The 144179-nt window shown below is 41.8% G+C and overlaps 1 protein-coding gene across 3 annotated transcripts; it reads left to right on the top strand.

Moving 5' to 3' along the window:
- The first annotated feature begins 16285 nt into the window (after nucleotides 1–16285).
- On the top strand, nucleotides 16286–98195 carry TLE1 (TLE family member 1, transcriptional corepressor). Of its 3 annotated transcripts, none has more exons than XM_024560030.3 (20): nucleotides 16286–16426; nucleotides 17181–17281; nucleotides 18734–18797; nucleotides 18889–18933; nucleotides 42538–42600; nucleotides 44140–44244; nucleotides 57165–57369; nucleotides 58101–58117; nucleotides 69923–70039; nucleotides 73069–73122; nucleotides 73622–73774; nucleotides 75176–75320; nucleotides 76296–76486; nucleotides 77988–78064; nucleotides 89740–89989; nucleotides 91699–91946; nucleotides 94822–94969; nucleotides 96360–96510; nucleotides 97388–97464; nucleotides 97606–98195. In XM_024560030.3, the coding sequence occupies exons 1-20, from the start codon at nucleotides 16403–16405 to the stop codon at nucleotides 97711–97713; spliced, it is 2343 nt and encodes a 780-aa protein (XP_024415798.1). In that variant the 5' UTR covers nucleotides 16286–16402; the 3' UTR covers nucleotides 97714–98195. The 3 variants fall into 3 exon arrangements, with proteins under 3 accessions (XP_024415798.1, XP_045051106.1, XP_024415799.1); XM_045195171.2 differs by having other exon boundaries at nucleotides 57168–57369; XM_024560031.3 differs by having other exon boundaries at nucleotides 44140–44214.
- Nucleotides 98196–144179: the final 45984 nt, after the last annotated feature.

Here is a 144179-nt window from a genome sequence, read left to right on the forward strand (position 1 = left end):
GCAAATTAGTGAGCTGAAGGATCAAACTAAGGAATTTCTTCCCAAACGAATTCCAAAACACAAAACACAAAAGGAGGGTAAGAGACATAGCAAGACCAGCCAGAGGTTCCAGAGGCAGTTGCAGAGGAAGACAGCACAGATAATAAATGGAGAGGATGGTATATCAAATAAATAAAAGAAAATAAAAGAGGAAAATACCCTAGAACTGAAAAAGCCTTGGTGTAAGATTGCAAGAGCCTGCTTAAGTGCTAAGCAGAGAAGATTAAAAGAAGTCACATACAAAGCTCCAACTTTAGTGCACGTAAAAGCAAAATATCAAAGCATCAATGAAATATTCTGAAATGTAGAAGAAAATAGAAAATATTACTTATAAAATAATAAGTATTATTTTTTTTCTGTATGTGCCAAGAGGATTGTAGCTAATAAGAGATTCTCCTTATTCTTTAAAGAAGTATGCTGAAATAGTAGGGGTGAAGAAAATAAAAAGAAGGCAGGTAGGGGCTACCCCATGCAAGATCATATGACTCTTGTTAGGGAATTACAGTATTTTAATGCAGTATAATGTATACAATGCACTTGCTGCCCAAATTTTTGAGGGAAAAATAAAGATGCATTTTATACGTGCGTAGTACCTGAAATAGCTTGTATCTGTTCTTGTGTTTTGTAATTATTTGTTACATAAAATTTCTTGTACCATAATATGTTAAAAAGTAAATACTAAAATTCCTTCATAATACAAAAAACAAGTACCTAAATAGAAATAAATAATTGATTAAATTTAAAAGTAAAACGAAAGATTTTATTCCTGAAAGTTCAGGCCCAAAACGTGGGCGAGCATTATATACAGCAAAATAGGGTAGGCGTCTATTTAAATATAGAAACTGTAGCACAAGTAAATAAGTAGCATGTTCAAGGCTGTATGGCTAGTAAAAGATGGAGCTAAAACCTAGCCTGTTTACTTCCAGATGCAACGTCTATATTCTTTGTTTACTTGGGTTTTATGTTTGCCTCGTGTCTTTATAAGTTTCCCTTTATGGAATTCCAAAATCTCTCAACTAAATTAAGAGGGAATTTTGTCTACGTCTAGGCCCTAAGGCTAGCAAGGCCCCGACATCAGCTGAAGACCAGAGTAAACCCATTAGAGGAGCTGTGGTTACTGAGAACAAAGGACAAGCAGAGCTGTACTCTATTCTCTTTTCATCTCCGATGTCCCCTTTTATGGGACCATATTAAATTGTTCTTTATATAATAGAAAAGCAGAGAAATAAATTGTCCTCCCCTTCAGATACAAAAAAAAAACATTGTTCTTTACACTCTGTCACCTACTAATCTTCAGATTATTGCCAAACTCCTTACACCCACTCTGACGTTCCCTGCAGATCTACCCCCTCCTTGGCGACGCCTCAGTGCTATTATCACCACTTCATTTGCCCGTCTTCCCTGTGGGAAAATTGGATGATTTTCTATTCCATGAAAACTCCACATCCCTTCTTTAATTCCAAACTGTTCCTGCTGCTGGAAGAGCCAATGCCTAACCCTGCCCCCTCGTCTGACTACCTTCCCTTCTTAAAGCAGCAACTCAGGAATCACTCCTCAGGCTTCCAGTTCTACAGGAAGCCTTCCAGGCCTCTTCTCTGCCTAGCCTGAACACTGCCTTCCTTGTGTGTACTCACACAGTACCCCAAACTACTGTTCACTCAGGTCAGCCTCCCTCACTGGTCTCGGGGACTGCTTAACTCCATTTTCCATGTAGAGGTTAACTTGTTTAACTTATTGTTAATCCTCTTGTTTCTGCCTCTTAATTATCCTCATATTTCTCTTTTAGAGTTCCTAGATTGGCAGTCCTCAAAGTGGGGTTCCTGGTTCAACAGCATCAGCATCATCTGGAAATTTGCTAGAAATGCAAATTCTCAAGCCTTCCTCCACCTCTGAAATCAGAAACCCTGGGCATTGGGGTCCAGCAAAGTGTTTTTAATAAGCCTGCAGGTGATTCTGATGTGTCCTGAAGTTGGAGGACCAAGGCCTTACAGGAGGTTCCCGCTCATAAAACTGGTGATTCCCCAAGGATGGTACTTGGTTACTTTCCATCTGGAGAAGAAAACGAGTAATTGAGGAAATAACAAAGATTTTATTAGGCCGAATCTTTAGAAAAGGAGTTTTCTGACATTACATTTCAAATACGTGACTCATTGGTTCTGAGAGCTTTGAAAACAAGCCTGATTTTCTTCTCTTTGGCTTGGGTGTGGTCTTGCCCAAGGGCAGAGATTTGGACAAGATAACCTCACCAGCGGACTTCCAGTGCTCAGGTCCCCCCCCCCCCCCCAGGATATTCTATACATTATGAAGATATACAAGTTAGGGAGTAGGCACTGTTGCTGGGGGACTTTGGGCTTTCAAACCCACAAGGAAGTATACATATGCTCCCCCCACCCCATAAAGTGAGTCTTTGCCAGACTACTCATAAAAGAAATGGCCAGGACCTTCTGAGAATGGTAATTGCGTGTGTTTTAGGTCATAAACATGAATCCTTGCTTTGTTTTCAAAGGAACACGTTCTTCATGCAATCTATACAAACTGAATGACAAGGAGGTGAGGTCCAAGATTGGAAAGATAAAAACTTCATTTGTTGATTCTTGGCCTAGAGATGAAACAATGGAACAAAGGAATGGCTTGTTGTTAGAAGCTCTATAAAACACAATAATATTAGTCATGTAAACAGAAGAAAATAGGAGAGGCTTAATGAGATAAATTACACCAAGTCACCACATTAAGGATTAAAATACTCTGATAAAGCAAACACTAAAAGGTCCAACAGAAAAGATAAGGGGAAGAATGATAACCTCAGATTTAGAAAACAATGGGTCCTTCTATCTAGAGTGCTGTCTGACAAGAAGAGCTTTCAGAGGCTGCCTAAACCCACTGTGAGCACCCATTAAAATCCCACTTTTCATCAAAAAAAAAAAAATCACCCTATACTCAAAGCATTATTCTTTTCGTGCCCTTTACATTTGCAAAGCAATTCACTTTGCAATATAAGTCTGGGGAAGGGAATAAAAGCTTTCACAGGTTTCTAACTCTATTTGCATTCTCTCTAGATTTGTTGGCCTGACTTCCAAAGTGGGAATCCTCAGCTGTTCCCAAGCTCAGGGGAAAACAAGCCAACTTACCATTGCTTAAGACTGCCCCCATACCTGTGAGAACAGCTACTTCTTCTACTTGCTGGTTCTAATGCAGGGGTGTCAAACTCCATTTTCACCGGGGGCCACATCAGCCCCACAGTTGCCTTCAAAGGAGCCGGTTGCCTCCGAATGTAATTTTAGGACTGTACAAACATAACTACTGCTTAACTAGGGGCAAGGAGCTCGGTGCTGCCACTGGGCAGAAACAGGCCGGATAAAACAAGGTAGAGGGCCAGATTCAGCCCGCAGGCCTTGGGTTTGCCAGCTGTGTGGTTTCTACTAATGTATTACTATGTGAACACGCTTACTGAAAAATGAGGTGTGTTTCTGAGGATTTGTTTGAAGACATTCCATAACAGCTGACAGACGGCAAATTCTAGAGATGCCTTCCCATTGGACATAGAAGGAATTCTCATTGAGTAAAATTTAAGAACAAGAAGTACTACGTTCCCTTATTCTCTCCTCCTCCATCCCTGGGAGCTCACTGTACTGTTCACAGCACAAACATAGGCTTTGTTCTAGCCTCCCAAACAGAACTTCTGCTTAAATGGTTGCAGTGGGGGAGGGAAGTGATCTTGATATAAAAGCTGGTAGAACTGGCCTACACATACAGAAGCTAAGCATACTATGCTTTATAATCATAAGGTTTTTTTTTAATCCTGATCTGAGTAGCCAAGACTGTTTACCTGATAGTCTTATTTTTCCTTACTAGAAAAAGCCAGATCTAGAAAGACAAATATCTTCTTTTTTTTCTCACTCCCACACAAAGATTTCAAATGAAGAAAGACATATGGAAGAGGTCCTAAAGAGTCTCTCAGTAGACAGAGAATTGTTGAATTTAAAGATAATTGAGTTTGACTTCTACCACATAATAGCAACCCACAGCCATTAGGATTCTTATTTAGCCAGGCCTCATCAATTCTCACTAAACCTTACTCACAGATTTGAGACCTTGACCATCGCTAATAAAATAGATGATGTGAAGGAAAAGTCTCTGAGAGGAAAGTGGAAGTTCCAGTTCAAAAATAATCTTAGGCCAGATCACATTCCTCAAGAGTTCGGTTAATATCTAATTGACTTCCTAATTTCTATATGTGTTTCTCAAGGTCTTTCCAATGCACAACTTCATACTGAATGGGTGAGATGGCATGACATTCAAGAAGAGCATATTTGAGACCTAATTCCATTAACCTTTTGCTGTTTAGCCACCCCTTTTTTTTTCCTTATTATATTATCTAAATAGGCAACTCAGGGCATTAGTCACCAAAAATAACTGATGTTGTTCATGATTTCTTTTCATAGCCTTCCCTCCCCAAATTGCATCTTTGCTTCCAAAGACATACGTGTACTCGTGTTTTTTCTTGAGTATCAAGCAGCCTATGAATGGGGATGGGGTGGTAGGGCATTTATTTATTCGAGGTCTCAAGGTCAGTGGCTTGGCCTTTCCCTGAGATCCATTTATCCTGCCACAGAGAAACACCATCGTGATGTAATTCCTGGGCCTGACTATTGGGCCATGACAGAACACACTTTTGGAATTCTGCTGTAGTCTAGTCTGACTTTCCAGGATGCACAGTAGCTGGGGTGGCACTTCCCCAGCTCCTGGTAACCTAAGGCAGGGCCTTCCTCAAGCCCCAAGCAAAACACAAAGAAAACAAGGCTGTAAGGGCCAACCCTTGTGTTAAATACTATACTATGTAATCTCAGCTAATCTCTTTCAGTTCAGGCAACCACCTTGAGAGGCTTGTACTATTACCAGGATTTTATAGGTGAGGAAACAGGCCCAGAGAGAAGTGATTTGCCCAAGGTAAAATAGTAAGACAGAAATTCCATTCCAGGAACCTTGAGTGGGCCCTGAAGAGAGATGAATGAGGGATGCCATGGGGTGTGGGGGATGGGACAGGGATGCTTGAGAGGGGGTGGGGGGAAAGGCAGAAAAGGGACCTCAGAGATAAAGTGACGAAACAATTATTCAGGAAATTCTCTGAAGAGCTCTGAATCCTACTGATCTGGAACTTAGACTGTAACTTTGTTTAAGGCAGGGGTTATGATTTATCATTGCAAAAATTAAATGTAAAGGAAAGAACAATTTATCCCTAACATTATTGAGTAGACTGGTGTTGCCATTTTTCATGAACGTAGTTTTGGGGTTAATGACTTAGCATGAGCTGGAGGTGTTAATACTCAAATTGAAAATCCCTATAGTTGTAATGGTTCATTTTATGTATCAACCTGACACGGCTAAGGGATGTCCAGAGAGCTGGTAAAACTTTTCTGGGTGGGTCTATGAGGGTGTTTCTGGAGATTAGCATTTGATTCAGTACGCTGAGGAAAATCACCCTCACCAGTGTGGGTGGGAGTCATCCAATCCATTAGGCGCACCCCTCAACAGAACAAAATAGGGGAGAAGGGTGAATTCCATTCAGGTGAACTCTCTTCTTTTCTTGAGCTGGGGCATCTAGCTCCTGATTTTCCTGACTTCACACCACTCTGGGGTTTATACAAGTGACCCCTTGGACCTGGACTTGGACTGAATTACACCACTGGCTTTCCTGGTTCTCTAGCTCGCAGATGGCAGATTGTGAGACTTCGTGGCCTCCATAACCACGTGAGCCAATTCTTGTAACAAATGATAATAAATCTCTCTCCCTATATTTTCTGTTCATTCTATTTCTCTGTAGAATCCTAACTAATACACCAACGTAATTTAAAGCAGTGCTTTTAAATTATGTATTGCAACCTGTGGGTGTGACCTGTGCATGTATATGTAAAAGAGGGCAAGAACTGGACTGAGATTTTAAAAATGTGTTTCTTAGTATGCTTCACAAAGATATTTGAAAGCCATTGATTCTCAGAGGGCTTTGGAGGCTAGAAACAAATCCATTTACATTCAACAACTTGAATGTTTCCAAACACATTATCAGGACCCAGAGTATATGTCTACTATTTGCAAGACATCCCAAACCATTATTAATCACAGAACTATATATGGTCCCCTGGTTTTTATTTTTATATTTTTAATGTTATCATTGGTGAACTGGTAAATAAGGACAGTTGCTTTGCTGTCCGAGACGAAACTAAGACTTGCAGTTAGTCTCCCTCAAGCTTCTGCTTTAGTGGGCTACTGGGCCTATCTTTTTTTTTTTTTTGGCTGCACTGCAATTGGGGTATGGATTGGGTACTGCCAGAAAGTATACAAGTGAAGGTGGTGACATTTCTCTGAGGGCAGACACAATTCTAGAGCCCTCAGAGAGTTGTTAGCTCTGTTTACAGGTATCGACCTCACCTCAAAAGTACCAAGAGAAATCCCACCAAGCTTGTGGGCAAAACACATATACGTGTTTTCCTATCAGAAGATCAGGGAGGGATGTGATCTAGTGAGAGCAGAGCGAGAAATGGCACTGTGAAGGGTAACTTCGTATTCGGCTCTGGATAGTGGCTTCTAGGAGGCTCTCTGGAGTGCCAGTGCATGTCACTCTGGGAAAGTACTAGGCCTCAGGTTTCTCGTTGGTAAAACAGGGATGATAATAGTGCTTGACTAATAGAAGTGATGTGAGGGTCAAATGAGGTAATACCAACAAGTAAAGCACCAAGAACCCTGTCTGACACAGTAAGTGCTCAATAAGCAAACAGGGGTATGCACAAATTCAGGAAATGAAAAGGATGAGAATCCTCAGTAAAACTGGTGCAAGACAGAAAAAATAAAAGACCCCTGTTGACTTAAAAAATTTGGTTAACCTATGCATAATATACAATTTATCATTTTAACCATTTTTAACTGTACAGTTCAGCGTCATTAAGCACATTAGCATTGTTGTGGTACCACCATCACTATCCATTCACAGGACTCTTTCCATCTTGCAAAACTGACACTTGGCACCTACTGAGCAATAATCACCATTCCTCCTTCTCCCCACCCCCTGGCAACCTGTATTCTTTCCCCTTCTATCTTTGAATTTGACTACTCTAGCTACCTCAATATAAACGGAATCACCACAATTTGCCCTTTTGTTTCTGGCTTATTTCACTTAGCATAATGTCCTCGAGGTTCGTCTATGTTTTAACAGGTCAGGATTTCCTTTCTTTTTAGGGCCTGTTGGCTTTTCAACCTATCAACTTTTTTTTTTTAATTTTCAGAAATTAAACATGCAGATATGATCACACACCCTCTCTCCGTCAAAGACAAATAACTTCTATGGATTTACCTGAAGATCCCTGTCTATAAAAATGTTAACTTGGCCCCGGCTGGTGTGGCACGGTGGACTGAGCACCAGCCTTCCAACTGATAGGTCACCAAAAGGTCACTGGTTTGATTCCGAGTCAGGGCACTCAGGGCACATGCCTGGGTTGCAGGCCAGGCCCCCAGTTGGGGGTGTGCAAGAGGTGACCTATCGATGTTTCTCTCCCTCCTTTTCTCCCTCCCTTCCCCTCTCTCTGAAAGTAAATAAGTAAAATCTTAAAAAAAAAAAAAAAAAAAAGAGATGTTAATTAGAAAACCGTTTTTTCTTAAGAAAGGTATTATTCCTTGAGGCGGCCTGTTTACATTAATCAACATTTCTCTAATACTTGTCATGTTTTGTGTAACACTTTTTCAAGTGTCAAATGTAGCTTGCCAGTTCTGCTGAAGTGTGGAGGCTGCCAATAGGAGAAACCAGAACGGTAACTGTCCCCATGGGGCTTTTTCTGTCATGGTGAAACAGTTATTTTTAACATTTTCATTTTATATAAGCATTGCTTATGTGCATGGTGGCTGCAAATATTGGACCCACTGATTAGTCACTGTTTGAAAAGTCCTGGTTTCCCTGTATTTTCATATTTGTCTCTTTAAGGCAGGTTTTTCATTGGAAGTTGTGGATTTAAGCTGTTCACATGCAAACTGGAACCTGTTTACCATTGATTGTCAGAGAAATTTTTCCTTTCAGTAAACATAATGGTGATAAGAAAAGCAAAAAAAAAAGCTAAATAGTTACCATTAAAGAAAAAAAAATCATGGATGCTACATTCCAACTGTAACCTCTCAGATTATGCCCTGTCACTTTTCAGGACTTTTCTAGAAAACTACTTATTAGCATATCATAAACGTGTGTCTCTGTGATTACAGGCGAGCATAACGTCATCATCCAAGATTCAGTGCTATTTTCATTTCTTTGTAAAATTAATATTTAAAGCTTAGTACATGGAAATAATGTATTTCAGCATTATATTTCAAAATATTAAGGAAATTTCCAAATTACATTTATAAATTTCACTCTAGGCTCAAGTGATGAAAAGGCCAGCAGAACAACTATTTATAATGAGAATTAAGAAATTAAAATAAAATTTATTTGCTATTACCTTATTCTTAACATATAAACAGTCTATTTTATAGAATTTCTGGTGATTCTGAGCTTGATGGCCCACAAAATGATGCATTAAAAGATTGCTAATGTAATGCCTAATTTGTTTAAAGATTTCCATTTTATATTAATTGATAATTAATGGATATTTGAAATTCCAGAAAAAAAAAGTAAAATAGTATAAATAATAATATAAAATAAAATAAAGATGCAGAGCAAAAACACTGGGTAATACTTTGGTTATTAACATGACAGCTTTTCCATGATAAAAAAAATAATAATAATAATGATCACCTTTTTTCGTATTTTTTAAAACTGGAAACATTGTAAATCAATCTTTTAACTCCAAAAGGAATTTCCATTTACTATATGAAGAAAAAGATGCAGAAAATGAAGCTGAATTTATTTTACCCAACTTGTTATCATGAAACAACTCACGTATACAGAAAAGTTAAAAGAATAGTAAAACGAGCAGCTGCGGACTTTATCCCTAAATTCTATAACTGTAGTATTTTTGCTAAACTTGCTTTCTTTTACTTTACACACACTTATTTGTAGTTGCTGGCATCATTTGAAGTTGTACCTCTCACCATGCATCTTCTCAGAATAACATCCTCCTACAGAACCACAATATTCTCATGTCGAAACATTAACAATAATTCCATATTACCTGAAATCCAGTCTACATTAAAATTGTCCAAGAACGTCTTTCATAATTGCTGGAGGGGGGTGGTTTGGACCAAGAGCCAATAAAAATTCACTTATTGCATTTTCATTATGTCTGTTTTTATGGAATTGTCCTTCCACTTTTTGCCCCCTCTCCTGACAGTGACGTTTTAAAGAGCCCAAGACAGTTGTCTTGTAGAATGTCCCAACATTCTGAATTTATGTCATTTGACTTGTTCTTTTAGGCCTCAACTTGCCATTCTAGAATCCATGGAGGTATCTGGAATATTCACTTGCCTTCTACCTCTAACATTCTGTATTTATGTCACTGGACTTGTTTGTCCAGGCCTAGACTTGCTGCCATTCTAGAATCCATGGTGGTATCTGGAATATTTCCTTGCCCTCTAGCTCCTTTTCCAACGCCAGAGCTCATCTGCCTTCAACCAAGAACACAAAGAGATCTGAGATTAGCTGAACTCAAACCTTAACCCTTCAAAGAAATTGCTGCTTCAGGAAGAAAGCTATTTAAATAGTACTGCCAAATCAAAAGTTTTTAACATAAAAGGAAAGGTGTCTCAGTTTAATGTTGATTTCCTAGCAAGCCCAGGGCCTGTTAACAGGTGGGTCAAGGCAAAGAGCAGTAAGGGGCTCTCGTCTGCTCTTGTTATGCAAATGTGTAGGAAGGGGCATCAAAGGTGCTTCCTTTAACCACTTTTGTCCTTTGTATACCCAATGCCTTTTAGCCTCTTCTGAGGTAAATGCTAAACTGAAAGAATAAAAAAGTATATTATCATAACTTTTATCAGTTTTAGAATGGGTAAGAGGGATGGGGTGGAGGCAGTGGATAGCTAAGTTCACTGAGACCCATTATTATGGCCTGAGCTCCAGGCAGTATCTGATTTTGCTCCCCAAATACTGTTCTTGCTTTTCAAGGACATCTCCCTAAGTGGACTTGGAAAACTCAGACAGAAAGGACCCCTGCTTGACATATTTCAAGAAAAATTAATGAATCTATTCTACCGGTGTGAAAATCCCAAATTAATTAATCTACATTTAACAACATAGGAGTGTGCCATACATGTGCACCAGCTGTAAACAGGCTTAGAAAGGGCATCTAAACGCAGAAGAACATGATACCATGGCATTTGTATCTGCACTTCTATGATAGCTTATAAACACTGGCTATTTTTTTGGCCTGATACCTCTCTAGAAATAAAGACTTAAATAAACAAAAGTTTGACCCCAGTAGAGGTGGTATTCTTCTGCAGGCCAAGTGTTTTTAAAAAACGTGATTGGCCAGCCAAGATGTTTATCTGACTGGTGCCTCAAATTCTCAAACAGTTTATTTGAATGCTGTGTGAATGGTTAATCTCCTACAAGTTTTGGGGCTTTAAAAGGTAAACAAATGGATGGGCTGTGAAAGTAAACACTGCATTTCCTCCCAGGCTCATCCTCCACTCCAAAATTCCGCACCCTCACTCCTTTCACTAGCCCCAGCCCTTCCCTTTTCAAGCTTAGTCTCTTGTACCCTGTTAAAGTACTGAAATTGCAAAGGAGACATTTTTAATTATAAGTACTACAGTAATGAATTCAAGTACACTCATTTATCATAAAGGGCTTTCCCATCTGTCTCTAAAGTATACTTAAAAAGGCTGTGTATTTGATAACATTAGCACCAAGCATCTTCCACATGTTAATGTTCAGCGTTTTAGATGTTCGCTCCCCCCATCCCCAAAGACAGCATGGTGGCTGTTCCAGAAAGAGCACATTTATCTGTATTTGGGAGTGCCTGTGTGGTCCCTTCCTAATTTATTTGCACTCCAATCCTCGTGGATAGCATCGCAATCCCCGTAGGCAAAGGGGAGATTAGGGAACAGGATCGTCTGCTTCTCCCCACCCTGACAGAAAAGGGAAAACAACTTCCCCGAGTCCCACAAGTTCTTCTGGCCACTGTACAAATTGTTCTTGAGCATGGAGGGTTTCCAAAAGCCCTAATTAGCAACTCACAGCAAACATTTCTTTGCATTAGCTAATGATCCGGCTATACTTGTAAGCAAACAGAACCAACATATCTAATCAATGCTGAAAAACCAACTGAATGCCTATTAAACATCTGGATGTAATTTTCTAGTTAGAACAAAATGAAAACATATGCAGGTTCCTTTGATCTGCGTCTTAACAAAAAAATTGTTGATAAAAAAGCATACTGGTCAGTCAACGTGTCATTTTCATAAAGTCTGCTCATTTCTCTTCAAATGTTCCCAGTTTAATTTAGTTGGTTTCCTGCAATCTCTAATTTTACCATATTGTGTGAAACCACAAGAGATTCTTTGGATGTGATTTTATTTGAGGTTTTACTGCTGCATGGATCTGCTACTGATTTTTTTCGTCTCTGCTTTCTCCCCTCCACCCCCCCTGCCCATCCTGCTCTTTTCTTTGGTAAAGGGATGGGAAGAAAGGTTATAAAGCAACTGTAGGAAAACTTTTTCTGTACACTACATTCTTAGGTTTAAGAAATTCCCAGTTAAAAAAAGAAGTCAAATAAAATGTATACATAATAACTCACAGTTAAAAGGAAGAATGATAAAACTGATGTTTTAAAAATTGACATAATTATTCTTTACTTCAAATTTTAAAAATAGATTTAAAGAAGATGCATCATTTCTATGACTAGTAGCCATAATTTTTCTTATTGCTACCATATATAGCACCTAGTTTTTGTAATTACTTATGCTGTTGGTGAGTTAACATATGATAATCACCAACAAATGAATGTAAATATACCCATATATACATCAGTGATAAAATAAACTATGTATTTTTTATTTGCAGAGGATAAAAAAGGAAGCTTTTTCAGAGACAATTTTTTCCTATGGAAGCGGAATACTTAGTATTATTTCATGTAAAAACATCATCAACATATAAATATGTTATAGGTAAAGAAGATTATGTTTAACAGACTTCAAATAGAAGATCAAAATTATAGATTTCATGAGTAGGACTCTTTAAACAGGCTGTAGGCAATCTGCACATATATTATTTATTTAAAACATAAGATTAAAGCTACTTGATTGTTTAAACACCATCATTTGTAATGCAGTTTGATGAGAGTTTTGTAGTATAATTATTACAGCATGACAATCACAGAGAAAGTATGACCTTGAAAAGGGGCCCAGCCTTCTCCCTCTCTCAAGGAGGATGCACTGCCTGAGAAAGAAGCCATAGAAAACCCACCATCTTTAGGCACACAATTAAAGGCCTTCCAATTTTAAAATCATTTCTCTTTTTTTCCTCCAGTTACTACATTATAAGGAAATCAGAAGGTCTGGTTTCAAACTCTACTAGTAAGAAAGCACTGGTTAAGAGAACTTCTAATTTTTACCCATGGTGAACTGGGAAATACAGTGAGTAGACATGTTTGGTTTGAATAGCTATATTAGAGAACATTTAAAGACACTGTGTTAGAAAGGATTTTGAAAGGAATGAAAAGGGGGGAATAGAAGTAGCAACACTTTTGCTCCTGTCTCAAAATACAGAGTTTTAATTTCTCCCTTTAAACTTAATTAACCAGACTATGCCAGTAAAATCAAAGTCAAACTTAGGTAAGCAGGGAGAAGTCTCAGCGGCCCCAGTTGTTCCAGCATAAACAGGCATATCTGTGACATCCAAGCACTTTCTACAATGTCCTGGAGCTGATCATGGGGTGCACTGGCCACAGCCTGGCACATGTGGCCCAATCACTAGATGAAGATGATAACGCACACAGGTTGCCAAAGGACAAACTTAGTTGCCCACGGATCATACAATTTTAAGAAGTCCTGTATGTGGAGCAAGCCTGTTCTAGTCATCACCAAATTTAACCAAGAAAAGAGAGGCAGTGCTTCCTTCCTTTCCGTTCTCCACTTTATCAAAATGAGTAATATGACCCCCATCCTAATCCTACTTAATAAATTAATAGGAACACTGCAAAGCCACAATGCCAAACTTGTTTAAGAATTTACCATGGTCTCGTAAAGACGCGCTAAAATTGCTCCTTTAATTTTTTATTTATAATTGATATTTGGGATTGATGCAATTATAGATTAATCAATATCATGCATATTTAAAAACAACTCCAACAGTAAAATGTATCTACAATGATGCTTTTAATATTTCAAAAAAAATCTCTGTAAAAGCAAATCTTGGAATAAAATGTATTTGTTTAAATAAATGTCTTTCCATAAGTTTCTTGAAAGTAGAATAATTGGACCGCAGGGTTATTAGTACTAAAAACTTGTTAAGTACATTCCAATGTAAGATAAGTGCTTGTCAAAGATGTCTCTTTCTCATGGAAGAATTCACCACCATTTGGCTAAAACAGCATTATTCACTTACTAATCATGTGGAAATAGCTCCACTGAACTGTTCTTTAAACAAAAGTACAAATCCAGCAATATTGAAGGTTTTCTGCTATGTGGTATATTTAGAGAAACAGAAAAAAAAAGAAAAAACAACCCTGGAAATTTATACAGTACGCCCGATTATTGAAAATCTCAAAATCCCTTTTAAGTCGAGTTCCACTTCTTAATAATTTTAGCCACGTCATTTACCCAGCGCTTCCCACTTAGCTCCTTACAAGGCTCAGCCCTGGGGTACCACCCAAATTGTGGGCAGTACTGGTTATTCAGGTCTCAATGCTGGTTTGTCCCATTGTCTCCCTTTGTTTCCAGGAATTGGGAAACAGACTCCCAGTCGTGTTGCTGAGGCCCTCAAAACTCTCAGTAGCCCCTCATCCGCCAACACAGCGAAGTTGGGACTTTTAAGACAAGGACCCTAGATTTCGAGCCGCAGGGCAAAGCATCGCATTTGCGACTGGGACGCGCGTGCCTTACCCTGGTAGCACTTTGGGTACACTTGTCACCAAACGAAGGCAGAGCGACTTTTTTGCAAAGTGGTTGGAAACCCTCCGACAAAACCCAAATCCTATCACCTGGGGTACAAAGGGGGCGTGGGCATTAAAAGCCCAGTCTTATGCGGCTGTTGTACATGTGACAGCCAATGCTTTGCCCATTTATGCATTTTCCACCAAGCGCACAGTCCACTTCTCGTTGCATCCGCAAAAAGGCAGGTTAAGAAAAAACAAACCTCAGAGAAATTTGTCAATGCGACCTCACTTTCAAAAGAGTAGCTTCAAACAAGGGGTCAGCACCCCAAAGATGCGTTTGGCTCCGACTAACAAAGCCTACACCCCTTCCCTCCCTGCCCCCACCCCCGCCAAGAAACTACGCCGTCTCTGAGGTACTTTCACTGAGATTTTAGGATTTTAATTAAAAAGAAAAATGAACAAGTGGCAGGATTTTTGCAAACTCGAGTCCCCAGCTTTCGCGGCTACCCGCTTAAGGATCGGTCCCGCTTGCGCGCGCCCGCGCGCTCCCTCGCAGGCCCCACGTTACTTTGATTGACAGCCAGGCTCCGCCGCTCTCCTTCCCACCGACCTTCCCATCCACAGTGCCAATCTCCGCGTCTCGCCGCTTCCCATTGGCTGGCTTCGGCGTCCCGCGGTTCCTCCAGGAACTGTTCCTCGGCGAGCGGGGAGGACGCGGCTGGCTGAGGAGGGTTGGGAGGGATGGGAGGGGAGACAAGGGAGACGGCGGAGATGGAAGAGAGTGGGGTTGAAGAGGAGGGGGAATGAGGGGGGGAGGCGGCCCGTCCAGCGGTGCGCCGCCATAGGCTCCCGAGAGGCGTCGCGTCTGTGCCCCACGTTGGGCGCGACGCACGCTATTGGCTGATACTGGACTTCTGCTCCCCCTCCCTACCTTCCCGGCCGTAGCTGGCCGGCTTCTGGCTCGCGTCCCCCGCCTGCGAGGGGCTGGGCGGGGCTCGCGCGGGGCTGGGCGGAGCCCGCGCTGGTTAGCTCCGGAGTGTGAAACCGCGTGTTAATGTAACCGGCGCGAGAGACGCGGACGGCGGCGGCAAGGGTAGGAGCGGCGGCTGCTTGGAGCTGCAGCAGCACCGTCGGCGGGCTCCCTGTGCCCCGCGTCCCACAGGCAGCGGACTACACCACCCCACCCTTTCACGGCCGGGCGGGACCCGTGCCACCAGCCCGGACCTCCGCCGGCCGGCTGCGACTTAGCCTCCGCCGGCTGCCGCTTGTCGCGACTACTCCGCACTCGCCCGCGGAGTTTGGCGGCCGGGAGGGAGGCGGGACGGCGGACCTCACTCCTGCTATTCTCGCCACCATCTCGTGGATGTCATACCCTGGGTAGTGAGAACTTTGCAGCGGGCTGGAGCTCCTTTTACAGAAAGGCAGACGAAGGGAAGGAGAGAGGACCGAGGAAGGGGCTCGGAGGAGAGGTCCGAAACGGCCGGGCCGGTCGTGCGGAGCCAGTGTTCACCGGCACCGCGCCCGGATGCGCCCCAGCCTCGGGGAGCAGTGGGCGGCCACGGGACTGCCCTCCGCAGAGTAGCCCCGTCGGGCCTGGGAGGTTTGTGCAATCGCGTAGAGCGTCGAGTGCCGGTCTTACGGACCGATCGGAGCAGCCTTCCGACGCTCTCTCAGCACTTTCCCCGCCTCGCTGTCATTCAGTGCTCCTCGGCCGGGATTGAGGCTGCGGAGCGCTGGGCTCGGAGCCTCCACCGCGGCCCCTATCACTCCTTTAAGTCTTTCGGGGCTCTGCGACCGTCTGGCCGAAGGCGCGGCCCGGACTCGCGGGGGCCGGCTCCGAACGTCACCAGGTTTGTGTGGGGTTAGTCGGAGGCGCGGTAGCACCTGCCCCTCGCCCGCCGCTAGTGTCGCGGGAAAATCCGGAGAGGAGGCCGACCGAGAGAAGAGCGAAGGAAAGCAGACCGTCTGGATTTGTTTGCCCGGGACGGTTGCGGCGCACGCGGATCGCCTGCGGGAGCGGGCTGAAATCACCACGCTCTCGCCTCCCCGCCCGAGCGGCCGAGGCCTGCGAGTTGGAGAACGGCGCGTCGCCGCGGAGATTTTTGGTGTAGCCGGGCCTGGGGTGCCTCGCGATGTGGCCCTGAACAGAGGTTCCCGCACCGGCGGGAGCAAGAGCAGCCGGGCGCCGAGTGGCCAGTCCGTCCCTCCGAGCGCGTCTGCGTGCGTGGCCAGCCGGCCCCCAGCGCGTCCCGCCTCTGCCTGGCTTCCCGGCTTAATTTTACTCGGCGGGATTAAAGTTGGAAATTGAGCGGAGAATTGAGTTACCCGGGAACAGAGCCGCCGCCGCTGCCAGAGCGATGTTCCCGCAGAGCCGGCACCCGGTGAGGCACGGCTGGCTGGGGGGCAGGGTTGTGGTGGGTGAGGACACTCTCTTCCTCGCCGTAGGGGGGCGGGTGCCTGCTGCATTCTGGTGGACCCCCCTCCTCTCTGGGAGTGCAAGGCTGGGAGGTCCGAGGCCCGTGCCTCTTAGAGTAAGTAGGTTGTGGGCTTAAACTCCCAATTTCCCCTTTTCTCTGGGCCCCCTCCTACTTGACGTCTAGACTCAAGTAGTAGGGCGGGGGCGCCTGCGGAGGCTGGAGTTTCGCTCCCGCAGCCACATCCTCCCCCTTTCCCGGGGCGGGTACGGCGCACCCCCCCTCTTTGTTTCTGGTCTCGCCTATTTGCATGTCAATGAGGCCCCCGATCCGGCGCGCCTGGAGGTGGCCCCGTCGGCTCTGGGAACTGGGAGCGTTTGGGAGTTGTTTTTCTCCTCTGGTCCCCTGGGTCATTATCGCCCCTGTGGGGGAGGGGGGCGGCGTTATCATCTGTCAGGCCGGGTTCTCTGCGGCCACTGGGGAGCCCCTTTTCCTGGAGGCTGGAGGAGGCTCCGAGCCTCTCTAGTAGCTGGGGGTTGGAGGAGGGTCCAATTTCTCCCTCCCCAAGGGAAAGTGCAAACTCGATTTCAGGACTCCGTTTTCTGCCATTTCTAACTTTATTTTTCGTTTATGTCTAACCCACCTCTGTGTCCTCTGACTCACTGCTTTATCCATCCACCCACATCCCCGACCCTCGGTCCCCGTCGCCGATCACCCTCAGACGCCGCATCAGGCTGCAGGCCAGCCCTTCAAGTTCACTATTCCGGAGTCTCTAGACCGAATTAAAGAGGAATTCCAGTTTCTGCAGGCTCAGTATCACAGGTGCGTGTCCAGCCGTGCCAGGCGAATGGTCGCCCGGGCAGCCCTGTGCCCCTTGTTGTCTAGCCCCGTGGAAGCAGCGGCGACGTCTGTACTTAGTACAGGCGTCCAGGCGGTGGCGTGTGGAGTCACAGTAAAGACCTGTCATTCTTGTTACCCCCTTTCCTGTCTCTTCCAGGGCAGCCCCTTCTCTTGTCTTGTCCTCCCATTGTTTCCCTTTTGCCCTTTGCTGCTGTTCCAGGGAGTCTATTTTCGTGTATTTAGGAGTTGCATGAGAACCATCAATATTTGCACTTCATTTATTTATTTTGCAACAGGCTGAGCTAAAACCTTGGTTCAGTCAGTGACCCAGCCCTGGAGTGCGAGTTCAGGGAGGCAAAGCCAGTGTTGAAATCACTGTTTGCCATGCTAGAGAATTGGGTGGTCTGAGGCAAAGTCCAATTCTGAAAGCTAGATGCTTTTAGCTGTGCCCACCCAGCATTGGTAGTGAAGGTAGTGGGAGGTGGATGTGTGTAAGGGAAAGCTCCCTTGCTCTGTTGTCATTCTGGGTTGGTTTGGATAGGAGAGGGATTGGGGTCATATTTAGACCCATCTCAGCTTTAGTCTTTTTATCTAATGAGACCAACTTCATAAAGTTCGTAAGTGAGAACTGTGTAAAGCAACCCATTCATCGTGGATTTCCAGAAGTGTTAGTTTCTTCTCTTGTTTCTCTGAAGTCTTAACTGATTAGAGCTAAGAAATAACTGTAATGACAGTTTTTATTTTTGTCATGCTTGAGAAAAAGCATACAGATGCTTCAGTGTGAATTTTCTTATTTTGTCAGAGGCTTTCTGATCATTGACCTTTTGTCTACTTGAAGATAATAATCTCTAGAGCTTGAGGCATATCTGCCCACACTGTGTTTACCAAGCAGGGAGGACTTCAGCCCACTTTATTGCAGTACTTGCTTGACATATTTTGGCATGGATTTAAAAACAAAGGTTTTAAAAGGGACCAACAATTGTAGAAGTAACTTCATAGTTATTTTCAAATCTAGAGACTGAGTTAGCAAAGATAGTACAGCTTATGCCTGAGACTGAAGATTGTGCAAATGCCAGGTTTTGGTGGAGTCTGGAGAAGCAAACTTTGCTGCAGGGAAGTGGGAGTGAACAGATGACCACCAGGAGGAATCAGTTTTCTGGGTAGATCAGAGGTTTTGACAGATTTTTCCTTCTTGTCATCTGAACAGGTATGCACCAAGAAGAAAAAGGATAGTAGCTGAATGGATACTCTGTATATAAATACTCAATTTCTTTTCTCTGTTAAATGCAAGGACAAAGTTTTTGGGTGTTCATCTAGATAGTTTATGGCTTTGCCAAATTGGTCTGTGTTTTTACTTGAAGTGCAAATATGTGAGGCAGATGTTAAAACAAGTGACATAATGTTTACATTAAGTTGCCTGTTTTGTTTTCGTAGCCTTAAATTGGAATGTGAGAAACTGGCGAGTGAAAAGACAGAAATGCAGAGGCACTATGTGATGGTATGTATCCTTTTCATGTAATATGAGCAAATACGTGTTCTTAGCATTATAAAACAGGAGTTAATGAAATGCTTGATTTTTTTCTTTACAGTATTATGAAATGTCATATGGATTAAACATAGAAATGCATAAACAGGTAAGCTTTGGTTAAATTTCAAGCTGAAATGACAAATGAGTCATGATTTTTTAATACTGGCTTTGTCCTCCAGTGGGGGGTTCATGTGCCATTTTTCTGCCTTGGTTTCCCTTCCTGGAAACTGGTGGTAGTATTCCGCAGCAAGGGTTGCTTCTCGACAGTTACAGAATGTTTAAATGAATGGGTGAGAGGTGCTTTGGAAATGTAAACTAGCTTGTTTATAAGGCAGTTAGGAATTGAGACTCCTGAGTTTCCTTTCCACCTGGAAAGGTCTGGGTATCCTGTAGAGTTGTTGAAGTTGAGAAGAGCTAATAATGTCTTTGTTCTGGTTTGGAAAGAATTGTGGACCTGTGAGACACTCCCGTCCTCAAATCAGGTTAAACAAGGTGTATGACTAACTGTGGAATTTTCTTTATGCTTTGGGGCTGCATAAAGTGATACTCAGGATTAGTGGCTAATAGCATACATGTTCTTGAAAAATTTCTCAGTTGGTGCAGGTTTGGAGGTGAAGAAAAGCCTGCCTTTATGGCCACAGCATATGTTGGGAGTTGCTTCAGTCCTAGTGGTTTTAAAAGCATGAAAAGATTAGTGACTGGAAAGCTCTAGCTATGACTATGAGTTTGCAAGTTCCCATAAAATTCACACTTATGGCTACTATAATGGTGTATAAAAGAGTATTGAGCTGGAACAAGGCACTAAGGACCTCATAAGAGAAGAAAAGCTAAATGATTGCTCAGCCCAAAGGACCCTCGATTGAGTAGTCATTGTCTGCCAAAGAAAGCATTAATGGCAGGGTGTAAGTATTCTGGAGATATGCTGACATTCACTTTTTCATCAAGACGCTGGTACAATAAGTCTTTTAGAAATCGATTGCCTCTTAAAAAATTATCATCAGATGAAGTTGCACAGTTGGACACATTTCAAAGTGCAACAATACAATTCTTACTTGATGTATATGTGCTATTTCATCTCAAACCCTTGTTTCATTAAATTAAAGAGCATGGCTGACCGGCTGGGGCACAGTGGAGAAATTGATTAGTTCAGCCTTCAGATCTTCCTTATATTCAAAGACTTTCATTAAGCAAGTGTGTTTCAGAGTTGAATTCTGCTTTTGTAACTCTGCACTCTTTGATTTTTAATTCATCATAGGTTTCATAATGTTAAGTTATCATCTTGTACATTAGATCCGTTCTCAAATATGTGTTTGGAAAGAGATAGTGAAGTTCAGGGCCTTTTATTGATAATATAATTGGGTCTTTAAAAATGCTGATTTTATTCTGATTTGCACAGTTGACAGCTTAGTTTATGTTGGGTTTGTGCCTTTGTTTTTGTGTGTTTAAATGGCTAGTGCTTGATTGAAGCACTTGTAACTTGTTGGTTGATCTTAATTGGCCTGGAAGATACATGGTCATTTAAATACATTATGCAAATAAGCTTGGTCAAAAAGTTCTAACCTGCCCAACCCTAAGGCCAGCCCCACCCTTTTCTTTTGGTTAACAAATATCCTGCAAAAGTAAGAGGTGACTAGGCTTTTTCTTAAATTCATAAAGTCAAAGGATTTAATAACCTCGGTGACTCTTTTACAAGGGAATGCCAATTCTGTGTAATATATGCTGGTGCTGGACTTATTGGGGAAGCTAAGGAGGTGTGTCATTCTTTTGGGTTCCTGTAGGTTGCATGGTGGAGTGTTCTCTTCTTTATCATTCAGGAAGAAAGAAAAAGGGGAGAAAAGAGCCAGGAATCCCCATGGTGCAAAAATAGTTTTCTAATAAGTTTCTGTACTCCAATAGGCATTTGATGGTCACGATTGGCTCAGTAATTTGAAAAATGTGAAAAGCTGAGAGAGGCCATATTCTTCATAGTGTAGGGTATGCAGCCCCCTAAAATTTAGTTTATATGGTAAATGCTGACAGACCCTTAACTAGAGTGGTATGCAAAGAAGTGCTATAATTCAGTTTAAAGTGGCCTTACATTTGAAAAACATCCTTCTGAATGTCACACATTAATAATAAGTTCTGAGAAGACATTTGGTGCAGCTAGTAATCATAATTCTTATTAAAACTGGTGACGTCTGGCCCCCAGGGTGTAGCCAGGCTCAAATTGATGCTTTTTGCCGCCTGATCACCAGCATGGCCTAAGTGCTCATTATATTGTAGAGAGGGCCTTTGGAGCTCTCATTAGATTTGACAGGAATTCTCTCTAGGGGGAAACTGGGCATTAGCGAGACTCCTGACAGGCTGAAATTAGTCCTGCTTTATGGCTTATAACCAAATGCTAGGAAGGCATCATCAGGGGACACAAAAAAATTGTCATTTCTGACAACATCTTTGTTACTGAAAAAATGCAGTGATGGGGAAACGTCCTTGGTCAGAGCTTTATGTTACTAAGATTTATCTCCAGTGTGACTACTGCTCTCCCTTCCCACCTTTCAGCAAGTTTGTTGAAGAAATGGGTTTTAGAGATTTCAGTGTCAAGTCTCACCAGACTTTTCTGTGTGGGGGAAAAAAGTGGAAGTGCGTCCAAATCAAGAATGGTATAATTGTGGTTTCCTTACTTGGTTTGGTGCCCACAGTCTCTGTTTATGTTGTGTCAACACTTCCTGATAAGTCTTCCCCACACTTGTTCTGCTCCCATTTGTGGCTGGTTACTGAGAAGTCAATGGCATAGAGATGGTAATGGATACTGAAGTCTTTTATTATAGCATTAAGACAAATTTTTTTTGTCTTGAAACTTTTATAAATATCTGCCTGTCCATCTCTCTCTGGGTAGATCTTGAAATTTTGGCTATCTGTATAAGAGAGGTGGAGACTTCTCATGAAAAATTAAAGCAATTCTGATACTACTAAAGTGTTAGGGTACAATAAAAACCAGCAGGTTAATGTGAGTCTGGTTGTTTTGAGGTTTGTGCCTGTTGTGTTTAGCAGTGTGAATTTTAAAGGCTTTTTTTTTCCTGTCATGTGGCATATTACCTCATTTGATATTTTTGGGAACAGTGTGCACTGTAAATATATATTATAAGCTTTATTTATTCCACTTGTGTATCTTTTCAGCAGGTTGTTGAAGCCATGCCCTAAGTAGTCATTAGTGGCTTGAATTTTTATAGCACTCACCAGTTTCCAAAAGTGATTTGCCTCATTCTGTGGAGTAGATTGGGGGTGGCTGTTTTGTTCTGCCTGCAGCTGTGGGCGCGTGTTCAGAGTCTGGACGTTGTCAAGGCTGAGCACCTATTGAAGCTTGAGTTTGGGTCACCTGGTCCTCAATTCAGTGTTTCCTGAGGATGAGGCCAGTGGCAGAATCATCCTTTGGCCTCTGTGTAGTGACCCAGGTCTGCCTAGCTGCAGGTCTCGCCCATTCTCACTCTTTGTCTGTGCTGACCAACTTCATGATTCACAAGACACGTTGAGGCTACGTGTATGTTCTAAAAGTTAAGAAAATCAGCAGTACTAATTGACCTGTGGAGGCCACAGGTATGGGTATGGGTATGGGAATGGGTATGTAATCAACCTGGCAACACTGTCTGCAGGTTAAAATAATGTCAAAGGATAAAAGAAAATTTGAAATTTGTGGCCAGGACTCCTGATTTTGAGACCCAGTGATGAAGTGAGTTTGGTCAGTCACTTTGTCTCACTGGGCCTGTATTCTGAAGAGCAGGCAGAGTGAGCACATGGGGCTTTCCGGGGCGGTGATGAATTGGAATGAAAGGACCAGCTCTGGAAGGGAAGAGTATTCTACAGTCCTGGTCATGGGGTGGAAAAAGGAGAAAGAGGAAAAACCAGATGAGAGTTTAGCGTTTCTAGGCTCCATGCAATATTTCAGCGAGTACAGTGTCTCAGACCAAGTAAATTTTGGAGAACTGCTTTCACAATTTTGATGTGTGCTTTAAAGTGTCTCAAAAAAATGAGTTGTTCTTTCATAGTTTTTTAAGTGTTTAGGTAGAACTGTTAGGGATTTACCTGTAGGTTAGTTCCATAGATGTGATTCTCTTAGTATTTGTCTGAAAGTTTTACCTTTTCATTGTGTTCTCTGCAGTTTCTCACTCTGAGATTTTTTTTTTTCCTAAGTCAGTGTCCTCCAAATGGAAAATGACTAGCTGGAGTGCAGGCACTTAGAGTTAAGCTCCACCAGGTGTTAATCTTGTAATACAAAGAGGGTAGCTGTCATCAGGATTGGAGTGGTCCCCAACCTCATTTTCATTACCCAGGCCTGTCCTTTACAAGCATAAGTAAAAGAGATAAAGCTTCCTGTGTGTTGAGAGTCCAAATTCTGAGCTGCAAGATTCGCCTTTGTTTTTATTGGCAAGCAGGGTACGTCTTTACTAGTTAACCTGCACCTACCCATCCTCTTCAGCAGTTGGGTTAGTGGCTAGTTTCTGTTCAGGGCTGACTAGGGTGAGGTGAATGAGGCACTTGCCTTGGGCATAGAATTTAAGGGAGATATTAAAAAACTTAGTACTCAAGATAAAAAAAATACTAGTTTTGAAATTCAAAATTGATGCCAAAACTCCAAGGGGAACAAAATATATAAAGTTCAGGACCTGACAGGGTTGGGAATAGGGTGAGGTGAGGGAGGCAGGTTCAGAGACAGACAGCTCAGAAGAGCTGGAATGAATGGCCCATTGGGAGCTGCGGTGACCTGTAGAATCTGCTTTGGTGTGAAATACTTCATTGAGTTGCCTTCATTAGGAACTTCGTTTAGTGACTGGGCAAGTCATTAACATGTTGCCTGGGCCTTGTTTTTCCTGTCTGAAAAAGGGGGGTTTAGACAAGGCAGGATCTAAAGTTTGGTTCATCTCATGATAGGGGAGTCACACCACTCCCCCACTGGAACCCAGCACCTCGTGTATCTCTTCCCTGGATCTGTTAAGGAGAGTCTTTGGTCAGAGGATTTAAGGTGTTCCTCCAAATAGTGTTTATTAAGAAACACGGGGGGGGGGGGAGTCTATTCCCTTAGCAAATATTTAAATCATCTTGTGTGGTAGTTAAACTGAAGGTATGTGCATATTCAGTTATTGGCTCATGGAACCATTTGAAGTTTCCATAGATCTGGGTCTTTGTTCTTCAGTTATTAAACTTTTTTGGTCTCCAGAAGTGGATTAAATTGGAGGAAACTAAGAAACTGACTGGGTTCTCTTTATTAAGGCTTTGACTGATTCGGTCATCCAGTTCTCTACAGTCCCTGTTTCTTACTGTTGCTTCATATTATTTTAAAATTTAAATTCTCAGGACTAGTACCTTTAGTGTGGAGTTGGGTTTATGGTTTACAATTAAATTTTAGATAGCTGTTTCGGTTTGTCAGCTTATTTGACAAGATCAGCCATTTATACCTTCAACATAGTCCTCACTAGACTTTGGTAAGAAATGTGCCATAAGACTTATGTATGTACATGGTTTGGTGTTTTAAGTAGAGAGTGGGCGTAGGCACTCAGGCGTGGGAGAGATTTTTCTAACTTTCTGAGGCATGGTTTGACCTGAAAAGTGAAAAAAATTTACACTGAAATTTTAAAATAAATTAATATATGCATTTATTGCCATTCACTTGGTTAAAAAAATGGTTTTTAAAATTGTTTGAGAAACTATTTTACAAATAGTTGGTAGACCACTCAGTCACCATAATGCTTTTTATGAAACTCCAAGAAATGTTGACACAAAATATTATCAAAAAACCTATGATTGCCCTGGCTGGTGAGGCTCAGTGGGTTGAGCGCTGGCCTGCAAACCCAAAGGTAGAAGGTTCGATTCCCAGTCAGGGCACATGCTTGGGTTGCCAACCAGGTCCCAGGTTGGAGCACGAGAGAGGCAACCAATTGATGTTTTTCTCACACACTGATGTTTCCTTCTCTTTCTCCCTTCCCCTCTCTAAAAAATAAATAAAATCTTAAAACAAATTAAAAATAAAAAACCCTGTGATTTTGCACAAATCGATATTTTATTATTTTATAATTCAGTTTTTAAAAAAGTTTTTAAAAAAGATTTTATTTATTTTTAGAGAGAAGGAAGGGAGGGAGAAAAAAGGGGAGAAACGTCAGTGTGTGAGAGAAACATCAACTCTTGCCTCTCACACACCCCCAGCCTGCGACTTGGCCTACAGCCTAGGCATGTGCCTTGACTGGGAATGGAAATGGTGACCTTTCTGTTTGCAGGCCATTGCTCGATCTGCTGAGCTATACCAGCCACGCCTATAATTAAGTTTTTAAATCATTTTTAAGTTTAATTCAATTCGCCTGCCTTAAAACAGCATAAAGTCATAGCACATTGTTTGCACTCTTTTCACCCATGTTCGGTACTAGGCTAGGTTCGATACTAGCACCATTACTGATCTAACCATATTATTAGTCTGGTATTTTGTGCAACCTGCCAGTAAAAAGTTTGAAAACGTATCACCAGGCTTCTTATACATTTATAAGTTACATAAATATACCTTTGTAATAAATAGAAAAATTAAATGGAGAGGTTAAAATAAATTTGTGGTTCTCAGTGCCCCACGTTGGCTTGTCCTGTGTGGCCCAGGGCGCTGTGCACCCACTCTACAGACCACTAGCCATGCATTTCAAACACTCCTGGGACTGTAGCCCTGAGAGGGAGCATCTTTAAGATAATGAATGCAAAACACCTTTAGGGGCGTGGGTCTTTTGACCTCCTTGGTATGTCTATTCTTTCTAATTTTGACTTCCTACTCCAGTAATTGCCTCTGCCTGTCACTCACAGCCTCTGTGTCTGCCCCTGATTAGTGTCCCTTCGGGTTTCACTTGGCCACCTCCTTCCTGTTCCCTCCAGGTCCTTTAATCCAGCCAAATGGGTCTCTTCTTCATGCTTAAAATGTGTTTTGTGTTTTCCTTGATATCCTTCAAGGTCCAGTTCTAGTAACAACACTGCCTGTTTACTTCAAGGTGTTCTATGGCTGCTTCAACAGGAGGCTGTCACACCACTTATTTTTACTCTGATGTCTGTAATAATACTTTTTTCATGTGCCTCTTTTGTTACTCCAGGTAGGTAGGTTGCAGTCTGCTTAAAGCTTGAGTTTGAGACTTACCTCTACCCTTCCCAGTGAGTCAGGCACAGTAGGCATTTGTTAAGTAGCATTTAACATGCTCCTTCTGTAGGGTGGTATTTGGATCCTGAACCTGTGTGACGATCAGGTGAAAGCTGCTTGGCAAAATCATACACAGTGGCTTTGCCTAACAGTTCTGGCTCTTTGTGGACATGTTAGGATTCTTCAGCAAGTCCATGGAACCCAGAGTAAAAATGAATCCAGAGTGTGGGCCCTTATGCTAAAATTCAGAATGAACTCCAATTTCACCACATGTTTTATAGGACTTTAGTTCTAATAATCTCATCTAACCATGTTTGCTCAGTTGTTTTCCTTTTGTAAGAGTGATTTATAGTCAGAATATCCACTGAGGCTTCGAAATGGGGAGTTTAATTATAGTAATAGACTTTGTTTGTACTAAAGAAAGAGGAAGAGAAGCAGCATGTTGCTGAGGCATGTGAATTGAGTGTGTGCATCAGTGGCTATCCCTGGAACCACTGCTTATTTCCTGAGGTGGACCACAGTCCTGATACTGTTGAGGATAAGTTGAATTACAAGGTTTGCTCAAGGCATTAAACTTGCCTTGTTTCTTAATAGTAGCAATTATACTCATTGATTATTTACCCACAGTCTTTACATAGTCCTTTCGCCCTCTAAAAATTTTCATATTAAGAATTTCAAATATACAGAAAAGGAGAAATATACAGCAAATATCCATATTTGTACTCACTTAATGATACCAAAAGTAAACATTTTGTAGTATCTGCTTGTCAAGTATCTTACATAGTAGAGCTTTGCACCCCCATGCCCTTAACGGATAAAAGAATAATTCTGGAAAACTTAAAGGATTTGTTAGATGGCAGGGCCTTTCTTTAGCTACCAACACTGTTTTAAACAGATAACATGGAGGAGGAGGAATTTTCTCCAAGTACATTTTAAGAGTTCCATCTTAACAGGTTGTTTTCCTCCTGGACTTGCCCTTTGTGTTTTTGGGTGGTTGTATTAGGTGATCCACAATTACATGGTGTGAGGATACTTTGTTTTTCACCCAGCACCTGAAAATTGGTACTTACATGAGAAAGCCAATTTCCCTTCCCCAGCCCTTCTACCTTTTGGTCCTGTGTATTGCACCTTGAAGATGACATCAGTATATTTGCTGGGGGAAATAGCTTCAGTGTTAATAGATGGGAAACTGAGAAATAATTGTGCAAAAGGACTCTGACCTTGGACTTTGTGTGGCTGGAAACTGTCCTAATGGAGAAGTTAAGTTGGCCTCAGAAGCCTTGGGGTGGTAGAGGGGTGTGAAATACCAGAAAACAAAACCTCTTTGAGTAGGCCTGCCTGTGGAGGAGGCTCTCCAGAGCAGGGGGCCTTGGAGAGTGCAGCCTCTGTCCCCTCTTGATGCCTTGAGCAAACAGCGGATCAGAGCCTCTTATAAGTAAGGTGACCAGCCAGTGTATTGACACGCACAGACACAATAGAAAACTGCATTAGGAGGCGAGCCGTTGGGATTTGCAGTAAATATATTACAGAACACAAGTGACTTGCCGATACTGCTTGTTTAGCAGTTTGCAAGGGCAATGACAATATGGATTTTTGAATTAGAAGGGAAGGGCTGTTCTTTCTCTGTGCGGGAACATCTACTTGATGGCTGGGGAGAAAATTGATTTAGAGAACAAAATGCAGCCGCCTTTATTTGTGCCATTTGAAAGGCTTCTATGGATTAGTGAGTGAAAATAAAAAGGTCGCTTTCCGTTTAGGAAAGGGGGCCTAAACATTGATCTGCATGTTGGTCTGGTATAGAGAGAATAAAGGATGGGCCACCGGGATGGAGGAAGGGCAGCCGTCCCCTGTGCAGCCTGCAGCTACAGGTGCCCTCTTGGTTCTGAGGAGTTGTCTTTTTCAGCTTTGGTTTTCAGAAATCAGCCTCGTAGGTTTATTATTGTCCAGTAAGCTTATTTGGTGCATTAGAGTGAGTGAGTAGTCATAGTCCCCATCCATTGAGCTCCTACATGCCCTAGGAATTGTGCTGTAGGAGCTCTCTGTAAATCCTTCTAGCCCCCTGTCTCCCTTTTGTGTGGGGGCTAATTATTCCTCCTTACAAAAGAATTAACAGGCTAGTAGGTTAGGGGATGAAGACAGGACCTACCCCAGAGGGTAGTTAACCAGGATTGAGTGAGTTTCTTTATACAGAAGCAGTTACAGTGGTGCCTGTTCTGTGGGCACTCTGAGGATAGCTGTTCTTGAAATCTGTTATTGATCCCTTTAAAACTATACCCTGTTGTTGGAATTTTAGGCCCCACTCCCATCTTGTTTTTCTGACTAGTTTCCTTCCTCCCTCCGTCTGAATTGTTCACTTTTCATTTTTTCCCCCTCAATGACTTAAGTTTATTTGTTTCCTTCTTAAGATCAGAAGCATTTATCTTAAGGCTGAAAAGGAAGTTTTTTTTTGTTTTGTTTTTGTTTTAAATGAAGGCGCTATTGGCAGTCTGTTGTCTAAGGAATCCAGAGGAATTACAGCGCCTTATTTAGGCCAAACAGTAAAATGTGTCTTTGGAAGGTATCAGCCTTAAGTGGTTAATACAGCTACCAGTAAAAAAATAGAGTTGTGTTGAGTTTTTTCAAGAGGATAGATGAACAACAAAGAGGATTTGGTTCGTTTTACTGAGTTTTGGCAGAAAAAAGGATGGGAGGTGCATTTCAGATTTTTTTTTTAATGTAATGTAGAAAATCCAACTCTTAATTCGAAGAGACTTTGTCAGTGAGGGTGGCAGTAATAAATTACAAGACCAACATGTTACTCAGAGAAGTCTTTACCCTTGATGAGTACACCTTTTAGTGAGGTATGTCTTTTGGCCATGAAAAGATCTAAGGTGCTGTGCAGAAGTTTGAGGAGGTAATTGTGTAATGTTCTCCAGTGTACATCATGGGCTTGAGGTTTTTGTGGACTGTCATATTCACAGCTTCTGCTGTGTGCTGATATTTGGAGAGCAGGAACAGAAACGCACAGGGAGGAAAGGGCCATTAGGATTGGACACACTGGAAGCTGAGGCTGTTGTCTCTTATTGCCCAGCAGGATGCAATAGAAACATCTCAGGTGTCTTTGTAAGTATTGGAGATAAAGGAGGGCACAGCTGAGACAAATTCTCACAGTACCTATTCTCACAATTGCTTAAAAGCTCAGCTGCCTTCTGACATCTGTGTGCTGAGAAGCTACATGTTTCTGTCTCTTTGTGTTTAGCCTGAGTAGGTCCTGAAGTCCTGAGTATCTTAAGGAAAGATTGAGGTTCTCCCCCCTCAGCCTGCCGGTTGGCCTGGGTTCTGGAGCCTTTTTCATTTGTAAGCTGGCAGGGTCTTTCACAGTGCCTGGATTGTGAGCTCCTGCAAAGCCAATCTTTTTGCAGGCTACCGGGAAGATTGGACTTGGACCATCGGTATGTATCCAAGGTCTGTACTTTTTAGCTGACCAAGGACCAAAATCCTATCAGTCACTCAGGGGAACTGCTAACTTTAGAATCTTATGGGAAATCTGTACTCCATGATAGACTACATTGGGTGCTGTGATATTCGTGAGTTAAATGAAGTATAAAGAAGTGTCACATTTTGACTGCTTGGATTTCTCTTAGGGTACAGGGGTTTTTGAACTGGTTGTTAAATCTGTATCCTTATTTCTTGACTAATGGATCCAATATGGCTTACCCACGTAAAGAGCCCCAGAAATACCAATGTCAGCGTACACTGTGATCTCGTGCAGCCATTGTTTTGGTCATTATTTTATCACAAGGTCAAATATCCCCAGAAAACTGTGCTTTCTTTTTTAGTTTTTCTCATTAGCTACTGGAATTACTCGTCAGTTTCCCTCAAAGTACTGAACTTGCTCAAGGTTTATGCGGAATGAGTGAGTACCAAGTGTTGCTTCTCAAAACAGTGTAAAAGGAAGGGGGCTTTTGAGTAGACTTTGCACTGTGAGAATATTGGTATTGACACTGTTTATAATTTGGAGTATAGTTTGAAGACCAGATTCTACTGTTTGTCGCATACTGGTTAATATGGCTGTAAAGAGGAGATGAATGTGGCTACTTTTCCAAGTCTATTACTCAGGAGGACTGTAAATTTGATTGGCTGTTACAATTCTAGCAGAATCATTCGATTTGAGAGCAATAGAAAGATAAGATATCCAATTACCCAAATGATTTGCAGGGTTAGCCAACGTTGTCATGGAGACACGAGTTGGAACAAATTAAATTTTAAGCAATAAAATAATCTTAAAGCCCGTCTGGGAACAAGAAAATTTGGCAGTGGCACTTACCTGAATTGAATCTTAGCTTGACACGATGTTGTTTGACATTGATATACTGTGGGGGCCTAAACTTATATATGGCACAACGTTCCCTTAAAAAAGTAGCTTGGCCAAACAAGTACAGGGGAATATTAGTAAAAATCAGGATATTAACTTTGATTCCATGGCTTAAATGATAATTAGGCTCTGGGTTCCCGGGAATATTTTGTATTTAAGGGTTGAAATGCCTTAATAACGATCAAGCATCATTAATTGGACACTTGAAAAAAGATTGACTTCTCAGCAGCATGCAGTTTTTGGAATTGCTGCTCCCTTTGTGTGTGTTAACAGACGTAAAAGAAATCGTGGATGTCTTTTGATGGGGGGGTGGAGGTGTAAGTATGCATATATTTGCATGTACGAGTAAGGAGATTTTGGCACAGGCCCCTGCACTGCAGATGATTCTCTGTATTCGTTAAAATTTCGATTTAGTTGCAGAACTGCTTACAGACTGGAAAAATCGCCTTCCGAACTTTAGCTGATGACCCAAAACCTGAGTATGTGTCACCTTGGGGCTTAGAAGGTTATTTCCCCCCTATTAACGTATTTATTGTTTAACTGGTTCCTGGCTTGTGCCACAGATTTGAAAACAGCCAAGTGGCCCAGAAGGAGGGAGGGCTTTTATCCACATGTCTATTAGACAGATGGAGATGAAAATTGGTCTGAGGTCAAGCCATTTGCAGCGTTCTCACAGCCTTCGATTTTCCTCTCATCCTCACCACAGATCATCTCAAATGATTCAGTAATGACCAAAAGTGCAACCTTGACCTTTATTCCCTGGTGGATTACTGTGTTTCACAGTCCAAATGGCAGGAAGTCTATGCTGCTCTTCCAGAAGGAGCTCAGCATTATTGAACCAGCCCAGCCCTGTGGGAACCCTGTGAGGGCAGACCAGTGTAACAGGATATATGGGTTAAATTTGGTTTCTACTGCTCTGGGAAACAAGAACTGACATGTCCTGAACCCACATAATTAATGGAAGAATATCTGGGATGCTTTCTAAAAACACACATGAGCACAGAAATTGATTTGTCTACTTGTAAAATAACTGGTGAATTATAGGAGTGGTAACTTCTGGTGGCCCCTCATTTATAAGTTGTTCTCACTTTCATAATTTAGTTGTTCTCTCTTCTTATTTAATGCTTCTATATCTTTGTAACACCGGCAATACATTGTAACACTGCGTCATATTAAAATTATAAATTGGCATGGCTGGGCGTAAGAGGACCCAGGGCTTTTCTTTAGCATACTTTTAATTATATATATTTTTGGTCACTCCATGTACCCTGAATAAATTTTCTCATACAGTATACATTTTCCCCCTGAAAAGTGGCTTGAATATTATTATCTTGGAGAAATGATGATTATTTTTCTCTTAGATTTCTCTGTGTATTGTATCATGATGTGATGACCAGTGTTTTTAAAAGAATAACTTAATTAGTGTCTAAAATGATATTCCTGTTTGCCTCCACCTGCATAGCTGCATTAGTATTCTGTGAATCTTTAATACACTAGTGAAGTCTGTCATCTAGCATCCTTGTACTTAGCATCTTCTTAAATACTTAAAAGCTTTTCCAAAAGGTTATGCTTTGAAAATTTATACCAGCATCCCAGACTTCATTTTAATGATGAGCTAAGATGCATTTGAGAAAATAACTTTTTAAAAAATGTTGACTTTGCTATGCACAGTGTTTTGCTACATCAGTGGCTCCCAACCTGTGATTCCTGCACTGGCTGGGTACAGCAGCGCACTGTTCCGAAGGCACAGGTGGACACTCAATTTGTAGTAGAGGCCTCTCCCTTAAAATCTGTCTTATGGCCACTTGAATAAATTTCATTCTGGAGCTTTGCAGGTTTCTTGGCACATGTTATTGATTGAAGAGAAAATCCTAGGTTCCAACTGGAAAGGCCAGGAACCTTGTCTTCCTTCCCAAGGTACCACCTTTCCAGTAACAAAGCCTGTGAAGGGAGTGAGGCCCAGGAGTGGGGCTTCCAGACCGAGACCGAGACTGAGCTGGGGCCTCAGTGGCTTTGCTCTGGGGCCTTTCTATCACATACATATATAACCTGTGTCCATTCTGCTGCTGGGTCACAGGCCTCCTGGAGGAATAGTTGCTTTCCCTAAGAAGTCACTCTGGAAGAAGAGTGGAAGTGTCATTGTTGCGTAGCATGCTTTTAAAATTACGGAGCTGCATCTCAAGGTCACCTCAGGCAGGAAATTCTTTTCCTACTATCTGGATTGGCTAAAGATTCCAACCTGTTAGAGAAATATTCACACCAAACTGCAGACCCAGTGATCTCCAAACAAGATGTGGGAAGCGAGAATGGGAAATGCTCCAGTCAGTGATCAGAAGTGTTTGATTGTAGTGCTTTGTCATCATGGAAGGCGTAGAGATAGTGATCACAGACCGTAGGAAGTGAGTACCAACCAAAGACAGGTAACCCAGGCCTAAAAGGTAGCTACAATGAAGATGTTTTCAATTTTATTGCAAAGAAAATAATATTACACATTTTGAAAAAAAGAACCTTCTCTAAAACCTGGTTTTCAGAGGTAACTTGATTGTGCATATTCCCAGGCAGCCTTTGTCTTTACATAGGCATATTTTATTTTCACAATTGTAATTTTAGTCTTCCTGTGATGATGATGATGAAGTTGGTTTTTCCTCCCACTAATTCTTCTGTTGTATGATATTATCTAATTTCGTATGAGCTCCTTCATGATTAAGACCTTTGAAGAGGGTGAAAGATGTATATTTGCTGGGGTGTATTTCATGGGAGGCTTGTTCTCTTTCCTTTCTGAGAACAATAGGTGTTGACTTCACAGTAATGTTCAGTGATTCACCCTACAGAGTTTGTCTTCAAAACCTGTGGTGCAATGGAGTGCATTTTCCTTTAAGGCCACCAAAAGCTGTCTTTTTCCATCATGGGACGAGTCAGTGCTATTTCATGTGAACAGCACTTTCTGAACCCCATAACAAGGGGCTTCTGAATAATGGAAATCTGCCGGTTAGGCACTGAAACAGCTGCTATGCTTTTGTCAAGGATGCATCTTTACCAAAATGACAAATTAAAGCCCAAATGCTCTGCTTGGCAACAGTTGGGTCAAAACATTTAAGTCATTAATTAGAAGGAACTGAAGGGGGGGAAATTTACACAAATACACAGTGTTGCAGACTCAACTTCATCTTGGAAATGCAACTGAATTCTTCAAAAAAAAAAAAAAAAAATGAGGGCAGCCCTCAAGTGGGGCCTGCCAAGCTTGTCATTTGCAAATAAATCAAAAGACCATCATTGCAGGAAGGAGAACCAATGAATAGAGTTGCTTTGTCATTCTTTGATGGGCCCCATACTCAAGCCTGCTATTAAAAATGAATGCATTCAAGAGACTCTGCATTAAGAACATAAACAATTAAGGGCACTTGAGTTGCTCTGCTGAGAGCTGCCACGAAGAAGATACAAGAGCAAGAGCTTTCTCTGGAGATGCAGGCCCCTGCAATCTGTCTCCGGAGGAGCCAGAGAATGGGAGCAATTAGTGTTGCTATCTCCGCCCCAGCAGCCTTCAGCAGGTTTTTCCCCTCTTTCTTTTAACCCCTCCTTGTTTCCAGAGAACCTGCAGTGAACGATGAGCAGGGAAAGGATAGAGTCTGCGCCCAGTTGGAAAGGACTCAGATTGAGAATGTTGTAAGAGCTGCCAAGTGAGGGGGAGATGGAACACAAAAGTTATTATCTGCCAGTAATTGGTGACTTATGTTCTGATTAATTGAGCCACTAAAGGGTTTCTGTCATCTGGTACTCTTTGTTTTGTTCTAATCATAGGGTTTAAGAATGGGCAAGATTACATTGCCATGGGTGGAATCATTTAAATGAATATTGTTTGAGGTTGTTTCCTACAGTAGGCAAATGTGTTCCGACACCCCCGGTTTGTATTCTTGCGTGGTCCTTGTTTTGTAAAAATGTGTGCAGAAGGCTGCTGCGGCATTGTGGCAAGGCTGTGGAGAATGGCAGGCCTGACTTCCCTGCCCACTTCTTTTTGACGCTCATTACAGGGGACCTGCTCAGATTGAAGAGTGGAGAGTAGGAGGTGGAAGGGGACCTGCTATGTGCTAAGCAGTAGATTGCCACTGTTGTGGTTATGGGATGATGTGCTTTGCAAGCTGTGGTTCTTAGTCCAGTAGACTCCAGCAGATCACCTGGAGACTTGATAGAAATGCAGGTGCTGGGGCCGCAGAAACTCTGGGAGTAGGACCCAGACGTCTCGTTTTAGCAAGTCTTTCAGGTGATTCCAAAACACTCTTTGAGTTTGAGAATCACTCATGACCTCTTGCAGCCTCAACTTAATGATACCCCAAGTCCTTTTCATTTGGATTTCTCCAAAATGTGATTAGTCATTTTACTGACACAATTATATTTTAAACAGAAAGTGACTCTGATGTATTAGAACTTAAGGTAAAATTAACCTTTTCATGAGGTGCTATGGTGGGAGGTAGTAAATGAGGTGAATATTGGATGTTCTGAAGGAAGTCTCTAGGCCAAGGATCCTCACCCCCCAAAGGTGAGCAATGGGCTAGAAGATTATTTGTAGTGTTTTGCTTATGTCATTTTGGGTATGTGATTTTTATCCAAACATCTTGGATTTTCTCTAGGTATATCAGACACCATCTTCAGGAAATAGGGATGTATTTGAGTTTGTGTTCTCTGTGGATTTTGCTCTACTGGTGGGCCAGATTGGTGTTAGGGCTGATGCACTGACTCTCTCTGCCTGAGAAGAGGACTGATGCAGTTTGGCTGCGACTTGCTTACCTGAGATTCGCAATTTATACCTGAGGTCACTTGCTTTGCAGAGCACTTATGCCAGGGCAGCAAGGGTGCAGTGCCCCTGGCATTGACAGACTGGAATCGCTTCTTGTGGTACCATGGCTGACTGAGAGATGATACGGCCTTGGCTTTATGCTCTTGCAGTCCTGTTTGGGCTGTACTGCTTTGCAAAAGAAGGCTGAGTTTATTAGCTTTATTTCTTGTGTATTTCCCACTTGAGTATTTCTTGAGTTTTCCACTTTTGCTTCCTGAAGAAAGGACTAAGCAAAGAGTGTGACTTCTAATCTTGCTTTATGATCCTGGGCAAATCATTTCCTTTAGATGTTGGTTTCTCCATGTGTGATTTGAGGATTGTAAGAGGGCCAGGCATTCAAATGGTTTTAGGGTTTGCCAGCATTGTTGTGACTCTGCTACTGTCTGTCACAGGTGTGGTGGGCCTGACCACCCTTTTCTCTCTTTCAGTTTAATCATACGTTTAGGCAGTAGATCCAGGGTGGTGTTCACAAGATCACTGGGAAAAAAAAGTCACCAGTAACCCTATGCCCCAGCATAATCTCTGTTTTTATTTTGGGTATCAACAGTACTTGGCCTCAGGCGTGTGGTGTTAAAAAAAAAAAAAAAAAACCCAACAAAAAAGTCACACCAGCATCACATCTTTGTTCTTCTCCTGCTTTATCTGGTAAATGTTGGTCGTTTAAGCATCATTATCATAAATATGACCTTAATGGTTACTTGTTCTGCCTTTAGTAACTGCAGTGTATTTGACTGTTCTCCCAGTAGTAGCAGGCAACTGGTTAGACAGCTGATTTCTCAGGAGGACAAGTGTTAAATCTTTTTAGAAACTCTGCAGGTGGTTGTGATGTGTTGAACTGCTGTTACATCTTCACCTGTTACTATCTCCTTTGCTTTGAAACCAGTGCTGCAACAAACGGCTTTATGCATAGCATGCTCTGCATTTGAACTATTTCCTTAGGATAAACTCATAGCTGTGGGAAGCCTTACCAAAGGGTTTGAATAATTTCATGCTTTTAAAACACATTGGCCAGTTGCTTTCCAAGGCGACTACCAATTTACTTTGTCATCACTAATACTATGATTGTTTCAGTTTCCCAGAGGACTAATTGTTTGTCATAGTTTATTAGTTTTAAAAGTAAACTAACTTAACTGATGCAGAATGACCCACCTTACAACAAAATTTGTGCTTGTTTGGTTGCTGGTGAAGTTGAGCGTTTTTCTGTCTTTAACTGTTGTCATTTCACAGATGCAGAAACTTCCGGTCAGAAGGGATTTAGACATTATCTATTTTCTTTGGTGTGCTTTGCTTTCATGTTCTTGCCCATCTATCTGTTGCCAGATGCTTCTTACCAACAACACTCCACTGTGTTTTTCTCTGGGCTTCCTGCTTGGCTCTAGGAAACCAAAAATCAGTCTGCCAGCCCTTAGCATAAGCAGCACTTTTTATGATCCATCAATTTGCAATTTAATGGTGGTGGAGTTTCCCCTCCCTAATCTGACTTTGGGCAAGGTGCCATTGCATTGCTTTGAGACCATGGGCAATTACTCTTAAGCAGTCCTCACCCTGTTTTGAGCTTCAAACAGCATTCATTATACATTACTTTGTAGTGGAGAAGTGAGCAGACATGGGGGAGTGGCCTCTTCAGTCTTGTAATTAGACTAGGTGTAAGCAGTATGAAAAGGTGGAGATTTGAGCTTTTAGGAATTATAAATCCTAAAACTCAAGTTCAGATGCCCAGAACATGTCTTCAGTCGAAGAGCCCTGCAAAATACACCAGGGTTTGGTTCAAAAGCTAGCCTTTGAGATATTTGACCATATTTGGTGTAGTTAAAACTATGTGAATCTTATACCTACTAAGTGTTAAAAAGAAACAACAGGCCCAAAATGGAGTTGCTCGTGCTAAGCCTCACATTGGCAAACCAAGACAAACTTTCCTGAAACAGTACATTCTTTGCTAATAATTGGCTTTTTCCTTCACCTTTGTGCCTTTAAACACCTTTCCTTTTGTCAGCTGCTGAGGTCCTTTCTGTTTGCTAGATCACATGCTGTCTGATTCATGACTCGTTGAATAAAGCCAATTAGATCTTCAGATTTACTCAGTTGAATTTTGTTTTTTAACATAGATGTAATTTGTTACTGTAAATAGAGCCTTGTGCTCTAACACTGTTTAGTAGTAGTTTATCTGGTTACCTCTTGATCTTTGGGTGCCTGGGGATTAGTCAGTGAACCATTCCTTAAAAACACATTGACTGTGTGCCTTGGGGGGCAGTGTTAGTGGCCAAGGGGGCAGGGACGAGCTGTATCACAGTGTTTAGTAGGAGTCTTGTTCTCATGCTTCCCAGCTCATGGTGCGGAGAAGACTTCCGTATTGGAAGCTGTAGGAATCCTTATGGAAACTTTATGTAAGATGTGATTTTAAACCAATAGACTTAGTGTACCCAAAGACAGCAAATGCTGTGGAGGATCTTAAAGGGCCAAAAGAAGAATTTATTTTCTGGTTTTATGGGGGAAAGGCAGCTTCCAAGTGGATGTGAGGTAGGCCTTGAAGGATTGGGTTAAGAGAATAGCTCATTATAGTAGTTCAGCTGTAGTTCACATATTAGCTTATTTGATTTTGATGAAAATCAATTTTGATGAAACACTGAAATAGATTGGTAGTAAGAGACCTGTGGCCAGCCGGTTGAAATGACTTAAGGACACCTAGTACTGGTTTGCTGAGATGCAAACCCAAGTTTTTTGGTTATCAGGGCTAACTCTATTATAAGTAAGTCAGTGAGGAGAGTTGGCATTAGTTAGGAGAATAAAAGATGGTTCTGAACAGGTAATTTGACACCTGCTTCCTGTTGCCTCAGTGGGTGGAGGCTATCCATGATGGTAAGGCTGGATGCTAGGGCCTTTACCCAGCTGGTTAAGTCTCTTGGCACAAAGGTTCCATGCAAATCTGGTTTGGGCATAGTTCTTGAACATGGACTAAATGTGTTGCCTTACATGGCATGAGAAATGTAGGCACAAGAAAGGCTTATTTATAAGCATTTATGACTATTGGTAGGTACCAAGTACATCTTTAGCTTTCATCAGGAAAATGATTTCCAGGTAGAAAGTACAGTTAGCCTGAAGTTTTGTTGTTTGTTTTTTTATTAAATAGATTTTAATTATTTACTTTTTAGACAGAGGGGAAGGGAAGGAGAAGGAGAGGGAGAGAAACATCAATGTGTGGTTGCGCCTCATGCGCCCCCCAACTGGGGACCTGGCCTGCAACCCAGGCATGCGCCCTGACTGGGAATCGAACTGGTGACCCCTTGGTTCACAAACTATCACTCAATCCACTGAGCCACACCAGCCTGAAGTTTTTTTTCACTGGAGTTGTTATCCTTTGGAAGAGGTAGACAACACTCTGAAGAGCTTACAGAACTTTCTTAATACCTGCTTAAGCAGGGTCAAATATCCAGTTTAACCTGCTTGCAAACTCTGGTTGGAATAGAAGCATGGGTGGGAAACACTACTTGTTAATTTGTGTTCACTTAAAGGTCTTGCATTGAAGCAAGAAACGATACTTAAAAATTAATGTTGGTTTTCATACCGCTTTTCAGAGTTTCTTTAAGGGCTGGGAAAAACATTTATGAAACCCTCCTGGGGGTAGCAGTGATGTTTTAGAACTCATAAAGAAAACACTGTCAGGGAAACAAGTCACATCCTTACTCATGCTGCCTGGAGGTAGAAGTCTCCTTACAGAGAAGCTAGGTCAGCTCAGAGAATTTCTGGGTAAACCGGAGGTGAGACTTGAATTTAGGCTTCCTTGCTTGAAATCAAGCTCACTTGTCAGACCAGAGGGCGGAGACAGCTGGGATAAAGGTCCTTCTCTGTTGTTATTTCTATTTCTCCTCCAGACCATTTATTTAGAATTCCCAGGACAGATGGTATGGCTTTTGATGTTTCTTCATCAATTTGAGCTTGTAACTTCCTCCTCTTTCTGTCTTACCTACTGTCACCCAATTTATATGAGCTAAGCTTTAATATGCACTTTTTGTGTTTTTTCTTTAAGTAACTAATACTATTAAAGGTTTACAAGTTCATTTCATTTAGACCAGGTCTTAAAGGTCCCCTGACAGTTAAAATCAGTTCTACCTTAAAGCCACATATTATTATTAAATAAATAAGTCATCTTTCTTGACCAAAATAAAGGTCAAGTACTTAAGCATAAGAAAGTACAACCATAGAAGAAAATTAAGAGTGGCATCTATAATTTTGGAGTGTTCTAATTCTGACCTAATGGCTAGGAACATAGAAACATTATTCTTTGGTTTGACCACATAAAAACTTGGTAATGCACAGCAAAAAGTCTATAGTAAGTAAAGTAGAAAGACAAATGGCAAGATGGATAAACTACAGAAGTCAATATTTGTCATATGGAAAGAACTACAAAAATACAGTGATGCATAAATGCTAAAGGAAAAACAGAGAAAGGAAAAAATACAATGGGCCAATAAATACATGAAAAGGTTTAGTTTTTGGAAGAATCCGAGTGATGTAAATAACAGTGAGGTTATTTTTTTAAAACTATTAGATGGATAAAGATTTTTTAAAAGGTCAACAAAACCCGATATTGACACTGTGGGAGAGCATACACCCTTATAGACTGGTGATAATATAAATTGGTAAGCTTTACTGCTGGGCAGTTCATCAGCATGCATTCCCATTTAAAATATGCATACACTTTGACCTAGCAGTTTCTCTTCTAAGGGTTCCTTTTAGAGATCTGTATAGAGGGTTATTTGACATAGAATTTGCAAATGTGGAGAAGTAGATGAAACATAAATATCTGGGGTGCTTAAACACCAGTAGGCTTGTATAGTGGAATACATTGAGGACGTCCTCGTTCATATCATTTATTGATTGTGAGGGCATCCATGAGACATTTTATAGTGAAAATAACAAATTATAGGAAGGCAATATGTATAATGGGGCCTCTTGGTATAAACGTGTCTCTCTCCATTCTTGGTTTGTGAGTGATGCTTCTCAGAATCACCAAAATGTTGCTCAGGGTTATCCTTTGATGATAGACCTAGATGTGTGCTTAAAGTGAGCATTAATCATATTTAAGATTGGGAACCATAAGTGTGAATTTTGGAGAAAGGGAAAGTGCAGAATGTTGTTGGGCCCTGGCTGGTGCGGCTCAGTGGATTGAGTGCCGGCCTGTGAACCAAAGGGTCACCAGTTGGATTCCCAGTCAGGGCACATGCCTGGGTTGCGGCCAGGTCCCCAGTGGTGGGCGCTCGAGAGGCAACTACACATGGAGGTTCCCTCCCTCTCTTTCTTCCTCCCTTCCACTCTCCCTAAAAGTAAATAAATAAAATCTTTAAAAAAAAAAAAAAAGAATGTTGTTGGGATGTATGGTAGGTAGTTGGAGGACAAGGGTCTAAGAGTTCATGAAGGGCATCCCTACCCCTTTACATTCCTCCGTGGAATTTATTTATAAAACAGTTGTCTACGAGACTTTTTTTCCACTGCTCAAAACAGTTTTTGAACTCGTCCATTTTGATGCCTTTTAGTGCTTCTGATGTTTTTTTGTTTCACCTTTTCAACATCAGCAAAACATTTCCCTTTGAAGACCTTTTTTATCCTGGGAAACAAAAAAAAGTCGGAGCAAGATTGGGTGAATAGGGAGGGTGGGGGCATGGAGGGTCACACTGTTTTTTGGTCAAAAAGTGCTGAACACTCAGCATGGTATGGGCAGGTGCGCTGGTAAATCATTCATCATGAAATGGGCAAGCGTGTTGAGAGCCTTCAAAAAAAATCACTGAGGTTGAACGCAGCCTCTCATAGCACGCCAGCTGGTACGCTGACACAGATGGGTTCTCAGAACATTCACCTAGTTGGGGAAGCCTGTACTACAAGGAGCCCTCCTTCCAAAAGATAATTCGGGTTTCTTTTGGGTCCCCTCTCATAGAACCAAATATATAGTGCCAAACCCTGTTGCAAAGGAAAAGGAAGCCTGCTGGTGCTTTGAAGGAGAGCTATGACCTTGAATTAGGTTGAGTGAGTGCCTATAATCGGTTGAATTGGGTGGGGCTGCCCAGTTCTGTTTTTGTACCTGGTACAGCTGCATCCTTTTCCATATATGTTTGCCCTGCTGGTTAAAGAAAGGTCATGAGTTGACTCTCTATACCAGTTATTTCCCCTTCTAATACTACATTTCTTCCAGGCTGGAACCCTATCTCTGGTGGCTGGGGAAAATTGAGTTGGGTTGGCCCAAATCCATCAAACCAAAGGCCTTTTTCGTTGCTCAGTTAAATGGAATCATCTTAGAGGACAAAAGGCAGCTCTCTTTTTGTATACTTGAATATACAGTTCCTGAGGGTTCTACTTTATCTTACTTATTCCATTCGCTATTTCTCAAGGGCATGGCTGTGTGCTTCATAATTTTCTGTTGTTTGTGATCCTTTTCATTACCAACTTCACTACCATTGACAGAAAACGATGAAGTAAGGTCAGCGCTGGCACTGTTTTGAGATGACTTGTTTTTTTTCTTTTAAGGGCCTAACTGGTTGTTCAGAGTTAGAGAAAGGCAGAGCTGTTTTGCCTTGCTGGAGGTTGTTGGAGGTGGGGCAGGGAGGTAGATCCTACCGAGTGCTAGAAGCAGGCACCTTTTTTTCTCTCCCTTGCCAGCTCATTCCTTGTACCAGAAGGATCTTGTGGATTTGGAGCTGAGCAGAGATGTTTCCTACTTTCTTTAGAACAGCCCAAGCTGCGGACACTCAGGACATGTTTTGTTATGTTCAGCTGAAGCATGGGCCCTGTCAAGTGTGAGGTCTTCACATTTGATGCTGAATTGTGGTGAAACTTTACAGATACTCAGAACATCTTGACTTGACTGTCTCTCTTTGAGTTCTGTTCTAGCATTATTTTCTTGGCTTGTTTAGAGTTGGGACAGGTGGAAAGAGGTCCATGCCTTCTTCCTTCTGGACTCCCTCTAGACTGTACCTTGAAAGCTACACTGCTTTGATGGGGCTCCTATTCCCCTGGTTTCTGACACCCGTTTGAATGAACTTGCTTTAACTACGTAAATGTACCATGGAACGCCATAATGAATACGTCTATGAAGGGGTTTGCAATCACCAGGTTAAATGGTTATATAGCTTTAAACCACGTAGATTTTCCAATTCAATTAAACTGCTCATTATTTCCTATTTAAGTGACCAATAAAGCGTGCAGTTATATCTTACTTTGCAAGTGGGATTAATATCTACTGTTTATCTCAAGATAAATAGTAGTAAGGTAGCCTGGGAAAGTAATTTCATGCCCTCAAGTGTGAGGCAGTGGAAGGCTAAAGTGTTGGGTATGAAGTTTTATCTTTCTGAACTGATTATGGAATGTATACTAAACATTTATATGGCTTTGTTCTTTATAGACTGAAATCGCCAAGAGATTGAATACGATTTGTGCACAAGTCATCCCATTTCTGTCTCAGGAAGTAAGTAAAACTGTTCAGCTGTTAAAGTGCAATTATGTTGCTTCTCTGTTTGCAAATTAGCTAGTTTTAAGATGTTAATTTTATCACAAGAAACAAGTGTGAGGAACATCTGCTACAGCTGTGGTGTGTAAACCCCCTGCTATTCCATCTAACAGATCCAAGGGCACACTGCAGAAATGGTGGCGATAGCTCAGCCTCAAATTAATTTTTTCCTTTGGAAACTGTAAAATGACTATCAAACTTAAAGCTCTTCTTTCCTTTGAGGAGGAGTATAAGCTTAATAGCTACGATGATTCCAAGTGTCTTTTTTTCTAGAGAGCTTTTCTTATGATGAATTTTCAAAATGGTTCCATCAGGTTTGACTTGACCATGGAAGCAGGTTTTTATTTGTTCTTGTATGATGGTTGATTTAATGCTGTCCATGGAGGGAGAGGATGCTAATACTCTTACGGATAAGCTAAGTGTTCATGTTAACTTACGGAGTTGTATACATATATAAGCCATTTTACTAATTTACAAAGCTCTAGATGTTTAACTTTAATATTTTGAGAGGGAAAAGCTCTTTATATCAGTAATCTATGACATTGACTCAAAACCAGTTATTTTAGTTCTGGTCTTAAATTTTACCTTACTTTTGGATACAAGCTCATAAATGCTAAACTTTTTTAAGTGTGTGCCGGATGTGTATATCTTGAGACAGAGTGAACAACTTATTGGACTTGGAGCTGAAATACTGAGTGTCTGTTCTTACTGGTATCTACTGCTCTGTGCTGCATGGCGCCACGTCTGCTATTACAGCAGCCTCATTCAGCATAACTTTCACTTGATGTTACAGTTTAGATTTGTTGGCCTTTTGAGTCATGTTGTTTGTTAGACTTTAGTTATCCTGGTCTCTGCTGTAGTCTGTCTCATGCCTCCCAAAGCACAGGTGTGGCTTTCTTTTCTTTTATGGGTGGAAGTTGGGAGGTGTGCAGAGTGTTTCCAGCCTGTGGGCTAAGAGTGGATGTCTTCCTTTCCTTTGTGGGGGGTGTGGGGTGTGAAATATCTAAAGGCTAACAGAGAGGAATTCCCAGAGTTTGCAAAAACTACTTGTGGGCTGAGATTTGTTGCCCAGAGAAGTGGTAGAAGATTTAATGTTTGAATTTTAAGTATCGAAATGGGCATTATAAAACAGCTGTAAAGTTTACCTGCTCAAACTTATCAGAACCCCTTCTGCAAACCAGGGTTATCTTCCACAGTCCATACTGTTTATTTTCTGAAGCTTCAGGTTACCATTTTAGATGTCCTTTTTGACTTTCTACTATTCTAAGTCTAATTTTTCCATCAGAAGCGTAGTGGTGACTGGTGTTGGTTAGAAACAAGGGAAGTACTGTTCTGTTTTTCTTTCCCTTTTCTACATGTGTGAAATGTGTGCTGGAGAAACTTTTCATATAAATCCATATTATACTATAATATGCATTGCATGTGGCATTTGTCTTTTTGTTATCATTGGAAAACTTCAGTGCCTTACTATACACTTTCTTCTCATTGTTTTCAAAGCACCAACAACAGGTGGCGCAGGCTGTCGAACGTGCCAAACAGGTGACCATGGCAGAGTTGAATGCCATCATCGGGGTACGTGGCCTACCAGGTCTACCTCCTACAGTGTGTATAACCAGCTTTCATTTCTTACTAATTTGATGGCTTAATCTGTATATATAAAATACTGTATAGCTTAACATTCACCTATTTGATAAGGGTGGGAGGGAAGAGGGGCTTCAGTTATGGCTGAGTTGTGTAGGGGAAGAGAGATTAGCATAAAAGGGAGATGATAGGAGAAACATTTATATCAGGAGAAGAAAAATCAATCTATATTTTAATGGGAAAATAAATATCATTTATCCTGTGACACTTAACCATCTTTGCTCCAATAGCCAGGTTAGAAAAAAGCTTTAAATTAGATTTTAAACTCTTCCTTATTCTGTTCTATAACTTTAGATCACAGTGAGGTCAAGACATGTCTCATAATGACCATTTCATTTCGTTATCTTTGCTTTTGCCTTTTGCTTTCCTAGGGTATTGGAACCTATATAACTATTTGGTCTTTCTTTCTTGTGCCTCTTTCATGAAGTTTTAAGTGGCACCCCAATGAAAAGAACTCTGTCTTGCTGTTGGAGAAGTGATAATTGTCTGCCCTAGTGCCCTCTAGCCTTTCACCAGGTTTCTGCTCTCCGATGTTGAGTTCAGTTAGTGTTCCTTGCTGTCGTCCACTGGTTGTCAATCACAAGTCATTTGCTCAGCATTAATGAGCCTGGTGAACCCTGTGGTCCATCCCCTGCATGAGTTCACCCCTGCCCCCCCTCCCTTTAGGATCCAGGATGGTTCTCAGGTTTTCTGCCTTTCTAGACTAAGTGAAAGTAGCTGAAACAAGGGACAGTCCTTTCTGATTTTATTCATATGTGAGTGCCTTGAGCAGATTCAAATCACTCATTTATCAATTTATGTTAATTGCTTGTGAGAAGATGCCCTGCTGGTCTTTATAGTTCTCTCAGACACTTTGTAATGATAATTAGACATGCTGCTGTACGGATTAAGAGTGCTATAGTCCAATGACGGCCACAGACAATGGAACCAGTTAATCCATCAGGGTTTAAAATTACATCCCAACTGGAGATGGAGAAAAAACATAAGAGCCAAGGAGGATTAAAGAATGAGCCTCAGCTTGAAAACTCTCCTTTCATCAGTTTCTCAATTGCAGATCTGCAGTCGGGTTGCCTGTGGTAAGCTATTGGCAGTCAATTAGGTGAAATAAACTGGGAGGGTGACCTTCATTTCCTTTTAATAGCTTTTTCCTCCCTGAAATGGGGAGCTTCAGTGGATTTTCAGCTTAAATTTTATTCAAGCTGCTTTATTACACTTGACAGCTTAGCTCTGCATAAACAATTCTCCCCTTCTCCTACTCCCCCCAGGTCCAGGCTCTGCATTTCTCCCCCTTTAGTATCACATTTTTGACTGTTACTTAGTGGGCTCTCTAATCACATTCAACAAAAAACACAATTACATCTGCATTTGTCTGCTGCCTTCTGTACCCTTTTCTTGTGTAATGAATTGCTTTATTTCAGAGATCAAATCAAATATTCACTGGTACTGCTGCATGTACTGTGTTTGATTAGCAAAGACTAATAGCAAATTGTACTTGTAGCTTGAGCACAGAATTTTTTAACCCTAATGAATGAGGTTGGAAAAGCCTGTTTTGATTAAAAGAAAACATATGCAAAGCAGTTCTCAAGTACCCAGCTAAACTTTGTGGAACATGTTTGTTTTCTGATAGGTTCTAAATTTTTACATATTGTTTCTTGATGGCAAAACGTTTATTTTTAATTCTCAAAGGCACTGCCCAGTCGGACACATTTTAGAAAGGAGGAAATTGTATTAACCAGATGTTGATAGGTAATACTCATTTTGAGCAGAATCAGAAAACAAAAATAGCAGGTAGTTTTAGAAGGGCATATGAATCGCTAATTTTATGAATGGCTTTAGTCCAGGAAACATGTCGTGGAGATTAGAAAGGCAGATTAGCTCTGCCAGCTAGCAACAATAACCCAAATCAGTGAATTGGGCCCAGCACAAGACTCAACGCCAGTTGCATGTCTTCAGCATACTGGCATGTGCAGTTTTTGTAATTGTAATTTTTGAATCAGTGTATTAATTTGTGTCAGGCACTTTTAAAGTTTGTGGTGATCAATAATTATCCCACACCATGAGTTTCATGCACAGGCATATGCTTGATTTTTGCTTGAAAGGAATTGCGTGCGTCCTGGAAAATCGAAGTAGCATAAAATTGGGTTGACAATTCAGTGGACCTTTGAACCCCTTCATTGAACATGCAGTGTGTCAACCTGTCTCCCCAGAGGGGAGGAGGTTCCAGGAGGCTGTCTGTTCCTACAAGCAGCAGCTGCACGCAGAGTAAATGCAGCCCGGTTTGATAGCAGCTGTCAGTATTGTTCAGGGACCGATTTAGGGTAAAGAACAATGGGAGAGGCCACGCTCTTCATCTGCATCGACTTTCAGGCTAAGAAAAGAAATAGTAATTTAACGGTTTAGACATCTATTACAAGTGTGAAAGATCATGAAAGAGTACCCTTTAAAATGCAAATGAGCCGAAACATTCTCATTCCCTTTAAGGTACAATCAAGGAGCTCACGGCTTGCTTGACAGGGCTAAAGATATTTCTCTTTAGCAAACCTGGAGAAAGTTAAGTATTCCCAAGGACACCAAGCTTCTAGGCAAATTTAGCTTGTGTCCTCCAACTATGGATGCTCTTTTTAGGAGGAGGAAGGAGGATATGTTTTTTCCATCCTCGTTGAGTGAATTAATGGTGCCCATTTCTCACCAGCATGGAAAAGTTGTTCTGACGGAAAAACTGAATTTTAAATCTCTTCCACCACAGTACCTGCCTTCCACCTTATGTTATTACTGGTACGTAAGAAAAATAAGTTCCTTAGATAGTTGATACTTGGAGAAATTATTGAAATGTTTTTGTTTAACATTTTAAAAAATAATTTACATTAATAGCGAATTGATAATCGACAGAATAGGAACTGCAGCCCTACTCTTTGAATTTTGCTTTTCCTAAGCTCTTTGGCTGTTAAGCAGGTTATACTTGTAACAATAGAGTATTTAATAATGCAGAGATATTCATAGGCACAGGGTTTATTTGTTTTGACGCAGCTCACTTGTGCTTTAGAAACAAATTCATTGTGCAAAGGGAACATACTCACTTGAGACCTTGAATTTTTTTAAATTTATTGACTGATTTTAGAGAGAGGAAGGGAGACACAGAGAGGGAGAGGAACATCGATTTGTTGTTCCACTTATTTATGCACTCATTGGTTGTGTTTTGTATGTGCCCTGACCAGGGATTGAACCCACAACCTTGGCATATGAGGACAATGCTCTAGCCAACTGAGCTACTCAGCCAGGGCTGATAATATATATACCTGTCAGGGTAATCTCCACAATTTAAGCAGCATCTCTCAAAAGATTTTTTCTTAATCCAGAATTGTTAAAAATGCTAAAAATAGATAGCAAAATGATTTAACAGTTTATTTGTAGAATAGTTAAGGGCTGTGTGAAGGCAGAGGAAAATTGGCTGAAGGGCCCTTTGAGATCACTCCCACTGTATTGGAGAGTTTGGGACTAAGAGCTCTCTTCTTCCTGCTCTGATACTAAGTAATTAATTTAAGCTGAATTTGGGATTCCACCTATCTTTTTATCTGGTTTACATGACATAATTAATGGGTAACATATATAGTTTTAGATATGCATGTATCTGCACACACAGATTTTCTTTCTGGATTGAGGAGTAATTTGTATGTAGTGAAATGCACAGATCTCACTTGCACCATTTGGCCTCTAGGTCGCATGCACACCCCTGCAACCACACTGCTCTCCCTGCAGTGTTTTCATCACCCCAGGAGGTTTCCTGGTCTTTCTTCTCAGCCAGTGCCCCCCGCCCCCCCCCCCCCAAAAAATGGTTGCGTTTTGATTAAAAAGTAAGTAGTGGAGTGCAGTTTTCTTTTTTAAAGATAACAGTTGTATGTCTGTTTTTAAACAAGTCTCTGCTGCCCAACTTCATGGTGTTTTTGTGCTTATCTTTCTAGGAACATTTGTGTTATGTAACCTGGAACAATGCTTGGGCCTAGGATCAGATGGACTTGAGTAGGACACTTGGTGCTTCAACTTTCTGTCTTTGTGACACCTTGTCTGGCTAGTTCACCTCCATCAGTATCCCATCTGTAGAGGGATAGTATCATGTAGCTTGCATGACTTTTGTGGGGATAAGACCCTGGTGGGCAGCCTTCACCCAGCATGTGGTCCTGACATCCTGTACTGCAGTTTTGTCTGCCTGGTTTCTCTAAGTGTCTGGAGCAGATCTGTGGGTCCAGTTGGCCAAGCGCCCTATGAGGAGCCACTGCTCCGAGCAGTGGGTCACCTTCTCCTTTGTCTTCTCTCATGGAAGACATGGAAGCTGGTGTTTGAGATTAGACCCAGCCAGATGCTCTGTTCCTGCCTTTACGTTGTCGTGCACGAATGACCTTTAATAAGGATACAGAAGTGCAAAACCACTGTCATTTAACTTTTGATGGACAAACTTAAAGTGCAAAACCAAAGGGATAAAGTTAGCTTTTGGAACAGACACAGAGAGAATTGAGAAGCAAAAATGTGAGGAAGAAGCATGGTTGGCTTCTTTACCATAAAGAGGAGAGGGAACAAGGCCTTCGTTGGCACTGGGAGGTGGCAGGGGTCATTGTGATAGGAGTGGAAGGAGAGATGTCCAGATGACCAGTGGGGGTTGTCTTTCCCATACCATGAAATGCCAGGTTTCTGATAGCTGCCACAGTGCTAATTGTGGATATAAGAATTAGCAGTTTCTTACAGCAATTGCCTGTGAGCTTCAATAACTCAGGAAATTGGGGGTTAATATGAGTAACTTTGTTTTTTTTTCCTTTTCACTTATTTGGATGTAGTTTGCCTTATTTTCCATGAATAAAACTTAGGTCAAAGCCAGTGGTGCTCAGGTTTGGGGCTCCATTTATTGGTCAGATTTGTATTGGGTTGATCAAGAAGTTCATTCAGTTTTTTTCTGTAAGATGGCTGTAGTAGTGCTTCGTTGTCTACCTTCATTGTAAACAATTTTGTTAGATTGTATTCTAACAGTTATTTCAGCGTGCATTTAAAAAAAACTTACCAAATTGGTGAATTTTTGTGTAGCCACTTTAATATTGAAGATGGAAAAAATATGCAAGGTTTTCAGCATATTATGCTTTATTATTTCAAGGAACTTAAAAACACACCTGAAATGCAAAAAAAAAAAAAAAAAAAAAAGGTTTGTGCAGTGTATGGAGAAGGTGCTGTGACTGATTGTGTCAAAAGTGGTTTGTGAAGTTACATGCTGGAGATTTCTCGTTGTGCAATGCTCTGTGGTAGGGTAAACCATTTGAAGTTGATACCAACCAAATCGAGACATTAATTGAGAACAATCAACATTAGAACAATGCAGGAGATAGCTGACATACTCAGAATATCCAAATCAATAAAGTTATTGGTGAAAATGAAAAATGTGTCTTATATTTTACAGAAAAAAACCTGAACAAACTTTTGGGCCAACCAACCCAGTATATTTCTACTTCATAGGCAAATTTGTAATACTCTTCACTTTAAAATAACTTAGCATGAAATAAGTGTAGGGTATTTTGTGACATCTGGCTATGTTTGTTTGTGTGGAGGGTGGCTGTGAGTACAAACACCTGATGTGTCTGTAGCAGGAGCCTTTCTCTCCTTAAGAGATTGAGTTGTAGACCTAAAGGGCTCCCATTGTTGCATGAGATGATTGGTTTAAGGATTAGCAAAATGTTGGATTATTTTTCTCCTCTGGCTGTAGCTGTCAGCTGTCTATAAGATTGTAGTGTGTGAAGTTTAAGAGGATGAGGTTAGCCTCTTATTCTTATGAGTATGCTGTTAATCCCTGGAAAGCCCATCAATAACCCAGCTGTAAGTTCCTTTATAAAACAAATTTGCCCTAGGAGCATAATGCATAGCCTGCTACCAAGAAGAGAAAATGAAATGGCTACAACAAACAAGGATCTTTTAGCTTCACTAACTTGTATTTAAATACATACCATCCATTTAAATTCTAGTAGTCCAGCCCTTTTATTAATTTTCCAAAGGGAATGAGCATTATTGCAAAGAAATCTTTAATACATCTTACTTCTCCTTTGGTTTAAGTTAGATTTTACTGAGAGTACAGCTAGGTGTGTGACAGATGCAGGGTTTGGCTTGAGGGCTTAGGTTCTTCTGAGTAGTCAGAGTGTTTTTTTAGTTATTAGAGAACTTATTGAAGCATTGTTTACTTTTAAATGTCTCCACACATTTTTTGATAATGATTTGTACTTGATTCCTCGGAAAAAGCATACTTTTTTTCTCTCTTTGAGAAAGTATAGAGCACCCAATTTTATGAGTTATGTCTATGTGTATTTGTTAAAAATTATAATTTATATACTATAAAATTCACCCTTTTAAGGCATATAGCTTAGCGGGTTTTAGTATATTCTTGTACAACCGTCACCACTACCTAATTCTAAAACATTTGTAACACTACAAAAAGAAATCCCATATCCCCATTATCAGTGTTTTTGCCCTGCTTCCTCTCAATCTCTGCAGTCACTTGGTCCTCCTGCCTCTGGATTTGCCTGTTCTGAACATTTCATATAAATGCAATCATATAACATGTGGCCTTTTGTGTCTGGCTTCTTTCACATGGCATAATGTTTTCGGAGCTTATTCATATTATAGCATGTACTTCAATTCTTTTTATAGATGAATGATATATTCCACTGCATCAATATCTACTTTTTTATTATTTTTAACCTCACCCGAGGATACTTTTTCATTGCTTTTAGAGAGACAGGGAGAGAGTGAAATATTGATGCGAGAGAGAAGCATTGATTGGTTGCCTCCCATATGCACCTGGACCAGGATTGTAGGCGCTGGGACCAGGGATCAGATCTGCAACCTAGGTATGTGCCCTGACCGGGAATTGAACCAGCAACTCTGGTTACAGGGTGATGCTCCAACCAACTGAGCCACACCGGCTAGGGCTGTATACCACATTTTTTGATCCACTCATCAGTTGGTGGACATTGAGGTTTTTTCCACCTTTTTGACTACAGCTACGAGTATTTGTGCACAAGTTTTTGTGTGGACATGATTTCTCTTGGGTCTCTACCTAGGAGTGGAATTGTTGGGTCATTTGATAGCTCTGTGTTTAACTCTTTGAGCAATGGCCAGACTGTTTTCCAAAGTAGTAGATGAGAACTCCAGTTTCTCTACATCTATGTCAACACTTGTTATTGTCATTTTTTTTATTCTAGCCATCCTAGTGGACATAATGGTTTCCTATTTGTGGTTTTGATTTTCATGTCCTTGGCGGCTAATGATGTTGAGCATTTTTTCACTAAAACGTGATGTGGTTTTGTAAGTGACTCTACCTAAATAAACATAACTTTTTAAAACTTACTGTAACTCAGGCCTCTTAAGTCCCAGGGTTCTGGTCGCCATCACAACTGTAACATTCATTGAGGGCAGATCAGATGAGCAAGTTAGTGATGATGAGGGCTGAGGTGGCCTGTGTGGATTAGCCGCAATGCAGAAAGAATAAAGATGAGTTCATTCCTTTTCAGAAGTTTAGGTCTTCCTTCGTCCTGTGGCCTGTCTACATATAGGCCATCTTTTTTTTTCCGTGTGTCATTCTTTGTGCACTACTGCTGCATTGAGACAGGGCCTCTCAATGGATTGTTGTTGGGTTTGTTTTTTTTTTTAATTGTCTTCAAGCGTCTTGAGAATTCTTGGCCCCAGAAAGCAGTTTCTGCTTGTTTATCACCCTTGCCCCTCTTCAAGCAAGAGGCCATTCACATAATGGGAGGTTTTCAGATAACTCCTGCAGCAGCGTCCTTGATGTTCCTGCTGCCACACAGCTCTTTCCCACTCTCCCTGCTTGTTTACTCTATCTAGCACACCAGTTTTCTCTTTGTGCACTCTCCCAAGGTAAGAATTGAGTGTTTTTAAAGAACAGGAAAATAGAAATCAAGTAAGAGTGATTTGGAGAGAACTGTCAACAAATACTACTTTTCACATTTTTTCCCCCTTTAAAAGTGTTCAAATACCAAGTGCTATAAATGCCACTTACTGTCATGCTTTTAGCATTAGAGATGCTATTTTGGGACATAGTTTTAGTTCAGATTGGGTTCAGTTTGTGATCTTTGTGATGTAGTTTTTCCTAATGTTATAATGGGATTAAATTCAAGTTGATTCAGTGGTTGGACTTAGCCTCTAGTGAGGGCGAGGTTGGCATTGGCCTTCACTTGCACTCTGGTGTCTTTTCCAGTTGCATAGGCAACTCTGGTGATGAAGCAAGCATGTGCTACACCTGGCTGAGAACAAAAACATAGAAACACTACACTATTACATTAAAGCTCTGAGTATAAACAGTAAAGTCAGTTTCATTATAGTAACGTAATTGACCCAGGCTGCTCTAGGTAGAAGGTGAATTAAAATTCTGAATGTGTGGCTGTTGTTTGACATGGACGGGGTTACTTTATTCCTTGTGGTTTTCAGTATCATTAACTCAGGGTTTGGTGTTTGTTTTGTTTTACTCATCCTGTTCAGATTGTTTGGGTGAGAGAAAGTACATTCATTACCTTACCCCATCCCCCAAACCTTTTGGTAATGCACCAGAAACACTAATATGTAAAAGTTACCTGTATAGGTATATCCTGAATAGTTTTTAAAATAGGAAGTTTTTTTGTTTGTTTTGTTTTGAATTGTTAGTGGTATCGGCTCTAGGAAGTAAATGCTCTTTTTGGGGGGAGGGGGGGTTTGAGTTGTGACAAGGTATTCAATGGTGATAAAAGGAAAGTGAACAAATGTTGAAAAGTACTTTTATATTTTAAGCAACAATTTGGCAAGTCCCTGGGTGTTCGAGAACCTGAATTCTAATGTGATGGAACAGAATTCCAGCTTAGATCTAGACCAGAATTTCTCAATCTCAGCATTATTAACATTTTGGGCTTGATAATTCTCTGTGGTGTGGGGCTGTCCTGTGCATTATAGGATGTTTAACAGTATTCTTGGCCCTCTACCCATTGAATGCCAGTAGCATTCTATCCCCTTAGACCCGCAGTTGTGACAACCATGACTGTCTATAGATGTTGGCCGGTGTCCCCAGGATGGGGAAAGGGTAGTGTCCAGATTACCATTTGAGAACCCACTGGTCTAGCGATAGCAACTGTATTGCTAAAAACCACCATTGCTCATCAAAAATGCCTTTTCTGATAGACATATTAACTGTTTTGCTTGTGTTCTGTGCTGTATAAATTTATAAGCATTAACTTAAGACAAAAGTTTACTGATTGTCATGTTGAGAAACATTTTATAGTTTCCCTGGTGATGAGTTCAGGTTTGGGTCTGTAGAGGACTGATATATGCAAATTCCCGTAATTGGCAGAGCCATTGTTTTTTGTTTGTTTGTTGAATTCTTTCTTTTTTTTTTCTGGCCACATAGCAATGTCAGTAGTTCTTTTGTTCTAAAACATATTTTTAAGTAGCATTCATAGTTTTTCTTTGGTGAAAGTGATATGCCCTGGGTTGCCTATCTGTCTCAGGTAAGCCTTGTTGAGAAAAAATGTTTTTCCAAGGACATGTAGGGCAGGTGGGCTGCCCATTTGGACTTGTTTCACTTTCCAGGATGTGGGCCCTCTATTCCTTTCAATAAATGTTTTACCTTAGAAACAACACTTCTTAACTCATAAGCATCTTATTCTGAGAGACTCTAGCCAGAGCTTTCTCCGTTTAGGCTTGATTCCTCTTTATAAGCTTCCTTGGAAGAAAGGTGGAGCAAAAGGTATCTTTTTCAGGTGTAAGGGACACGGTATTGGGAAGCGGAAACTGGAGAGTTGGCACTCTTTGAGTCGGAAACCTAAGAACAAATTACCATCTGCCACTGCTGAGTATGCATGGTGCAGGTGCATTTATTTCCCAGTAAACGTCCAATGGTATGTTCGTAGTGCTGCACGCCCTTAGATTCTCATTACCTGGGAAAGGGAGAAACATGAGGTCTTTTGTGAACATGACTAGGCTGCTGTGGTCCCAGGAGAAATGCTGTGCTGGGGAACAAAAGCTTTGCATTCATTGTTCTGGCTATGAGCCCCAAGGCAAGCCACTCTGTCATCTGTGAAATGGCACCAACCTCCCAGCCTCCTGTGTGTTCTGAGCTGAGGCCAGATAATGAAAACAAAAATATTATCTGGGACATTTACATGGCGAGATAAAGAACTAAATGTGAGACACTGATGGATCCCTGTTTCCTGGGTCTACAGTATCTTCAACAGTGGAGCCATCTTTTTGCTATCTAGTACGCCTTCCATTTTTACAAGATTTTGCTTTTGGAAAAAAAAGAAGAAGAAACTTTCAAGATGGCCAAGTTAAGGGTGGGGGAATCTAATTACCTTTGGTCATGGGCAGTGAGCTGTTTTTATAAGGGGAAAGCTTAGAGCAGAGGTGGGTGGAGGTGGAGTTGCCCATGGCCAGTTAGGCTCTTGGATATCCCCATTGAGTTATTAGCCTAAGTGTTGGGTGTAACCACACAAATCTACTTCTTAGCTTCAGGGGCAATGCCCCTGTATTATATAAGGTAACCTTTCTTTTCACTAACATATCAGAGAATACTTTCCAGTTCATTTTTCTAAAAACTAATTGGGTTTGGTAGGAAATCTATTGTTCTCCTTGCATATCCAAATTTTGCCTTTGCTCTGATGTAAAATTCCACCTCTGAAGTCATCTTTTGGTGACTCGATGCTGGATTTTGTGGGTAGTGGGGCTGTGCAGGGAGGGGTGGTAGGGTGGTGTTGTCAACACTGTAGTTTCCTGCCTTCCCCTTTGCTTAGCCTTTCTCATCTTCTTTTAATCAGTGCTGTGCTTAATTACCCCGCTGCTCTTGCTTGTGTATGCATCACTGCATTCCCCCCCCCCCCACCCCCCCAGAAGCCGGACATAGCTCTTACTCTCCAAGTAATGATAGTAATTGTTGGTAGGGCAGACCTGGTCCTCATCCTTCTCCAAGCGCATTTCTTATGGCAGGTGTCTAGTTCCTAATTAAGTGCTAATGAGCATGCCTAGTGGACCGTGATGCCGCTGCCAGCTTCTTCAGTTTTATGTCTTGCTATTGCCGAGCTCTTAAAAGGTGACAGAGCAAGAATTAGTGTCTTTTGGATGACAGGAAGGTGATTTTATGTGTAAAGAAATTGTTATTATGATCTCAAATGGCGAATGAGTAGTTTATAAATACTTTCCCAGAATGCTATTAATGCTGTCTGCTCAGACCTCTCCCCCTTTTCCATTTCCCTCTAATTAGAGCTGTGCTCTATTCGAAAGGAAATGGAAATCTAAAGAGAACATTGGCTCCTAAACATTTTTAAAAAGATGCTAGTAGTAGTTGAAGATTTACTATAAAATGATTTTGGACACTGATTTCTGATTTCTGCTTTTAAGATGCTGCTTTCTCTTGCTCTTGAGGGGAGGGAGCTTGTTTGGGATTCAGTTAAAGATCAGTGTTCTAGGTGGAAAGTACTGAAGATCTGGAGTGAAGGTTTAATATATTCAGTGCACACAAGGGGGTAATAAATAAAACAGGCAATTGAGTCCCAGGGAAGTGAGCACAAATCAGAATCTAAAGAATTTCCTAATATTACACCTTAGAAATTGAGCTTTAATCGTTTTTACTGTCTCATCAAAAACAAGTTTTATGTTGGACAGCTGAAAAGTGGCCAGATTTATGGTACAAGGGCCATTTCTTGGATACTTTTCCATGTCTGCTACATGCTCTTAAATATAATAGATGAGAGCAGTAATACTTTTTAATATGAAGGGATTTATAATCTCTGGAATGGGCTCAGTGGTAGAGGCAGTGGCATTTGGGAATGGGGACGTGGGTCACCATGCCTGGTGTCCCACAGGACTGGTGAGGGTGTTTTCCCATCAAGGTAGTTGGCTTCTCTGGGTCTCATTGTTTTCCTTATGGCATTGAAGGACTGGGTTTGGGGCATGGAGCTCAGAGAAAGTAAGGGATAAACAAGGCTTCTCCTTAACTAAGATTCTTCCATATGTCTCATGCACGGCTCCCTGCGACCTCCCTTTGTATGCGGTAGCACAGTGACCACTGCAGCCATTAGGGTCGTTCCCATATTGACCCCACTCCCCTCCTGCCTGCTGGGAGGCCCTCTGTAATTTCTTCATTGCTTTGAGCTTTGGTTCCTTTTGTGAAGTGGGAATGTCAGTACCTACTCAACAATGAGAGCTTAATGAAATAAAGACATGCAGTCCCTGGAGGGGTGGGGTACATAAGAAATGCTGGGTGTTCCTGCTTTCTGGGTTCTGTTAATAAAAGGTAATATTTTGGTTTTGTTTCCTCATACCCTTGTGGTGAGTTAAAGCAAGAAATGTTGGGGTAAAATGGAGTCACTTAGTAACTGAGGGCTACTCAGTTACTATACTGTAGGGTGCATATCTGTGCTTCCCCAGTTTTAACCTTTCTGAAATCAGGACAAGTCTTGAATCTGTGGCATCTTAGATTCAATGACATACTGGATTTCATCCGTTGAGGCACATAGAGATAGAACTCTAATATGTGAGTTGCTTACAAACTTTGGCTTGCTGATGATAATAAACAGCTACATTCCCAGGGGTTAGTTATTCCAGAAAGGGCACTATAGATCTGAGGATTGTATTTTGGGAAGATTACAACTCATCAGGTAAAAGCTTCTGATGAACTGAAAATGCTAATCACATTTTTTTTTCTTTTCCTCCCTCTGTCTCTCTCTTCACTCCCTTTGTGTGCGTGTCATCCTCCTGTTCTGTTCCCCTCCATCCTCTCTGTCATGTCTACTTTTCCCTGGATGCTGCCAACGCCGCCACCACCACCACCCCACCACTACCTTATCCTCCTCTTCCTCCCTCACCACCACCAACAGCAGCAGCAGTTGCAAGCTCAGCATCTTTCTCACGGCCATGGACCCCCAGTCCCCCTAACGCCTCACCCTTCGGGACTTCAGCCTCCTGGAATCCCGCCCCTGGGCGGCAGTGCTGGCCTTCTGGCACTGTCTAGTGCTCTGAGTGGGCAGTCTCACTTGGCAATAAAAGATGACAAGAAGCACCACGATGCAGAGCACCACAGAGGTGAGAGGCCGGGCAAGCCAGATTAGGACTTTGTCCCCACACTCATGCAGTGCTGCAAAGTTGTGTGCACCACTAAAGAAAGCCCCAACCTATTCAGAGAGCAAACAATGAGCTAAGAGGAACTGTCGCAAAGCTTGGCCACTGAAATACAGTTCACCCTGGAAATTCTCAGGGTTTAACGTGGGCATCTGTAGATTTCTCGATCTCGTTAGATTACAGGCATCTTGACATCTTGGCAACTGCCTAGTTAATGCCAGTGGCCTGTACCATATTATGGAAAACTGTTAACTGCTTAATTGGGTAATTTTCAAAGAAAGTAATGTTGTTAAATGGGGCGAAATAAGAAGTTAAATTTGAAAGTGAATGTGTTCAAATGAGAGGTTTGATAATTGCATCTGTTACTACTTAGTTTCATAGGCTTTAATTCTAGTATGCGTTAAATATTGGGCAAAATTGCACTTGACTAATTTTTGAAGAAAAGTAATTTATTCTGTCAAGAAATAAAAAATAGGCTTTGTGTATGGTTAAACTGTAAATCTTATGTTTACAAAATACTGTAATTTTCAGGAAATCACTGTATTAGGAATGTGCAATGACTTATATAAATAAAAGCCATTTTTAAAACTGTTTGGGGCTTGTGTTCTAATTATTCCCCCCTTTTTTTTATTTCTGTTCTTGCCTCTGTGTCTGAACGGGCATGTCTGTGCGTTTCTTGGTAACCTCGGGAGCAGACAGAGAACCGGGCACAGTAAGTACCCTAATGCCTGCTGCACATAAACACACCCCCCCACCTCCCTTCCTGCAGTGCATCCCAAGCTGCCTTTCTTTAAACACAGGCACAGACACACATATTCTTCTTCCCTGTCTCTCTTAGTACCAGGTTTTTTATTTTTTAAAAAATAAGACTATTCCTCTTCTCTCCCGCCCCCATCTTTTTCATATAACTTTTGTTAGATGAGAGCAATGTGATTCTGGGACAGAGCTGTTTGCTATGATCTGTGTGTGCCGCAGACCCACTTAAAAAATGTTTCCTGTTGCATTTTGAGTCTAGGTTGCCTGTAGGTTAAAAGAGTATTCATTTGTATCTTAAATCAGTTTTATAGGCAAGAGGTCACAGTCCATATGTGAAATTGGTTACTAATGTGTTATTTCTACCTGAACCATTTATTATCCTCTGCAAATGCATCTTAGTTGCTAGGTTTCCATATCTAGTTTTCTTTTCATAATTGTCCTTGGAGAGTGAACTCGAACTTAAATTTATTTTAGACTAAAGAACTGAGAGTCTAAGTTCTTAGAAAAACAAATCCAGTGGACAGGTGTTCTGTGCTTGGAGAGTGCATCCTTTCGCCAGCCTAAATCTTTCCCATTTTGCATAACGTGTGTTTGATCCGTGCATATATCCGCCAGTTAGCTGCGGGGAGATCTGTATCTAAAATGCATCTCTCAAATATGATCAACTGGAGTGAGAAATTGGCCCCTTTCCAGCTATGATAGCCTATGGTTTTTGCCTTTCTTTTTGAATATGGCATTATTTTGACCATCTTAAACCTTAACTGGTCAGGAAAAAAAATAAGATACTGAACTTTTAAATAATTCTGAAATTTTTTTTAATGAGTTTGTAGGGAAGATAAGTAATTCTTTTCATTCTGAAAATTTTGGTTTTTTCCCCTCCATTTTCTGTGTAGAACAGTAGTGACTTTAAAAATTCTTTTTGAAACAAATCTTGAAATACTTAATGTATCAGGTTGTGTTGGGGGAAGAGTGGATAATGGTGAAAGGAGAGGGTAGCTAGTTTAAAAGTTTTGGTATTATAAGTTTTCTCCGGAAAATGTCGGGGAGAGAAAAAATATATAGCTAGGGAATAAAATATCCTCCTTGCAAAGTACACACCCAAGTAAACTGACTTTGATTTATGGAGGTGACCTTTATGTTTGATGTTTCAGTGTTCCTGTAGATTATCATCTTTTCTGCCATGTCCATTCAGTAGAGTATCAAATTGAAAACCAAATTCTGGACCAGAGGACAGATGCAAGTATTGAGAGAGCCCACCTGTGTCCTTTAGTCTGCTGTAGGTTTTAATTTATTGAATTTTTGATTTCACCACATAGCAGTGCATATTTATTTATTGAGTGTTTACTATATGTAAGGTAAATGGGAAGTGCACCTGTAGTTTGGGATTTGTAGGCACACTTGGCATAAGGCCTTTCTCAAGGAACCAAGGAAAGGAGACTAAAGTGCTAAAAAGTAGACTGTAGAAAGTTTCAGCAAAAGTTTAGGCAGTCGTGGAAGGTGTACCTTGGCATGTACCTCTCTGAAATGCCAGTGAGTGGCAGGAACCAGTAGAGGTTTGCATGCTTAAGCTAGTAGAGGCATTTTTCAGACCTCCTTGTATATTTTTGAATGTGTCTGATCTCCTGTTTCTATTTTTGACTGAAAAATGTAAGCAAGAACTTAATTTATTGTGGAAGTGAGGGTGGGATGGAGGAAGGATGGTGAGTTATGTCCTTAAAAAAGATCAAACTAGTTCTTGAATTTCAGGCAGCTGTGGTTTGCTTTTTTTTTTTTTAATAAGATTTTATTTATTTATTTTTAGAGAGGCGAGGGAGAGAAACATCAATGTGTGGTTGCCTCTCGCATGCCCCCTACTGGGGACCTGGCCCGAAACCCAGGCATGTGCCCTCACTGGGAATCGAACCAGTGACCCTTTGATTTGCAGGCTGGCACTCAACCACTAAGCCATACCAGGCAGGGCTGTGGTTTACTTTTAAGTCCACATGTTGAGTTAGTAGTCAGTGAATGTTCAAATCAAAATGTAGATACATTGCATAAAGCAATCTGTAAAATAATATAAAATAAATGGTTACTTAATGTGTTATTTGTATGTTGCCTTTTTTCATATCAAATTTTTGACAAGTAATGATAATTTCAGAATATTTTATAACATTCAGAGTATTTTCAGAAAATATAATGTGTTTCCTGCCTAGTCGTTACAGAAAACTCTAGGTGATGATGTATAAAATGGAAAAACTATACTAGTTTGTAACATAAACATTTAATTAGGTCTGTAGGGAAGAATTAAATTGTTTGCTGTCCACATAAATGGCATTTTGCTGCAGTTATATAAATAAATAGCTCTTCAAACTTTGTGTAGAGTTGAACATGAGCCGCAGTGGGTATTAAGATGATGTGTACTATTAGCCTAAAATAGTACAGAACATATCTACAGTGGTTGAATTATGAAGTTGAATTTTACTTGGCAGATAAAGTTAGTTGATTGTTCTTTAACACTCCTGTTTCTTTTTCACCCAATGAGGGGTTAAGGTCAGTTGTACAGGGTAGAGGCTTTCAAAGCTTATGGTCTCAGAATCTTTATACCCATAAATTAAAATTATTGATGACCCCAAAGAACATTGGTTTATGTGAGTTATATACTTTGAAATTTTGCTGGATTAGAAATAAGACACGTTTAAAATCACTTAAGCAGATAAAGAGCTACTTAATTTGTATTAACATTATTTAACAAAGTAACTATTTTCCAAAATAAAACAATTGCAGTGGAAAGAGTGGTTTTGTCTTACCTGTTTGCAGATGTCTTTAGTACCTGGTTTAATAGAGGATAGCTGGATTCTCATCACCTTATGCCTTCTTTTGGTTGCAAAACATTGTATTACAGGAAGAAAGTCTGCCCTCAAAAGAGATGTGTAAGGGTCTGGGAACATCAGGCCAGTTCTTGGACCAAACTGTGAAAACCTCTGCCATAAGGCTGAGGATCCTGTTCTGAAAAATTCCAGACTGCCCCAGTCTTGTATTTTTCTGTTCTTCTTTCTATAGTGAACAAACATTATTTATATTAAGTGCAAAAACCAGAAACTTACATAGATCTAGAAACAATGTGGGTGTGTATGGATTTGTATCTGTAAGTCTGAAACCGGTTTGTAGGACATGTGTGTTTATTTTTAGTGACAAAATTATTCCATTTGCTAGTTTAAGGTTTATGGTAGGAAAACAATGAGCCTTAATGTAACCTGTTTTAATGTAAAACCCAGGAAATGAAAACATGAAGACTCTTTTTAAGTTTCTTGTTTCTGAATGGGATGAATGAGAAAGCCCAGTAACTTTTAAGAGGTTTCTTTTGCTGTTTGAGTTGTTTATAGATTAAGATTTGACTAGTGTTTTTCTAATTTGCAAAACTTCATAGTGGTGGTGGTTTTTAACATAAGCCTTCTGTCAGAATGCTATTTGCTGTTGAATAAAGAAATAATGACCTAAGAAGGTTATTTCAGTAGCAATGAACACATCTGAATTAGAGATGAGTTGCATTAAATTTTGGCTAAAGGGAACATCACTTCAATAAGTCTGCTTGAAAGACGTAGAATTAGAGAGTTTACTGAAAGTTATATGGCTATTAAGAAAATAGGATAGAATATGTGTTTAAACACTCATTAGTTTAAAAAAATATTTATGGGGCACTTACTATGCATAGGCCAAGCACTGTTTGAGTCACTTGTTGCCATTTTGCAGTGATATCTATTAATGTTGCAGTCAAATATTTTTTGAATGAAAATACTGAAATTCCTGACCCGTGTGAACATGTAGAAAAGGGAGGAGACTTGGAGGTGATATTTGGGAGAGGTTCCAGAGCACAGAGGATCTGTGGACTTAGGCAGGGTTCATAGATGGGCTTCAGAGGGTTCTTGAACCCTTAACAATTGCATGTAGTGTTCTGGGTCAGTGTTCTTGTTACCAAATTCTGGGGAGAGGTCATAACTTTCATTAAATTCTCAAAAGCGGTTCCTGGTCCAGAGAAATCTAAGTACTGTTCATCTACATTAGAGATCATAATGGTACAGTTATCATTTTATCAATAAGGCACCAAGCTCAAGGAGGTTGGGTGCCTCTTATCACATTTTTACTTAGTTAATGGCAGTTGAGAATTAGATCACATCTCTGAGGGACTGTGTTGTCACTCCTGTAACTGGCTTCGAAAATTATCGGTCTCATATTTAGAACTTAACTTAAAAGTAGTTACACCAGCCATTGCAGTGTTTAAGGTGGTGTCTTTATTTTGTTTTTCTTCTCTACTTGTTCTGCTTGCCTAGTTAATTGGCCAAGGTAGGGCAGGTCCAAATCCTAGTTCGGGACCACCCATCATTTCGCTTTTTTGCTCAAAACGACACTCAGCATGTTGGAGAGCTCAGGAGAAAATAAAGTGTGAGGCTTTCTTTGGAGAAAACTTTATTGTTGGTGTTTTTCTAAAGTTTTGTGTTTGAATATCACATTATCTCCCAGTGGGCTCTTAGGAGTGTGGCAGCATGGGGGTGGGGTGATAGACAGAACACCTGCTTGGACTAAGGCACTAAGGCACACGTCAGGGGAGTTCGGACCGCACAGGCAGGATTCTGCAAAGTGGTGATGGCGGCTGCCTCACAGGGCCAGGGTGGAGGAACCGGGAACACCAAGTCATCAGTCATAACATACAAGCCTTTAGGAACATCCTCCCCCTGAGTACCTGCTAGCATGACAATGAATGCATTATTAGTCATGCTCAACGAAGTTACCCGTTTCCTTTTTCAAATACAACAGGTGAGGCAGTTGTGGAGATTAGGGCCCATGTGACACAGTGGCAGTTACTGGTGTTTTAGTGTGTTGGGACCATGAAACTGGCCTCAGCTTCTTATGAACTTGATCATTCTTGTGATAATCATCCATCAAACCGTCTTGTAAATGGGTCTAGGAAAAGGTAGTTTTGTCTAAGTGTTTATGACTTTATCTTGACCTAGTGCATGTCAAGGAATTGCCTGAAAATAAGGGATGAAACTGAGATGAGTCACCTAAAATTTCAATATTTAGGCCCAGTAGAAAACACTGAAGTTTTCTTAAGCAGTTGCCTCAGCAGATTTCCCTTTTGATAGAATTTGAAACCATGTGCTTTAAAAAAAATGGCTCCTCTGGGAAAACTGGCATCACTGTCATGAGAAGGGCGACCCCCTGAAGAAAGGAAAGCCCCAGTTGCCCTTCTTGGTTTCCGGGTTGGTAGTAGTGGTGTGTACCTGTAACAGGTGAGCTGTCTGTTTATTGTGGGTGCCCTATCTCACCAGGTGGATATTGGAGCCTGTGTGTGATTGGAGAATGTTTAGGGTTTATCTCCTTGTGATTATGCTGTGTAGAGGGCATCTTTAGTCTAAAAAACAAAGAAGAGCAGGTAGAGGCTATTTCTCCAAAACCTTTGTAGACTTGGTTTGTATTCTGTAAGTAGATAACTTGATGCCCGCCGTTTGGAGCAGGTTTTCCAACATTTTGTTTTCATTTTGGCCCCATCATCTTTTCATGCCCTTTGGAATGCAGTAGGCAACAAACTCTGGGTCTCCCATCTTTCAGTAAGGAGAGCTGAGCGTAAGAGCCATTGGGCGTCCGAATAACTCACAGTCAGGTCCTGACCCAGCGCTTTCTCGTTTCAGGGCCTGGTCTTGCAACAAACGTACCTCATTAGAGGCTGCAGAAAGAACAGTAACCCCTAAGTAGCCCTTCAAAAACATGCTTTTAAAAAAAGTTGGAAGTACGGATTCGGTTTTTGCTGTGACCAAGGTCCTGATTAGAGGAATGAAGGCATTCTGAGTTCATTTACAAATTCTCTTAAAGTGATTATATTTATTGTCAGCTCCTAAGTTTTCATTTATTTTGCTTTCCCTGGAGAATGGGGTGGAGAGCAAGCTGGGGACATAAAAGGTGATGCCTAGGGCATCATGTTACTACTTTGACTTACTCTTCCAGTCCAGATACTGACTGGGTTTGTGTGTCTCCTGCATGGCTGCATCCCTTTCCAGGAGTCCTCCTGACTGCCCCCCCTCTGCATCTGACAGCACTGAGTTCCTAGATCAAGGTTCAGGGACACATTGGTTCTTTCTGTAGTTTGCATTTTGACTATGAAAAATAGATGTATACCCTTCAGCAGACCGCTTCACCACCAGGGCTTCTGAGATGTGATGTGGTTGCCAAGTGGACACATTTCCGCACCTCTCCACTTTCTTCCACGTTTTTGCCATCGACAAGGGGGGATCTCAGTTTTATGGGTAAATACATTTGTCGAAATGTCAGGCCGAATACGTGTATGACCAATTGGACTGCAACAAAAAGTGCAGCGTGGGGTGATGACTTAATTGGTACCAGGTGTTGGTTGAGAAGGCACACAGATGTGACGGGGTGCGTCGTCACCTAATTGTTTTAATGTTCACCGAGAAGTTAATTGTCAGTGTAGAGTGTGCTGGCAAATTAGGTTCCCACTGCCTCAGTGTAACAGGATAAATGAGGTGTCATGAGTTTCCAATCTGTACCTCTGACACAAACACTTTTCCTGCGGGGAGGAGAAAGTTCCCTAGGGGAATCAGCATGGCAGCTAAAGAAATCCATTTGAATAATGTACATTATTTTCACGTTAGGGAAACCAGCCTAGCTTTTGCTGTATCCATGAGCGGTTTTTCCTTTCAGATTTGCGGCTGGTGGCTCCAAGGCTGAGATTTGGTAGGCAGAAGAGTTGCTTTGAGGCCGCAGAGTAGATGAGGAATAGAAGAAGGCTTTGTAACAAGTGTTCTGATAGCACTGACAATGTAACGTTTCATTAAACTTTCTTTCTTTCATATTTTCTGGAGTCTACCATCCAAAATATCTCAGCATCCATGAACAACTATTACTGTTAAATTGCTAAAAGAAAAGTAAAATTATTGGAATAAGACCCTAAAGACTGGTTTTATGCATATTGAAGCAGCTGGGTCCTACCTTAGTCTTGAGTGGGTAATGAGAACGTGAAATGAAAACAGTATCCTGAATGGTCCGAATAAAGGCACCAAACACAGTCCAAATCTTGACATTTCTTTGGTTCGACTGAAAGCTCTCTGAGGTTTAATAGACTCTTCTGCTTACGTGGTAAGTTCTTACATGAAGGTATGGTTTAATGTTTACTTTTGCTTTATTTTAAGAGACTATATTGTCTACTTCTACCCACTAGGTTCAGACACTCTACCAGCTATCTAGTTAATAATGATTCCATTGAACTATATCAGAGAACGTTCTGGTATGTGTTTTTACAAAACATGTTTAACCAATTAGGAAAATGTGCTTTGGATTTAACTACTCAAGGAGTGCACACTGGTTGTAATGTTGGAAGATCTACTTTTTCTTTTCTCTCTGAGTAGGTCCTTTGCTCTCATTAGTGATCTTCACCATCATATCACTTGTAGTGCAAAATGTGACCCTCAGGAAGCACATACTAGTCATAGTGAACAGTTTCCCTGTTCCCAGTGAAGAGGCCCACTGAGATTTTATGTTCTCAAAGAATTACTTTATTCTTAAGAGGGAGAGGTCATCCCTTCTTGCGGAGCACGGTTTCTCTGTCCGTGCACCTCATGTACTCATTTCACGTGTGGTTTCAGCATAAAGCGGAGGGAGAGTCCTGCCAGTTGGGCGAATAGGTCTTCTGGTCCCTGTTTCTGTCGCTGGTACTGAGTATTCCAGGGCGTTCATTTTTCTTTAGAGATTGGTTGGATGTGTATCTCCCTTTATCATTTTACTTGGCTCTATACCCGTGCGTGCAACACAGAAGGTACAGAAAATCATCATGGTTTTAGAGTTTTTCTTTTGAAATCATAATGTATTTCCTGATCTTGATTTGCTCAGATTTAAATATCCCCCCTGGGCTGCATAAAACTCCTATTTTGAGTTCTTCTAGAAGATCTAAGGTAAATAAGATGATTTTGTTTTGTTCTTAACAAAATTTCAAAACAAAGGAAAACATACATACAGTCTGGAAATCCCAGCCCTCAGGACATTTTTTTTGTAGAAGTCTGCGTGATAATTACAGTGTTTGAAAAATTCTGGCAGATACTTAAATTTTACCAGCTGCAAGGTGAAATAAAACATTGAGCTTCTTGGCTGGAATTAGAGTATGTCAGTCAATGTGGTAACACTAGTTCTCACGCTGATCAAAAAAACTGATTCATGATTAAATATTTATTTGGCAAATAACTTTTGGAAAAAGGAATTGTATTTGATGAATGCTGTTTGGGAGATTGAAATCTTCCAAAACACAGCCTCTAGGAAGAGAGGCCTGTGGTGGTAAATGGGTCTGTGGGATTACTACCAGTCGGGATCACCGCCACGTGGAACCAGTGCAGTGGGTCCCTGGACTGCTGAGTTCTGTGTGTGTGTGTGTCTCTCTCTCTGTGTGTGTGTGTGTGTGTGTGTGTAAATCCTGGGTTATAAATGGTAGGGCTCATGAAAGCAAATGTAGAAATTTGGGTCATTTTCAGGGTCATTTTAAAGTAGGCTGTGAAATGTTCTTTATTTTATGTTCACATTTTTGGTATTGTGGACAAATGAGTAAATCAGGGTGTGTGTTGTGTGTTTAGAAGAGGGGAACAGAGAAGGCATGCAGTATATATTACACATTACTCTGCCCATTAGAATGTTAATTAAGCTTCATAAGCTAAAGAGCTAGTGTGACTTGTAAGTGATAAGTATTTGGGGCCAAGTATTTGGGTACAAGTAATTCAAGTACATAAATTGAGTTTAGAAATCACTCCTCTGGGGGTGATGGCCCTTTCGTTTAATGGGAAGAGCTTCTTGACTTTGGGCAGATCCGTGTTTACAGTCCATGACTTTTTAAATAAGGACAGTGAAGCAGCCTCAGTTTTATTCTTTTGCCATAGCCTGCTCTTAAATGTTGATTGTTAGTCTGAATTGTGATTTTACCTTTTTAAATTAGTCCAAGTCTAACAAATCAAGATAGAGCCCTAAATTTTGAAGGATTCAGAGGATATTCAGTCAGTACCCAGGTATAATAAAATATGTATAAAATGGTTCAGAATGACCATCAAAACGACTGTATTCCACCTCTGCACCATTAGATGGTGCATGGGGAAAAACACAGCATGAGAGAAACAGATTTACCGTAACGTGGGACATCTAGTAATGCCCATAAAATCACTTTTGGTTGTGTGTTCCTGGGGAGCAAATGTAGGAACCATGAAGCTCGGGGTCGTTTAGGCAGTAGTTAACTAAAAGGTTGTCGTTGCTGTCATGAAGTTCATTGGACTAGAACTATTTGCTTAAATCAAGAACAGCAATGAAGGCAGAGTCAGAGCTGGGAGGATGTCAGGGGCAATTACACACCAAAAACTGGGTTCATAGGGACAAGGGCAAAAGAAAGTGGTCTGTTTTTGGTGGGGCTTCAGTATGAGCCAGGAACCCCCTGGCTCCTAACTGGCTCTCCAGCCTTTCCAGCCCATACTCTTTGCTGCCTTGTTTTGAATCAGTTTTACAGCACCAAGGGTACGATGAGATGTTTTGTTTCGTACTTTCATAAATCTGCCGTTTGAGTGGGGCCCCTTTTCAGGTAAGCAGTGGTGCTAATTGCTAGCCCTGTCCAAATTGAGAGGAACTTTTCGGAGCTTTCTCAAAAATGCATTCAGTTTGTAAGCCTCATTGAAGCTGCTCAAGCAGGAATTACAGTAGTAACTTCTAACACCTAGACAGGGAAGCCTCAAAATTTGACATGCTCACATGTCTAGCTATAGGAATGCTATTATTTTTTCTAACAAAAATTCAATTGTTCTGAACAGAAGTGTCATTTACTGGTGTTTGTGATACCACTTGACATCATTAAAAAATAAGATGATTAAAAGCTGTCTTTGAATGGCTTAGTGGTTTGGTTGCCCCGTGCTAAGTACAGTAGAAGGGCAGTGAAGGTAACACTCTGATGAGAGACTTTGAAATTGCCAGTGGACACCAACTCTAGGCTTCTGGGCACGTGGGCAGACATACAATTGATATAGCCCTGTCCTTAAATGTATCTGCTCCGAGTCTGGAAGAGGAGATTTTGGGGCTGATACAGTCTGTAACATGGGTATATTTGTACACATTTTATACTTAAGCACAAGCTATTACTCCCTTCCTTGGCTCAGCTTTTCTGAGTGCATGTTAGCACTTTGCAAAACTTTTATTAAGCCTCTGCATCTTGTCAGGGAGTGAGGGTCTGGCTTCGAAGGGTTTGTTTTTAGCAGACATTTGCCAAGGTAATTAGTTCCGGGATCCAACTAGCTCCTCATCTTTCAGCCCCCCATCCTGTGCTAAAGACATTACTCTGAGCTTCTTTATATTGAATTGCATTGGTCCTTCCCCCTGTTTTTCTGTAAGCCTCCTGGCATTTGTGTAGCTTGAGCAGTCATAAATGAAAAGCTCAGCTCATGTCAGAGTCATTCCCTGAAGTGGCAAAGAGGCTTCAGATTACCTTCTGGTTCCTCCAGGATGTGGTTGAGCTGTGTATGCCCCTGTGGTGGGGTCCACAGTTGTCACTGAGGAGTTTTGAGAGCCAGCCACCTGGCTGTTTACTGCAAGTGAGTTAGGAATGAATACTCATGGTGGTTAAAAATGTGAGCAAAAAATTTGCTTCTGGTACATACAGTGGTGATAGAGGTGGTCTAAGGTGAAGGTTTTCCTCAGACCCTTCTCTTTTAAATTTTGGCAGAGAAAGGTAACAATGGTCTGTCAGCTCCGGGCATCCTCCTCTTAGTTCTCCAACATCTTTCAGAAATGGGTTATCTGTGCTTTGTGAAAGGTTTTTGCACAGCTCGTTCAGCATTCAAGGCAGTAACACATCACTGAACAAATTGCCCCCTTGCATATGCTAATCCAGCACTTAAAATAACTCATTGTAACAAGTTCTGATGCTTTAGCTCCAGAGGAGATGGGAATTGACAGACTGTCAGATCATGCCATGTGACCCCCAAATAACTAAATACCTCTTTTCTTTGGGTCAACAGTTCATACTCAAGCACATGTGAATGAAAGTATCCTGTGTGGTTTGTGGAAAAGATTAGTTCTTGTTTCTGCTTTTATGTGTGGGAACTGGCCTGGCTGTTGATTCACTGGCTGAAATTCCCTCTTTGGGTCTTAAATTTCGGTGCTTTTGGCGAGGAACATCAAGTCTTACTTTCAACAATAAATTAAAAGAATTCAAAGGAGTTTCTTCATTGTTGCTGTGGAAAGTGTTGATTTGTCTTTTAGAAAACCATGCTATTAATCCCACCTATTCTCTTTGCTTTTTTCTTTTCTTTCTTTCTTTCTTTCTTTCTTTCTTTCTTTCTTTTTTTTTTTTTTTAAGAAACACTGACTTTTGCTGTCACAGCGTAAGTCTAATAGAATAACCTCAGGTTTTACTCATAGACCATTCATGTTCTTGACTAGGAACTCGCAGAGGGAAAGAATAAAAACACATCCTCGTATAAACAGCAAGCTCCCATTTCTCTTAACAGTTAACACAACAGTACATTTTAAGTGAGTAGGGCCTGAAGAATGGTTTGATTGCGTAGCCAGGGTCTCCCTTCTAAGTGTTTAAAGTTCTATAAGTGTTTGCCAGCCAAGTCTTCAGATGAGATGAATTAAATGGAATGAAAGACCGTGTAGGTATCACCTTTCTAAAACAGCTATCCCATTCAGGTTGGGTTTTCACGTGTACAAAGAGACTTGGGACGAAATCTTTGATTAATTTTTTGTCTTGCAGAGTAATTCCCTCTTGGTCCCAGACAGTCTAAGAGGTACAGATAAACGCAGAAATGGGCCTGAATTTTCCAATGACATCAAAAAAAGGAAGGTGGATGATAAGGACTCCAGCCACTATGTAAGTGAATAAAGGACTTGAAATGATAATTTGTTGCTTACTTGCTTATTTCTAAGTGCGTATACAAGCATACTGTATTATCTGAGGGATAATCCACATCCCTTAAAGTAATACTATGAAGAGGATAGATCCTTACATTGCAGGGTTTTATTTCCCTCTAGGGCTGTAAATTATGCTTCTGCCAGGCTCAGTATTACATTTCGTCTTTCTGCCTTAGTTACTCCTAAGCCGGGATAGAAGAAGGCAGGGCTGGCTTCACTGGCATGCAGCCTGTGCAGTTGCACAGGGTCCTGATTGGAGGAGGACCCTGCCTCACCCTTGGTTTTAATGCTGTGCTCTAGCCCTCCTCAAATTCTCATTTTTTGAACAGGGGCCTGCCTTATCATTTAGTCCTAGGCTTTGCAAATTTGGCAGTCTGTGCGGCTAAAATGATCAGGGGAAGATTTGTGGTGTCACAAAACACCTTTTTGGATGCCACCCTGATAGTATATTCAAGTTTGCATTAGGTCTTGAGGCAGACTTCGTTCTGTTGTATAGCAAGCAGTTAAGTGGAAAAAGTGGAAGAAACATTGGAGCACACCAAGCTGAATGGCTGTTGGCTCTGTACTTGACGTCATGAACATGGCAGCTGACGGATAACTTGGAGTTTCCTTGTGTGTCCCTGAGAGTCTGTGTCAGGATGAACACATTCTCAGGAAGAGTATGAGAGTAGAAAGCTGAATCAGGCCACTTCCTGTTGCTCCTGGAGGAAGAAGGATCTACCTCTGGCTGGCTGGTGTGCAGGCTGTGCAGAGGTTTCCCCATGAGGCCTCTCTGCCTCTTGCTAGCTGGCTCAAGCTTGTCGCTAACAATGGGTAACATTTCTTAAGCAACAGATCAAGTTAGTGTCAGCTACTGGGTGCTTTTATTGTACATAGATTGTTTCATTTAACTGTAGGACAACCCTGTGACTTTGGTACCTTCACCTTCATTTTATAAAGAAACTGAAGCACAGAGCTTATAAGTGATTTGCCCAAGGTCAGAGTTAGTGGCTGAGCCTAGAGGCCTTCTGACTCAAGCATCCATCTCCTAATCACTATGCTAGGATTCCCAAACTGAGGACTCAGGATGGATATTTTGTCAGAGACCCTATAATAATATCCTAAGAATCTAGGGTTTTGGTCCTCACCAGCCCAAGCTTTTTAGCACATCATGTTTGTCCCTTATCTTTTTCCCAGGGCCAGCACCCTGTGTCGGTACTTTATTGTGTACACCATTAACTGTTAATAAACTGGTGAAAAGGTCCATTATATGCAGGAATTTAGATACAATTCCAGGTTGTTCTCATGTGTGTAATGAGTGAGCTACAATCCGTACCTCTGCATGACTGTTTTGTAACATGCATGTAGGTGGTTGAGAGTGATGTATTGAGGTAAGGTTGAAGACTCTGGGGCAGAGGCCTCAGGCTTGCAACAGGCATATCCTATACTGTGAAAGTTTATATTTGCAGAAGTGTTCAATACAAAGCTAAGATTTAAATTACAGAATACTTAAGGACTCACTTCAAAGGTCTATTGTAATAAATTGTTTGCTACTTTTTGCCAGTTTGGTTTATATACTACAATACATGAACCATTTCTGTAAAATATTTTTTTCGAAAAGGGAAACACTTTTAACTTGTATTTTTTACTATGCCATCCTTGGGTTCTGTACACCTAAAAACATTTATGCATTTCTGTGGGCTTTACTAAGCGAAAGAAAATTTTCTTTAGTATTAATTTTTCTTTTATTACATGAAAATATTTCTTGCAGTGGACTGTTTTGAATTACCTAGGCTTCTTCATTGGTTGTCATTTATGTTGTTATTAGTGAATTGCCTAGTGCCTTTATAACAATGTCTAAAGTAAGACATTATTGAAGAAAGTATATTAGGTCTCCCACATGTAATGCTTGCTGTAGGTATGGTTAGAAAAAAACATTTAAGACATAACTTTAAAGTTGAGGTTAACTTTCTAGCCTGGATTTGTATCCCACAGAAGGTCATTGTGGGTAATATTTGCCCTGTACTAATATTTCTCTAATATTTGTATATTCTTAATTGATAAGTGACATCAGTAAAAGGACTGTTTAGATCATAAGCTATGGGCCTACTTCTTTTTGAGAATTAGGACCCATTGCGATAGCCTACTTTTTCCGTATGCTCAGTTGTATTACTCTGCACTAAAGGACGTCAGCCCTTTTGGCTAAGAAAGTAAGTAGCCTTTTTCAGCCCGCCTCAAACTTGTAGGAGTGATCACGTCATCAAATTGGACAGCTTCTCTGAAGCTTTTTCAAACTCAGTTCAACCTTGGAGTTTGCTCTGATGACCAACATGCGTGGCTTTATGAAGAGACAGTGAAAGCCCTACTGCAGGGTGCCGGGGCCCTGCGGTTGCTGCCATCCTGGCTTCCTTCCATCTCTCCAAAAATATTCCCAGCTGATTGCTAAAGAGATTTAATCTTAACACGAGGTCAGATCTTGGTATGTTATTCAAGCCAGTAACTACCTTTGTTTTTTATTAGTTTTTTGCTTGCTTGATTTTATTTTTTGCAATAATTAGTCAACCCACAGGAATATGGTTTGTTTATGTTTATAACTATGAATTGTCTAAACATTAGACTTTGTTGGTTATCTTCAAGGTGAAAAGCAGTGACATGAAATTGTGTTTTTAATTCGAAATCCAATGGGAAGAGACCTCTGATATGGTGTGGATTTCAGATTATAAGGGAGATTCAGCCTACAAACAATTATTGAGCCCTTTCGATGTGACAAGCTTCACACAGGGGCTGTGATTATATAAGTGGTATGCTGTTGAAACAGAATTCCTGCCTGGGGCTTTGTGTAGCCTTAGGTCAGATAAGAAGGGGATTAATTATTAGGGCTGGCAATCTGGGAGGGAGCCCTTAGGCATATCCCAGGCGGTGTTTTAGTCTGTCTAACTCCAAGAACCATAGAAATTTAACTGAGCCTCAAACCTTAAATAAATGGCATTAAAACTTTTCTTTTTCCAGGACAGTGATGGTGACAAAAGTGATGACAATTTAGTTGTGGATGTGTCTAATGAGGTAACTGTTCTCTTTATCAAACTTTATGTTCAGAGTGGCTTGTGAGGAAGAGTGGAGCCACAGCCTTTGGTTTCTTGCACCTTTATACATTAAGAACTTAATGGTTGTTCATGGATAGAGCAGTAATGCTCTAACTGACCCAAACTTTTGTTTCCTTAAAAAAATAAAGTCAGCTTTCCTCATCGTTTTGGATTCCTAAGTTGGGTGTCTGGTGCTCATTTTCTTCCAGTACCCTCTAGGCTAAGTATTTGAGCATGAGCAGGGACGTGATTGTTCCTAGAAGGTTTTTTTTCCCCCCTGTATGGTGTCTAATTGGGTGTACTTGCAAACATCATCCTTTTAATTAGAACAGTGTTAATGTGCATACCCTCGAGTCTCCTAAATCTAAAGGACTATCAGCATTTCCTGTACTTTAGAGAATTAGTGTGGAGATAAGTGTGTAAGGGAAAGAACTGTCCCTTGTAAGCAAATCATGGAAATTTTGCTTGTGCTTGTTGAGGACCCTTCTTCTCCGAGAGCAAGCCCTGCCCACTCACCCAGGGAAAATGGGATCGACAAAAACCGCCTGCTAAAGAAAGATGCTTCCAGCAGCCCAGCTTCTACAGCCTCTTCAGGAAGTTCCACTTCTTTGAAGTCCAAAGAAATGAGCTTGGTAGGTAATAAGAACTCTTACTGCCTATACTTGCCTATTTAGCAGTTTAGTTGTTGTTTGGGTTTTTTTCTTCTTTTTTTTTTTGTGGACCAGAGGACCCTAACATATTGGAAATGTGGGATTTTTACTGATTGAGAGTTCTGTTTCTGAGTGTCTAAAAGTGACACGCATTCTTCTGCTCTTTGTTCCTAGACAGTGTTACTTTTCCCTCTCAGTTGTCTCTCTTGGGCTGTGACAAGGGAGAGATAAGCTTCCATGTCCATTGCCTTCTTACTTAGGGGATATTTTCCCAGCACAGGCTCTCTGAAACTTCCCAATGAGCATACAGCTCAAACCTCTTATGTCCTGAGAAGTCCTCGTTTTCTTAAGGTGTCCATTTTTACCTGGTTTGAGACTTGAGTCATCCTGTTGGAGAATGTTGTGATTGGCTTGCTGGTCCGTTTGGCGATGTACATGAAGCGGCCCTGGGGGGAGCCTGGAACTGGTGGCGGGGGCCGTAGCAGAGCCTGTCATGCTCACCGTCATTTAGCAAACCCTGGAGTGTGTCATCTCTTAACTCACGATAACTGAGCCATAACAACAACTCTGCAGTTAATCCTTACACGGTGTCAGTCCTCATGCCATTTCACTGATGGGGAGGGAAGCATGAGGAACTTGCCAGTTTGTACAGTGCATCACATCCAAAGCCAGACAGAGCTGGGGTCTCTGTTTAGCCCACGTTCTTTGCTACTGCACCATAGCTCTTCTCAAACGGATTTAAAGGACGTGAGAAGTTGAGAGGCAAAAGAAGATGCTCTGTAGGCCTATTATTGTCTTGACTCATGCACTAACGGTTCACACTGGTTTTATAGGCAAGTTGGCAATGATACTTAACTCCAAAGGACTGCCTGTCCATTTTAGGCATATTTCTCAAACACAATGATGGGATTAGTCTAGGGCTTTTGCCTCTGGAATGTGGCCTGTGTCTCACAAAGTCAACAACCCCGCTGTCTCCCACCATTACTCTCGCTCCCACTGCCACTGAAGGCAAGGTTAGAAAAGGGGTCATCCCTCTGACATTCCTGGTGGCCGGGCATTTATTTCCTAGTGACCAGGAGCTTCCCTCTGGATGGTCACCTTTCTGACTTGGCCCACATCCAAAGACTACCAGCCCAATGGAAAAATACTTTTTAAAATAAAATCCGTGGAGGAAGAAGTGTGATAGAGTTTTGCTTCTGGCAGGAAGAGGAAAGGTCAGCATTTCTCGCTCGCAAGTTAATGCTGTCAACATTGTGTGGATTTATGAAAATTGGCTGAGGGAGTAGCTAGAAGGTGCCCAGTGTCCCAGCTGCTGTTGTGATAAATTGTGTAATATGGCTTGGATTAAAAATAATACTCATTTAATTTGTTTAATGATACCAGCATGAAAAAGCCAGCACGCCTGTTCTGAAATCCAGCACACCAACGCCTCGGAGCGACATGCCGACGCCGGGCACCAGCGCCACCCCAGGACTGCGTCCAGGTCTCGGCAAGCCTCCAGCCATGGACCCCCTCGTGAACCAAGCGGGTAGAGCATCGCTCTTGTTGTGCTTTGTTTTGTTTTTCTTTTCCCAGCCTGATTCGTCATCTGCTCATGTTGTGACGCAGTTTCCCCATGAAAGTGGAATGTATTACTGCCTCCCTCCCTCCTTGCTATCTCTGAAAAGCCACGATAAGAAACAGATGTTCATCCTTGGGTTTCAGCAGCTGTACCCTGTTCGATCTCCAACTGTTTACATTGGCTTTTCTTTTATTTCCAAATAATCCAAATCCTAGGGACTTCAATAACATTTCTGATAATTATTCTCAATGTAAGCTCCTTCCCAAACTATCATTGTGTGTTTCGAGTTTGCTAATATTGACTGAAACAGCCTGTCTGGCTGGCTCAAGTGTGCTTCTTGCTTACTTTTGTTGGCCGGTTTTCTGCCAGTCCATCAGGAATCAAGGACCTCTCCTTCAGTAGAAATTGGGGGAGTTTCACTGAGACCCCAGCCTATGAATAAACTCATAACGTTCAACTTGATCTCCCTCACTGGGAAAGGAAAAAAGTAACTCCCAGGGCCCAAAGGAAAAGAGGCACCAGAATATTCCTTCTAAACCCATGCTTTGGTTTACCTAAATCCAGGATAGGGTTTTCATTTGGAATCGGTCCCAGGGAATGAAAGGATCAGACAGAAATCTTGAATTTCATCAAGAACACCTTCTGAAATTAAGTCAGATAAATAGGTAGTGTCTGTGCCTCAGTTTGCCTTGTGCGAATTGGGTGCGATAATGCTGCTAAATTCCTCCTGATTTCCCGGTGCTACCAAGGGGGAAATGTGTGGGCAGTGCTTCTCCTGGGGTGTGTTCTTTCCGGAGATGAATTCAGCTCTGGGGAAGAAGGGATGCTGTACAGAATTGGAGGTGATTAACCACCCCCACAGCATCCCCTCCTCTTCCTTTCCCCTAATGAATGGCACTAAAAGTGATCCTGCAGTCACGTGCGGCTTGTGCTTCTTTGCAGCGGCTGGCCTGAGGACGCCCCTGGCCGTGCCTGGCCCGTACCCCACCCCGTTCGGGATGGTCCCCCACGCTGGCATGAACGGCGAGCTGACCAGCCCTGGTGCCGCCTACGCCAGCCTCCACAACATGTCCCCGCAGATGAGCGCGGCTGCTGCTGCTGCAGCCGTGGTGGCCTATGGGCGCTCCCCCATGGTAGGTGACCGCGGAGCATAATGGGTGGGGGAGCATGGGGTGGCAGCCCCCACGCCTTGGAAACAAAGACCTAGTGTCCTTGCCTGCCACCTTCGTCTTGTTCGCCTTCATCCACATGCCGCTTCATTCAGTTACGGCCAAACGCTTTTTGCTTTACTGTTTTGTGGATGAAAAAAGGCAGTGTTTAGGAGCCGCTTTAGCGGTTCAGGGGACATCTGGTTTTCTCCCACCAAAGTAGATTTTTTTTTTTTTTTTTTTTGGAAGGCGATGAAATGGCTCAAGTAGCTTACAGAAGCCTTTTCATTCGTTTTCTTGAAGGTTTTTTTTCCCCTCTTTAATTCTTAGGAAAAAATATTTGAGAAGCTGTAACTTTCTCTTTCCGTGCCTGTATTATCCTTTAAACCCAGTAGCATGGCTTAGTTGTAAGAAGTGATCTCAGTGCAGCAGGTAGAAACAGAAAAAAAGGAATGGAAATAAGGAAGAGGGATTAGATTATAACCCATAGCAAATAAAAGTCTGTAAATATTTTCTCTTGGTTGTTTGAAATATGTCATGTGCATTTCTCTCCTCTCTCCTCAAATAACTTGGAGTGAGAGTCAAGTTCATTGGTTCTTCCCCTGTGTTGCTCTAGCACGAAGGGCTGTGCATTGGAGGGCAGGATCGTTCAAAGCAAAGTGGGCAGCTGAGGGACGAGGTATTGTCATTAAGGTGCACAATGTCATGTGTGAATCCTTAAGGATTAACTTAGACCAGTGGTGTGAAACGGGGCGATTCTTGCCTCCTAGGGACATTTGGTTATGTCTGGAGATTGGCACTTAGAGGGAAGAGTCCAGGGATGCTGCTAAATATCCTGCCTTCTCCAGGACAGCCCCCAACACAAAACTCTCAGGCCCAAAACATCGATAATGTTGAGGTTGAGAATACTGACTGAGACAACATACTGCTCGGTGTGCTTGCTTGGACAAGGCAGAGCATCCTGAGTCCACAGGAAGTACAGCCGAAACCTCGGTTTTCAAACATCTTCCATCTCGAGTAGTTCTCAGTTCTTGACCAAGTTGTTCACAATAAAAATGTCTCGGTTACTGAATAAAACTTTGGTTCTCAACTGACAACCCTTTTCTGCTGATACCTGTATGATCAATCACGCGTTTCTCAGGCAATAAAGGAGATTTGGTTTTTGAACAAATCGCTTCTCGAGCACTTTTCCAGAATTAATTAAGTTCGAGGACTGAGACTCCACTCTATTGGTCATGGGAGGCTAGTGCCCAGTACACGAGGAATCATCTTCAATTCCACCTCAGCAAAAAGAAGTATGTCTTGTAGTAGTTAGAAGTGGTTGTATCACTTCTTGTGTTATAATGTTTCCTTTGGAAAATATCAGCACATGTTACTGTTCCTATTTATGCTGCTTTGAGATCTGTGAGTTTCCAGTGAGAGGTGTTTAGAGACGTTCACCAAGTGCCTGCCCTGTATAAACTCCTCTGCCTTATTTTGTTTCTAGGTCGGATTTGATCCTCCCCCTCACATGCGAGTACCTACAATCCCTCCCAACCTGGCAGGAATCCCTGGGGGAAAACCGTAAGTACCTCCAACTCCTCAGTTTTATTTTCAAGGCGGTTACTTAGTCATGGTTTTTAGCAGAATAGAATTCCAACGGGAGCACAGGCCTGGGCGTTTCCAAGGAGATTTCTAGTGTCTTTTCCTGAGGAGTGTTAGCACTTTCTATAAATAGGCACCTTGTAGGTGTCATGCCTCTGTCTTCTCACTGTGGGTGAGCTCATGCATTTAGTTATTTCTGGAGAGAAACTGTTGGAGACAGGGTGAGGAGGGATGCAAGAATCAGAGGCGGCTGGCCCTCCTCCCTTGACCCGTCTTCAGAAAACTTCTCTGCTGGGCTGTGGGGTTAAAGGGCAGCTGCAGGGGGTTTCCAGCAGGGCTGTGTCATGGGCGGAAGCTGTCAAGAACTCTTGAAATCTCAGGAGTTTGAAATGTGTTGTCTTTTTACCCAGCTCAGTGCTACCTTTTCCTTATTTTGGTGGAGATGAGAGTTGTGTTAAGGGTAGTTTGATCCCCAAGTAAAGATTTGCTGAGTGCCTTATTCTGAGAGGTCCAGAATTACAAAGAGCAGCGTGGCTGTGTGGGGAAGCAAAAAAAGAGAGGTTAAGGGCAAGGAACATTCAGAATTTGAAAAACCCTGTTGATTATTCTTCCAGAGTCACTTGAAATCACTTCCTTTTCCATAATGTTAGTAGTTGGAAATGTGATTTCAAAGAATTCCTAAGTTTTCAATTTTTGTACAAAGCAAAATTGAAATATGTCCTACTTCCCAGCAAGGGCTCTGGGATAGGAGTACTTCCCCTGGGATAGGAGATGGCAGAAAGCCTGCTTCAACTTTGTTGCTTTTTCTAAATAGAGGTACATGTCATAGGCCTTCAGTTTCTTTTTGTTATACCCTTTATCTTTGTGTGTTTGCAAGGGACACATGAAGTTGAAAGCAGACATTATTATTGTGTTATTTTGAGTGGTCCACTCAGCTACCTGGTCATCCTTGTGTGGTTTTGATTGAAACCTTGTTTCAACTTAAACCAGGAGCATGAGGAAAAATAGAATTCTTTATCCTCATCACCTGCTTTTAGGCAAGCAGATTCTTGTCATCCCACTTTTCATGCATTATAATATCTATCTCATAGTGATTTGATTGATGATAATGTGAGGCTTTTCTCTACACTAAGAACTAGTAGAGGTGTTAAGAATTTAGGCAACATCAAGGCCCAGGGAAGAGCGGGACTGGGGAGTGGGGCAGTGTTGCAAATGCTTACTTAGCTGGTAGATTCCTTCCGATTAAATGAACTCCTGTGTTGTGTGTTTTCTTGGGTATGCCACCTTTTGTGCAGCCTGGGATGTCCCAGAACACTTAAGGTATTTTTAAATATGTGTTTTTGACAGCGTAGCCATTGTGTATTCTACTGACTAGTGAGTGGGTAAATGACAAGTAATGTTGTGATAAAAGGCAATAATTAATAGTCATTGATGAATCTTTTGGGAAATCATGAGCAAATAAAGCCAGTTTCAAGAGTTATTGGTATGGAGGTGTGCCCCGCTGCCAGGACCCCACCTTGAATATGATATGTGAAGGGGAAGGTAGGCGGAGCTTCACTACCGAGCTGGTTGCAAACCAGCTGGAGACCCAGTTCTCCAGCTGGAGACCCAGACCCCAAAAGAGCTGGAGACCCAGTTCTTTGTAACTGTATTTGTGCGTGTGTGTGTATGTGTGTACAGTGTTGTATGTGTCAATAGCGTGGTTAGACACAATGTTCAAACCTTCAGCAAATGACAATACTGGTGTCATGCTTATTAGAGCCAAAATATTCGTGCACTTGGCTTGTGAGCACCTTGGGTTTTGTTCACAGCAGTGTAAACAGGATATGAGGTGCCCCTGACAAGGACATTGGGCACAGTGACAAAGTTGTGAGATTCTCACATGTGAGGGTGCTTTTTTCCTCTTGGTCAAATGGACATTGGCTGTTGGTTTCTGGATCAGAGTGGTCATTGCTGTCTAAAACAGTTAAAATATATTTTTTATGTTTTGCATTTTATGTGAGCAAGATGGAGTCAATGTCAGAAGGCAAAATGAACTTCCCGGTTGTCTCCAGGATCAGGGCTATGCAGTCTTCCTCCCTATGTCAATCCATTACTTAGTAACTGTTCTTTCCAATTAGTGAAGTAACACCGCCTGAGGCAGCGCTTCAGATTGATACTCTTGTTGCAACAACACGGATGAATGGGAGGGGATACAAAGTATTCCAGCCTTTTAGCACAAGAGTCATGAACTGACTGTTACATAAAGGTTTCTTAATGAGTTCACAATAGCAACCATCTGCAGACCACACTGTGAACAGCACTAGTGTGAAATACCTAAGAGAAAGGGTCACAAACCAGTATCTTCAGAGTTGGGTGAACAAGGTGGTAAAGGCTTTGCAAGTGTCTTTCTTTGAGAAATACCAGTTGAAATATGTGGATGGCTATTCATGGATGTTTGAGCAAGAATTGTGTGTCAGGCTTTGTGCTAGATGCTGGACATGCCTCAGGCAAGAGAATGTTCTGCCTTCCCTGCCTGGAGGCGGAGGAGGTGGCTACTGGATTTGGTGGAGACATTATAGGACAATGAATTCTTCAGTTTTGTTTGTGATGAATGGTAAGTGCTGTGAAGACAGAGCAGTGGGTTATAGGCAAACTGGGAAAGAATGACCAAAATTTGGAAGGGCGGAGCTTCCTCGGAGTGGGGCTGACACACTGAAAGCTGAAGCTTGTGCAGGAAGGAATAAACCCATGGGACAAAGGGGACAGCGTGAGGTAAGCTCCTGTAGCACAGGGAGCTTGAGGGATCTTGTGCAGATGGATCACTGCCTCTTAAAAGTGATACAGCCAGAAGAGTTCTGTTGGTTCTGGAGGGACCTCGAAATGCCTCTAGTATGGTAAATGCTCATCTGCGGCTTAGTTCTCCTACGATAGCCTCACCAAGTGGCCGGTGCCTCTGACCAAGCATATCTAGTGATGGGACTCGCTGCTGCCTGGAGCGGTCCATTTTCTCCAGCCGTGTGAAAACTCTCCCAGGCCTTAAGCTGAGATCTGTCTCCCCAGAACTTTTACCCATCAATCCTGGTTCTTTCCTACCCCCTGAGACCACACAGCATGCCACTCATCCATCATCCTTATGACAGCTCTTCATATGTGTGGAGACCACCATCTGCCACGAGGCGTCTTTTCTGGCTGAATATGTCCATGCTTCAGCCCTATCTCGTAGGATGCGATTTCGGGTTCCTACACCATCTGCTTACTGAAATCTAGATAGTCACCTGCCTCCTCTCTTCTTCCTCAGATTTCATCAAGACTTGCTGCACAGGCATGGGGTACCCTTTGGGAGCTCACAGCCTAGTGATGGAGAGACAACATTAATCAAATAAGCACAAAAAATAAATGCCTAATTATAATTGAGATAAGAGCTATGACAGAGAGGAACTCTTCTATGAAACCTATTACAGGCTGATCCCGCCTGGGGGAAGGGTCAAGGAAGAATTCTCAGAAGTGTTTTCTGAGCTGCATTAACCCCATAGGAGCAGGACAGAAACCTTTAGGTTTCTGCATATGGAGGAACCAACATATGCAAAAGGCCCTGTGCCTACATTCTTAGCATCGAAGTGGACTAGGTGACTCACGTTGCCACTATTCTGTACTTGTGTTTGGTGTTAAAGGCATCTGAGATCTCAGTGGGGTTTTGCAATTAACGTGGTCATTTTCCCTTTCCCACACCAGTTACCCCTAACCTCTTTGTTAAAGGCATATCCCCAGTGTCTCCTAAACTTCAGCCTTTGATTCTTCCTTATTTAACTCCCATTTTACCCAGTCTTTTTATTTGTTAAAATCCTCACTTATTTTATATCTACTTTTGTTAATAGGATCCTAGATGAGTTTTACCTTTTCTAAAGTATTTATCTGATCCTATCTGTTTCTTGCTCAGAAGTTTCACGAGTTGCATAGAAGCTCCTGAGGTGGCATTCAAGGCCCCTCTCGTAATATTACCACTACAGCCTGCTCTTCCAGCCCGGTGTCTGTGTTCCCGTCTTGTGCTCTAGCCAGAGGGGATAGCCACTTAATCTCTGAATGTTCCTCATTCTGCTCTGAGCAACTTCCCTTCTCACCAGCCTTCTCTTCTTCCTGTGGAAATTCTTTCTGTTCAAAGACCACTTCAGTTGCTGCTTTCTCCACGAAGCCTTTGCTCGTGACTTTCCGTACAGGATCTCTCCAGTAGCACCTTGTAACATTTTGTAACACTTTCTCACACTTTGGCCTCGAGTAAATTTGTGTCAACATGTCATTTCTGTCTGCTTCTTCCCCACTAGAACTGAAGCTTCTGAAGTTCCCTCATCCCCTTGAGCATAGATACCCATAAAGAAATGTTTGCTGCATTGACTGGGTGGGAAATGAGCCCAGGACCGTGGGAGACCCTGAGATTCATCCTTTCCAAAGGAGATTTATAAGTGGTAACCTCCACTGTTTGTAGATCCTCGAGGTGAGATTTATTTGATACTGTTTGGTTGGCTCAGCTTGAACTCATTTTTAGTTGTAAGGAAATGTATTCCTCTGAGCTCTGTGTAGATCACTGGTGAAAGAAATTTGGAAGTTGAGTCAGGTTGACGTCTCTTAGTTGCGCTTCATGCACACCCTCCACCCCACAGGACGTTTTTCTAGCCGTGGAGCTATGCTTTCCTCCTGTGCTCTACCTGCCTCCTATTGTAGTGCCTAGAGGTCAGTAATAACTCAGACTAATAATAGTTTGGCTTAAGATTCCAGCTTAGTTCCAGGTTCCTTCACCCTGTGTTTTAATGCTAGACATGTAATTGAGAAATCTTCTACCCACTTGTTTAGTGTTTAAATAAATCTTTAAAGTACCTTTTGGAGTCGTAGCTAAAGGGAAAAGAAAATGTTAACTACATTTGGGGTAGAATCACCTCTTAGGAAAACATGTTTTGCAGCAGTGAAGAGAGGCCACCCCTGGCTTCCAGCCAAGGAGACACTTCAGTAGCCAGCACTCCACCCCCCTCCCCACCCTTTTTTCTCTGAAATTGCTTGTGATTCTTCTGTTGACCATGTCTAGATTCCACAGCTGGTTTATTCAGTGGATTTGAAAATTAATTCAGTCCCCTCCCCCCATTTTTTTAACCTGTTATGACGTTTGGGTGTTTTCGGTCTATTAAATGCTGAAAGTAACATGTCTCTTTTGTGCTTTATTATCACCATGTGGGTTTATTTTAACTTCTGCTTTTTCTACCCTTTGATGATCTGGGAATGTGTAGCTAACTTCTTGAGATTTTATTGACATCTGAGGCCCTTTTTTTTGATGTCAGGTGTGTTTACCTGTTGGACAACTTTTTCTCCCTTTACTTCTCTCCCTCTTCCCTTCTTCAAAAATGACTTTCAGCTCATCAGCTATAAGTACAATTTGTATACTTGTGTAGATAATGCTATTTGCCTATAGTGGTTGGAATCTTGGCTAGAATTTTGAATTGAGCTTTGAAATAGCTGCATTTTAAACTTTTGTTTATCTCAGTTGTCATCAAGGAATCTCTTGGCTTGTGTCTTTGTCCTGCACTGGAATCTTGCTGATGCGCCTCAGCACACCAACAAACTTGGAGGTATTTGGTTGACGGAGGAAGAAGGGCCTAGAACTCAGAATCATAAAGGCTGATTTGGGCCAGAGAGCCTCCCAGCTTATCAACTAGGCCATCTCTTCTTGTTTTCTTTGTTTAGTAATTTACTTTTTCCTGTGTCCTTTTACTTTTTCTGCATTTGCTTTAAAAAAATGAGAAGAGCAGTATAGTCAACTACACTAGGAAACAAAAACTTTTCAATCTTAATGCTTTGAAGTCCTCAACTTGTAATTTAATGGTTACTAAACCCCTCTGCCCTGTTGGGAGGCATCAAACTGGAAAAATCCTGTGAAAGAAGAAAAGGATTTGATAGATGTTACAGGTTAGATATGCAGACTCTTAAGAAGTGTTAAAGGTAAAGCTTGTTATATTGGCAGAGAGGGAGATTTTGACATAGTAGATGAACTAAATTTCTGAGGACCTACTTTCTTTTTGCTGAAATCTTAAAAATAACATGGCTCTTATTTTCTTATGACCCCTCCTCACACCCTCTCAGCCCCAGCCACCACCTTCACTATTTCCATTCTTGAGGCTCCGGGTATCCTTCAGAGTCATAACTTACATTATTCTCATATACCTTAGGGTGAGTCAGATGCCCCAGCCCTCGAAGCCTCCTGTGCCCAGGGCTCTATACAGAAGGGCACTGATATGTTGACATGCCTGATGTCTCTTTTTGTACAGGGTAGGTGTCTCCATCCTGCGGGGCCCACATTGTCCCTCTGGAGGTGGAAAGGTCAAAGGTAGTGCTGATATGGAAGCTAAGGTAAAGGTTAGAGCTCCACTTTTGTAACTGGCCTGCCCTGGACTTGAATCTTGGCTCTTCCACTTACTGGCAGGGTGGGCCATCACCCTCTTCTGTCCTGCTCCCCCTCCTCTCTAAGTGAGAAGGGACAGTGAGCTACCTCCTGGGGCATGGGAACCAAAGGTCGAATCTACGTCGTACTTCGTATCTGTTTTGGAAGTACCTCCCCACATAACTTCATTTACTCCACCCCTCAGCAGTCAGGATCATAGGGTAAGTTTTGTCATGGCATGTTGTAAAAGGGGGGAAGTGATGCCCAGATAAGTTAGGTTTGATCCCTTCATCTTACTAGTGACTAAACTGAGCCTCTGTGTCTCCTCACTTGTTGTAGTTCACTGCATTCTTTTCGGCGACTAGCCGCAGGATCGAGCTTGCTGTGTGTGACCTGTGGCTGCTCCTGCCTCAGCTTGCTTTGGAAGGCTCCCACGTCCACTGGGTTCTGCTGGCTGGGATTCCAGTCCTTTAGTGTAGTTGCTTTCATTGCCTTTTAGTTCAGCTCAGCTCTCAGGGAACTGCTTTTCACCCCCTTAGGAAAGTTGATACCATCTCTTAGTGATACTGAGTGCAACTACTAGAAATTCCTTGGGAAAAGTTGACTGGCATAACCCAGGGGGTCAGAGGACTCCCCACGTTCTTGTCATGGCTGACTTTCCTTGCCAGAGCAAGCTTTCATGCCTCAATTTATAAGTGAATAGGTGGCAGTAAGCAACTCGGGGTGTTTGGATTCATTTACTGAGTGCTAGCTATATGCTAGCTGGTGAAGTCAACCACTTATCCCTGAAGAACTCCCGAATGAGAAAGACAGAAATGTAAACATGTGCACTAAATAGTCCACAGTGTGAGCTGTGCCAAAGTCGACATTGATAGCAAAAGGATCATCTTCCGGGAGGTTATGGCAGGCAAGGAAGGGAAGGAGTGCGTGCACTTCAGAGGGAGGTGGTGCTATTCTAGGCAGGAGGGAACCATTTGTGCCCAATGTGGACATGTGACAGCCTATGATATTTGAGGGGACTGGCCTGTTACACGTGGCTGGGAGTTTGGGATACAGGACAGTCAAATGAAATGAGGCTCAATTGTGAAGGACTTGGTCTCTAAAGAGCTTGAAGAGTGGGTGAGGGTATTTGACACGATCAGATTTTTGATGCCTGTTAACACAGCGAGAAATCGCACATCAGGCGTGCCAAGTCCACAGGCAGCGGAGTCTTGGCCACAGCCATTACCTCTTGGGTCCATGGTCCTTCATTACTGTTTACTGGATTCTGCTGCTGCTGTTCCTGTCTATTTACAGCAAACCAATAACTCTGTAAACACCTGTTTTCCTTTGGCCACAGAACACAGCATAGTTTTATTAACAGGAGCCAGCCTGCCAGGAAAAAACAACCTGCCTCCCTGAACATAGTCTTGTTTTCCAGTTTGCCACCGCCGCTGCGAGGACCCCCTGTGGGGTGGGAACTCTGAGTTCTTTCTCCTCTGCCGTGTACCCAGTAAATGAAGAGTCTCCTGCTCCGAACATGTGTGATTTCATTCAGTTTTTAAGTCTGTGATGTCCAGTGGGCTTTATTCTTTTCAGTCCTACAACCAGATTTCACATTAAGATTTGGATCTGCAGATGCTTGGTTCAAAAAGCTGGGCGGGGCTGGGGCTCTGTTCTCTCTTTTGGATACAGGTGGTGGCCCTAGCAGAGTCGCCCTAATGAGGGCTCCAGGGACTGTTCTTTCTGCCCTGAAGTTTGCCACAATCCTATCCAACTGTTCTCTTCTCTTTGCCAAGTGCCACCTGCCCATGCCTTTGAATTTCCTGACTTTTCGTGCCTGTTCATTGTCCTGTGCTTCCTGACCCTCACACTTGTCCGCTGGTCCAGATAAGAACCTTTGTTTCAACATATCCTCTTTCCTCCCTTAAAGTCATGGGTGTTTAATGTCGGCACTGTCATCACCTGAAGGCCCCTGCGGGTGTCAAGCACTGTGTCAGTGTTCTGCAGTTTTGCAGCTGTTACCCCTTTTAATCCTTACAACAACCCCTTCGACCCTTACATTTTATTACTATTGGTACCTTATAGATGAGCAAAACAGACACATGACAAGCCTCAGGTAGTTGGGCTGACTAGGAAGACCCATTTAGTGAAGCCAGGGAGCCAGGGCTTCACATCTCAGGTCCGTTTAAACCCAAGTCTGGCATCTCAACTTGGCTGTGGGCCTGGCCTAACATGTTCATCCATCAGGAGCCCTCCCTCAACTTTTCTCGTGAATAAACAAGTGAACATGAGGTTTTAATTATTGGTATGGGCATAGAGGAAAGTGCATGAACCATATGTCTGTACCTCAGTGGCTTTTCACCAAAAGCAGCCCTGAAGCCTGCCGCGTGTCCCTTCCGGCTGCCCAGGGTACCCGCCGCTCAGACCTCGGGGTTTGCCCAGGGTTGCACTGTGCAGCAGTCACAGCACATGCATTCCTCTGTGTCTGGCCTCATTCCGAATTCAGGGTCGCGTGCCATTTATAAATACACTCTGTTTGAAAATGCCCCTTCCTAGTTGATTTGACCTTTTCTAGTTTTTCAGTCAGTAGTGAAGGAAGCCTCCTTCTGGATCTCTAGCACTGTCGTGGTGTGCCATCAATATGGCCTTTTCTCAAAGACGGTCCTGGTCTTCCTGTAGGAGAATAACTAATTTCAAACCGTCTCGTTTGCTCCCCTGGTTTTGACTCCAGTTTACCCCTCTTTTGAGACCCGTCCACCCTTTATGTAGTTCTGGGTTGTCCATTTGTTTAGGCTCCCAGCACAGCGGGCAGTGCCAGCTCCCTCCGAGGCCCCGTAGGACTAATGTATTAACATCCATACAGGTCTCCCCTGGGGCAAACGAGTGTTCACGGCTTCTGGCAGCGGTTCAGCGCACTGTGAATCAATTTTAAATTGCCTCAAAATGATGATCACAGACCTCCTGCGCAGTTTAAAGAAGAGGAGGACACCTGGGAGACAGGTGGTGTCTTCCTGAGATGACAGTACAGCTCTCCGTCTCTACCGTGTGCATCTATTTTGATCTGGAACATTGAACTCTAAAATAAGCAGGATTCCCGTGGAAGCAAGAAAAATTTTCTTCCCTTGAAAATCCAGAATTGCTACAAGGGCTCCTGATGGAAGCTTCACCTGTGTGGAAGTTGATTTATGGCAAACAGAGACTAACCTTCACACCTGCCATTATTCTCACAGCACAGAGAGCTTGCACAGGCAGGTTCTCTCTCAGTGTCAACCCTCTTCTCCCAAAATACATTCAATTTCAATTTAAAAAAAAAATCACAGCTTATATGCAATAGTATTTTGTATTAGTTTGAGGTCAGACAGTCATATACTTAACAAAGTGCTCCCCCCAGTGTTTCTAGTACCCACCTGGCACCATCCATAGTTATTACGATATTATTGCTTCGATCGGTCATTTCTCCAGCTTCACGTGCTTATTTGTTGCTTTCAGACCCAGGTCAGGGTGCCTAATGTCTGAATTACGTAACTTGATACTGGACCTTGAATAATTCTCCTAGGACGTGACTCAACTTAAACCCCAGTTCTTGTGGTTTCGTCTTTAAGAGCAATAAAATGCTATTTGATTTCAAATATAGTAAATGAATGGCATAGGTTCAATTAACTATGGAATGTGCGTGTATTGAAATATCGTGTGGACTTGATATATTAATACCCATGGTCTTTGGATCTGTAAAGGGACTGCCAGGTGCCAATGACAAGTTCCAGAGAGTGCCCAGATTTATCACAGAGGGTTATGGAAAAGAGGAAGCTCTGAATACTTCGTTTATTGTTTACGCATGTGGACGTATAGGTTTATAGTAAAGGTTTAATGTTGAACTTCTGGATCACCTAGGGATGCTTCTGACAAGAAAAAAAAAAAGTGAAAGTGGTCTTCAGTGCCACATGCATAATTCCATCAGTTTGGATGTAGGGCAAAGATAAAGTTTATTTCTCTCTCCCATAGTGTCACCAAGGCCTCTGCATCCGTCTTTCTGTTCTGCCTCCCTCAGTAATTGATTTCCATCTTCAGAGTTACCTTTGGCCCCCAAAGGGTGTTCCAGTCATTTTGCTTATATTTCAGGTAGCAAGAAGGAGGAAGAGAAGAGGGCAGGCACATTCCCCTCCCCCTTTTAAAATGTTTTCTTTCTTTTGTGTCTTTAATTAATAAACTTACTTCTTAGAGCAGTGTTAGGTTCATAGCAAAGTTGAGTGGAAAGTACAGATAATTCTCATGTCTTCCATGGGGTCTCCTTTATTTTAGGTTAAGAACTTCCTCTAAGTACCAGCAGCTTCTTCTAGATCTCTTTGGTCAGAACAGAGCCTCGCCTGGCTATAAAGCTGGGAGCTTTGCTGGAGTTTGTGATCAAGGTAGACAGGGACAGTGTTGAGGGAAGACACTTGAAATTTCTGTCACAAAGCCATTTGACCTAATGGAATCTCTTTTATTTTCTCTTGGTTATGCAAAACAGAGCTTAAATTCAAGTCTTAACACTGGTACCTTTAGAAAGCTGTTTTTGTGTGTTAGTGTTGCGATATGCTGTTAACTGTTTGTAGTTATTATTATGAGTTCTTAAGCTCTAGTCATAGGCATCAGTAATAATCATTTTGCCTTGACCAGTGTGCCTCAGTTGGTTGGACGTGATCCTGCAAACCGAAAGGTAGCCGGTTCAGTTCCCAGTCAGGGCACATGCCTGGGTTGCAGGTTCAGGCTGCGGTTGGGTCACACGTGAGTGCGGGAGGCAGCTGATTGATATTTCTCTCTCGAATCAGTGTTCCACCCTCTCTCTTCCTTCCTCCCTTCCCCTCGCTCTAAAACTAAATAAAATCTTCTCTAAAAGTAATCATTTAAAATTATACAAAGAAATGATATAGTTATATAAGGTACTTGGAAGGAGGTATTTTATGTTAATTTGGAGGCACATTTAGTTTTTTATAATGGGATTTGAAGGAAAGCTTTATGGAATGGATAAACACAATTTAAAAAATGTTAAATGCAATTCGATATATGTATCTTTTGGTACAGCTTAGGTTTCTATTACTCTTTTAAATTTGTTCCATCAGTAAATACTTCAACTTATATGTGATTTTAAAAGGAAATCCTAACAAGCGAAACTTTCCTTTTGTCCTTCTCATAGAAGTGTGCTGAGGTTGTGACTAACTGCTTTATGGTAACTGTTTTTCTGTTTCCTCTCATGTCATTCTCTTCTCTCCAATCATTCCCTGTCCAAAAGTGCATACTCCTTCCACGTGACGGCCGATGGGCAGATGCAGCCGGTCCCTTTCCCCCCCGACGCCCTTATTGGGCCAGGCATCCCCCGACACGCTCGCCAGATCAACACCCTGAACCACGGGGAGGTGGTGTGCGCGGTGACCATCAGCAACCCCACGAGACACGTGTACACGGGTGGGAAGGGCTGCGTCAAGGTCTGGGACATCAGCCACCCCGGCAATAAGAGCCCTGTCTCTCAGCTCGACTGTCTGGTGAGTGAACAGGAACTGGTGCACAAGGGTAATTTCTCCCTGGAGACCCAATAAGGAAATAGCTGTCCGGGCCTGGGTTTTATTCCCATTATGAGGAAATGGAAGCCCGTTCTGTTTCCTGTGTTAGCTATTTAGCTCCCCCACCCTCTCCCTTAAATGTGAAGGTTTCATTTGTTGCTCTTTCTGTGGTTAAATCCCCTGATGGATTTCTTTAAAAAAAAATATTTTAGAGTCGTTTACAGAAGCTGTCGTTGTTTGAATGTGTATTCTAAAGGGGGTTTCCCATTTAATGGATGAAAGCTCAGCTAGCCCTGGACTCTGAGCCCTGCAATCCACTCAACTTTTAATTTCCCTGCAGCCTTCGGATAAATATTGAATAGTAAACATTTGATAACATGGTATTAAAACCATTCTGAACAGGGTCTGTGTTTTCAGAGAGGCCTAGGGGAGCTGGCTACGTTTTATTACCTTAACTTCAGGAAAGGGTTAATAGATCACACTGCAAGAAATAGGGCAGCTGTCAGCAAAACAGAGCTGGTGAGAATGCTTTCCCAAGGTACCCAGTCCACCTCCCAGAGTACGAGAACACCACTGTGCACTTTTGAGGACCATAGAACACACTGGGACGTGTTTCAGTCTCTAAATTCAACTCTAGGATGTACAGACCACATGCCATTGTTCTGAGGCAGAAGAAAGGCCACCCTAACCCGGGTATGGTGTCCGCCTGCGTGTGGGAATTGCGGACGGTACAGTGCACCCACTGCCCACCTGGATTCTGAAGAGAGTGCTTCCAAAAAGAAGAACAGCAGTATTTTTGAGACTTTTGGGGGTGTAGTTGTTGGCTTATTTTTTAATGAAATAACTTAAAATTAGTTCCATTAATGGAACTTAAACATATTTACGCGCAGCCCAGAATTCTGTAGTAGTAGAAGTCTTTTGTAACATTCGTCACCTTTTAAAAAAAATTACGTGCTTAAAGTTTCTCTAATCATTGAGTGATGGGACGGGGTTAAAGCATGGTAAAAAATTTCAGCTGTATCTATTTGGGTTGAAGGATAGCAGTTACTTCTCTTGGTCAGGGTAGGGGGTCACTTTAGGTCCCACCTCCCTTTTTAAGACATATTGATTTTGATGGAGAAATGCCTTCTTTTATCAGTTCATTTGGCCTTTGGATTGAGAAACATAAATAATGACAGAAGCCATATTACAGAGAAAGCAGCTCTGTGAAATTCTTAGACAAGGATCCATCTGGCTATCGAAGAAAGACCCTGTGCCAGCGTTAGGTACAGTTAAGAGTATTGAAAACCAAAACAACATAGTCAGGGGTTCTACAGTTCCATACACTAAGTAGTGGAGAATGATGACATCAAAGATTTATAAACTGGCTTTGAAAAGTGGTTTCTTCAAAGAGAAGTACGTGTATACCTAACTTACATCTACCGATACTTTGGTTCTGTCTACTCAGTGGAGAACTGTACAGGAGGTACAGTTATATCTAAGCATGCGATCCTAGGAGTTTGTCTTGTTTACTATTTCAGAAGAGACAGCTGCAATTGGATCCTGATTTTTACTACAGAACTCTTGCTTGTTAGCGTCTGTAAAATACCACTTTTTCAAGTCAAAAACCAAGATAGCAGCAGTTAGAGAACATGGCATTGTTACTGCTTGGTGTAATGCATTTCAGCAATTGAATTATGTTCATTTCATAGAATAGAGATAACTACATCCGTTCCTGCAAATTGCTCCCCGATGGCTGCACTCTGATAGTGGGAGGGGAAGCCAGCACTCTGTCCATTTGGGACCTGGCCGCTCCAACTCCACGCATCAAGGCAGAGCTGACGTCCTCGGCCCCCGCCTGCTACGCCCTGGCCATCAGCCCTGACTCCAAGGTCTGCTTCTCCTGCTGCAGTGACGGCAACATCGCCGTGTGGGACCTGCACAACCAGACGCTGGTGAGGTGAGCACAGGTGGTTTTCTGTGGTGGGGGTCAGAACGCCTCCTGTCACCCCTGCTTCTCCAGCTGCCCCAGTCACTCAGCCCACCCTACTGTGTACCAGGCTTGGAGCTGGGTATTGGGAGTCCAAGGACAGAGTTGTGTCACTTCCCTTGAGGCGCTCACCATACTGATTGAGTGCTCGGTGTCCCCCAGACTTTATATTTAACTCTCACGTGTCCCCAGTACCATTCTTCAGGCACAGACAGATGCCAGGCCTGTTTCAAAAACGTTCCTGGCTCTGGCCGAGTGGCGGCACATTGTGGACCACAGGGTGGTATGAAGGGCCCCAGTGCCAGATATTTGTGGCTTTGGCTAAAACCTTGTTTGTGCAAACAGAAGCCAACTAATACAGGATAACAAAGTCAAGAAAAAGAACATTAGAAGAGAAGATTCCACGAATTTCACGCACAATGGTTTTCAAGTATCTGTGTCTCTCAATAACTGACTAAGGGGTCATTCACCCAGGAGTGAGCCCGGCTTCCTGGGATCTGCCCCCCTAGTCGTAGGGAGAGCTGCGTTCTGCCACTTCTGTGTCTCTCCTGGGCTGCGGCAGTTCGCTCCCTCTACGCGATTCTGTGACGTTACGGAAGGGTTTTTGAAAATGTAAGCACTAAGGAAACATCCAAGGCAGAACTAGAGTGTCTTTCGCCCTTTGGTTTCACAGTTCATCGTTTGCAGTGTCACTCGGAAATATTCTGTTTATGGTGTGACTTTAGTCTCACAGATTGTTTAGCAGGACTCTTCCTAACACTTTTGGGCCCGTGTGCCCGAGGAGGGGACAGATGGATTGTGGATGCCACCACAGCAGCTCACTGTCCCTCCAGTAAGTGTCTCCGAGCCAGGCTCTGTTCCTGTGTGTGCGCGACAGTTGTTTTTCTCCTGCCACTCACGGGGCAGCTCAGACTTAGCAACATGGGCCACTTAATGACGCGGGAGCTGACGCCTGCTTCAGACTTTTAATCTAGCAAGTGTTCGTGGTTTTTTCTTTTTTTTCATTCTTTTTGACTTAGGAAATAGCACTTTCAATATACCAATCTCAGTGCATTTCAACTTTTAATCCTCATACTGTCTGTCCTGTTGTTACTCTGATTTTATAGATGAGGAGCCTGAGGTTCGGAGAGGTTCAGTTTACCTGCCTGGGGTCACACAGCCGGGGGTGATGGAGCTGTGGTCAGGGTCCAGGCATTCTCTGTCTTTGTTCTGAACCCCTGCTCTGGGCCATCCCCTGTAAGTGGACACCTGTCAGATATAACGCGGGGTGTTTTATAAATTTCTTCCTCAGTTTGGACTGGCCACACATGGATAGCAGCTACTCTGAGTGACAGGGCAGCAGAGGGTCTACGCAGCACATTGTATCTGCTCTGACCCAGCACATTCCGAACTGTCCTAGGGTCTGCCCTGTAGGAGCCCCAGAGTAGGGCAGAGGGATGGAGGAACACCCACCGATCGCTATAAGTCAGCAAAGACATTTGTAGTCAAGTAGTGAAAGTACTTCACGTTCTAGAAGTAAAAACAAGTGAAGTCAGAGGGTAAAATGAGAGGTGGTTACTGGGTTTCAAGAACATTTGGAAGAAAGGAAAGCAGCACTTTAAGCAGCCGAAGCAGGGTCTGCTCAAGGCCTGTGTGACCATGGAGAGGTCTTGAGGCACACAGGTGGTCCGGGGCACATGCATGGTGACAGAGTTGGGAAGAACTGGGGTGTTGGTGGGGAGTACTGAGCAGTTCCAAATAGCTTGCAGAGGAGAGATTTTTGAAGTGAGGACAACAGTGGTGCCTTTTTCTTCTGTTACATGCTCATTAAATTCTGAGCTCAGCTTAAAAGTGTGGAAATCTGAGGGAATAATAAGGTGACAGGAAGGACAGGCATTAAAACTTTCTTCTTGGTGTTGAAATTCCCAAGCAGCTCTCTAATGGGCCCTACCTGTTATCATAGTGATTGGGTCTCTCACCTGTTCTTGTCTCTCTCCTGCCAGCTCCCTTTTGGCATGCAGATCCAGGTCCTGGACCCCTAGACCACCAGCCTGCAGTGGCTTACTCTGATCCCCTTCCTCAGCAGGACCCCCTGTTGCCTGGCAGAACACCTGTGCTCAGAAGATTGTTTTTGGTTGATTGTTCTTGGTGGTGTTTTTGACTGAAGCTCAAGCTTTTCCTTTAACAGCCTTGTGTTTGAATTCAAGGCAGGGTCTTGCTGAGGTGCTGGCCTCAGCAGTTAGCTTTGTCTGTGCTCAGCACCTCTCAGTTGGAAGGTAGGCACAACCCGTTGTCCCTGAGGGTCCAGATTTTCTAACGCAGGGCTCCTTCTAACACAGAAAGCAAGGTTGAGCACCTGTGTGAGCTCATGCTGTTGGCACGAAGGCCACCACTGTGCTGATTCACTTGTGGAAACCCGAGTGCTTCTAGACCCCAAGTTTGTAATGTGGTGATACAGGCCTGTAGGATTAAAGGCTGGGCCTCCATTTTTCTTTAAGGAATACGGTTAGGGTTTTGTGTGTTTGTCTCCCCCCCACCCCGCCCCACTCCTAACTTAAACACTTTTCTGGATCTGGGAGAAATTTTACCTTCCAGATGGGTCTGTAACATAAGGCCAGCTATAGGAGCGTATTTAACGCCTGTGTAGTGACCTGAAATGGCATTCCATTTCTTGTAGCACTTGGATTGTGAAAAAAGAAAAGGAGAAAATGCAGGTGCGCTCTCTTCCTCCTCCGGGGAAGGTTAGTTTGATCTTGCACATCAGCAGACACTGACACACACACCCCGAGTCCAAAACTAACAACACAACAGTGTTTACCTTGAGCTCTGGCAGGAAATCATTATTCAATCCGGTTTGTTTTATCAGGCAATTCCAGGGCCACACAGACGGGGCCAGCTGTATTGACATTTCTAATGATGGCACCAAGCTCTGGACGGGCGGCTTGGACAACACGGTCCGATCCTGGGACCTGCGAGAAGGGCGGCAGCTGCAGCAGCACGACTTCACGTCGCAGGTGCCTGGCGTCTTCCTACCCAGAATCTGTGAGGTGGTGCGTGGTGTGTGCGTGTGCGTGTGCGTGTGCGTGCCATCCTCTCCCTCCCTTCACACCCCCACAGTAGTGGCAGCTATACAAACAAACCGGGCTTAAATTTGAGATACTGATTTTTTTTTAAACCCCAAACAGACAAACAGAAAATCCTTGAAACCCTTCGAGTGGTGTCTAAACTCCTGTAGGTTCAGGCGTGTTAAGCTCATATTCATATATGAGTTCGTTGAAGGAATCGGTGCAGTCAGGAATCCGTCGTTTTCCTTCAGCAGTGTTGGGTCTGTTTTGCGTATTCTCGCCATCTGATGTGGGGGTGAGAAGTGATTATTGGACTCACATATAAACAGAGCTTGAAAAACATACAGGCATACCACGAGGAGTAGAGAAAAATCACAACAGTTCTGAAAGTTAATTCATTTTTCTTGCATCAGGGAGCATAAAAAAATGTAGTAGCATCCCAGTGGATGCCCATTTTATTACTCATCCTTTAGAAAATGGACTCATGGCTGACTACATTTATGGAGTTTTGAAATGATACAAAAATCTCAACTTTGTGGGTTGTGAAGATTATTTAGATGACGAGTCTAGACTTGTTTTGGGGAAGACTGCCATTTTAAATGCTTTCTGATGACAGAATTGTTCTTTTCATCATTATTTGTTTACTTATTTGTTTGTAATGGAAATAATTCCACTCAGAAAAAATAGGACAAAATGGAAAACAACTATACATACTACTAAATTTTGTGTCCCTGTCAAAATTTTGAGTTTCTTACAGTTTTCTCTGTTTTAACCCTTTTCCCAGTATGAGTAGAATACTATTTTTGGTCTGCCTTTTTTTAAAACGAAACTTCTTATGGAAATTCTCAAGTGCGTACAGGAGTGCAGAGAATGTTCAGACACATATGAAAGCACAGAGGGTGGTACAGTAAACCCCACCTGCCCGCCACCCAGCTTTAACAGTGACACGTGACCCGTCTGGTCTTGTCTGTCATTCTGCCCCCACACACAGGGTTATTTTATAGCACATCCCGAACGTTCTGTCATTTCAGCCATAAGTGTCTCAGTATCTGTAAAAGACAAGGATCCCTTTAAAACAAAACACATGAATACCATTACATTAAGAATAACTTCTCAGTGTCATCACATGCACGTGTTCCAGTTTTTCTGGTTGTCTCATCACGATTTCTCACACTTGGCTCATCTGGGTTGGGTCACTTGTCCTGTGGACTTGACCACAGTCTGGAGTTTGCTGGTTCCATACTCCTCTTCTTGCTGTTTTTTTCCCCCTTTCTTGTGGCCTTTTTCCTTCCTAAGTTTACTAGGCAAAATCATTAGTGAGCCTTTCTGCCTCTTGTAGATATTCTCCCTTGGGTACTGCCCAACCGGGGAGTGGCTGGCTGTGGGCATGGAGAGCAGCAACGTGGAAGTTCTCCACGTGAACAAGCCTGACAAGTACCAGCTGCATCTGCACGAGAGCTGCGTGCTGTCCCTCAAATTTGCTTATTGTGGTGAGTTCAGCTCAGAGGAAACCCGAGGACACCGATGGCCTAAATGGGAAAGACGTCTAAAGAAATAGAGATTGTATCTGGAAAAAATGTTGTTCTCTGAGCAGCTGGATGCAATAATTCTCTTGTCTTAATATGTCCCTCAGAGCACAGTGATGTCTGTTTCGGTCTGTTTTCCTAATTTGAGAAAAGTCAGCAGGTGGTGAAATTGCCTCATGCAAACATTAGTTTTTATTGGGGAGAGTCTGGGGTGGGGGTGGGGCACAATTAGTCGAAGAGGGGTGGTGGGGATTTATTGAACACTGGGGCAGGAGCAGAGGAAGTCCTTAGAGACTGGCTGGCGTGAGGAGCCCACAGTCAGAGAATGGACTGTTTCACTGAACCCAGCTGTTACCCTGCAGTGAGGCTAAAGAGGGAAGAGATTCACATGCAATCCAATGTTTACCGGGCTGGTGCTGGCCGGATGGGTAGCTGTCACTTCCTGACCACACTCTATGTGCCATATTATCGTGTCTGGCATTTTACTTAGGTTTGTCATTTAATCCTTCCTAGTCCCATTTTGTCATGGGGAGGCTAACAAGGAGAGCAATTTCATGAGGCACTGTTTGAAGACCCACTGTGTGCTTGGGTGTGATGCAACCTGTTGTGGCTAAGGGGGCTGACGTGGTCCCTGCTGCTGCTTTGATTAAACCCAGGGTCACAGGTGGTTCCCAGCAGAGCCTGGATTTAAAATCTGCTTTCTCTCCTCCTGTCATAGCCCAACCCTTGGACAAGATAGTTCATGATTGAAAATGGCTCTGAGTTTGATTAGGTCCACGTGGCTAAAAGTAGAGTAGGGGTTTTAATCTTGTTAAACTTCATCTTCCTTGGCTAATTCTAGGTAAATGGTTTGTGAGTACTGGAAAAGATAACCTCCTCAATGCTTGGCGGACCCCCTACGGAGCTAGCATATTCCAAGTAAGTCAGTGTTCCCTGCTGAGAGTGACGTTTGGACCACGGTGTTCTAGTGACGCCAGAGTGAAGGTACCTTGGAGGGAGCAGGACCCCTGAATATCTCTGTCCCGCATTAAAAACACTCCCAACTTTTTTCTCTTCCAGTCCAAAGAGTCCTCATCTGTGCTCAGCTGTGACATCTCCGTGGATGATAAGTACATAGTCACTGGCTCAGGGGACAAGAAGGCTACGGTCTATGAAGTCATCTACTGAAAACTTTATGTGTTTTAATGTTTATAGTTGAATCGGGCCAAAATGTTTTGAATTTGTAGAAATAGAAAAGTTGTAACTTTAAAAACAAGAAAACCTGTTTTTAAACCTTGACACAAAGCTACTTTGAGTCTACAAGAAGAGGCGACGAGTCCATCAACCGAAGGTCACCGATCTGCCTAGACCAAATGGAGCACCGAGGCAAGGTGGACAGAGGGGCCAAGGGCTGTAGGCTTGAGGAGCAGAGCCTGCTGACCCGGGCAGAGCCCGGCCTGTTCTTTCTGTGTGATCTGCCCACAGTACCTTTCTGTTCCTCGCAGTTCCCCTCATGTTCCGTCCTTGGTAGCGCAGTGGTGTCTCCAATGAACTTGTTTCCTGGTTTTGCATCTTGTGAAATGTTTTTTTGTATTTTTGTTGAAGGTTAAACATTTGTATAAATTGTAAATATATTTGGTTTATTACAGTAAAGGCTTTAGTACCAATAAGTGGTTTTCCTTTTCATTCTTTTTTGTTTTTCTCAACACTTTGGGATCATTGATGTGGGTTTTATAAGCAAAGCCCAAACATTTGTAGAGGGTTTTAAAATGCACTTCTGATTTTGTAAAAGTTCGGTCACGGGTTTCCGCTGCACTCGAACCTAATCAACACTTGTGAGTTACTGGATGCTCAAGACTAGGAATTGTGGGTAAATTGAAGGTATATTAATAACAGTTTTATTTGGAAAGCCGAAATAACATGGTCAAAATGCATTCTTTAGTTAGGGTACTCTTGTAATTCGAGGTCTCAGAGCTAAACTCTGCTTTTTCAGGGTGATTTCATTGGGAAACAGAAAAGGCTTATTTAGCCTTTTCAAATCTACACTCCTTCACAGGCTTCACGTTTCAAGAAATGGAGGTAACTTGGGTTTAGTGTTAAGACCGATGATGTTCACAAAGCTGTAGAGTTTATTAACCTGTAAAAAGAAAGATGGTCTGTCAGCTGGTTTTGTCTTCATTAGTACTTATTTGATCTATTATATTAATTTACTTACTTAAGCCAACCACACCCAGCACTTAGCCCCATTCTCCTCGTTAAGGCTTCCCCTGAAGCTCCAGCCATTGCTTTCTGTCATTAGTCTGGCCTGGCTTTGTGGACAAGCTTTTACAATTTGATTAGATGAAATCTAACCCTGGGCTTTTAATAAGTTGCCATGCATGTTTCCTCCTGAAGACAAGGCTCATTCTTTATACACCTATTGTTTACTATTATATTTTAGAAGATAATGAATAATAATTTTAAGCCAAGTCTCCTGGCTGTTTACAAATAGCATCTAAGGGTTTTTTAATTTTCTTATGATCCGGTGAGCTGTTGGCAGTTTGTCTTAATATTTTTTCACTGGTTATCCAGACCTTATTTTTATACATTTAACAACAGTATTTTGTTTTGCTTTTTGCCAAAATCATGCTTGTTTGTGTACAGTTTGTTAAATATTTTCTCTTCTCATTAAGCGAATGGCAAGGCCCTCATTACTAAAACTGATTTCTCTCATCCTTTCCTTGTGTAATGAAGCAGGTTTCTATACTACAGACCCTGATGGCTTATTAACATACTGTTTACCTTTTCTGTTCTCTCTCCTTCCCTGGCTTCCCTTTTTTCTGTAATAACAGGGTAGAGGTTAAGTTACTGGAACAGAGACCCAACTATGCAGTGGCTTAGAGACCACCAAGGTCTGTGTCTCTCCCAAGTGAAACCCAGAGACCCAGGCCAGCAGCGTAGTTCTGTGCTTCTAAGGTGGCTTCATTGTCCCCTGTCCCATGCAGCCAGTGTTGGGGAAAGAGGAAGTCGGGAAGGGATGTGCTTTCAATCAGGTGACTGGGAATTTGTTAATCTTTTTCCTTCCCAGAATAGGCAGGGTCTTAGTCACTTCCCAGGTGGGAAAATGTGGCCTCTAGCTGAACGGCCATGTGTCTCTGAAGAGGGGGACACATTTGAAAGAATTGAGTTAAAGAAATAGTCCCATTTTTTGTTGTGCATTTTCTCCCGTCATGCTTTATAGGTTCTCAAGCTTCTGATACTCTTTCTATAATGGGATTTTCTGAGGGTCTAGGGCTAGATCTTGCTAATCAATTGAAGGATTATCTTGAGCCTGATGAAACCACTTCCATTTGCTTTTGGTGAGACACTAGTTTGGTCTTGGAAGAGGCATTCCAGAACTAGTCCCTCTTCCCTGGGGATTGGAATCTTGGAAAACTGCCACTCCTAAAATGAGAATGATGAAATTACTGTGCCTGCCTTTCAGGGTCTTGAGGACCAGAGGTGGGTATATGTAGCAGGATTGTGAATGGAGGGATATGAATGGGAGATTGCTTTTTTAAGCTATGAATTTAGGAAGTAACTGAATTCGTACTCTCCTCCGAGAGGTGGAAATCATAATTATTGAAACCCAGGTAAGCGAAATGTTTGTATACCTCTTGCCTTGAGTATGGATTACAAATTAGGGTTCAATAAATTCAGATACATCTGGACATCACTAGTGTCCGCCGAGAGCCATGCTAGGCAGTTTCACCCTTGAAAATGTGAGGTGACTGTCATTATCCTTAACTAAGTAGCCAGGGCTCCGGGGAACTGTCCCCCTGGCCTCACTGGAGGTGGAACCGAGTCCAGGTTTACCTTGCTGGAGGTCGCGTGATGACATTTCCCCTCTGCTGTAGGTCCATGGGTTGTTTGCTCCTCAAGGACGTCTTCTCTTCACTCTTCACTCAGCAATGAAATGGACAGATCACCACAGTTTCAGGCTTCCCTGAGCATGACGAAGCATGGAGTTAAGGGTCAGTTTCTGCCCAGGGGAACTTACTCCCCAGACTTGTAACACTTAAACAGTTCATTGATTTTACTTGGCTTCATGTTTCTAGAGGAGTTTTTCTCAAACTTTTCATCTGCATCTAAATCATCAGGAAGACTAGGTAAAACTCAGAATTCTAGGCCCCAGTCTCAGTTTTGATTCAGTAGGTCAGGGTGGGAGCCAATAACTTGGATTTCTCAACCCAGTTCCCAGGTGATCCTGAGGCTCCTGGTCAGGGGGTCAGTGCGAACTGATGACCTGGGGCAGTAATCTTGACAGCAGAGCTCTCCGTGTCATCAGAAGGTATTTGAGTATATTCGTATTCTCTTAAGGCTGGAACCCTACCATGCTTTACACTTTGGGGGTGAGGATAAAAGTAAAACACAAGGCATACTGTTCCGAAGTTGCTGTTCTTGCATTAGTCTCTGTTTCCAGAACTTCTTTTAAATTAAGTTTTTGGGGGTTGCGGGGGGGAAATTGGTTAACATGTAAATTTCAGGTGTACAGTTGTATCATACATCATCTGTTTATTGCCTTGTTTGCTTATCACCCCAAGTCTAGTCTCCTGGCTCCATGTCTTTGACCCCTTTACCCTCTTCATCCTGCTGCACCCCCACCCCCTCCAGTAACCACCACTCTGTCGTCTGTGTCTGTGAATTTGTTTGTTTTGTCTGTTGCTTTTTGTTTTATATCCCACATATGAGTGAAACCATATGGTTCTTGTACCCAAAACCAGCTTTTGAAGCTGAATATTATAGTAAGTCTAAAACAAAACTTGAGTTTTAAAAAAATGTTGCTTTTTAACTTCGCCATAATTTGGTGTGAGTTATGTGTCTTCTACAGCTTGGGAAACCTACATTGATGACCTAACATGGTGGAAGCCTTGAGAATAAACTGTTTAATTGGAGTGATGGTGCATAATTAAAAGTTAGAAATAGTTCTTCGAAAGATTAGAATACTTACTGTGTATAGAACAATAAGCTGCTGGCTTTTATAGAATGTTTTTATTGAAATTGTCATGTAAGATTCTATCAGCCAGCATTTATGCAGGATGTAATCTCACTCAGCACGCGCTAAGGTGGCCACGGGCGGGTGACTAAGGTGAAATTATTCCAGTGGGGGGGACTGGGGAAGAATCCGCTCAGAGTAATGGAAGGATGTGGGTGAGACACTGCCCTGAGGAAGCCATCGGTAAGGGCAGGCAGCTCTCAGCAGTCTTGGGTGTTACTAAGTTGACCGGAGCCGGATAGGACAACCAACGATGCCATTCCAAGTGGCTGGAAGAACTGTTGTGTGCCAGGCACTCTGCCAAGGGCTTCCAGATGTTCTCTTGATTTTTTTTGTATTCCATAAAATTATTTTTTTATTCCATAAAAGTCTCATATACCTCTTAATTCTCAGGAAAATATGGCAAGGTATGAAGAAGAAAATAAAAACCCACAATTGTACTATCTAGGGAAAATATGTAGTTTACGCCAATTATGTCAAGTATAACACAGATTATTGATAATAGCGAGCCTTTGTTGAGAGTTACGTTACCATGTGCCAAGGACAGTTGAACTCTTATCTCACTGAATCTTTATGAGAGCCCAGTGAGGCCTTACTGGTTTCGTACACATTTCACAGATGCGAAACAAGCACACAGAGATTCAGTAACCAGCCTGAGATCACACAGCTGCTTCTTGGTGGAGTCCGATTTAACCTAGGTGGTCATGCTTTAAAGCTCATTGTCTTTTTTTTTTTTTAATTGTTATTAAATTACAGTTGTATGCCTTTTCTCCCCATCCCTCCACCCCACCCCATCATTGTCTTAATTCTACTGTTCTACCTTGTCTAAAGCATGGGTTTAGAACCTGCTTCTCACTTTCTTTTTCTGTCTTTTTTTTTTTTTTAAGCTTGAGTTATAATTGACACACAAAATCCTAAACTATTTAAAGTAGATATAGCCCTGGCTGGAGTGGCTCAGTGGATTGAGTGCTGGCCTGCAAGCCAAAGGGTCGCTGGTTCAATTCCCGGTCAGGGCACATGCCTGGGTTGTGGGACAGGTCTCCAGTAGGGGGCATGTGAGGCAAACACCCATTGATGTTTCCCTCTCTCCCTTCCCCTCTAAAAATAAATAAAATTTTTTAAAAACATACAACATGATGATTTGATATGTCAAGACATATATCTTGTGAAAGGATTCCCTCCCCAGAAATAAAGTCCGTCATCTCATATCTAATACCTTTTTGGTGAAAACACAAGTTCTATTTTCAGCAGATTTCAGTTAAACAACGAAGATTTGCAGTATTAGACTCAGATCTTGCTCAACTAAGTTTGTATCTTTTTCCAATGTCTCCCTGTCTCCCCTACCCCTAGCCCTGGCAATCCCCATTCTACTCTGTTTCTGAATTCAACTTTTTTTTTAATCCACTGACAACTGATGCCCTGGTGGTAGTCTCTCCCTGTCTGGCTTTATCACTTAGCATAATGCCCTCTAAGTTTTCCATGTTGTCCCAAAAGGCGGGACTTCCTTTTTAAAGGCTGAATAATATTCCCATGTGTGTATGTGAGACATACTCTTTACCCATGTGTCTGTTCAGGGACACTTAGGCTGTTTCCATACCTTGGCTATTGTGAAGAATGCTAAGATGAATGTGGAAGTGCAGAGATTTCTTTGAGATAATGACTTTGTTTCCTTTGGATGTAAACCCAGAAGTGGGATTGCTGGATCATGTGGTAGTTCTATTTTTAATGCCTTGAGAAACCTTCATAGTGTTTCCAAAGTGGCTGCAGCAATTTACATTCCCACCAACAGTGTGTGAGGGTTTCCTTTTCTGCACATCCTCGCCAGTATCAGGTATTGAGGTGGTATCTCCTTGAGGTGGTATCTCCCAACACCATTTGTTGAAGAGGCTGTTTTTGCTCCATTTTATGCTCCTGCCTCCTTTGTCAAATATTAATTGACCGTAAAGACTTGGGTTTATTTCTGGGCTCTCTGTTCTGTTCCATTGGTCTATGTGCCTGTTTTTATGCCAGTACTAGGCCGTTTTGATTACAGTGGCCTTGTAATACAGTTTGTTATCAGGGATTGTGATCCCTCTTGCTTTGTTCTTCTTTCTCAAAATTGCTGCAGCTATTCGGGGTCGTTTATGGTTCCATATAAATTTCTGAAATGTTTGTTTTATATCTGTGAAATATGTCATAGGTACTTCAATAGGGATTGCATTGAATCTATAAATCGCTTTGGGTAGTATGGCGATTTTGATGATGTTAATTGTTCCAATCCATGAGCATGGTACATGCTTCCATTTGTGTCTTCCTTAATTTCTTTCTTCAGTGTTGTGTAGTTTTCTGAGTACAGGTCTTTTACCTCCTTGGTTAGGTTTATTCCTAGGTACTTTATTTTTCTTGTTGCTATATCAAATGGGATTTTGTTCCTGATTTCTGTTTCTGCTGTTTCATTGTTGGTATACAGGAATGCCTTTGATTTCTGAGTATTGACTTTGTATCCAGCTGTTTTGCCAAGCTCATTTATTAGGTCAAGTAGTTTTTTGGTGGAGTCTATAGGATTTTCCATGTACACTATCATGTCATCTGCAAACAGTGACTGTTTCATTTCCTCCTTTCCAATTCCAAAGAGTTTATTAAAAGGCTACCTTTCTCTCTAGGCTCTAGGGATCTGCCTATAGATAAACATGTCATAAAAGAGGTGATGGGTTCTAAATAATGGAAGGGCTAGCCCCTAAACTTTGCTCATGGTTAAGAGTACAGCCTTGGTAAGTGGTCATGGAACCATCTGCTAAATGGAAAAGAGAAACTTCCACCAAGAAATCAACCAGTCTTCTCAATGACCACATTCAAAGTAAGGTGTTGGTTGGACATCAGTATAAACTGCATCTTAACAGCTTTCTGCTCTCCAACAGGCTCAAATGTACCTCCATTAAAATAATTAGATAATTTAAAAATTTATATAACATGTAAGAGGAAACAAACTATAAATAGTTATGATACTATAATAGTATAGCAAATAGTAAAAAAAGAAAAAAAGAAAGAAAGAAAGGATCCTGGAGAGGCCAGCTCGCTGATCATCTTTTCTTCATATTCAAGGTGTCTGCCCTATTAACAATTCTTAGCAAGCCTTTCACAGACCCTTGACACCTTCTTTTAGACACTTAAACTCATTTTTTCAAGATGTTTTTGTTGTATCAACTTGTATTTTATTTTTAATATCAAGGATTTATAGTCCTCAGGAATTGCATTATTTTCCATCATTACCCTTTGTTTGCCTCAGCAAGTAATTTAGAAACCACAGTGATGGTAAGCCTTAGTAAAGAATTGAAAGCAAGAAGCTGTATAACCCAGACCTGTATCATTTTTGTGCTTAAAATAAGAGGTTGTTCAGAATTTGCATGAGCAATATCCCACGTGTAATGAGAAGGCCACGGGGCACTGCGGTGTGTTACAAGAATGCTGTGTTTGGAATCAACTCCAGTGGGGTACAGCCCCCAGGTGTGAGTTACCATTTGTTCATGACCTTGGGAAAGCTCCTTCGCCCCTCAGCATCTCTCTTCAAGGGGAAATTTGGAATAAAAATGTGTACCTCACAGGGTTGTTAAAGGGATTAAATGAGATGCCGTTCTTTTTTGAGAATTAAATAATTAGATCTGGTGATTTTTAAGCATTTTAAGAACATTTATCAATTGTTTGGAAACTTCAACAGTTTTGAAAATTTAACATGGTGCTGGTCACGCTTTTCTTTGAGAAGTTGCCCTTTTAGGGCCAGCGTGGCTGACCAGTGGTACCCGTGAATGCCTGGGGCAGTGAGGAGATGGTCCCAGGGTGGACTTGAACCAGAACTTGCACATTGGGAACTGGCATTGTCAGCAGCTCCAGCTTGGCCTGTTCACCCGCATCTGTGGGTCATGAAGGGTCAGGCTTCTGCATCCGGAATCCTCCAAATTGGCATCTTTATCTAGAAATAGCCAAACTGAAATGTCACCATCCAAAAAGGCAATTTCTAAAAAAACTTGGACTCTCTGCACAGCATGCCCGGATTGCAGGGGTGCCGCAGACGTGTTTCGGTCCTGACACCATCCGCTAACGGCTGGGCTTTGCCTGCTCTGCACAGCATATCTCGGCTCTGGAAGAAGGTACTAGTGGTGTTGGTAAATGGATTTTAACTTAATAGGTTGTGTTGGGAAGGGTACCCTTCATTTCTTAGAGCACTGATCATTCAGACTACTCTCTCCAGGAGGAAAATGTGTTTCAGTACCCCTTATAGTTTGGGTGGCATGTATCTCTTGCTATTTTAGAGATGATACTATGCATTTTACTCAAAAGCAGTGAGCTGTGAGGCTTGCACAATTTTCACCTGTTCCATTGTCAGGTGTCAACGTTTTTTTGATGCATGTGGCCATTGCCCTTGCTGAGAGCAGGGCGTGCTACTGTTTCTTTATTTTCTTCACTCTATGTCTAGTTAGACAAGTAACCAGTATAATGACCCAGGTTTATGCTACGAAACTGATGCAGTTAAGTGAAGGCCAAGCAAAGCCACTTGCACAAGTGAGGCAGGAAGGGCCCGAAAATGAAATTATGTATCACTGAAGGAAGATGTTACAAAGTGTAAAAAACAAAAAACACCAAATTTCTTTATCTTAATATTTCTATGTTTGATGTATTATTTTTTGATATATTTCCCTCTTTCTACTGCATTCATATGTAAAAACAGCACTCATTTCATTTTGTATGCTGCTCTTCACGTTATCACAAGTCCTTTTCCCCCACATTTCTGCACCATCTTTGATTCTTTTTATTGGCTCCATCAAATGATAAACCGTCATTTGCCACACTACTGCTATGTTGCGTGGTTAAAATAACCACATTTTAGCTCCGATAACCAGTACTGCATTAAGAATCTTCAAATACAGAACTGTTTTCTTCCTTTGAACTATTTACTTGGAATAATCTCAAGAATGGGATGGCTAGTTCATAGGGTGTGTATGCATCATAAGCCTGTTTTTCATTTCTGTAGTTGGCTTTCTTGTTTGCATAAAAGTGAAATCTCTTACCTCCACCCAAAACCCCAGCATCTCAGTCAAGAGTTTTATTTTCATCAAGCATTTTGGGTGTTTTATTTCTCAGGAATGTTAAAATGGCAAAATTAAAGAAAGGAGTACAGTTTCCCTTTCTGTAATATAAAGCATCAGACCTCAAGTGAGCTCTGTGGGGCCAAAGCCCATGCCCTTCTGGTTTTCTTTCTGATATTGTATGAAGTGACCCGTATCTTACTTCTGCATAAAGGACAGTTGATGAGAAAGACAAAGCTCTTGTTCTTTGGGTGAGTGATTCATTGCTTGATTGCCTAGCGTTTTCCACTTGGGAGCAAATTCCTTCTGTGATTTCCAGAGCTTGAAGAGACATTAGTTTGCTTTTCAATTTATATGGCCATTCTACTGAATCCAGCACACAGCGCTCTGAGACTGTAATAGCCCCGATACATAACTTCACATTTGGAATGTAAAGCACAGCCATTCTTAATAGTTCCATTTAATGGCCATTCTTTTTTTCCCCCCATGGCTTCCTGTATATTATTATTTTTTTAAGCAGACAGCCATTTTAGTGCCACCACATTCTCCATTCACTACATTTTCTCTGCAGTGAAAATCCTTTTAAAAACAACTTGAGTCCCTTGGAAAGCAAATAACTCAGGATGAGAGAACATTGATCTCTGGGGGGGAAAGATGACCCAGAGAACCCTTGTCTGGAATGTTCCTTTCTGTCTTAACCCTCTAAGAAAAGTAAGTGTGGTGTATAAGAAAATGCATGAGTAGGAGGTCTGAGCCTCGGGCAGAGGAGCTGTGTAGACCAGTGATATTAGGCAGTTGAAGGATGGCAGTTGTTAAGGCCTGTGGCAGACCATCACCGCCCGTATATTTGTTTTACTTGAATGACTAGATATTGAATTAAAGAAAAACTTGTATTTTGTAAAAAACTTAGGAAGTTTTAGGTCACTTCCAATTTCTTTTCTTCCTTACGCCCTTTCAGCTAATCCCAGGACTCGCTGACTCGCCCCTTCAGTGCTGTCTTCTGAGATCAGCAGAGGAAGAGTTCCTGCTGTCAGCGATTGGGGGGTGGCATCCCCGATTCCGTTACCAGGGAAACCAGGTTCAGATGGGTGCAAAGAAGGTAAAAGGTTCAAACATCTTATTTGAAGTAATGAAATAAGAATGCAACATATAACTTCCCTCTCCCCTCACCTAGCTAGTGTCAATTTCCATGGAAACGGGATCAGAAAGGCCGCTGACAGCCAGCAGCTGACAGTAAACTCCACCATCTCTCTAGGTGGCAGGCATCCTTTTGATACCTGCAAATGCCAATTTGTACAATCTCACGGCATATCATTGGGCTGGAAGACTCTCTTAGATGAAGAGTGAATAAAATAGAATCTACCCAGCCAAGAATCTGTCACTGTATGTTTTATCAAAAAAATCATCATTTAGGAATGTGGTCCAGTTTATTATTACTAATTTTCATGACAGATACTTTGTCCATATGCAAACCTCCTTGTTTTTCACGTTTGCCTTTCTGATTTCAGGACTGATACTTAGCAGCACGATAGCCATCTCTTCCGGGCTGTAATTTATTATACCAGGTATTTTGACATTCAGACGTTCCATATATTTAATATATAGAAGTGTAAGTGTCAGCGTTGTTTTTAATCTCTGCAGCAGTGCCTAAATCGACAATCACATTGCCTGCTAATTTATATCCATTTTAGATGTTCTGCCTTCTAGAAGGCATGGACTCTCAGGATGAAATAGTTGGAAATCTTTATTTTTCCTTTTTGTTGATTTTATTGGCGCGACACTGGTTAACAAAACTATACAGGCTTCAGGTGCACAGTTCCACAACACATCATATGTACACTGTGTTGTGTGTTCACCACCCCGAGTCAAGTCTCCTTTTATCCCCCCATACCCTCCTCCACGCCCCTCCCCCCAGCAGCCCCCACACTGTTGTCCATGTTCATGAGTTTTTTTCTCTCTTTTTTTTTTCTTTTCTTTTCTCAGTCTCTGCACCCCTCCCCGCCTTCTCCCCAACAGCTGTCAGCCTACATGGACTCTCAGGATGCAATAGTTGGAAATCTTAACATTCACATTTAAATAATTGAAAAACTCTAGGTAGTCCCTAGCATCTGCCGAGTGAATCCCCCACAGGTAAGTGAGATACTGTTAAAACATGCCTTGTCACAGCTGTAACTCAATCAAACATTTCAACATGGGATGGACGTGGAAAACTTAGTAGCAGAAGGGACTACAGAAAGGAGCAGACTGCTTTAAAGTGATTTCAATCCTCACTGTTGCTAGAGATGCTAGATCACTCATTTTATGAATATTTGTCTTTCTGGTCAGCTTTTGTTAAAATATAATTCAGCATGCCAACTACTCTGGGCTCCTCTATTAATGTTAGCCTTAAATTATTTATGTTAAATAGAGTAGACATTTACTGTTTAAGTTTTAAACCTCAATCAATTATTCGCCCATAGTAAATACCAATTGCTACCTATTAATGGTGGTATGAAATATATAAGCTCTTAATTTTTTTAGCACAAACCTACCTCTCTGATAAAACACATCTGCAGGACAACACCCATGTAGGATGAGCTCAGCTCCGAGTCCACACCACCCATTTTTTTTTTTGTCAGCCATGTTCCTCTCAACATCCACAGCCAGGAGACGCCTTCCCATTAGCCATAACTTACTGCATTTTCTAAGGGTGAGGTGAAGAGTTGGTTGAATGACTCAATAAGAAAAATGCTGAAATGGATTTTGCTGCTGGCCTTTACCCCTCTCGTGGGGGCAGAGAAACATTAAGATAAATCACCAGTTAGATAATATTATCGTATGCTAAAAAACATTGAACCTACCCCTTTCTCTGCTCCTCTATATTTCCTCATCTTGCCTGGGAAATGGGCAAGCCTCACATTCCACCCGGGCTGCACTAGAATCGTGCACGAGTGATTTCTTTGACTTCAGTTGGGAGATACAGAAATGTGCATAAATGAGGCTGTGATTTGATTTCAACAGAAATTTCACTGTAGGCAGCGTGTAGTTCCCTATGCTGGCCATTCAAGCTGTTCAAAAAGCAGGTGATGAAATGGCTTGCCTTGCATAATTGTCAGAACTTCTGGAATAGCTTCCAAGCGCAATCACAAAAGTACCCGTGACTCTCCCCGTAGGATGGGAGATGTTTCCTCCCAGCCTTTCCATAGGCTGTTTCACAAGATTCTCTTGTCATTGTCTATATTCTGAGTTAGTCTGTCTTGTGGCTATTTCAATTTTAGGATTACGATTCTGTGATTTGCCAGCCATTGAAATATTCTAAGTCATTTGGATCAACATTTCCATGATTCTAGAATGTGAAGAAAATCACAGAAGAAAAATAAGTGCCAATCAAATAAAACAAGTTGGTAAAAACATGAGCAAACTCTAAAGTCAGTACTGAATTACACCTAAATTTTTGAACTTTAAATAGAAAACCACCTCACTGACAGGCAATCATGTGTAAGCAATACTGCCTGGCGCACTTTTTATTGAACCGTAATGCTATCGTACCCATCAGGAGAGTCCCAGAGCTAATGTCTGTCTTCATCGCACTCCATAAATGAGGCAAAGGGAACCCTCTTTTTTCCAGCCCGAAGAGAAAATCTTTCTTCCATCCAGGACTCAGTGGAAACATTTGTTACCTGAAAGCATTTGACTTGACTTTTTAAAATGCAACCTTTGAAATGTTAGAGGTGAACATAAAGATAAGGGCAGGCCCCAAATACCAGATTTGCTCAGTCTGACAAAACAGGCAATTATGCGCTTCTGAAATAGGTGACAGGTAAGAGGATGCGTCAGTTGTATAACAAGCTATTGCTTCATTTAACAAACATTTACCTTGTGCAGGTAATTCTGGTAGGTGCTATTTGAAAGATATAATGGTAATTACTATGGTTAACATTTACATTTAGCACTTACTGTGTGTCAGGCACTTGACTAAGTACTCTACTTGCCACTTTCACTTAAAAATGGTAATAAGACCTACTTTCTGCTCTGAAGGACTTGAGACCAGGGCCAGGACTAGGGTAAGTTGAGGGAGGCACTCCTCTTAGGCTCAAAGTTCAAGATGATGACAAAAAACTCAGTAATCAAAATAAATAATGTTTTACTGTAATATTTAAAACATTGAAATTATGCACACATCTGTGATGATGTGGCGCAACAGAAAGTCATTCATTGCTGGTAGAATTGCAAAATGGTACAGCCACTTCGGAAGACAGTTTGGCAGCGTCTTGCAGAACTGAGCATACCATCCAGCAAACCCGTTCCTTGGTATCTACACCAGGAATCAAAAGCTGAGGTCCACACAAAACCAGCACAAGGATGTTCGTAGCTGCTGTATTCGTACCTGTTAAACCGGAAGCAACCAAGAGGTCCTTCACTAGGTGAGTAGATGTGATGGTTAATTTTAGGTGTGTACTTGACTGCAGTTCAGGGTGGCCCAGACCTTAGACTACACTTTATTCTAGGTGGGTCTGTGAGAGTGTTTCTGGGCAAGATTAACATTTGAATAGGTAGACTGAGTAAAGCAGATCTCCCTTCCCTGTTGAGGGTGGACCTCATTCGATCACTGAGGCCTAAATAGAACAGAAAGACTGAGCAAGAGAGAATTTACTCTTTCTAATTCTTCATAATAAATATCACCCCTTTCTTTCTCTCTGTTGGTTTATATATATATATATATATATATATATGTATATATATATATAAATAATATGTAATATATAGTGTAATACTATATAATATATAAGGATGGGCAAAAGTAGGTTTATAGTTGTTTGTATGGAAAATAACAATAATTAATGAATAATAATATAAGAATAAACTCTGTGTTTTGCGTACTGACAGCTGCAAGCTTACTTTTGTCTACCCATGTATATATATTACATTATCTATCCATCTATTTATTCTAATCTACTGGTTCTTTTCCCCTGGAGAGCCCATATTAATACAGTGGGTAAATAAGTTATGACACATCCAGACAAATATTATTCAGCACTAAAAAGAAATGAACTTTCAAGCCATGAAAAGACATGGAAGAAACTTAAATGCATACTACTAAGTAAAAAAAGCAAATCTGAAAAAGCTACGTGCCATGATTTCAATCCTGTAACATATGAACCAGTTAGGGGTTATATCGTTAAAACTGCTTTTAAATATTAGTAAGCCTTATTTTATTATTTTAGATTGTAAGTACATGTGTATATACATACATATATATACATTAAATCATTAGTGTATTTATCCCCATGTATCTGGTGGAACCTCTTTCACACATGGGCCACACGTCCCATGTGGTTCACAAGGTGCCTCAAGGGATGGCAGGGGCAGTGGAGGGGGGTCGACAGCGGTGTCCTGAGGGCAAACGGTGATGTTACAGATTCTGTGTGCAGGTGACGTAGGTTTATGTATTAAAACCTTCTGGCAGTGGAGCTGGAGGTTGAAAACAATACTAATGATGCAAGCATAAGCAACCCAAATGTCAGTGCTGACACTTTCTGCTTGGAATATTGGGAACTCTTCATCAGCCAAATTATTAGATTAAAAAAATAAGGGCTTTTTAGATCTATCAAGAAGTTGGTCCAGAAGAAAAACTCCAAATTATCAAGAAGACTGTCTGAAAAAAAGGGGTTAAATATGCACTTCAACCTAATGTGTTGCATTCTTTTGTTAAATGATTAGAAGTAGATGAGAGTTCTGTCTCTTCCTCCACCACCTCACCACCAGACAGGGGAGGAGAGCATTATTATAATGGCCCCTGGGGATTCTTCCTCCCTGTGGCCACACCTCTTTGCTATGTGATGTTACTGCTAGTCCCATCAAGAGTGAGTGTTTTTCAGTCCCCTTATATTTGAGCTGGTCTTGTGACTCCCTTTGACCTATAGCACATGGGGGAAGTGACTACAGCTCATTTCTCTAGAGGTTTCTGAGCCTGCACAAGCTCAGCAGAACAATGACCAGACTTCCAGCAAACAGAACTGTGAAAATTAATAAATCATTGCTTCAAGCCACTGAGTTTGGGGTGGTTGGTCACACAGCAACAGGTAACTGACACAGATGGTGTGTTAAAAGTGGAAGCTGGTCTCTGAATATACCAACTTTTGTAAGAAAGTATCCAACCTTTCCTGTAGGTTTGGTGCAACCCCTGTTCGCTTTCCTCATGAGCTTTCTGACCAGCACCCTGCATGGGAAGATCAGCACATCGTCTAGGTGGATCAGGCAGCGGGTTTGCTCAGGACCACGTGGAGTTTGGATCAGGAAACACTCGAGTTGTTGGGCTGCAGGCTCTCAGGGTGCTTATTACACCTTTCCTGAGGGATGATGGCACATGCATAATCGTTCCAGCTAACCATATAGTTTGAAAACACTTATTTTCCCAATGAAAAACATAAATGTAACAGTCCTATGCTAATTAAGGAACCCTTGATGCTAATTTAGATAATGACAATTGCAGCATTTGCACAATCTGGAGTATGAAGTCTGGATTAGGGTTCTTTACTTCCTAATTAACTGCCCCTAGAGTAGGGATGCCTGACTAGGGATGTGCTAACTCCAGTAACTAGGAACGCTGACATTAACCTACACATCCTGTGGATCCCTGATTTTGTTGAATCTCTTTCCTCTTCCCTATCTCCAGGCAGAAACCTGGAGAAGTAAACAATTCATAAGTTTTAAATTGCATGCCATTCTCAGTAGCATGGCGAAATTTCATGCTCTTCTGCTCGTTCAGTCCAGGACGGAAACATCCTTGTCCGGTGTGCCCGTGGGTGTCCAACCCATGGCCTGTGGGCTGCATGTGGCCCAGGATGGCTATGAGTGCGGCCCAACACAAAATCGTAAATTTACTTAAAACGTTATAAGGTTTTTTTTGTGATTAATGTGTTGCAATGTATTTAATGTGTGGCCAGAGACAGCTCTCCTTCTTCCAGTGTGGCCCAGAGATGACAAAATGTACATGTTCCTGCTGGGACAACCATGCCCATAAGTCACTTTAGTGGCCAGCTCAGTGATCAGGTCAGCCGCTGGGGTATCACAGTACCTGTGTTCAAGTCACCCTAATTTTCCTTAGTAGTGGCCCCAAAGCTCAACGGTAGAGAGGCTGGCTGTTCGAATATATCAAAGAGAAGCCGTAAAGAACTTCCTTTAAGTGACAAGGTGAAAGTTTTCAACTTAATAAAGAAAGAAAAAGTTGTACCCTGAGGTTGCTAAGATATATGAGAAGAACGAATCTTCCATCGGTAAAATTGTGAAGGATGAAGAATAAACTTGTGCTGGTTTTGATTGTCCTTCTGACAAGGCCTGCGTCCTTCCGCTCACTGATATGGTCCCTCATGCCGGCATTTGATCTCCGCCCATCGTCACGGGAAGGGTGAGTACGATGCTGTAAGATATTTTGAGAGAGACCACATTCACATAACTTTTCAGTATATTATAATGTTCTATATTATTATTAGTTATTGTCAGTCTCTTACTGTGCCTGATTTACAAACGAAACTATCATAGGTATGTGTGTGTAGGAAAAAGAAACAGTACACACGGAGTTTGTTACTATCGGCACTTTCAGGCGTCCACTGGGATCTTGGAACATATCCCCTGGGGATAAGGGGGCAGGCTGGGGCAAAAGTAGGTTTACAGTTGTTCGTCTGTAAAACAACACAATAACTGATACATAATAATGCAAGAATAAACTCTGCACTTGGCATACTCGCAGCTGTAAACCTACTTTTGCCCCTGGCCGTATAACACGTCCTGGACAAGGCGGCGGAGAGGAACTCCTTGAGGCGGGAGCGGGGCAGGGCTGACAGCGGAGGTTGGAAGGACGCTCAGGGGCCCATCCAGAAGGAGTTGCGAAAAAAAAACCCAAGAAGCCCTGGTCTGACTTTTGACTCCGATTCAGTGTCTTTAGGTTGGTATTTCTCCACCTTCTTCAGGTCAGGGCACACATGGAAAAGGAAACTATTCCTAAGATACAACACGGGAACGTGGAGGATGCTGGGTGCTGCTGACTTTCCCAAACCCTTAGGGCAACAACGGGAAGTTCTTCTATTTATTTAAAAAACACACAAAAGCCTTCCATGATGTCACATGTATGTAATTAAATAAAAGTTGACTATTTCAATGATCTGTAGGAAAATTTTCACTACCCGTTGATGTCACTGGAGGTACCCCAGGCAGAACACAGCCGGGGCGGGAGTCTTTGCACCTGCCCACTCTCAGTAACAAAACTCAGTAGACAAGTTAAATCGATGGGAGGTTAAAACTGTATATTGTAGAAAAGCCATCACTTTATTACTTTCATAAACTCTACAAATTAGACACTAAAGTCTAAATATCTACTCATGGGTTAAATGAGAAGAGCTAATAAAAGAACTACAATTCCCAATTAAATCAAAACCAAAAATGTCCCAGGCTGCCAAATTAGCTATCTTGAATTAGCTGGGTCTAAATAAAACTCGGTCTCAAGTGATTGCTGTCTGTACTCCAGACTTCTGTATCCTGCCTCATTCCTTTCAGATACTTCAGTCCCTACAGGCTGTCCAATCTCCCGTCTTAGAACCAAAAACCAAAGCCAAATATCAAAACAAAAGAGTTTCCTTAACTCCATGCCCTGAGGCACTATTCCATTTTCCACCTTATCACGTTGGTTCTTCTCAAATAATTCCATTCAGTAGCCTCCATTTCTTCACCTCCTGCCACAGTTCAACACACTCATCAGGATTTTAATCCCATCCACCCCAGGAAACTACTCTTTGACAAGGTCTCCAGTGCTCTCCTTGCCAAATCCACTAGACAATTCCTTATGTTTATCTTGTTTGAACTCTCAGCAGCTTTTAAAACAATTGACTACACTGTCCTTCTAGAAACATCCTCTTTGCTTTGGAGATGCCAAACTCCACCAGATTGCCTCCTGCCTCGCTGGAGGCTCGCCTTTCCTCATGGCACTCCCAATTTCTGTGTAACCCTCCACCACAGTTGCTTTCTTTCTGTCTCTGAGATACGCCAAGCTTGGTCAGCTTGGTCCAGTGCCTTTGCACAAATGTTTCCTTCTGCCTGGGTCATACATGGAGATTCCTTCTCATCACTCAGCTCAAATATGATTACCTTGGAGAGTCTCTGACCTCATTATCTAAAGGCACCCTCCCACCTCATCCCCTTGTTATTGTTTTACTTTTTTCAAGCATGTATTTCTATCATAAATCCATATTTGTGAACGTGTTCGCTATTTTACTTCCTCTCCAAGACTGTGAAAGAAAACTCCATCTCTGTGGCAACCTAAAATACACATTATGATAGCCAGGCACGAACGTGGCCTCCAGTTACCTTTGCCTGCTGGTATTCAGGCCCTGTGTAGTCCTTTTCTACTGAATCGGGGCTGACCTGTGTGACCAACAGAACACTAAAGAAATGACAGCTTGGGACTTTCGCTTGTTTGCTTGGATTGCTACCTTTGGGAGAAGCCAGCTGCCATGGTGTGAGGATACTCAGGTAGCCCCATGATGAGGAGCTGAGGTCTCTTCTAACAACCAGCATCAGTTTGCCAGCCCTGTGAGTGAGCCAGCAGATGAAGCAGTGAGCTCAGACCCCGTAAAGCCATTGGTTGACTTCAGCCTGCCAGTATCTAACTGCAACCTCATCAGAGACCGCCAAGGCTAGCCAGAGCTGCCCAGCCAAGCTGGACTCACATTTCTGATCCACAGAAAACCTAAGTGATAATAAATATGCATTGCTGTTTTAAATCACTATGTTTTTTGGTGGTTTGTTATGCAGCACTAGGTAATTAATACAAATACCTGTATTTTATTCACTTGAAAAGGATAACTGGCAGCTGAATTCCTGCCCTTCACTTAACCATATTTGGCTTCACTGTGAATCCACGCGTCATCAGCCTGTGGACAAGTGTCTATTGATGGCATGCTATATGGCAAACACTGCGAAGCCAGAGATACAGAGATGAACAAGGTATGGCCTAAGCTCTCAGGTAACTCCTGATAGAGTTGAAAAGCCAAGACAGTCACTCTTGATGGAATTTAGGAGACAAATAAGAACATGTGGAAAGTTAACACAAACTAGAAATTGGAGGATGATGCTTTTAGAGGGTGGCAAGAGATCTTAAAGTTTGCTTACCATGAGAAGTTTTCATGGTAGTGATGGTTATGGACCCACATGAGGAAATGTGGTCTAGATCTAGAATATTTACAGTTCTCAAACTTGAGTGCATCAGAATCACTTGGAGAGCTTGTTACAACTCAGATTTGTAGGTCTTAACCTCAGAGTTTCTGCTTCAGTCAGTCTAGGGTGGGGGTCCCAGAATTTGCATTTCTAACAAGTTCCCAAATGATGCTAATGCTTCTGGTCCATGGATGACACACTTTGCTGCCTGCCAATCAAAGTGTGGTCCACATGCCAGCAGCATCAGTATCTGCTGAAAGCTTGTTCAAAATGTAGATTCTTGAGCCCCGCCCCTCACCTACTGGATCAGAATCTTCATGTTAACAAGATCCCTAGGCAATTCATGCACACATTAAAGTTTGAGAAGCTCTGCTGCGGGGGAAAGAGAGATGGTGCTCTCCTCAGCAAGCTGGCGAGTGCTGGACTGGCTGGGCACATCGGAGGTCAGGCATGGCCTGTGTATATGAGAGAATTCCTCTCTATGGTCAGCCCACTTGGATTCATTGATTTTTCTCAGGCAGATCATTTTTTTCACTTATTGATTTTTGCTGCAGCTTGAGTCTTCCTCATCAGTTCTCTGCAGGTTAATTTCAATTCATTTTGATTCATTTCCTCACCAGCTTGGCAGTTCTCCCCTGGCACCAGGCAGTGCAACTAATTGTGCTTGCCTGCAAGTGACTAGGTATGGCACAACCATGGAAAACTGCAAAAGGTCAAAGGCATCCTGGCCTATGCAAAAGCAGAGAGGCCTGGATGCCTTCTGGAAAGCCAAGGAATTAGAGCCAGGGACAGGCTTGCGGACCGAGTGGTATCTGTGCTATTTGCTGAGAAGCAGGTGACAAAATGAGCATGTCTGTGGCAGTGCTTTGAACACAGTGAAAAATTTTATGCTAACTCGAGGAGGAATGGGTGGTTTTCCACTGGTGGTGATGAGATAGATGTGGTGACATCAGCTGCTCTGGTGTTCAGCCCCATGCCTTTTATCTTGTGCCCTTCCTTGCTCTCCAAAGGCCAGGCCATTCCCAGAACAGAGGGAGCCGTTGTGTCTTGTGTTGTCACTTTAAAATGCAGGGAAATAAAATCCCAGTTCTCAAATATACTGATCCCCAATTTTCCTTCCTTCCTTTTTTTTTCTTTGTAGGTTTTCATATTTTATTGAATTGACTGAAATCACATTTTGCTATGTTCTTCTAGGATCCACAAGCTCCCTTTTTTTTTCCCCAAAAAGATTTTATTTATTTATTTTTAGACAGAAAGAAAAGGAAGGAAAAGGAGAAGGAGAGAAACATTGATGTGAGAGAGAAACATTAATTGATTGCCTTTCACAGGCCCCTACCCAGGGCCTTGGCCCGCAGTTCAGGTATGTGCCCTGAGAGGGAACTGAACCCCAAACCTTTCAGTCCACAGGCTGGCGCTCAATCCACTGAGCCACACCAGCCAGGGCCAAGCCCCCTTTGTAAAAAGTTGTCTTTTCCTTTTTTTTTCTTCTTGGTGGTGATGTTTTCACAGATATTTATCTCTAAATTCATCAAGTGTATACATTAAAAACATACAGCTTTTTTGTATGACATTAATATCTTAATAAAAGTGGCTTTAAAAATAAATAAATAGATACAGAATTAGATAGATAGATAAATAAATAAATAAATAAATTTTAAAAAAGGTATTTTTCACCCTTCATTGAAAAGTCATGTAGAAAACATTCCTTGTCTTTGGGCAAACACACTTAATTTCAAAAACTGCAAAATAGTGTTATATGGATCCTACAGATATTGCGGAGCTCACACAATCATTCCGTTCTCTTAAGCCAAGGATCCCAAACTTTCTCTGCTCATGGCACCCAGGTCAAAAAACAATATGGAACATTTGTGCTTACTAAATAGTTAGGTCCAAATAACTTCATAATTTAATTTGTGTCCTATAAACTTTGCAGCCTTTGAAACAAATACATATAAATTAAAAGAAAAAAACTTTTTAAAAGAAATGACCACACTTACTCATGGATATGTCACCAGTTGGGAACTTCACAGCTTCTCAAAACTTGGAAACACGTTGAACGTCATCACCCCTCACATCCTGCTCTATGTTGATTTTTATGAGCCAAGGCTAAAAGTGTAAACTAGCTCAAGCTAGTAGTTTGTACCATGTCTGGCAGTTCTTTCCCTGAAAATATGAACTATGTCATGGTGTTGCTGGGAGGCCCCAGGGAACCATGGCTATGAAGTCTCATGTAAATGTTGACGGCATAAGCAACTCAAAAATTCCTGGAGTTCCACATCGCCCACTCTTCTCATGGACTCAAATTTTGGGAAGCACATTCTAATGACCAAAAATAGTTAAAAATGGAGTTCATTTCTTTTCTTATGGTTTTGTTGAGAGGCATCATCCAATTTAATTCAAATTTTTACACATTTCAAAGTGCCTAATATTGCAGAGTAGATCATTTTGTTGGTTCCAAATTTTTTGGTCATAAATTTCTTGGGATATTCATACAACACAAAGAACATACTGAAGGTTAGCTGCTGAATTTTTACATAGATGAATGCTTGACATTTGGGCTGGACAGTTCTTTGCTGTGGGTGTCCTGTGCAATGCGGGTCAGTGAGCAGGGCCCCTGGCCTCTACTCTCTAGGTGCCAGTGGCATGCCCACCCAAGTGACGGCAACCAAAAACGTTTCCTCAAACATTGCCCAGTTCAAAGCGCTGGTCTATACACCCACGTGTCCTTGTACAGGGATGGCTTTGTACATGGGTTGCCAGATTCAGTTAAATTTGAATTTCAGATAAACAACAAATACATTTTTTGTATTAGTTTTTTCCTGTCTTTTATCTGGCAAGCCTACACCACCCATATCAAGATAGGTATATAGAATGTATCCTGGATGCATTATCATAACATAATGTTATATTATGATGCATAACATCATTTTGGCCGAGGAGGAACTGCTTATACCATAGTGGCTCCGTAAGTTTATTATGGAACAGAAAAACACCTGTCACTTAGTAACACTGTAGCCATTCTAATGTCATAGCTCGACCCATTACTCCCGTGTTTGCGAACAAAATGGTATAAACAAAACTACGCTTCCAGTTGTATAGAAGTATAGCACGTACAATTACGTATAGCACATAACACTGGATAGTGATAATAAGTGACTATGTTACTGGTTTATGTATTTACTATACGTTTTATTATTTTAGATTATACTCTGTCTACTTATTTAAAAAGTTTGCTCAAAACAGTATGCCGTGTTACTCTGCAGCAGTCTCATAATCTCGTGGTTGCCACATCTCTGGATTGCATCATTTTCTATTGTGCTTGATTTAATCTCATGCTGTTTTGTACAGTAACAGACTGTATGGGCTTGTAGTCTGGGAGCAATAGGCTATACCACGTAGCCTAGGTACATAGTAGGCCATATCATTTCATTTGTGTAAGTGCACTCTATGATGTTTGCCCAAGGTCAAAGTCATCTAAAGACTACTTCTCAGAACATATGCTGACATTAAGTGACGCAGGACTAACTCACACACCAATGCGAGCACCACTGAAGTTAACCTTTAGGTTCTCGCAAGATCCACAGCAACACAACTCCATGAAACCTTCTCTGTTGTGGAATTTCTCTCTCCCCAGATCGTCTCAAAGTCTCTCACTTGTTTAACTTCAAGGATCTCCTAGATGCAACCCATGATCCTTTTCAGTTTCCCTCCCCCTCCTCACTCTCAGGTAACTGCTGGCTCCTTGTGAACTCTCTTTCTGCCCTGCTCTCCCCTCCATGCCAGGCCAGCAGAGGAGACAAGGCACTGAGAACTGATCCGGATCTGCAAGCAGGCGGCTTCCCCCTTCTCGTTACCTCTCTGGTGCTGTACATGCTACCTGGCTGGATTCTGCCGCCCCACGAAACCCAAAACTAGGCTGACAAAGAGGGACTTCTCAGTAGTGAAGAAGGCTTTGGAGGGCATGTTTGGGAGATGAGGAAGACACGTGATCCTCACCAGTTCATCAGTGGCTATGATCTCCCTTGTTGGAAACTTGGCAGCTTCCACCGACCTCAGGCCCTCTTGGGCCCTTCCCCTTGCATCCAACTCTGAGATGAGACTCGGTGTCCCTCTTCTGGGAATAAGGACAAGCTACAAGCCTCTTCCTTGTGTTGGCTACTTTCTACCACACACTCAATTTTTATGATGTTTATTTACACACTGGATTAGTTTGCTTTTCTGTGCTTAATACAAAGGTGTCACATCAGTCACGTTTTGTAGCTGATTGATGGACAAATTTGGATACATTTGAACTTTCAGAAATCAAGTAAACATTGCTGAGAGTTGCCATCATGAACTAGGAAAGATTTTGACACCAAGAAGGGAGACAAGACCTTTGCTGGGTGGGTGTGAGTCAGGAGAGTTTCCAGAGAAAGTGGTGCTTGAGTTAAGATTTTGAACACAGACTTCACCAAACACTTGAGACAGAGGAAGTGTGCTCTGTGTGACTTAAGGAAGTTCAGAGGAAAGGTATAAATTTCAGTATCATTCTGTGGCAGGAAGAGAGAGGAGCAATGTTTAGTCCTGGGCAGTAATGGTGGACATTTGGGTAGGGTGGGGATGCAGATGGAGTGAGGATGGGGGTTTCCTTCTTTTCTGTGGGTCACGGGGAACCATCAGAACCTGGTCAGCTCTTCATGTCAGACAGATCACCCTACATGCTCTGTGAAGGAAGACTAGAAGGAAGGGTCAGTTAGGGGACTTACAATTTAGGTCAAAGGGGTCAGTCGTTCACCTCTTAGTATGAATTTATATAGACCCATTGTTTCCCACCAAAGCTCTAGTTAACATTGGCAGTAAGGAGACGGGAGTTTTACTGAAGTAGTGAGAAGACAGTAGGATATTTTGAGGTGGTGGATACAGCCAAGGAGTTGAAGTTGGTGGAGGGGTGGCCCCAGTGCACTGGGACTACCTCTGACAGCTTTTGGTGTTTGAACCCAGGAAGCTGGGGCAGGGAGGCAGGCATGGGATTAAAAAAAAAATGTGGAAGGGACAAAGGTGATCCATGTCATGAGTGAGCCTGGGGTTGGCGTCAGCCACACTGATGGATATGCCAATATGGGACTGTGGAATACTCGCAGAATCCCGAGTTTCAAAGGTGTGGCGTCTCCCGAACATTTGTTTCTCTATTTATGAGTGTCTAGGAACAAGTCTGAGATTAAAAGAGCAAATAGTTTGGAGATTAACTAATCAAGCATTCTGTTGTGTCAGTCCCTGTGGTGCCTCGTTTGACCAGTTTAATAGAAGCAAGAGGCAGTAGTTTACAATCGCAGAGCACAGGGCTGCTCTCCCAGAAAGGCCGGCGCTCCTGGTAGGGGAAACATGAGCTAGCAGGCTGGAAAGGTCGCTAAGGGAAGTTCACCCACAGCAAGGAAAACTGAAAAATGACTTGTTACATCCCTTGTCAGGGTCTAATTTGTTTAAAATCAAATCCATCTGTTCATTTCACACTCTTTGTTCCACTTCCTTGCTGCAATCCACAGTGGATTACTCCATGACTTGAAAAACTGGCTGCACTTACAATAAGCTAATCACTTATTTTGTGGTTAACTGCGTCAAGATATTCTGGAACACAACCAGCATTTATTCTCTATCTATCCTCTCTCGCTCGCTCTCTCTCTCAAGAACAGATTTTTTGTGTGTTGCACATTGACCAGGAAAATCCTTTAAGTTTCCTTCACAAAACATACTGTTTCCAGGCTCTGAAGTGACACAGGTAGGGGAAACGGTTTCTGTCATTGCACGAGGCCTTCCTCTCCCTCCCCAAGCTATCTGCAAATGCCTGTTTGCCTCCCATGCGCCGTACATCACAAAAGACTTCTTGGCTCAGTTGATTCCGTTTATGATTTTCAAATCTTAATTTCAAATGAAGCTTGCTCCTTTTCAGGAAAGAATTATCTTCTATACAATAAACCAAAGTCCCCTGAGGCATTCATTCGAGATGCATCGATTCCCTTAAGGTCTCCTAACCCATTAAAATATGTACAGTATTTCTGGTTAACTAATGGATCATTGGAAAAATGGGATTGCATACAAGATATAATTCAAAGAAATGTGCTTGGGGTTGCTGGCCAATCCATTCATAGAAACATTTGCTGATTGGGAAAATATTTTATTTTTTTGGCTTAATCTTTTGCCAGACCACACAAACTAGTGAAGGTCATTATTTTTGATTTCTTGGACCTAATTTTGAAGGCAGAGCAGCAATGAAATTTGTGATTTTTGTCACTGCTCCTGATTAAGAAATAACTGGCTGGCATTTAAACTCAGTTGGATCTGTACGATCTGTGAATATTACCATTTTTTTCCTTGTTGAGTGCAAATTATTGCTAGATGTTATCTCGCATTCATTCCTGTCTTCTAAACGGCCAACCATTTTGGAAATATAATATTTATGAAATTGGATATTAAAATAGCAAGTGGTTTAAAGCTGAGGAATAGATGTTGAAAGATCCCAGCACATGCACTCACAGTAATTTTACATTTTTCATTACTGAGGTAATTAAAAAATTCCTTAGGGCTGAATTATTGTAAAATTTTATGTATCCTTCTACTAAGCATAAACTAATTTTCTTTCCCACTGGACAGTGTTAATTTAAGTAGGAAACATATTTAATTCTATCTCATTTATTCATATTATGAAAAATTGCAAGCTTTACTAATTTTATTCAACATCATTTATTTCTAAATATTCTTAGGTTCAGTCACTGATATGCACTTAGTATTGAAGGTTAAGGGGAAATGAAAGATGGAATTTTTTTGTCTTACCAGTGACCTTTCCTAGTTCGTTCCTAATTCTTGAGTGCCCCCAGAAAAGTTACAGGCTCTGAACCATTTGTATCTAAGTCCATGAAGGTCATAAAGATTTGTCTATAAATTTGTTTTAGTTTTGAAATTGGAGAATGTATGAAATGCTGTGTGATCTTGGACAAAGAATTTTAATGGGCTGCGTTCTCTCCCTTACCTAATTCTTGAAGTAGCAGATGAAATGTTCAGTGGAGCCCTTTGACTTTTTCAGGCCACAGGATGCCATTTTGTGTCACATGGTTCTGGTGGCATTAACTTTAGGGTTCCCTTTTCTGACACCTGTGGAAAGAGAGAAGTGAACGTAGCATGCAAGAAGTGGCACAGATCTGATTAAAAACCATGATGTCTAGAAATGACAAGAAGGAGCTGAGGGCACCCAGTCATGGAGTCCTCAGTGCTATGATGGCTCACTCATTTGGAAGTTATGCCCAAGAGAAATGCAGTGACAGAGGAAGGCAAGAGGGAGGATGGAGAGAGAACAGACACTATACCCAGTGCTTGTGCTGAATCCATATGGAACCTTGAAATCTCAGAGAGGCTTTGCGCTTCATGAGTCAGGGGTGGCTTGGGCAGAGGGGAAGACCCATTGCTAACCTGGGAGAAGGAGAGGGCGGGGAGAGGAGGAGGAGGGAGAGCTCCCATTTCTTATAAGCCTCCTCTGTGCAAGGTGCTCTACCAGTGCTGACCACAATGGAGTGAGGTTCGCAAGCATTACCTCCTGTGACCCTCACAGACTACCTGCACTGCAACAGGTAAGGAAATTAAAACGTTCTAATTAGGCCACTTGCCTAAGTTCCCATAATGCCTAAGATTGAAAGTGCAGCTTTGAATTGTGGGCCCATTCCCATGCTTTTCCCACATTGTGTCATTGTTGTCCTTAGAGACTCCTTGTGGGTATACATTTCATGCCCGTTCCACTCCTCTCACCCCTTGTCTATGCCGGGGGTTTCCAAAAGTAGCTCTGCAGGAGAATCAAGCAGATACTGAGGGCTTTGCTCAGATGAATTTAATGGGAACCTGCTTGGGTGAAGCACGTGGATAACGACTAGTGTCTGTCAGAGGAATTTGCATTTTAATGAAGGGACTCTTCATTCTACTCAATTCGGTCAGAGTATATGGAGGATTATTATGGGCCTACCCCCGAACACTTGGCGATTCAAAGCATACTCTGTCTTTAAGGGTCACAGACATCTAAATATTAGGCCTTCAGGACAGGAACAAATATGGATGATGAAGTCTCAGATTTCACAACCGGCAAGTGGAAGAGCTCAGTTAGGGCAGACACCGTGGACACGACCCTTCACATCTATAGCTTGGGTGAACCTGTCCCCGAAACGAGCAGGCCAGGAGGGTCTGCTTAAATCAACCTGGCAAACCCTAAGGTTTAACAAGTCCCACACCTTACCTTGTTCCTCTTCCTCGGAGGAGACCCTTTTTGCTTACCTTAGGTGTACCTGGTGTGATAATGAGCTGAGAAGGAAACCGTCATGACCCTACTCCTCATGCAGGTGTCGCCAAATTCAGCAGAGACTACGCAATCCGTCCAGCAGCCGCCTGATCTAGCCCAGAGAAATGGGGGGGGGGGGGCAGAATTTCTGCTTCAAATTTTCCTAATCTGTTAAGATCAGGTGCTTCCTAATTTTTAGAAAGTAGTAGCCTTCTGAAATCTTTTTTTTAATTAAATATTTTTTAACCATTAGAGGTTTCTCTCAAGTTCTTGCAGATAGATATCATTTAGGAATGAGGTTGTTAAGGTTGGCTAGAATTTCTGCATTTCTAGCACATTCTCTGTCAACACCCTTTCCCGCGGCGGGCCCCAGTGACCAGAAGGCTCTCTCTAGACTTCTCATACTCTAATGTTAGTGCAGTCATTACAGCCTGGAATGTTGTCCAAAACATTACTGTTTGTAGGCTTTTCAAGTGAAGGTCTCTAGGTGCAAATAATAACAGTGCAATGGTCACTGTTTCCATATTGATCCTCTCAACTAGAGTCATTTGAGGAAATCAAAGCTGACTCTGAATCTTTGCTGTTTACTCACCTGCACCATGTAACTCCATCTGACCTGTTCTGCTCCTCCCCTCAGTTTACTTCACCAGGCAGTCTGCTCCCCCTTTCTTCAAAAGTGACTTTCAGACAACTGGGATAGAATGTCCTGGAGTTTATCTGTTTGTGTGCCTGTCTCTTCCACTCAGCTGAAATCCCCAGCAGCTGGGGCTTGTCTTATTTATTTTTGTGCATTTTTAATTCAAGCAATTAAAACAAAATGCTTGAGCCCCGGCTGGTGTAGCTCAATGGATTGAGCACGGGCCTGTGAACCAAAGGGTTGCTGTTTCAATTCCCAGTCGGGGCACATGCCTGGGTTGTGGGGCCAGGTCCCTGGTAGGGGGCATGCAAGAGGTAACCAACATTGATTCTCTTCCTCTCTTTCTCCCTCCCTTCCCCTCTATCTAAAAATAAATAAGATCTTTAAAAAAAATGCTTGAGTTGAACAATGACTAGGTACTTCTTTTTAAAAAACCTGTATTATATTTTTTCCATCACCATTTAGTCCTCCTATACCCACCTCCCCCACCCCGCAATCACCACACTGTTGTCCATGTCCATGAGTCCTTTTTCCTTTCTGCTCAGTCCCTCCACCCTCACTAGTATGTGCTTCTGTAATGAGACTTTTTTTTCTTCCCTTGTCTTACTTATGCTTATTAAATCTTTTAGATTGAAAAATATATTACTTCTGTAATGTGAAAAAACATATTTAAATAAAAATAAGGGTGTTTCTGTTTAATTCTGTGAGAACATTTGCACTGTTATATTAAACTATTATCTTTTATTTTTTTACCTTTAAAAATTTTTTTTTAATTTTTCAATTACAGTTGATATTCAATATAATAGTTTCAGATGTACAGCATAGTGATTAGATATTTATACAACTTAATGAAGTGATCCCTCAATAAGTGTAGTACCCCTGATACCAAACATAGTTATTAAAATATTTTTAACTATATTTTCTTTTTTTTCAGTGTTCATAGTGAGTTTTTATTTATTTATTTTTAACTGTTATCTTTTAAAACACCATCTAGGCAAAGCATGTATCGGTGTTGCCTGCATGTTTTGCAAATGTTTGTTATTTTTTGCAATGCATTTGACTACCCTCAAGCACATGGACCTACCAGATAGAAGAAACAGTCTCGGCGGTGTTGGCCGAAAGGCTGCAGCCTGTTGCACAGCACCTCCTTCGTTCCTTTTCACTCCTTTCCAACCTTCCCACGCCATCACTTAAAAAGTGCCGGCTTAGCCCTAACTCTAAACAGAAATTACTGAATGCTAATCATTTCTGGGAAGCAATTTAGGAGACATTTAAGTCTCTAATGATATATGTGATCCCCCTTTTTACTACAATTTCCAGGGAAAGTGCTACAGAGTGATATGTGGCAATAACAAATTCAGAAGGAAGGGAATATGAAATTCAGCAAGCAGCGTGAATGATTTGCTGTTAGCATGGGGCCCAATAACACTACAAAGCTATAAACTCTGTCGATCTAGATTGCCCAGTTAGGTGGCAGAGATGCAATTTGTCTTTTCTGAAGCCGCCTGCTACTTGCTAGCTCCATCTCCTGTCACAGCCTATTAGCTCCCCAAGAAAATTGGTGGGAAATTGCCTGCAGATTGGAGGAAATTGCATCTCCAGGCCCTGGAAAAAATGTAGGATAGCACAACACCGACTGTCCCAGAGCAGCTATTAATACAGCAAAAAGTGACCTTTGACTTGCGAGGAAACGACTTTGCTATTTGCTGCATAAAGACTGTATTATGTGTGGCTGAAGGAGGGTGCAAATGATTATCCTAGCCAGGCTTGCGGCCAACCTGCTTTTGAAAGCCTAAATATTAGGAGCTGTTTTTGTTTGTTTATTTGTTTGTTTTAGGTGCAGAGAGTTTGAGTGTTGGCTTTGCAGGGAGGAAACTCCCCTGTGCCCCCACCCCGAGTTAAGAAGAAAATAGTGAACTGTCTCCAGGAAATGCTACAAATCTCTCAGGCGAAATTCCAGGAAAGTAAATCTTTCAAAGAGGAGATTAAAAAACGAAGACGAGCACATGGAAGGACCGTTTTGTTTCTCCCTTCTTCCTTCTGCTGAATAGTCTTCTGGGGCTTCCCCTGCCCCCCGCCCTAATTGCATTTACAATGCTGTCTTATTTCCAGTCACCTCTGAATTTTTTTTTTTTTATAGACCATCCCCAGAAGTTCAGACATCAAGATAATTGAGTGTTCCACAGGGGTACATATTGTGCATATTTTAAGCATCATTAACTTTATGTTACAAAAAAAAAAATAAAGATCCTGACATGGTATTTACAGGCCTACATTTCTGTCTAGAAGGACCTGAGCTCCCATTTACAAAGGATGTTTTTGGAGAGGGAGAGTGGCAGTGTGGCTGCTCCTGAGTGAGTATGATGCTCTCACTGCCTTTGAACCCTAAACACTGTCCCCAGTCCCCACCTCCTTCCCCATTACTGGGTCATTCACTTTCAGTGCCCCTGGGAGCAAATCCGAAATGGGACTATAGCAGCTCATACTTGCTATAGTAATAGAAGATATAAACCCTGTTGACAAGGAGAACCCCCTGCAGGGAAAAATAACTCCAATCAGTGGTTGCTCCAAATTTATACATGATAGAAAATATTGCCCATTCATTTATACACTCATATTTTGAGATCAAAATTGGTCTTAGTCTTGATACACCAGCTTTTCTTGCCTTGTGAACTGCAGTGTTAACCACCCCCTTTATTATTTGCACAGATTACAAAATAGTCAAATGAGACTCTTAGTTTTTCCAGAGGTGAGAGGTATTCTTTACACCAGCTGCCTTCTTGCATTTGGTTCTCGCTTTTAGAGGAAAACTACTGGAAACCATGTCGTATCAGAGAGCACTGAGTTCAGCAAGAGAATTTCTGAACTTTCATATGGGCTCTGTGCTCTACCTGTGTAACCATGGGTAATTATTTTTAAGCTTCTAGGGCCTCCGTTTTATTACCTAGAAAACAGATTATCTGAAAAGTGGATGTTCTCTAAGAGCCCTTCCAGATGTAAAATTCTGGGGTAAAAGGTAAGGAGCTAGGGACAGGATTGAAGGCTGAGCTGCACCCTGCTGCCTGTTTTCTTCCTGGGCTTACCTCGAGGGACTGACTGTCCCTGGAGAAGGAGTTCTGTTTGGTCAAGTAATTTATTTTGGAGTCTCCAAGTACTCAATATGCAACTAGCTAATTTACCAATTATTACATGTGAAGCGAATACTCACTCATCAATACAGAAGAGCCCAGGGGACTTCTTGATACATGACCCCTGGAGGCCTGCTGACTGGCAGGGTCAGTGGGCAGGGGGCAGTAGAAACCCCAGCATGTAAGTGCTGCTAGACCAACTCTATGTAGCCACACATTGTAGAATATTGGAGGGACGATTAAAAGAGGTCCAATTAACCTAAACATACAGTATCATGTTAAGTGAAAATATGCAAGATGGATGAATCCACAGAGACAGAAAGCAGATTAGGGGGTGGGAGATGTGGGGGATGGGGCAATGGAGGGAGCGATTGCTTAATGGGTACAAAGGTTTTCCTTTTGGGGAGATGAGAATGTTTTGGAACTAGATTGAGGTGATGATTGAACAATGTTAGGAATGCACTTGAATGCCACTGAATTGTATACTTTCATATGGTTGTTTTTATGTTTTTAAGATTTTATGTATGATTTTACCATAATAAAAAAAAAGAGATCTAGTTAAATTGCCATATAAAGGAACAAATGCAAGATGATATAATTATTTAAAATTTAAAATGCAGATTTTAACCTAGACAGCATAACTCTTACACAATACAAACCACTCTGTATCCTTTCTTATCTGCCTTTGTTTCCACTGTAATCCATGATGATGGTCTGAGAAATGACAGGAAGTTCTCAGGTATCAGAACTCTAAAAAACTCCACAGCTCCCAAAGCCAACAAGGGTGGGGAGGGAGTGTGAAGCTAATATGTCAATTTTCTGATAATTTATGAATACCGTTTTTCCTGCAGGCTCCTTCAAAATCCAGTTCAGGTGCCATGTCTTTTCTGAACAAGTTTATAATCCTTCCAGCTGAAAGAGATCTCTGCCTTCTCTGAACAAATGGCGTTTATCAACCTTTCCAGGGCTTTGCTCATGTCCTGTCTTAGATTATGGTTGTTTATTTTTCAGACATGTCTTACTTCCCCTACGCGAGGCCAATATCACATCATCCTCACCTTTGCATGCTCCCGGACACCGGGGCAATGTGCACTCAGCAGACATTTGCGCTGTTGCTCTTTTCTTCTCTACCTGCCATGTGCTTTGTAGGTGAATTCCACAGCAGTCCTTTCCCTCCTTCTGCTTAGCTGCTGGATATTTTCGAAGGTCCACCCCTTCTCATTCTCAATCCCTGACATTTAGGGCGGGGGGAAAGCCTCTCCATTTTTATGCCACCCCACCAACGACCTTGATGGGTGGGATCACAGCATATTCCAAATCTGAGACTCCCCAGAGATGGCAGATTTGGGCCGCAAAGATCTCGAGCTGAAGGTGACCATTTGCCAAGGCGTGGGAAGAACTTGCCTGGGGACAAAGACAGCATGAAAAAAAAACAAAGCTGAGCAGTTCCGGGAATATGGGCTCTGCCAGCCTGGAGCCAAATTTGCCCCTGGACTTCTCAGTTTTATAAGCCAACTGTTCTCTCTTATTTTGCTGAAGCCAGTTTGAGTTGGGTTTCTGCCATTTGTCATTGAAAGACTATTGTCTGATACGTTCTTGATAGTTCTTCACCATTTCCCAAACATCCTTTAAGGCCTGGGTAAAAGTAAATGTTTTCTGGAAATCTCTCGCATCTCTTCTTATATTTCATTCATCCTGTTATTTATTATTCTACTTTCAGCAGAGATTTATTGAGCATTAGAACAGAAGCAAATATATAAAAGAATAAGATTATTTTTGCTTCTAGGGAATGAATTTATAGAAAGCCTTATATTTACACAACTTTATATCCTTCAATCTTTACATTAGTCTTGTGAGATAAGTATTACCACCTGTGTTTTGTAGATGGGGAAACTGAGGATCAGAGAGGATCAGCGGTTATAAAGTTTTTTAAAAACTAGCCCACAGTTTGACCATTTGGACTCCAACTTGGACATTACTTCCTTTGTCCTTCCAATGCAGCCTGCCTTGCATTATGATTTATGTATGCTTTTGTCTCTTTCTGGACTCTGGGTCCTTTAAAGGCAGGGACTGTGGCTTCTTTTCAATCAGCCACAACTTTTACTATAGTCTCTTAAAGATGTTGAAGTTCAATAAGCATTTTTGGGGTGACTTGATGTATAGATAGATAAGCGAACCACAGGTGAATGAGTCATTTGTGTCCTCAGAAACCCAAACCAGAATTCACATCTCTGAATTCATGGGAGCTGGAAGTGCCAAAATGCTGTTTCTGGAGCTCAGAAGGTTATATATCTGCACAGCCTTCTATTTCCTCAGAGCCGTCACACCCACTATGGGGGCACCTGTGGAGCCTTCAGGACTCAGCATTAGTGGAGAGTTGCCATTAAGTGAATGATGCTTAAACTTTAGGGCTACTTACATGCCAGGCCATATGTGTAAAATTTGCAAAAGTAAAACATTTTAAATGTATTGTTTAAGATCATGGTCTCTGGCCATTCCAACTTCCCTTCCACTACTCTTTCTCTTGCACATAAATGGCATTGGAATGGCCTTGTATGTTGGGGAACTAGCTAAGAGGTTGAGTGGGGGCACAGGCTTGAGTTTGGTGGGAGAAGTGTATGTGGTTTACAGTCACTTGTGAATGTTTATGTAGAATGAGAATTAGGCTAGGTGTCCTGCGATGGGAATGCATCAGGGAATGCTCCTACTGTTCATTGCGGTAACTGCCCCAGCGTTGTGCCAGGAAGGTGTGGGGAAGTTGTCCCGCACTATGAGTGTTTCTTGAAGAGCCTGGCATTGTCAGGATGGGAGTAGAGGAGGAGAAACCAGGTCTGAAATGTACAGAGTCAGAAACGAGTATGGAGAATTTGTCTAATTGTCATCTCTTAATAGAAAATTTGGTTTTCACGGAAGCCTATAAACGTTACGTTCTTTCCTCTCAGAAATATAACCCAATAGTGCAACAACACACACAATTATAAGGGCACCATAGTTTTTTCTCTTATGAGAATTATGAAAGATAAAAACATTGGTATAGGGCCTTACAAAGGATCCACGAGACTGAGGGGCCCTGGGACTGAGGGGCTTCATGGTAAATCTGCCTCTGAAAATGCCTCCCCAAATTGTCATTGTGTGAAGAGATCGTCAAGGATGCGGACAGAAAGCGAAGGGAAAATACCATGGAGGTGCGTCAGATAGTTCCAAATGCCAGTATTTTTACACATTTTGTGACTTCCTGATATTTTCCACAAAAAATTATAGTGTGTTGTGACTTTTTCATTCTGCAGAAATATTCATTAAGTATTCCTTTTTCTAAAGAGTACCTCCCTCTCCCTGAAAAAATGTAAAAGCTCCAAGTCTCATAAAATCTGGATTGGCCTCTGTTGAGAGAAACTGTCCAATGACTTTGGCTCAGTCATTTCCTTCCACACTCATGAGAATCAGCTCACAGTGTTTCCTGTCCCTCACTTTTGGTTTGGTTCCAGTCCAGGGGATGTGGCATGTTTCTGATTTCCGTGTTTGCAAATTCCACAGTGGTAAAATTCCTATTGCTCTCTTTGGACTCTCTAGTCAGGAGCTGGGAGAACATTGCTTTTTATCAATGAGCGTTTACACAAGGCAACCCTCTCTGGCTTAGCATTAAAATATTGACATATTGTTATTATAGTGGAGAAGCATTAACTACATTTTATGCACAAATAGGCCAAGGCCCAGAGAAAATAAATTGTTTTTCCCAAGTTCATGGGATAATAAATATCAGAGCTACAATTAGAACTTTCCAACTCCCCAACTGTACATGCAATTTGCGGGCTTACAGTCGTGAACAAAAGACCGACAGAAAACACAGATGGGCCTCTGACCCCTGCTAATGAGAGCATCACTCTTCATTGCTGGGATAATTAAGCAAATATTCAGTGGTCAAAACCCACTCAGACTTTAAATAAAATCAATCAAACCCCAATCCCTTGGGAGATGTTGTTGATTTTGGGGCTTTTTTTTTTAACTCTGAGATGTGATTTCTTGTGTGAGTGTGGTTTTTATTTCTATGATTTAAAGCAGAGGAAAGTTAATCCAGTTGCACTATGTCTATTGAAAAGCGGCTTCCCCAAGAAGGCCAGGCTGTTGACACTCAAAAGGCATCAGGTCAGGAGAGCACTTTCTCTTTGTTAATTGCTCTTTTTTCCCTCGGAATGTTCCTTCTTCCTCATGGAATTAGACCCTTTAAGTGAATTGCAAACAGTTTACCCTGTGTGAAGCAATGTCCAGCCTACCACACCACCCAACACAATCACTGACATTTCTTGTGTAAATAACTGCAGCTGCATTCAGCACTTTCAAGAATGGGAGTTGAAAATTCTGAACTATTTTTTAAGATAAAACGTATACTATGTTCCAGAAATTAGAAGGGTCTGAGGTATAAAAAGAACAAATTGATACATAATCTTGTTTATTTTTGTTACAACCTGTGCAGTCCACCCTCCATGCCTAATTCTCCTTACTCAGAGGTATTTTTTTTTTCCATGGAATTTATCACCTTTGAATAAACCATAGACTTTATTTATTTATTGTGGCTATAGTTTATTAGCTGTCTCTGACTGCTAGAATGTGAGATCTAAGGGGACAAGAATTTTTATCTGGGTGTATCCTCGGCACCTAAAATAGTGTCTGACATACAATCGGAGCTCAAGAAATAGTTGTTGAATGACTATGGGCTATGTGTCAGCGCTTGGAGAGCAAAAAGCAAATATGATATTACACTTTCCTCTGAGAAGCTTAATCACTTTCTCCATGGATTGAAATTCTAGAATTTTGGCATTAAGTATTTATACCATTATTTCTTATCATTCCTATTAGAACCTCGACTTGAGGTGGCAATATGTCTGGTAAAACTAGCCCATTGTCTAGACTTTCTTTCCATTCTGGCCAACAAGACATGTTTGATTCTATTAGGGACATCCAGGAAAGTTTTGCTTTCCTGGTACAGACATTTCCTGCTCCTCTTTGTCACTTGTTTCCTTGTCCCATCTGGAATGTGGATGTGATGCCTGGAGGGACAGCTGCCATTTGAGAACATGAGGGTGAAAGCAAAATGCTCGATATGGCAGGGTAAGAAGATAGAAATAGAGCCGATGGCCTACTCCTGGACTCGTTACAAGAGAAACATAAAACCCTATTTGGTCAAGCTTTTTTATGTGGATCTATGTCGTTACCTTGAACTACAAACAAACCTACCAAATACACCTATATCAAATTGTGACTTAGGTAAACATCTTTAATATTTTCCATAATCCCAATCTTTCTAAGGGTTAAGCTTATTGGGTAAATCCTACATTTTGGTGCTTTACTCTCATGGACCCAGGGAATCTCAGAAATAGAGGAAAAGATGGCTGCATGATCTGCTATCAGGAGTACACTTAACAAATGAATCTGGAGTCATTTAAAATGCTGACGACACAATATTTTTACCATATCTGCTCTTCAGAAAGTAGCCACTTTTTAGCAGAGGCTTTTTGTTTCTCCTCCCCTCTCTGGCACTGGATTATAGTGGATTTATTGCTGTCCACATGCAGGGACTAAGTAGAGATGCTGAAACTTCAGATAAGAAGGCTGAATCATTTGGAGATCTTTTGTGCTAGTATGGTGGTTGCTGTGAGTCACACACAAGTGTATGCATATGGGTGTGTGTGTGTGTGAGAGAGCCTGTGGCAGTAGAAATTTCCTCTTTGCATCCCTAAATTAGCCCACAGTTTAGTTCTTTCTTTAGCTTAGCCAGCATAAGTATTCTCACAAGTCACTGTCTTTTTAATATTTGTACAACAGTAAATTTCATTTTTCTTGTAAATTAGCTGGAAGTACCGCACCAAAAAATAACATATCCCCCTTATTTCTGGGAATTTGCACATGCCTCTATTGTGGATTTTCAGATTTAGTGCTGTGATTTTTTTTTAATTTAAACTTAATCCTATAAAGGGAAATTTACAATTCCCTTGTCCGGAGAACATTTAATAGCATTAACTGTGGATTTTTAAAAAGATGCTATCTTATTACAGAAGATGTCCCTTTTAAAACCTTTTTAAAAATTTAGAAGGGCTATTTTCTATGCTTGAGTCAGAAACCAAAAAATTAAACAAAAACAAGCAAACAAACAAACAAAAAGCCCTAAGCAAGACATTCCATCAAAGGAAAACAGTTCAGTGATTTCCCTGTTTTTCTAGCTCTGCAGGAGGGCTTTGCCAGTACACTCTTTTGAGGAAATTTGTGTTGAGGAGCAAAATAAAAGGAAGCAGAGAGGAAACAATAAGGCTGCTTTAGTTCTTACCAGTTTTATGTGTTTTAGTGACTTCAAGTTCCCCTAGGAAAAGAACTTTAATTGCATTTTATACGATTTTTTTTTTTTGGCCTTGGATTCTTCTCCCCTCTTTCTTATAATTTAAGAATTGATTCCCAATTTCATTTTTTTTCATCTAGTTATCTTTTTTAATGAAAAGTTGAAGACTGACAAAACCAATTTATTCCACAATAAGACTCAAAAATCCTATCCATTACTAACCAGAAAGATGTCCAAGGAGCAAGTATTACTTCAATTCTCAGTATTTGGAGATAGGCAGAGCTTACTTCTCCCCACCCTCTCATATTCATTCTTCCATTTCCCTTCACCATAAATTCTGGAGCCCAGAGTAAAGACAACCTGCAGAGCCAGGATGACCAGATGAGTAAGTTGCGACTGGAATTGGTGTGTACACCGTGTGGCAATTGGAGGTGGCTTGTCTCTCCCCTCACTCTCTCTTTCATTCTAGCATGTGGGTGTGATGGTTGGACCATGCAAGGAAATAAAATTTCCAGTGTGTATTTTCTTGGGAGTCACACAGAAGGAATTCTGACATTATACCCACATAAACACAGCTTGTGGTTAGGGATTCTCAAGGCTTAATATTTTTTTACTTTACCCGAATCTGAGGCCAAAGCCTAACAAGGCATCTGTGTCCAACATCTCTCTCTATAAAGTGTGTAGAATGTTTTGGTCTCTCTCCTCTGAAAGTGTATATATTGGGGGAGTGTGGGGGGAAGGGGCAGCTTTATACCAAAGCTTTTCAATTTGACCTATTCCCTTGCTAGAGCCCCAGTGAAAAAATGGGTGCAGCCCAGTAAAAACAATGAGTTAATAGGCCTCTTGAGGATTTTTCGATGGTCCTAGGACAAGTGCTTTCTGTATTGCTTGCTTATATTTCTAGATTCACACTTTTCATCTTTGGCCTCCAATCTATCCACATTTTCCTTTCAGCCAAGCCATGTATTCAAATGACATTTTAAATATTTTATTCAGCATTTTAGTTATACCTGGAGGGATTAGTCTGCCATGTTGTTGGAAATAGAATTTTAAATTCTGTTTTGTTTCATCTTCAAAAAATAGCCCTTGATTACTTTATATTCATCAACATTACTTTTATTCCCCCATCACCCCTTGTGTTAGACACAGAACTATGTGTTTCCCTTCAGTTCCTTCTTTCCTTTCTTCCTTTCGTCTTTTATTTTATTGTCATTGCTCTTCTCTCATTCTTTCCTCTCCTTCTGTCAGCTCCTCTTCCTCCCTTCCCCTTCCCCTCCCCTTTCTTCTTTCTCTCCTCACTCCCTCTCCACTTTTTAAAAAGGAATTAGAGACCCAGAGCCCAAGATACCAGTGGGTTTTAAGGAAGAAGCAACAGAATCACTGTCTGCTCCTGTGGTCAAGAATATATTGTGAACTCTCAGTTTATAGGCATTTGTATTCTAAGGCATACTTATGTTTTAAAACCCTTTGCAGATTAAAAGATCGGGTTTATTCAATACACTTCTATTAAACACCTGCTATAAACCAGTGACTGAGGACCCAAGAAAAATAAGGCATGGTCCATGCCTTGACGTCTTTACAGTTCAGAGGTGCTTACACACTGGTTCAGTCACTAAGCATATGTTTCCTACTAAGCATACCTCTCATTTGGCTTCAGAACAGCAGGCAGTGCTTAGAGAAAGGAAGAACAGACAGAGGCCTATTGACGAAGGACATGAGTTGATTATCACTGTGGACTCACTCTCACTAGACTTAAGATATCATGCTGTGGTGCCCTGGACTTTGTCTCATTCATTCATATAACAACATTTATTGAGGGCCTACTGTGTGTCAGGCACTGTGTGAGGCACTGGGGCTCTGTGGGTGAATAAGATCCTGACCTTAAGCAGCCAGTTGTGTGCGGTAATTGGGCAGCATTGAGTGCTGGGATAGGGGATGGTACGAGGTGCTAAATGAACACAGCGTAGGGGCAGATGTCGAAGGTTTTCTAGAGAAGGTCATCATTAAAGGTAATCTGTATTTGGGAATTTCTCTTTAAGAGACCCACACAGGCCAACACTGCACTTCAGGAATGAGTGACTGAAATAGTCCAGTCCCTGGAATTGTAGTTTTATTTGGGAAACAAACACTATATTATTATTGCTTATATTGCACATGTATATGACTGTTTTGGCTTCAAAAAAAAATTAAAAATACTGGCTGGTGTGGCTCAATTGGTTGGAATGTTATCCTGTAAACCAAAAGGTCATGGGTTCAATTCCCAGTACAAGCCTAGGTTGTGGGTTTGGTCTCTGGTTGGGTTTGTGGAAGAGGCAGCCAATCGATGTTTCTTTCTCACATACGATGTTCCTCTTCCTCTCTCTTTCCCTCTCTTCCCCTATCTTCAGGGGAACCATATCCTCAGGTGAGGATTTAAAAAAAAAATCACAAAACATTTTCTTGTGGCAGCGCAATTGAACTCTCTCATCCAGGAAAGACAGGAAGAAATCTTCTGCTGTTGAATGGGTGGATAAAATGATCAGGGAGCTCCAAGTAACAGACCTCCAGTAAGTCCGAACACAGATGTTAACCTGAAAGGATAAAAGAACTGCCTGCCCGTGGTTTCTTTATGATCACAGCTTGGTGACCTCAAATAATCCTTTGCAGAAGAGTTGGCACAGACCATTACAAAAAGTATTATATTGCTCTTCAGTATTTGAACACATCCTAATTGAGATGAGTGAAAGAATGACCTAGAGATTGGATTGTTTCCAGAGGCTCATTTTTCAATTACCATAATGTAAAGTGAAAATAATTGCTTTAATAAAACCCACTCCATTAGGATCATGCTTTTTACTAGTAACCCAACACACATAAATTTTTATTAACACAAAAGTGCAAAGTGAGAAAATGGACAATTCGAAGAACTGTAGTCCAACGGACTTTTCTTGCCGTGTGCTGCCTCTTCTCTTGGGTGTACCAGCAGGTGAGAGCAGGGCCCACCGGATGACGTACCGTGTGTCCTCTTGGTTGTAGATCACAGCTGAACAAACTGTTCTGGAGTGTAAAGGGTCAGCGCAGTGTAAACAGAAACCAGCAGTGACCTATGGAGTGTCTCAAGACATAATAAATACAGTCTTCACACTCCCTCCTGCCTTCTGCTGACTTAGGTATTCTCCTGCACCAAGGGGCTCGCCTCTGGAGCAGTATTTCAAACCCAGCAGACCATTGTATTTGGAAATTTTCTAACTGTGCTTTTAATTTTGGCAAAATAGCTTTTAGCTCCTTCTGAAAATGTCATCATACACATGGAGCTTCATTGCAAAAGAATAAAAAGCTTTTTAAAACACCCCATTAGCTTTGGCTACCATTAGTTTTGCTATACTGGAAAAAGTTTTCCTAGATTTAGGGGATGAAAACAGTGTAATCTTTTCAATCCAAAATAGAATTTTTGTGGCAGAATCATTAACTTTCCTCTCCTTGAAGCCCCCCAAGGACCACTTTGTACTTCTTTATTGAGGGACATCCAGGCCAGTATTACCTCTTGCCAAAGTAGGTTGGGCCCACATCCATCCGGCTCCCTTCACTGGGACGGCTGCAAGTCAATCGGGAGAACCTACCTGGTTCCTGCCCATTTCAGTGAAAAAATTCTCTCAGATTATGCATCTAGCTCATACTCACCTATGGAGATATTTTAAGATAGAGTTGCTTACCTAAACCTGAGGTGATTGGATCTGGTGAGAGTGGACCATACATAATGTTCCCTGTGCATTTCAGGGCAGAGGAGTAATAAATTTAAGAGACTGTATGAATATACTCATATGTGAGAATGCTTTCCAATTTCCGTCTGCATAAGGTTAACATAGATTTGCTTGTCCCATGGACTAGCCTTGCAGAAGGCCCAAAGCCTTATATAATAACTGACTTTGTGCTGCTAGAGATACACTGTAAAAGGGCAATAGGTGAACCCCCCTCCCAGCCTGCCCCAAGACAAACCAAACAAAAAGCTCAATCCATAACCTATGATGACTTAACCCAGATGGTCATATTTTCTTTAGACTGCAAGCAACTTCCAGTCAATTCATTAGTTTTCAATGTTTCTTCTTTTGTATTCTTGTTGTTAACATTTTAGCTTGCCAAGTTCTAGCCATCCGAGAAGAGGAGAAATCAGATGCTCATGATTAAATAGTTCAAAGTCAATGATATTTAGTTAAAATAAACAAATGGAATAGAATGGACTTCAGACTCACTGGTCTAAGTTAAAACTTGACTGAGAATGCTATTAGACGGTTTGGTTTTACTTGGAAGTCAAGTGTTCACACAAGATAAAGTGGGTAACAATGGCACCAAGGAACAATCAGGGCATTACATTGAAGGAATGGCCCAAATTCACGTTTGGTGTCATCATTTTAAATCCCAGCAAAATTTGCCCATGAAATAAAACAACAAGAAACTGAAAGAGTGGGCTAGAGTATTGGTCATTAACTTCTTCAACTTGGAGGCCTGGGGTGACTCAGGATAGGAAATCTCATGAGAAGAAACAAAATTAAAAGTTAAAAAGAACTAGAACTCACAGAAGTCTGACTTACAGACTTTTGTGCATATATTTATATCTTAATAATTTTCATCTTGTGCTAGGTGCATTTAAAAATGAAAAACAAGGGCTCGTGACTGGTTAAAAATAATTTGAAGACCTTTCCTCAGTCATTTTTACCCGACACCCTCTTGATTTCCAAACTCATTCCTCTGCTTGGCAAATAAAGATATTCTTAGCCACTTTGAATACTGTTTCTTCTTGTCGACCCTGTATGTGTGAAACTGTCCATGCTCACCCCCCTTTACTTCTTCATGGCAGTGCTTAAATCTAGCACCGGCCTAAAATTTTTCCCAATTTAGTAGATTCAACTTACTCTTTAATACAAAACCATTATGGAGATGTCCTCTCCCTGGATATCTAAATACCATGTTACACGTGTCCACGTGGTCTTTTTTGGCGTATGGGCTTTCTTGGCTTTGCAAGAGCAAGAGCTAGGTCTTTTGTAAGCTTGTATGATTCCTACTCCTGTGTCATGACCCACATGGGCACTCAATAAAGTGAAATGCTTCCTAGTGCATTTATTGGCACATGTACTCCGGTAGGTCAAGATCCATCTCTTTTTGCAGTGCTCAGTGGTTTTCTTTTTGAATGTGTTCCTGACCAGGCCAGAGTTGTTGGCTGTCTCTGAAAATTGTTCACAGCTTGCTAAACAAGGAAGCAGCATGATTGCATTATTGTATTGTAGCTGTGTCCCAGGTTTACAAATCAAGGAAATTCTACTTATGTTGTACAGATGCTTGTTCTTTCTCTCTTGTTCTTCTTTCTTCTTCTTCCTTCCCTCCTTCTATCCTTCCCTCCCTCCCTTCTCCTTCTTTTACTTTCTTTTAAACAATGCTTTCTTGTGAAGCTCAGAGACTTAAAACAGGATGAAGAGCAGTGAAGAACTGTCATTTTCAGCCCAGCAAAGCTGAACAAATGCAACTCCAGAAGCCTGTCTTCATACCTCAATTGAGGAAGGTTTCAACAAGTATGAGCTGAATCAAGGCCAGCCCACTCTCTGCCCGGGGACGGCATTGGCCTCACCGGCGGGTACACCAAGTTTCCAGCTTCAGCCTTTCAGTTCCCTTTATAGCTTAATGGTTCACAGCCCTTTTATGAGACAGCTGGATAACAATGTGCCTTTATGACAGCCCGACTCTTTGTTCCCCTTTTAAATCTCAAACTGAACTGTATAATACATTCTGTCTCCTATCGCTCTATCAACAAGGACTGAATAGCCAAGACAAGTGCTCCTCCAGCCCTTGTTTATTTCCTTGGAATTTCTTTCCTTTTTTTTTTTTACCTTCCCCTCCCACCCCCTCCAATAAAAGAATAGCGGGGAAAGAAGGTCTAGGATGTGAACGATGGCTGGTAAAGGCCTCTGTGTGAGGTCCTTGGCAAGATAATCTCATTCTAAAGATCTGGGTGACTGGAATTTCTCTTCTTCCCATCCCCCTGCAGCATCCCCCTCCCCACCATCCTTCTAATTCAAATCCTTAAGCATTAAGTCAGGCGGAAAATGAGTCTACTCTACATTTATCTTCCTGAATGGCAGTCAACTCCCGCTTAATCTTTCAACATATATTTGTTCAATGGATCAACAGATTGTGTAAGCAGCATGACGGTTGGGTTTAGAAATGTGTCTGCTCATGTTTGGTTTGTGCTGAACCATTGACCATTTTGTTTGTGAATCCATCATAAATTATATCTCTGAGTTACCCAGCAGTAGGGACGGGGACAGAGGACAGTGCTCATACAGGCGGAAAGAGTTTTTTAGTCACTGTCATTTTCCTGCATTGAGAATGCTGATTTATTTTATTTTGGAAAGATTTTTAGTCTTTTCATACTAGAAAACCTCAAAGTTAATTCCTTCCTTTTTTCCCCAGAGGCACCTCTTACATATTCTTCTGCTATCTTTTCCCCATTAAAACAAAGTAGGCTTTGAAGATACAGAGTAAGTAATAAAACAGTATTTAATATATGAATAAGATTAAGAATTAAAAACCTTATGACGTTCCTAATATCCGAACGGATATGTGGGTTCAAATCACTGCTCCTTAAACATGAGCTTATTTGGGTGTGAGAAGATAGAGGCATTGACCAGTGAATTCATGACACAATTGATTTAACCTTTTTTTAAAAAGGAAATTGTCAGTTGTTTCCCTAAATTTTCAAGTTATCATTAAAAAATCAGCCAATATTTTCTGAGCATTTACTGCATTAAGGACAATGGAGAGAATAGAAAGAGATAATTTTTCTTACCTCAATACCTTAAATCAAGTTAAATAAAGGTTTATGAGGACTCCTAAATAAAAATGAGGGGAAGAGAAAATTTGTGTTGTAGGAGTGTAGTTTGTGCACAAGAGGAATAATTTCTTTTAAGTAAAGTTTTATTCATTTATTTGAAAACTGTTCAACAGTAGTTATCGAACACCTACTTTTTTTGGGGGGGGGAGCACTGAGCATATAGTGCAAAGTAAGATGGATTTACTTGCCATCCTCATAATGCTTAAGACAGAAATAAGGAGAGTGGAAGTGGGGGTGTGGATGAGGAAGAAAAATTCACAGCAGCAATCATGCCCAACTCATGTTGAAGTCAGGCCTGAGGTCAGGAGCTACAAGAAGACTTTTCTTGCTAGTTCTCATAAATAGATTTTGCATGTCAAAGTGGAGACTTGTTAAATATAGAGCATTTCCATATATTTTGAATGAATGAAGGGTAAGAAAACTCATCTATTCATTCTTTTTATTTTTTCTACTGAGAAACATTAACCAGTACTTTTTAAGCTCCAGATATGTTTTAATATTTATAGGGGAATTCATCTGCAGATGCCAAGACAAATTCTTTGCAAAGAGATATCCTATTACGGTGATTCAGTACCAGCTGATTTCTACACACTTTGAATGCAGAGTAACAGTAATAGAATAAGACGCATAACATCCAATAAACAAAATATCAACAAAAACCCTTTAGAAGCCACTGGATGGAGACACATTCAGGCTTTGGAGTGATTTTCTAGACTTAGTGGCACTGAAAGTCCCTGAAAGCTTTAGTCCTAGACCCAAATTTGATAGTGATGGTTCCCTTGACTGCAGAAACAGACAAACAAACAAACTTACCCCAGTCGGCTCCAGAAGGGAGAAAGGGTTCTTATGAGCTTTCGGGGGCCTGTCAGGAAACAGCTAACACATGGGCCTTACAGGCCTTGTTGCCGGGAACACGTGGGAACCGTAGCTTTTCCTGGACTAATGTAGGGTTAGGTGTGCACCATGAGTCCAATGACCTGAGGGCCCCAAGGTGTACTATTTCAATTCAGATGAGGGTAGGGGCAAAGCTAGCCCTGGCCTGTGTCTTTCATTAAGAGTATTCTATTTATTCTGTTTACCTTACCCCACAGCTAATTGATTCAGCAGACTCTAAATGTTAACACAATTTGATTAGGGTTGATCTGGTTATTTATAATTGCTGAGAAGCATAACATAGTTTTGTTTGCATTGTAGTTTATTATGCAATATTTGATTTCCTCTAAAAATAGAAGGAAATTGTAGTATTTAAAATGACCTTATCAGTCAATGGCAGGGACAGAAAATAGAATTCTGCATATTCTGGCCATACGGACTATGGTTATCCCAAAGTTTCCTAATAGGAAAGAATAATACAATTATCCATTATTTAGTTATCGCTGATAAATATAGAATCTTCGTTAATGAGGGCCAGAGAAAATATACGAGCTAAATTTTCTTTCTCTTCACAAAGATATTGCTGAAACAATGCTGCCTGGATTTGGCTTTTTCTATCTCCTCAAAACTCTGAGAAAATAAATACTAATCAGTGGTATTTTGTTATAGCTGCCTGAGGAGATATGATACAGATACAGATATTTTTATATGAGGAAGCTGATAGGCAGAGAGATGAAGTAACATAAGGTATTAAGCGGAGAAACCAGAATTTGAAAATAGGCCCTTCTGAATCCCATGATGATGGTCCTTTTCCTACCTGATCTGCCTATTTAAATTCCCCCCAAACTTTAATGTTGAAAACTCTTGTTGGTGTTAAATTTACAGGCAGGTCAAAAAGTTTGGTAGGGGGTGAAATGCTGGGTGAAACCAGAGGCACAACTTGGACAATCCCCTTGTAATTGTGGGTTGGCTTTGATGAGGGAGCAAAGTGGACGCCCTGGAAGCTGTGCTCCAGGCAGGTGCGGTGCTGAGTCACACTAAGGAAGTCGGTTCTTCCAAGGGAAGCTGAGAAACGGGGTCATTGTAATTACTAGCTGGAAATGGAATTGGGGAGGATGGGAGGAAGCGAGTGAATCTGCAGACTACCTCCTCCTTGTAACCAGACTGGGCAGGACCGAGCCCAGTGGGAGCAGTCCAGAAAGTAGACCTCTCGTAGAGGGGGTGAAGATTTGAGCAAAACTGGCAGCAGCATTCACTGTTCAGGAGATTTA

Source organism: Desmodus rotundus, chromosome 1, assembly GCF_022682495.2.
Source record: "Desmodus rotundus isolate HL8 chromosome 1, HLdesRot8A.1, whole genome shotgun sequence".
NCBI classification, from domain to species: Eukaryota; Metazoa; Chordata; class Mammalia; order Chiroptera; family Phyllostomidae; genus Desmodus; species Desmodus rotundus.

What these genes read in the sequence shown, in the direction of transcription:
- TLE1 (XM_024560030.3), top strand. Translation starts at nt 16,403, where the DNA reads ATGTTCCCGCAGAGCCGGCACCCG. An exon ending in CCTCAAATTTGCTTATTGTG is followed by an intron (nt 96,511 to 97,387) that starts GTGAGTTCAGCT and finishes GGCTAATTCTAG; the next exon opens with GTAAATGGTTTGTGAGTACT. An exon ending in ACGGAGCTAGCATATTCCAA is followed by an intron (nt 97,465 to 97,605) that starts GTAAGTCAGTGT and finishes TTTCTCTTCCAG; the next exon opens with TCCAAAGAGTCCTCATCTGT.